The sequence below is a fragment of the Parambassis ranga genome, chromosome 6, assembly GCF_900634625.1.
Source record: "Parambassis ranga chromosome 6, fParRan2.1, whole genome shotgun sequence".
Taxonomy (NCBI): domain Eukaryota; kingdom Metazoa; phylum Chordata; class Actinopteri; family Ambassidae; genus Parambassis; species Parambassis ranga.
Window position 1 is genome coordinate 12184133 of NC_041027.1, and position 107699 is coordinate 12291831.

The following is a 107699-nucleotide window of genomic DNA, read 5'->3' on the forward strand; positions in this document are numbered from 1 at the left end:
ATCATGTCTCTTTTCCTGTCAATGCTTGCTTCACATGTAGATGCATAAATTCCTATAATTGTATATATGTAGGTTCTCTTCCTTATGTGCACTTGCTTATGTACCATGGTCCTCGTAAAAAAAAATGGCTTCAGCCATCTACAATATTGTCTTTTGATCCTGAATACAAAGAAAAAATGAGATTTTGTCCTTTTAGGTGCTATTTTCAACAGTCCTGCTTTCCAAGTGGGAATCACACATCTAACTGTCAATGATGTGAGCGACTGCATTTTCATCATGTCTCAAATAGACTGTATATTGATCTGGGATGTTACTGTATCCCCCAGTAGATACACTTTTTTCCCCCATGGAGCTGTTTTAACTCTGACATTCTTTCTCATTTGCAGCTACACCAGACAGACGGTCGCACCTAGACAGAGAATGCAGAAAAAGTGTCTCCAGGAAAGGGGAGCAAGGCGGACGTTTGTGGCCACGAGTAAACACACGGGATGAGTGATGGACTGCAGCTCAGCCTGCCTCCAGTCAAACACATGTACATACCTGCACCGTCTGTGGCGGGTGGGGTGGTAGGGTGTGTAGGGGGGGGGGCAGCTGGCAGGTGCAGGTTTGATGGCACGCACACTCCTGGAGTTGTTTGTGGAGTTATTTGCATGTCCTGAAGGATCCCTCAGTCCATCACAGTAGGAGAGTCTGGCCTCCGCTAAACCCTGGAAGGACATTCGTGTGTCAGCATGAGTAATTGGACCTTTCAAATGAAACAAACAAAATCATATTTATTTTCTAAATTCTTTCGGGCAGCACAAACGCTTCACATGATGATTTAAAGGTGTTCTCTCGATGCAAAGGGATCCGGTGGCGGGGTGCAGCATATTTCTAGTATCTGTGGCATCTTGCTCGGTGAACACAAAAGACCTCAGGGGCCGTGGGCGTCTGACGGTGTACCTACATTGTACACCAGCTGATAAAGGACAACAGTTATTGTAGCCGTGCAGTATTACTGACAGCATAGACGTTAAAGGCAGAAGCAGATTTACTGCAGCCTTGGAAAACAGGAAGCAGCTGCCAGCAGAACATTTTGCTCCACAGACTGCAGTGAGAAGCCACCACATCTGGAGACAATCGCTCCACAGACTGCAGACTGGTTATTCCACCTCTCTTTGATTATCTATTATTTCTGCCTGTCATACAGTTTGTATTAAACTGTCAGGGAGCATCGGGAGACCTTAATTCTTTTGACATTTTTAGAGGCCATCGCACCATTTTTTTCATCTTCTGTTTAAGCTGACACTAATGCTGCTCTAACACTATATGGCATTTACTCACATAAGTGTCATTTGTATAGGAGGGGGGGGGGGATCGGATTTTTCATTGTAAAATATGTTTAATGTTCTGATAGCTGGATTTCAGAACATGAGTGGATCTGAACTCAGGTCTGATCTCTCCTGCATTCTACTGCAGATTTTCATGGTAAAAATCGGCCCAATAATCAGACGTGTAACCCGTTGCTAACACAGGCTAGCAGAGACCGTCTGGTTCTACAACTCGGACTCTAATCAGTAAAGATGATGCATGCCTGTGTACCAATTCAGGAGCTGCTACCTCCAATGAATACAGCCTCCCTTCCTCTGATGAGTCAATGATGCAACATAGATTGATGCATTGGCCGTGTGCATTCTTGAAGCCATTATAATCATTAATATAACATCACAGATGCACACACACACACCCTTTAATCAGCGTGGAGGAAACAGAGGCTTCACACAGCAGCACTGAGGTTATCAATCATCCGGAAAGAATACTGTAATTATTTTGGATGAAAGCTGCGCAGACAATAATAATCACTTCCTTCCTTTATTCCAGCTTTCCCACAGGGCCACTAAATGTCAGATCTGAGATTCCAAGTGTGTATTTGACAACTATCTAACATACTAATAAGGATGACATTATGAATATGGACATTTTAATTGTCCTCTCTGAAATGCAATAGCAACAAGTGGCTGTTGAGGCATAAAACCCGCTCCGTGCTGTAAATGTCAGCTATAATCAACAGTCCTCACGCCTTGATGGACTGTGTGGAGAAATCTTGTGGAATTTTCCTGCTTATCCACACGGCTTTTCTCACTTTCTGTCCAATTTCTGTCCAATTTTTTCTCCTCCTCAGTGTCAGAGATGGCATCCAGTAGCAGGTGATTTTATCTCATTAGATTTGGACACTGTGGAAAAGACAGGGTTGACATGTTCCAGGCCCTATAGACTGGAGACTATACAGTCTACAGGTTGCAACCATTTGCATTAATTTTTCCACCAAGCCAGAGTTAGCCATCAGCTGCCTATATATTAGTAGTGATTATCCTAAAAAATGAGCCTGAAGGATCCTTCACTGTCATAATCCTGGAAGAGCAGCAGCATTCCACATGGACAGCACACCTGTGCACACTGGAAGAAAAAAGGATTTCAATCTTGATTTGATTATAGAAACTCTGCAGTCTGCAGGGATGCCAGCTCCTCTCAGGCCAGTAAAATCCTTTTGTGTATTCTATTAAAATTTATTGACTCGACAAGTAATGACTTATTGTCAGCTCGAAGCTGGATACAAGATGTCCTTACTCATCAGTATAGCAGTACAGTTCATAGTCACAGTTATTATCAATATTTTCTTTTTTTTTGAAAAAATCGCAAAAAAAAAAAATCTGGAAATCTGGAATATCTGGAATTATTTGCATATCCTAAAAAATAAGAAAATATCATTATTGTTATTGAAGTTAATGCGTTGTTTGTGGTGTAAGTAGCTTAAAAAACCTGAAAAAACAATCAAACTGAACAAAAACAATAAGCTTAAAGGTGCTAAAATGCTCAGCACATGTAGGAGAACCACAGTCGGAGTGTCTGTTTACACTACAGCCCCACAACCACAAACCTTTCTGTCTCACAAATATAAAAATAAGAAATACTTTTGTTTTAAAAGTTTTTGAAGAGCACGACTTAAAATTCTAATTAGTGCAGCTTTAAGTTAGAAACTTTTGACACAGCAAACTATTTTGGTCTGCTGGATAATCACAACCTGTAGCAACAGATCAGTACAGACGTCTGGTGATTCCAGGCTCTGTATAGCTCCCTCCCCCAGCTAACAGCAGGAGCTCCGGCAAATTGATATGCAAATTAAGATCCGAGCTCAGGTTAGGATTTCCTGGTAGTGTTCAAGAGATACATTTAAAAAAAGTATTCCATGACAGAGTCATAGTAACACAATAAAATGAGAAGCGTACAATATATATGAATGAGTGGTTTGTATAACACTTATGCTCTTGGTGCACCGCGTGACCTGGCTGACTGATTATTTTACAGTAGAACAGAGACTATTTAAAACGTAAGAACACTTGCTAATAATGTCATACTAGCTTTTACCTTTGCCTTCTGTACACTGAAATTTACTGACTGTGCTTGACTGTGGAGCTCCCCCAAAACTGAGGCCAAAACATTGACAGTAAAAACTATCGACAGAGCTTCCGTGACATCATGACCCATGTTGGCAGCATCACGTCCGCCAAAACTCCAAATATGGATAAAGAGGGGGAGCACGAGCAGAGTTTAGGGGGGCGGGCGATCAGGGAAGCAGGAAACGTGCTGTGATACGACAACTGTCTGTCACTCAAGCGGCAACGCCCATAATTATGTGTAATTTTAAGTACGAATATAATTATAACAAGTGAGTTGTAAAAAAATTGATACTTCCGCATGGGCTTCAAGTTTGAGCCCCGAAGGCAAAAACATCTGTATCGCCCCCTGGTGGCTGGCTGACCCCATTCTTCACTATGTTAGTGAAAGGGACACAGACCCACCCAAAAACTAAAGGTGACCCTCAAACACATTTTTCCCAGAGATGGCTTATGGTCTGTTAGCCAGTTTTTTTTACAATGCTAGTCTGTGTTTAAGTGCTGTTTTCCCCATACATTTATTAATTTATTCATTATTGTCTTTCAAACGTCACTTCACTTTCATTTTAAACTTTTAGTTTTGGTCATTAAAAGTAATGGGTTAGATATACACAGACATGTTGCTTGGGGAGAAAAACAATGTTAATTGTTATAAATATTGTGAAAAATAGGAACATATTATCACATGGGAGGCCAGTGATAATACTGCTGTGACTCCTTGATGGCTTTTTAAAATGCCAAACTGTCGTTTCCTATTTCTCAAAAACACACTGTGCTCTTGAGAAGAGTAAAGTTAGAAGGAAAATATTTAAAATACCATTGTTCATGTTCTATTTTCTTTTCTTTTAAATTGAATAAATAATCATTGAACAGGAATAAAACCGGAGATTAAATTACACGTTGTGTGCACGAACCATTTAATTACCGCTTCATGTAGCGCCACAGACAATATGTCATATAGAGTTCGCTCAGTGCACAGTATCACCTCACTTCCATCACTCAAAATATTTAAACAAAAGGCACAGTAGAGGCAGAGATGTGTGGAGCTCCCTCCTTATTTCTTCCCATCCTTATAGGAGAAACCTCGAGGTCAGGCAGGCACCTCTTCAAACCGACTTTTATCTCTGTGAAGGTTTTACTGCAGTGTCGTTCTGAGATTCCTCTGGACACCCACGCACACGTACACAGCTCTCACAACACAGGCTTTTATCACTCAAAACAACTCAAACATTCAGATGTGAGCTGAAAAAAATGTATCTGGAGTCTGATTCTTGTGTGTGAGGCTGATCACACCTGGTGCATATATGTGTTAAGCATGTGTGCAGAAAGAGAGAGAGCCACTAAAAAGCATCCTAATAGGAATCTGTCAAAATTAGATCTGCCTTTTTATTCCTCTTTGTTCCTGCCTTGAGAAATGTATCAGCTCCATGGGAGCAATCATCTCCAATTTGTGCCACTTTACGTCTGAATTGATGTTCATTTGCAGGAGCGTCCCTGCTCTCTATCTGGGCGGGGTGAACCTCTTATCACTCCCAGAACAGAATGTTAGATGGCATCAGGCATCTTTCACTCATTTTATTCAGAGCGCTCCTAGTTCTAGTTGGAAGTCCTCACCCTCCCCCCACTCCTGGCTCATCTCTTGGCTCTGTTTGATGGACTTTTGATGTTTGCTGTCAGTCCAGGGAAGTGTAAAGAGCGTGAGTGTATAAGGAGTCCAGGCTCATGTAGATAAGATTAGATAGATTCTGTGCAGATCAGAGACTCAGGAGGCGAGAGAAAATGTAAAAAAAAAAAAAAAGTTCTTAAGTAACGGTCCAAACACAGATAATCAGGCAGAGACCGGCAAATGAACTGGAACAAGAAGTAAAAAAAATCCCCTTTTTTCAAATCAGTGAAATGTGTCATCCTTTGCTTGCATGAGCATGTTCATCCTGTTATAGTGAAAAATAAATTAAAATCATTATTCCCAATGTAATGTAAATTCAACTGCACTAATTTATTTTATGAGATTAAATATGTCTAATTCATTCCAAAATCAACCTGTTTGTTTTAAAATGTTTCAAATTTAAGTATGTTTACTGTAATATATTAAAATGTATTAGATAAATTTCACCCAGGAGTCAGGGGCTAAGTTTCGTTTTTCACTCTTGACTGGGGCTAGGCGTTAAAAAATAACCACGGTAACGAGTCACACCCTCAACAACAACAACTGAATATTGGACCAGGGACACTGTCATGTTAGACTATAGGCAGCACTTTGAGCTGTGGTGAAGAAGGCGCCCCCTGGTGGATCAGAGGTCATTTTTCTATGGCGTTCATTTGTCAAAATGCTTCTCTGGCCCTCCTCTAATATAAAACAATTATACGTTTTGGTTATAGAGGATCCTTTCATCTCACTGCGGCCTACAATCTAAGTTTATTTAAACTATTGATTAAATGTCTTGGTGTTTTTTTTTTCTTATTTTCGGACATACATCAAATAAATTGAGAGCTGAGGTGGAAGGTGGGGAGCAGTTTGGAACTTCACCTCCATCTGTCTACGAGATCTTGCTCCAGCACTTTAAAATAAATAAGGGTGCACACTCTGTTCTCCCTCCTAGAGGACATTTGGACCAGATGCCCTCCAAAATAAGGCAGAGAACATCCATCACAGATTTTTTTTTTTTTTTCTGAATATAGGGTCGAGTAACCAATAATGTTCCCATCAATCACACCAAGGCCAGCACACATCAAGTCCCAAAATGAACCTGTCATATACTAATTGTTAGGACACACATCAGACAAAGCTAGCCAAATAGAATATTAATAGATTAATAACAAATCGTGTGAGTGATACAGTGACTTTGCAGTTTTTCTTGAGGAACTCTAAAACTTTAATTTTTGCCATAAGGGACATTCTACCGAATGGGTGCCATTTGCATGTGATAATTCTTCCAAAATAAATATTTTTTTTTATCTTTTTTCAAGACGCAGTCTAATAATAAACATGCTTAACTATTCAAAATAAATAATGGTCCATCTCAGGGACATTTATTTATTTTTTTACAAGGTATCTAAGCAGACAATGGACGCATTTTCCTCAGTCCTGTTACGGAAACTCTAGTGTCTTTTAAAAAGCTGTTTTTAAATCATATTCAAATATCTCTTTTGTTTTGCCCTCATATAATCAATCAGTTTTAGGAAATGAATGGCCATATGTTAAATTATTTATATTTTTGCCAAAAAATAACTTTGTATGGACCCAAGTTGTACTTGTTTACAAAACACAACGTAATTTTTAATATAAAAAAAAATCCCCAAACACAACTTTGCTGATTTTTTAAAAATTGTGCCATTTATTAAACTGTTTTAAAAACACTGTATTCATTTCATTTAAAAAGAACTGGTTATACAGATTTTTTAGAAAAAACTATCTGGTAACAGGAAAAAACATGTGTAACAGGAATGAAGTCAGGTAACAGGAATTAAAGAAAGATAGAGTAAAAAGTGTGATCATAAGATGGTGGGATGGTGGGACAGATAGTGTGTTGCTCCTTTCTGCAGAAAGCTGTTGGTAGATGTTCTACTATTGTTCTCTTCTGCAAAAGAAGAAGAAGTCTTAAGATCCTTCCATTGCCTACAAGTTAAAAACATTTTTGGTCAGGATGCAGCAACTATCAAATAGTGGTCCAGGTAAAAGTCATGACAACAAACTTCTTAGTCTAACCTTTTTTTAAGAAAACTTCTGTAGTTTTGCCCACACTTCTTTTTCAATTTCCATGTGTCGACCAGTGACTGGTTTTGTGGGAGGGATGAGAGATACAATGTCCTCAAAGAGGTACCACATAATGTCTTCCCGCGCTGGCCAGAAAAATCTGTTCACTCCAATTTTCTGCATGCAACGCACTTGTATGTGTGTTTCACTTGTGTCCATGATGATCCCAGGGTAAAGGTCACCTTCATATTTCAGGACACACCATTTTCCTACAACATCAGGGTTTTGCCATAGGACTTCTGTGTCTGTGAGAGTTCCAGGAGCTGCCTGCTGATTGAACACGAAATGCTTTGTGTTGAAACATTCACACTTAAGATTTTGTGTTTCTGAGCACAAACAGCTGACATCCCTGTACATTAGTTTGCCATGAGTTAGGGTTACTGCCTGATGCATTCTCATGGTTGATGGAATTGGTGGCACGTTGTTGGGCATCATTGAAACTGCTTTTTCAACAGCTTCCTCTTTGACAAAAAACAACTTTATTGTTGTGTCTGTCTTTTGCAACGCAGAAAACAGCTCTGCAGCATCAGGAATATCTGTCCCTTTGCTGACCAGACTGTCAGCCCTTCTCTTCAGTGCCCCTCCCACACCATCTGGGGCACCCTTCCCATGGCTTGCTTCAAAGAAGTTCCATGTGCCAGCAGCGAATCCTCTTCTGAACAGCTCAGTGCAAAACAGGAAAAAATTTCCACGCTGTTTGTACTGAGTACAAGGGCCATCACTGTAAAAGTGGATAGTAGAGACCTCTGGATGTGCACTTTGTAGGTAATCAAGCACTGGTGACAAATACTGCCAGATAGCTGGTGGGCCTTTTTGTCTTGAAGGTGACACTGTACAGAAGGACATTGGCTGAGGCATTGCATGCATATAAAGCACACCTGTGTGCAGTGTTGCCTGCTGGTGGGATGCTCCAAAGTGCACTGCTTGAATTTCTGTGCTGTACTTGCAGAGGTAATTCTCAGAAAAATCAACATGAATTAAGCATTCATGTGCTTTCAAGCCATGCCTCAGTGCCCTGTAATGGGAAAACTGGTTGTTGATGTTGAACATGTGTCGTTTAAATCTATGCAGAAGAAGATTCATCTGTTCCAGTAGTTCTTCTTGTGTGCCAAGTAGCTCTTTTTTGATTGTGATTTTAGATGTTTTGCCATTGGGGTCATTCTTGTGCTCCTTATCCACAATTGCCCACTGGAGATAAGACACTTGACTCTGTGGATTATACTGGCTGGACACTGGGCAGGAAAGATCTTTGCACTCAGCGCACTGTCCATACATGCACTCAATACTGTGTGTGTCACATGTGATGGCTTTCACAAGATCATCCAGGTTGACTGTGTTGATCACTTTCAACTGGTGCAGCTTCTGCACAAGAAAGCCCAGATTCTCATGCATCTTGCACATGCATGTGTCCCGATCACTCAGAGTTGGATGAGAAACCCAAAAAGGTCGGAGCAAACAAAAGAGGGAGTAGGAAATGGAGCTTTTATCTTCTGCCAGAAACTTCCTGTGCAAATTTTTCATCGTATCAGACAGGAAACGTTTTTGTTTTCTGTTTTTCTTTTGAGTGATGGTCTGCTTCTTCCCAGTTGTGATGCGACTCACATCATCTCTTAAATAGAAATCTCTCACCCTCTCTATTAGACCAGCTGCAATCCTGTTGTTTCGCTTCCGATCATAGGTGAAGTTAAACCTCCCCTCCTTCTCATGGTTCCATCTTTTCTTTGAAAAGCCCAATGAGTTTAAAGCAAAACGCTGTAGTCTGTACTTTTTCAAAACTTTTCCTGTTACTATCTTTGCGATGATTTGCCTTTCCTTCTCCCCCTGTGCTTTTGTGTACTTATTTCGGATGTCCTGTACAAGAGCCTCATGAAACAAAAGGGTCTTCTGAATAGCTTCACGAGGAAGCTGTCTCATCTGTTTCTTAACCTTTTTACGTGGAGATGGATTATTCTTTTTCATGCGCTGGGTTTGTTTCTTGTACTTTTCTGTTTTTCGAACTTGTTTTTTCAGAAGCATCTGCAGTTCTTGAATTTGTTCCTTAAGCTTTTTAATTTTTTTTCTGCTTCTTCTCCTCCCTTCATTTTGCTGCCTAAAACCCATCATGAGAAAAACATTAAATGTTAACAATTTAATGAGAGTGCATTGTATATTTAATTATTACACATTTGACAAATACACTTGCCAAACCATACACATAATGTGACAGGAGCTGTGTTCAGAAACTAATATTGGACCTGGAAATTCTTGGCTGTGGATCTGCAGGGTCAACTGGTGATACTTGGGGGGTGTCTGGAGGTGTAATGATGAGTTCTTGAGCTTCTTTTCTTGCTTTTAACCTATGATAAGTCTCCCTCCACTTTCTGCGTCGTCTGCGCTTTTCCCTCTCACTGACATTATAGATTCTTTTCTTCTTGCCTGACTCTATGTCACTCCTGTACTTGTCATGTTCTTTCTGTAAATATTTTTGTCGCCTCCCTGGGTCTGCATCACGTCGTGCACGATAGCGCCGCTGCTTTTCTGCAGCAGTTAATGGTGGATTTTTTCCCTGTAAGAATAGCATTTATATTGTCAAACTGACCTTATGTGTAAACTAAAGCTTACTAACTTAAGCTGGGGACACACTACACAGTTTTTTTTGTCTGATTTCACCCTTAATTCCCTGTCAGGTTAGGGTTTGGGTTACACTACAGTGGTGTAGTGTGAACTGTTCACCAACCCAACTGCAAACATTTCATGTCAATGAAAAAGAGAGGGTGTGACATGGGAACTACTGAATACTGGGGAAGTCATGTATTGTGTCCCCAGCCTTAGTATTCAGGTCAACAGTATCAAAAAACTGATATAAACCTTAAAAAAATCAATTAAATAAAGGGGGATACTCACTCCTGTTACAGTAACACAGTCCTGTTACTCACTATATCAGTAACAGGACTGAAAGTAACAGGACTGAGTTTTTAGCAAAGAATTAGCTAAAACATGAAATATAGCAATATGGCGTCCATGCTAGCAGCATGAGGACATCTAGCACATCTACTAATTCACCAAAAATATGTATTTTTTTAAAATAAAAACTAACATCTAACAAAAAACAAGGTAACAGGACTGAATGTTTATATTGACCGTCTCAGCCACAGTTAAAATATCATCAAATATACAGAAAAGAAAAAGAGAGACCTTACTTTTGGTCTGCCCATGTTCCTTAGAAGAACTAGATAATGCAACTTCCTGTTGACCATGTGACTTGTGGAATGTTCCAATTTTTTTATAGAGGGGGATGTGTTAGGGTAACAGGACTGAGGTAAAACATAGGGACATGACTAAAATGTATATTTTAACTACAGTATTATAAATTTATTAAAAAAAAAACATCTTTAAATCAGAGATGGAATATAGAGTCATACAAAAATGTAAAAAATAAAACATTTCTATTTGATTTTAATTATTATATTTCATGGTACACTGTTGTATTAGAGACTGGGGACACACACAATGTGCTAATTTTCACTAGGTTTAGTAGGTTTTTTAAATAATTGCAATTATTTATATTAAGCTGGCAATCAGGTCAAGGTTCAAGACAATTTCCTTAACAATAAAATGTGTTCTATAGTCAATTTTAATATATATTTACACAAATAATCTCATGGGGACGTAAATGGCACCGATTTGGTGGAATGGCCCATAAATAGCTGCCTGGTGACAAAACAATGTTATACATGCAGCTCATCCAGTTACTAATTGGCTTCAGTGTTGGGAAGAATAAAAAGTATTCAGTTACAGAATACAGATTACATGCCCTAAAACGTAATTTGTAATGTATTCCGTTACATTACTCAGTCTGAGTACAATATTCTGAATACTCCAATTACTTGAATTGCATTTTAAGTGATAGAGTGCAGCAATCAGCCCTGGCTGACTACATTTTTAAACACACAAAAAAAATAGTTGAATACGTCCATAAAACAGACTCATTTTACCACGTATAAAACCAGCTGACTGCAAGAGACACGTTAATCAGCCTCCGTTTTGGACGGAGTTAGCTAGCAGCTAGCAGCTAACTAGTTCACTTCTTCAAGTGATGCTAACAGTGTACCGGCTTCATGACTGAGGAGCATTAAGCACGCAGCGCTTCATCCTCAGACTCTGACCCCCCATTGGTCCAGCTGCTCTGTCCTCTCTGTCGCCCGCTTCATGCAGCTTTCTGTCCACTTTGCTGACATGAACCAAAAACTTTAGCTTTGATCAAAGATGATGTATTGACGGTAAGAGCTCTCACTCCAATGAATATTCACTGTCATACACACGTATATGACCACACGATGAAACAAGCGGTCAGGAGAGTCAGACATCTGCTGTAAACAAGATCTTTGTTGTAAGAATACGATGATTTTTTGCGTGAGTTACGATGACGTTTCATCCAGCAGAGTGAATAAACACGTGGATCTACCGCCGTGTAATCCACTGATTTCAACAATGTAACTGAATTCTGATTACCATCTCTTTAGAGTGTAACTGTAGCGGAATACAGTTACTCATATTTTGTATTCTAATTACGTAACGCCAGTACATGTAATCCGTTACTCCCCAACACTGACTGACTCACTGGCTCATTTTGCCTTCAACTTGGTGCTGATGCAGATGGAGCCGTGCACACTGAGGCGATCAGAATGAAACAGGAAGCAGGAAGAGCTACAAGAGGCATTTTACAGGTATATTTGAATGGGGACGGGTGACACGTCGATAATGCACATCAACAATGCAATCCTATTGATTGTGTGTATGTTTCTATTAAAGGCGGTCTTCTGATCCATGATTTATACACACATTATTGATTGGTGTATCCATAAAACACTGAACTTTACACACAGGTAATGTAACACACCATTAAAGTGGGTTTAATGGTGGCTAAGAGACATTCCCGTGCTTAATCCTGCTTGTCGTTTCCTATTGATCAGAGTGACTCTGGTGATTGAGTAATTGATAAAAACAACGTTGGGGGTTGGCGGAAGTGAGTGACAGATTGTGGGTAGAGTGTGCGATTAGTGACAGGATGTTTGAGCAGGATAAAGACAGAGGTGTTCGGGTCGATGGGAAAGTGAAACACGGTTTTTCAATCAGCAGCAGGAGGGCTGGACAACAGACTGCTGACCGCTGAAATTACAGGCATGCACCTTTAATTTTCACCATGACTTGGTCCTTTGAACTGCTTCATGAAACTGTCCACTATAAATGCCAATACATATGAAGCTCATTTGAAGTAGAAGAGGACGCTGTGTGTCGTTGTATCAAAGCCGCGCCGCACAGAGCACCAGAGCTCATTTGGCTTCTCCTTTTGATCAGAGTGACCCGAGGATATCACACTTATTAGACCCATCTTTGTTAAGTCCAGAAAGCCAATACCACACCAACACAGTGCCAGCCAATAACACGTGTCCTCATCTCCAGCTGTTAATATGCTCTCTAATACGACTTCTCTCATCTTTTGTCAGCAGCCGCTGCTGCCGCCACCGCCGCCACCGCTGCTGTCACACATCATTACACCTCTAATATGGAGACTCGGAGAGATCCAGAGCACAATCTGATGGACAAGTATAGAGACATGTGCCAGTCGAGATGCTTCATCTGTGCAGCTTTTAAAAGAGCCAATGTGATATTTGACATTTGCCCTCAAGAGCAAGTGGAAAGAAAAACATGAAAAACACAGAGATGATAAAACAAAGCATCACACACACCAGCAGCAGGAAAAGTCCAGAAGATTGATCAAAACAAGCTGCACAAAATGACATATTACATGAACTGGTTCAAATGATTATCGGTGAATCTGCCTCTGTATTAGGACCTTTGCGTCATATGGTCCATATGTGTCATGAGCAGAAACATAATATCAGCCAGTTAGGTGGAGATATGTGCATATAGTGACATATATGTTTTTTTTGATGGAGCAGAAGCGGCATTCCTTCCAAACTGCAAGTTTAACTACAACATTTAATGCATTAGTTCGACTACAGGAATGCAATTAGGTGAAAACAACTAACTCATTTATTCCACTTCTCATTATTCAAATCATGTGATCACACCGCCGGTCACAATGCCTGCATTCCCTCCACCTTTATAAGAAGACTGCACCGTGCACCTGTCTCTGTCACAGTGTTTCCTCACATCTGACTGGTACAAGCTGTACGTCAGATTGATGGAAGCACGGCAGCAGTATCACGCCTCATAATACACCTAGCCGTGGTATCGTGACTGCACTGGATGGACTGAGCGGCCGGAGTCACGTACCACAGCCGTACCTGTTTCCTCATTTGAAGGCAATGCTTTTGTTCGGGCTGATTGCAGCCGATATCATCAGTGGCCCATTCAACTGCTAAGCTTTTGTTGGAGTGTCAGCACCCCATCTATCTGTCACCGAAAGGTCCACAGCTAATGTTCAGGCCAGCCGCAGTGAGTTAAAATATCACAGCTCCTGCTGGTTAGCAGGTCTCTCAGCGGTGTGGTGGTTGCTTCCGTACAGTGTGTTCTCTAAATTCTTTTGACAGTGAGATTTATCATCATGAAGACACCATGATTAATGTGGCGTTCAGCTTGTCATCACCGTGGAGCACCATATGCAAATTTGAGATTCACTGAAGGTTGCAGCTTTTTTACTCAAAATATGCATAGTGATCAAGTATAAGGACTAAAACAGCAGTACTACGTTATGTCATGTCACCCCCTGCAGCTGTAGCCTGTTTAATATGGGTTGTGATTTTAATAGGTTATAATGAAAGCTATGATTATGACATTGCCTTTTCTGTATCTTCATGGTTTCATAGCACACTTATTGCTGTAGGCTGTTAGGCTTATGTGTCTCCTGTCACCGTGTAGTGCAGTGCATGGGCAAGTGGATTTTTTTTTTAAAGGGAGACGGAGGTCTGCAGAATACAGAGCCTGTGTAACATAGCATCTATAGAATTCTATGAACTCTGAAAAATGAAAATAACTCCCACAAAAGTGCACCTGCAACACTCATCTATTGTTAACCTGCGATTTATAAAGCAGTCAAAGCTTGACATGAATGAAAATATGTTTAAATAAACAGGCTGTGTACTCGTGGGAATCATTAACATCTGTTCTCACATCCAAAGCAATCTGCCTCCACTGGCAGTCCTGAAAATACAGCTGTCATTGTGCAAACACCAGACAGATAGAAAGAAAACACTTTTACTGCTCAGCAATGCTGAAAACACTTGCTCGACTCAGTGAAACCATGGTAATGATTCCTAATCAATAATAAGATGCTGGATCTTTATAGTGGCGTTATTGTCTTTCAGTTACACTTCTTAGATGAAGGCCAAAGGCCAAAACACTGTGCAGCACCTAGGCTACAGGTGTAATGCAGAAGAACATTTATGTGCCTGTAGCTGTGGTCGATAGGTAAAATAAAAAAGAATAAATAATCAATGCATATGAACAAGGTGTTTAATTACAGTATGAGCGTACTGATTTCTGGTTCTGTTCCATTTATAACCCATTGTCTGTGAGAACATCAGACTGAAACATGGAGCATTCGGTGTAATTACACAGGTGCATTTTTCAAAAGGTGAGAGAACTCTGAAGCAATTCTTCCAAAGATGCTGTACTATCTATCTATCTATCTATATATATACATATATATATATGAGAAGAATGTGAGTAAGCTTGGAGGGTAAACAGAAACACTTCCATTAACCTGAGTCCTGCAGAGAGGCTGCAAACTTTCATAACAGCATGGAATAACTGAAAAAGGCAGAAGATAATTATACTTCAATTTTGTGCTCCCTTTCTTCCATTGACTGAAACAGGATGTTTTCAATTCAGACTGAATGCTGTTAAGTGGACGACATCAAACTAAAATTGCAGCATGGCCACGAGGATGAAAGCACCAGAGTGCAATGAATGTTTCACGAAAGCTAAGTCTAAATCCTTCTTTATTTATTTATACACAATGGTGCCTCAGCCTGAGCTCATGATTCAATATTTTCGCCCGGACAAAAGGAAAATAAATACACTCGACAGTAGTGAAACAAAGTAGTTTTGTGCACGCCAATGATACAAAACTAAGTGGAATGTGTCTCAATTTCAACTTCATTGTGCCTTTCTGTCGTCATATGCACGTGAAAGAGGAGATAGTCGTTACTACGGTAGCCACAAAAGGATGAAATAAGAGCCATCAGATACCATCTGTGTATGTGAATCCATACACACATGAGATCACCTGTAGGTTTCGACCTTCACCTGTGGGAGGCTGCCATGACAGTCCGTCTAAAGACTGTGGGTGAGCCTAAGGCAGGCGGACTGTTGTGGAAGAGGGAGGCCACAGGCTAAACTTGTACAGATGTGTAATTAAATGTAATGTTTTTCACCTCCACACAAAGCGGCTGGATGCTGCTGATGTACAGGAAAGTTTTACTCACTCACCTCAGCAGCCCCTGCACATTGAGCTCTTTACTTCCATTAAAAACAGGCAACCTTGATTGTTTTTGGTTCAGCAGTGAGCTCTCAGCTTTCAATATGATTATCTCGCTTCGCAGCCTAGCGAGGAAATCACTTTGGTTATGCTCACATTGTACAATTCCAACCTCTGCCTGCCTTTTTTTGTCCATCTACCGTGAAATTTCACATCAGGAAATTAGCTGAAAAGCCGAGCTTACAGCTGTAGCTCTGCCAGGTACTTTTCTCCCCCATCTGGTTGCTTAGTCAGTACCTGAGTGTTTATTTATTTTTCTTTTTGTCTTTATGCCTCTCCCTGCTCTCTCTTCCTTCCCCTACAGAGCCAGATGGCATCCCGCAGTGAGGATGAAAGTGCCAGAGGAGATGCTCCATTCACACAAGCACTACTGCACAGTATCCTTTTCAACTGTGTGAGAGTGCAAACCCTGCCAGGTAGTAACTCCTGAGAATAGAGATGGCGTCCTGTTCCATTGTTTATAATGACAACAGATAGCAATAACATGGCAGTTACTGGTGATGTTTGTTTTTCGAGGAGAGAACTTGTGCAGAAACACACATAAAAAAGCCGATTTTCTGCTTGAGCTTGTGCTAATTTCTTCCTAGAATCTATAGGATGGGATTAACTGTGCTGCTGCTCCTAAAGCCAATTGATCTGTTTGTGTTCACATGCTCAGAAAATACAAACAGAAAGAACTGTAATAGTCAGCATCAGCATTATGGCTGTGGCTCCTACATGATATAAAGTTACTTCCACTTGAATGATGCTAACATGGCAACAATCCAAGGGCTGTGTTCGAAATCACTAATCGACCCTAATCACTATATACCCTATGTAGTGCCTTCATCATTTTGTAGTGCTGTCTGAATTCTAAGTGAGAAATTGTAGATAGGGCCCTCAATGTATCCCACAATGCACCTTGAAAAGTAGTGTCCACCTCATGGTCACTACTTTTAGCAACATGTACCATCATGCATTGCACAGAGCGGCTAAAAGAACGGGAACAGAAGTGACGTCACCTGTCTTATAAATATAATGATGGTAGCCTGACCGGCTGTGTTTGTTTATTTATGTTTTGCCATAAAATGTTTATTGGGCTATAACCGCACAAATTATAACTGCTAACAACATAGTTTGTTTAGCCAGCAGAGATCGGCTCGTTTAATTTGCGACAGCAATGACGTCATTAACGGTGACTGAAAATCACCGAGGTAGTGTCCGAAATGTCCGAAAATGCGAAAATGAGTTCACTATATGCTGCCCTACATTGAACTCCCCATATGGGGAGTAGGGAGTGAGTGAGTGATTTCGAACACAGCCCAAGAGAGCGTCAAGACCAACACTTCAACCTCCAAGCCGTGCACAACCTGCAGTTCCACCAGCAGCCTATGGGGGCTGGCTCCAATTCTATAGGCCTCCATGTTAAAGTGGCCAAAACAAAAATGTTTACAGCTCTCGGCTCCACTTGCACTCCAGCTCTTAGCCTGTATTTGGATTAACCTGAAGTTTAGGCATACTCAGATGCTGCCAACATGGCAGCCTCCCTCATAAACTCTATTGAAACCTATTGCTGACATCATGAATGGTTCATTCATTGTTGTATACAATCTATAGTGACATCAAGGACAGCACAGGAGTTACCCAAAAGCCCACTCTGGCTGTGAGTTTAATGCAGTAAACACACTTCATAATGCTGTTTGTCCCTGACAGTGCCGTTCACACAGTGCAGCAGTCTGCTGATGTTCCTTCCTATAGGCAGCTGTTTTGTAATGCACATTCACTTATTACTGTGTGTTATTGTACAATGAAAAACAACATCCTCATCCTGTTCCTCGAGCTGAAAGACCGTACATTAACCCATCAACCAAATGAACTCAAAACGGCCTTGCAGGTTTTTTTTCCAGCCGGCTCTGAACTCAGCGAGCAAATACCGCACATTCCTTTGTGCAAATGTCCTTTTTCCTTTTTCACACCCGCAAGTTAAACTCTCACCTGACAGACATCCCATCACCAGTGTAATTGCAAGAAGGGAAGACAATCAAAAATGAGAGACAGGTGCGAACACTGAGCGTGGATGTCAATCCTACCTTTAAAAAAGCTCCTTTTCCGAATACGTAGTGACTGTTAGTGGCTGAACTGACACCCGTGACGAGCCGTGACGTTCCCAGCTCACCTCCACACCTCGTTAAAGTGACCACACAGAGCGAGCTCCAATGAGAATAGACATGTGCTCTGATTACCATACTGTAAACGCATTGTTTGTATAAGATGAACAAATGAAAAACACATCTTTGACAGAGATTGATGCATGAAAGCAAATGTAGCAATTTAAAGAAGATCGCATGTTTCTGACTTGTTAGCACTTTGCTGTATAGGATAAAAGGATCTCCTCACCCACTCTCTCAGGACTATAATCTACCTATAATGGCAGCCTTTAAACCCATTTACCTGCATATCATATGAATTATCTGTATTATGTTGGATAATTATTACTCTCTCTCTCTCTCTCTGTGGGTTTCCATTCATTCTACTCACATCACATGTTTTTTAAAACAGGATGCATAACCTTTCTGTCAACTGTTCTCACTGTTTAGTACAGTAGTACAGAAGCAGACAGGGAACTGCAGGTGAAATCACATTTTCTACCTTCAGCGAGAGAGAACAGAGAGAAACGAAAGTTCAGACAGGGACTAAAATTAAGTTTTGATGAAGGAACGTATAGGAAAGAACACACTGAGAGCAGAAAGCAATGCAAGAGACATTTTTCTTCCTAAAGTGGGTAGATCTTGCCATGCACATAATAATAAAAAGAGCTTGATGCAGTGTCTAGACAAAAATATCTTTCCCATTGACCACCGTTATTAAAATAGAAAGCTGTACACAGCAGTCATAGTGGATTTTTGGGATATTTTGTCTTTTTCTTGTACAGCATCATGTATTACCGCAGTTACTTATTCAGATGGAAGGTGTTTTCATGCGTACTGTAAGCAACTAATCATCTACAAACTGAAAGATATGTGTCAAAAAGTGCTTATTAAAATTCACTACCAAGAGGCTCTTGATTGTTAATCAGCCCAGCAGGCTGTCATATGAGTGAATGAACTTTTGACATGTTAAATTGGACCTAAGTGATTCCTGCCTGTTAATATTTTAATCATTAGATACTCTGTCAGAACATGTCAAACATGTTTTCAGTCAAAAAAAAAAAACTTTCTGAATGAATGTCTACACTACATGGGTAATCAGCGCCTTAATCCCCAGCCCTTCAGTGCAGTTTAGCTGGTACTATTCGTAAGTTTCAAGGGTCGCCGAGCTCTTCTTTGATCTAACAAGATGTATATTAATTGCATGTTAATTCGCTCCACGTTAATCCGCTTTTAACACGATGAGTTCTAAGCTTTCTGCTGACCTCTAACAGCCCCACAGTGGGGATGATAACAGGATGTGCTGGTGTCTTCAGTATGTTCAGGAGGTCAGAGAAGGTGGAGGGATTTAACTTTGAAAGGGGCTAGAACGCCTTCAAGTTCATGACTCCAATTTCCACAACTGTAAAGTCACACCGAGGGCACCGACAGTCCATTTTCTGTTAGTACTCGCTGTCTTTTTTCCACCATTTCTTCGATTTATTGAGGGAAACGGTGAATCTTTTGTCATTCTTTTGCAGAAAACTTGTTTTTTTTCAGCCACTTCCATGTCACTTGTCACTCATGTGCAGGACATGCAAGACGCAGCTCTTTTTATTCGATTGCAGTGAAAGAACGAAGTAAAAAAAGGATCCAGCTCTGGAATCGAATCGAACTTATATAGCGCTTTTCTAGGACACTCAAAGACGCTTTACAGATGCATTACTCATTCACACCACATTCACACAGTGGCAGTGGTAAACTACAGATGTAGCCACAGCACTGACGGAGACGTGGCTCTCCGACCACTGCCGATTCATTCATACCAAGCGGCAACCTTCGGGGCTCAGACTTGAAGCCCATGCGGAAGTGTCAAAACTTGTAATTCACGCTGCAACTGCTGGGGGCTGGCTCCAACAGCGAGTAATTTCCCATAGACTCCCATGTTAAAATGGCCGACTTCACAGCAGAAATGAACATGTTTACAGCCTGGTACAAAAAACCACTCTGGTCTCAAATGATAGGTTCTCTTCTATTAAATTCATATTAAATATTAAATTGAATTTTTTTACAACCCACTCGTTTCAATTGTATTCGGACTTAAAATTATGCATAATTATGGGCGTTGCCGCTTGAGTGACAGACAGTTGACGTATCACAGTGTGAGTTTCCTGCCACCCCTTTAAACCCCGCTGGTGCTCCCCCTCTTTGTCCATATTTGAGAGTTTTGCGGAACGTGATGCTGCCAACATGGCAGTGGTCATCACATCCCGGAACCTCCCACAGAGCCTCAAAACGGCTCTTCAGACACAAACAGGTGCTCTACCACTGAGCCACTGCTGATGCTGATGAGCATAATAGCATAGCCAAGCACATCTAAACATTTGGTTATATTAACAGCTTCATGGTGTGTTGCATTACATTTAAGCATCATCATCATCATCATCATCATCATCATCATCGTCGTCAGCTGTCTGAAGTTAGTCATTCAAACACCAAGTTGGAAACAAGCCTCTATTTTCTTAATGCTCTGTCATTTCCTGCTGCCAGAACTGATTCCAAGACAAGGTCCCATTTCACCATAACATACTTTGACTGCCAATTATCTGCTTCATCACCCAGTCAGCAGAGGCACTCTGGAACAGGAAATTGATAGAGAACTGAAGGAAAATGAGCACACTATTTTCAGCCATAGTCCAAAAAGAAAAGGGGGAGAAAAAAGGTTTCCTCTTTTTTTTTTTTTTTTACAATCTCTGTCGAATGCTGAGGAGGTAATTAAGAGAGAAGGCTTAAAGGGTTGTGACATTCTCTGACATACTTCATCTAGGCACCCTGTGGCCCACAAAGAATCAAGAACTTGTGTAAAAAAGATTAAGAGCTGTTGTGTGACTGACTGTACAAACAGACTCAAGAAGAGTCATGGTAATAATGAGCCTTTTGTTCCTCAGATCAAACGGAGGGACGATCAGCAACACAAAGACTTTACATCATTTTGAGTTTACACAGTTTCTGCTACTGTCGGCAGCCATGTTGCTTGTTGTTTAATGAATGGCGGGTATCTCTTATTATCAGTATAAGTGAACAAAGGGCAGTTTTTATGAGCAAAGCGTACATTATCATCTGTTCTTCTAAGTAATTCTCATCACATTGTATTGTATTATTGTGATGCTTTGACACAGAGGTGCACTTTATCAGGTTATCTATTCAAAGCTCCACTGTGACTGAAGGATTCATAGATTTGGGGGTCAAAAGGTCACACAGTAAATATAATTTCCCTCACTCATGAATGCAGAAGAGTTTCAAATTTGGTTTTCTTGGACTGAACAATAGGTTTTAGTGGTCAGAGGTCACAGAGAGATTTTTCTTAAAAGTAAGTTCAGAGAACAAAAACATGTCTTTTAGCTGAAGCACACAAACAGGTGTACTTGACTTTAAATGCCCCTGACAGGGCTGTGATCACCAGCAAGGCCACAGTTTATCAGTCTTTACTTTGTCATTAGAAGCCTCCGACAGCGCTGTGATCCCTCTGCAGCTACACAATGATTAAAAGCATCCTTGGTGCATAATGACACCTATCCATCTTTAGCCGCTGCGCTGCAGCTGTTTACACCAGAGCTCGCTGGCGTCTGGATGGTCACCTCCCTTTGATTGGGGACCCTCAGCAGGAAGATAATTGGTCCCCAATCATTTAAACAGCCTCCGCCCGCTGCGAGTCGAGCACAGAGGATCACGTTAATACACCAGACTGTACGCAATCAGCCAGAGAGGCTGATGTGCCACTGCATCAGGAAATGCCTACACATGTAGCATCTGCCTCAGACAGCTTTCATGGGTGGAGATGTTTACACACTTAAGGCCGGAAATCCAATTTTCCCCTCGTCGTTATAAAGATGATTGTGATTACAGACTTACAAACACCCCAACCTTTATCTCAGCCTTGGAATCGGACCACACAGTCGGAGGGATCATTTGCACTTAAGATAATCCTTTATTAGTCCCCCACAGGAGAAATTCACACTTCAGACAGAGAGGAGGTTTTATTTGACAGGCGTGAGCTTACTTGCATAATAGTAGTATAAAGTCGGAGTTGAAGAAGGTCATTCCTGACAGGGCGATCAGGCTCGGCGTGGAACAGGTACTCTAAAATAGAGGAAACCAGAAATAAAGCTTTGTAAGTTCATCCATGTGTCCAACTGCTTGGTTTTAGTTCAGTTTTGTTCGTAGGTCTTTGGAGTTTTTGGTGAATGCTTTTTAGCTTTAAGTTAAATAAAGAATGTTTTTGTGAAGTCTGCATCTGGGTCCTTCTTCAGAGAACTCTGAGAACTTTGAGATCAATTAATCCAAATGCAGGCAAAAAGGTGGAGACTGAAAGGAGCTGAGATGGCTTGTGCTACAATAATCAGCTGCCAGACCATTTAAAGTCTGGCAGCTGATTATTGTAGCACAAGCCAAGAACAGCGTATTCTGGGTGTTAAAGATTTGGCACACAGCATTTTTTTTCCTGTTTTCTTCCTTTTCCCTTCGGGGTCAATTTCAAATTTAGTTTCACTCAAAAAATATCACTTTAAAATAAAAAAGCCTTAAAGTTCACAGTCCATTGAGATTTCATGAGACTTTTTGCTTATAATCAATTAATCACAACATTTTGTTTAAGAATTCGACGTCTGTTTGCGACAGTCTGGTGTCCCTCAGGGATCAATACTGGGCCCAGTGCAATTTTTGTCTCTGTTCCTTAAAGGAGCATGTTTAAACTGAGATACTGACAAAGTGAGCAAGCCTCATTTAAGATGTTGTAAATATCAGTCAGCATAAAAGTTCCTCATTCAATATGCGGGGGAATGATTCAACAGTTACGCACAGACGATGACCCAGACATGGCTATAAAATGTAAAAGTCACTGGACTTGGTTTACCATTGAGCCGGTCTCATAACATGAGTCAGTGTCCTATGAATCCTATGAAACGCTCAGCCAGCTGTATAATGTGACTTTCAGTATGTATATGTATAGTATAGGATGCAGTGCACATGCTTCTTCCTAATCCACGCTGATTTCCATAAGCTCAGTTCACATGGATTGTATTTCACTTCCACGGTTTTCATTCCCTCTGACACACACACACACACACACACACACACACTGAGAAGAAGGACCGTTCTGCATAGAAAGTAGCTAATTACAATCTGCTAACCACTGCATCTGATTATGGTTTGAGCAAAGATGGCGCACATCAATTATAAGTGCATCAGTCACTCTCAGCTGGTGTTTACGTAAAGTATCATGGTACAGAAACAAGTGCACATTTTAATAATTGCAGTCTGAATGGCTGAAACACTGGCAGCTGAGCAACTCATCTGCATGGTGTTATGAAAATGGAAAATTGTTCTGAGATTAATAGAAGCAGTGGAACAGAGAGAAGCCGCAGCGTGCTGATGAAATGCATTAGTTTAATTAGATGTGCATACAGCACACATGCACATCTGTACGTCATGTAAAACAGCAGACAGCAGCTCCTGAAGGACAGCGTATTTATTTCACCTCTGAGTGGAGGGCAGTGGTGGCGGCTGCAGAGGAGGACAGCACATGGTAACCACTTAACTGTAGCTGCAGCTCCTCTAAGCTGAACTGTGTGATAGTGGTTGCGGACTGCATCACTGTGAAAACACTCATGATTACAGGCTGCTCTCTTCGATTAGCTCTGGGATGTTTGGCTACATTTAGACTACCTGAAGTGACTCAGATTTTATGTATTCATGGGGTGTGTGAAATCTGATTTGGGAATAGATCAGACTTAAATATGTCTTCTGGCCATGCAACATGAATGTGAAGATGAATGTGCAAATTGTAAAGTTTTCTGTTACAAAACTAAATAATTACATTAATTAAATAATCCTACAGAGACAAGAAAACACCAGAAGGACATCAAGTCGACACAAATTGACCTAACAAATCCTAACAACCTCACAAAGGCAGACATAAATCCACACCTGATAACAAAATGATGAGAAAAACAACCAAAATGACTGCAAAATAACACCCAAATAACACAAAATGGTGGCAAAGGCACACAAAAAGAGGCAAAAATTACCACAAGACTACACCAAGGAGATTCAAACCCATCAAAATAAAAAGACACAAAATGACATGCACATTTACTAAGGCCCCGTTCACACTGGAGAAAGTAATTCCAGCTAGAGTAGGATTGAGCCCAGACGGCCTTTAAGCTGAGTGCGTTCAGACCTATTTTCAAATCTGGCTAGCACACACTTGTGTCCGCAGTCAATCCGGCTTCATCCAGCGTGTTTGCTGTCCTCCAAACCACTAGGTGGCGCCTCGTATGATACAGAGTCCGTTCAGGCCACGGTAGGGTCGCGTGTGTGCATGCATCGTGCGTTTTTTTTGTCCCGTGTCGCGCCCCGTGAACCGGAAGTAGCACATTGCTGACCGGAAGTAGCATGTCACTAGCCGGATTCGCTAGCCACATTTGCATTCACACCAGAGCTACATTTGAGCCAATCCGGCTAGATGGGTGGGTGTATCTAGCCGGGGGGTATAAATTGACAAGCCAACAGAGGCAGACGCACACTGACGCACACAAGAACTCTGAAAACATGCAAGGCATGAAGAACATGCAAACTCCACACAGAAGGGCCCCAACCGCCTGTTTTGAAGTATTTCTAAATGTGGGCTGATATCCTCCTGTCCTTTGAAATAATTAGTTTTCTTCAGACTCACAGTTATGGCTGCAGGCAGAGCCAATTAAAGATAACAAGAGTCTGATAATGGGAGGTCTGTAACAAAAAGATCAGAAAAACGAGCTGATTGTTCATTCTGATCTGATCTGTGGTTTTTAATCATATGGATTCTAACAAAGTCTGCTGAGAATTGGTGTTTTTCTGCTTTCAAGATCAGCTCTGAGGGGCTTTCTTTCTTTCTTTCTTTTCACAACATCAAGCGACATGTCAGGCAGGAAGGAGGAGGTGCCCAGTGACAGCAGAGGAGGCCTCAAAGAACCTGTCAGGACGAGATAAGAGACGGAAACAGAAAGAAGGGCAGAGTGAGGACAAGGAATACATTACCATGTACACAAGTCCCATCTAAAGGACTGACTGCACATGATGAATCTAAATGCACCTGTAACCTGTGATGCGCTTTGCTTTAAGTATAAGTATTGCATGTTTTCCAGTCATGTTTATATATGTTAAAAGAAGACAAAATAATCAGAGGCAAGAAAACTCGTGTGACGCATAAAACAATACCAATACACTAAAATGACATCAGAGAAAAGGTAAAACCAACATCAGACAAACAAAAGTGACACTAAAGAGGCAAAATTACCAGAGCAACCCAGCCATAGAACACACAAAAACCAGCACAATGGGAAACAAAACGACATTAAAGTCATGAAAAAGTACCGAAATGAGAGAAGGGACAACAAAGACACATTAAATAGTACCAAAATGATGGCAACGGCACACAAGGTGAAACCAAAATGATTCAAATCCACTGAAATGACACCAAAGGCAACAAAGAGAAACAACATGATGGCAAAGGCATACAAAGAGACACACACAAATGATGCCAGACATGCAAAAGCACCGAAATGACTGCAAAGGTTACAAAGACTCGTTCAAAGTCACACAACAAGACTTCCAAATTACTACACAGAGACACAAAGTTAAACCAAAGGCATGCTAAACTATCAAAAATGCCTGCAAGAGACACAAAATGATGGTGAAGGCAAACTAAAAGTGACACCAAAGAGATGCAGAACCACCACAAACTTAGAAATGACAAATCAATAAGCACATTCATCCATCCCCCTAATTAGAATTGTGTAAAATTAACTTTATTTGTTCATATTTTTTTCATGCTTCATGCTTTTCTGGCCCTCCTGATCTGGCTTCTTCTAATAAAACATCTAGGTGTCGGAGTCAGCATCCATGAACTCAGACAGTTCAAACAGTCAGTCAGTGATGTTATTAGGGTTTGGCCAACTGTTTCTGTCCGGCTGAATCTCCATCAACATTCAGGCTGCACTGTTCCTTTCATGTAATATATTAAAAAGCCCTTTCTCCCTATTAGAGACTATCCAAATGCAATTCCAGTCTATTATATAGATGATACGACATGTCAACTTGTGATTCATGTTCTGATGCAAAACAGGCTTTTCATACCAGACTGGAACCCAATTATCATTTAATTTTCCTGCTGACAGATGCATAACAAGCCTGTCGCCTCGCTGACTCCTTCTAAACAGAGTCATCATCGCAACCAGTAAGCCCGCCATGACCTTTAGTAGCCTTTCATTCAAGTCTCCTTCACTCGTCTATCCCAGAAATTATCCTATCTCAGACGGCGAGGCCGCGGAGGGTGAGCGCTTAAATCAGTGGAGGTGTAGACCGGTGAAGGTCTCATCTGTCTCTGTGGAGAAGAAACATGGATGGAATCCGACGTGACAGACAGATAACAGCACCCGGATATACGCACACAACTCCATGATTATCTCTGATTTGTACCACATCATGGTACATTCACACCCCCCTCTGACTTCTGAAAATATTGGAATAATATATATGATATATGATTAATTTATGTAATGAAATTCAAGCATAGAGTGCAGTCTGCTTTGCATAAATAAGAGGATGATTTAAAGTACTTAACGTTAATGCGGAAATCATCATCGCAGACACACTTGGCACAGACATTAACTTAATGTTAGGGTTGCCAAGACAACCAATATTGATCTGAACAGACTCCAGAAGTGATAATTGCAGAGAGCAGTCCTGCTACTGTAAGAATAATTATAGCTCTCCATATAGGTTAGCATTGATGAATGATCATTGATTAAATGTGAAGCTGACAACAAAATGACAGCTACAGAGGACTCTTGTTGAGGACTAAAGTGTTTATAATAATCATTGAACAAATATAATGAGTATAAATGGAGTTCTGATTTGTGTACTTCATCATCAGAGGTTCATTACTTGAAGATTAATATCTGTCATCTGTAGTGATTGCAGGGCTGAAAGCGGATTTCATATTTCCCCTGCAACTGAAATGTGTCCAAATTCTGACAGCAGTTATTACTAGCATCATCAGCTTTCATCATCATCAACAACAATAATAATAGGCTATTAAATATGTCTAAATATCAACAGAAGTACCACTAAAGTAAAGTATCGCTGAAACCAAACTGCAGTACCTCAAGCGGCCACTTGATGGTGGCTCAAAAAGTAAGTTATTCCCCATTGACCTCAATGTTAGAAAGGTCAATCCTCAATATCCCCACCCTTCGATATCTTCTCCTAATTTGCAGTTAACCAAAATATAGAAAGTAAAAATACAACACCTGTGGCACACAAATCCACGATAGGACACAACATGACACCAAAAGACACACGAAGCCCAAAAACACCACAAAGTCAGACGTAAGAACAAAATGACTTCACAAGGCGCACAAAGAAAGGGCAAAGACTTTTAAAGACACACAAGGAGACACAAAAATCATCTTAAAGTCTCAGATTTGGAGGCTGTAGTTCCTCACAGTGCCTCAAGTGGCCATACGAGGAACTGCAGATTTAAACGCCTATGCATTGGCTTCATTTTAAAAGTTGTTGCTCAGTTACACATGACACTATCACTGATTAAATGGTTTTTCCGAATGACACCTCTGTGATCAATGTTTGTTTTAAATGTTGCATCTATAATGTTGAGATCATTATTCCAAACAGAATAAATGCAAATGTGCTCATCCTTCCACAAAGTGCACATATCCCCGACCTTTGAACCCATCACTGAGCTGTGTGTGCTTGTTCCCTGTGGGGACACACCTACACACATGCTTCAGATTAGTGCCTGGTTGCTGCCATGTTCATGCCTTCGTGATTCTGCGCACCCATCCGCGCGGCCCTGTGAATAGCTAATCAGCTGCCTGCATAAGTGAAGGCATAACTCAAGCCTCATTAGGCGACCAACCAAACTTTTCCACAAAGTCAAATGATATTATCAATCGGCTGTCACTCTAACTGTGACGGCATAATGAGCTCAGCCAGACTATTGATCACATTTGTTGATAATGATATGAAGAGGTAATTGGGTGATATAAAAGGAAGAAGGACAGAGACGCTAACATTCATCACAGAACCCTTTTTATCCCCATCACAATGTCACAACAGGCTGGCTGAGAGATATAATCCCTCCACTACGCACTGGATCTGCCCCCAGGGCTTTCTCCCAGTTACACACGAGTCCAACCTCCACAGGAAATGACTCTGACCTACTGCCAGCAATGCAAACCAGCCTTCAGCTCCACCTGGAGGAACTGAACGGCATGTAGAAACAAACCCTGTACCACATGGCCCCAGAGCAGCCCAGATGGATTACCCTAAGGTCAAGTGCCTTCTTCAAATCCACAAGGTACATGTGGACTGGTTGGGTGAACTCCCATGCTTCCTTAAAAATCTGGACCGGCATGGAACCTGCATTGGTGCTCATGAATCGGCAATTCAACTATCGACCGAACTTTCTTCTCCAGTACCCCTCCTTATGCCCGGTTCACACTGTGTGATCGTGGGCTGTCACAGACGAAAGACGAGCATCGTAGGAGAATCGTGGAGATATCTTTGGTCGTGGCTCTAAATCGGTGGGCTTACGACGCACTGTGAGACAGGTTCCACAACGGCCGTTGTCAGCGTCAGACAAGCTGAGATAAAATTCTAGTGGTGTCAGAAATTTAGGATGACTGTCTCACAGTGTGACAGCTGCTACGACCTGTCACCCCGCATCCACGCCCTCCTCCTCCTCGCATGTTGACGTACGTCGTAACCTGTGATCGCCTGCGATTCAGTAAATGGTCATCGTACAATCTGCACGCATCAAACTTGACGTTTTAGATTCACGTTGCGTAGTGTGTCATGCAGTGGTCTTATAAGCTAAATATCGCACAGTGTAGGAAGGCCATTAGATCTTATGGGGGAGGTGCACAATCCCCCCCCCGTAGTTAGAGCACACCCTCTGGTCCCCTTTCTCCATGTGATGTTGCAGAGAGACATGTCAGCCGAGACAGTCCCACAACATCCAGAGCTGCAACTTGTGTGCTACAGCTCTGCTTCCTCCCGGGAAGTCATGCTAGTAGGATTGAGTCCTGTCCAAAACCAACACCGGCTGATGTAAACAGCACCCTGCTGCTACTGTGCACAGTGTTGGTGAAACACTGCTTCCCCCCCGCTGAGCCACCTGACAGTTTGCCAGAATCTTCTCAGAGCCGAACGAAAATCGTCCTTCATGGCCTCACTAAACTCCTCCCACATCTGACTTTATGCTTTGGCATCTGCCCCCTTAGTTCACCAAGTTTTACTAAAATGAAAAAACACAAACAAAACCCACCTGCTCAGGTTGAAGATTGTTAAGATCATGGCGTCGACTCTCAACTCCACTGGGATATTTTTACATGCACCAAGGACGCTGAGCTGCTTGTTACCTCGATCAAACTAAATGTAAATGATGTATTGTATATTTATTTAAATTACATTAAAATGTGTGTGGAAACCTGCCCATCATTTTAATGCCTTTTACACTTTTTAACCTGAACTTCTGAACTCAAGACTGAATGACATTGAAACTTTGCTTTTAATCAAGATGCTGCTGATGAATGACTGCACAGACATGACCCTGTGATACACACCATTAAATAAGCGCCATCATAACAGCTGTATAATAAATGATAGAAACTCCAGACTGAAGTTCACTGTGTGATTCTCTGAGAACTAAGAACATTTTGAGGACTTAACTTCTTTTATGTTCTTAAAGTCATAGCATGAAGCCATTTCCTTAGCACTGAACAGTGAACCTGCATCTTCAGCATGAAGTTTTCACTTGCTAATATAGAACAAATCACCCATGCTGTTTTTTTCCTGGTGGTGCAATGTCCAGCTGCAAAATGAAACTGGGTTTAATCTTTAATTACAATATAATTTTATTCCTTTTGACTACAAAGTATAAAAAAAAATCCTCAGCTCCCTGTACTATGCTGCAGAAAAACACAGACAGGCAAAATTTACATTCATAAGACACAACCAAAAACCTGAACCTTTGAAGTGAACACAACCCCAAATTTAAAGCACCATGCTGCAGAAACAGAGTTTATCTAAAGTTCACCCGAGTGTCTTTCTGCTGACCTGAGTCAAGTCTCCATCCAGCATGAATTGTGGTTATTTTACATCTATATTGTATAATCAGCATGCAGATGCACTCTTAATGAACTTCTTCTTGTGAGAATAGATGGTCTCCAACCCAAACTTTGCATACATTACATTTATTTTAACAAGGAGGTTGCAATTAACTGCAGGCCTTTATAATCAGATAAATGCTTTCCCCTTCATTGTTTAACTCTGCTGCACTCTCTCATTATAGGACATTTATTTAAAATACCTCCATGTCTGCATGGTTTAAATGTATGTAGCAGCATTAACAGTGTATTTAACATTCAAAAAACCACAATTCTCCTCATAGCCTCTAGGGGTTGGTGCCAAAATTGAGTACCGTAAAACTTCAAATAATAGCCGAGTCCCGAACTGACGCCAGTCCCGTTTACAGGCCCGGGCCGATTATGGATTTGGACATATAAAGGCTGGCCTTATAAGCCGGGTCTGATTTTCTCATAAGGTAAGGAGCAAATATATAACTATAAATATAACATAAAAAACAACAACGATTTATGCCAACGTGTGACATTGTCATGGAGACACATAAAGACCCGCTCGCATCAGCTACAACCTGCCTTTGTTGACCGGTACTCTTCACGTGTTCTCAGATAGCAAGGGTCACCATGGCGACAAAGAGAAAGAAGTACGATATTAAAATTACATTTTAATCAGTTGTCAAATATGCCAAAGAAAATTGAGGAGAAGCAGCGGCAAGACGTTTTTCGATTGATCCAAATAGGGTGAGAGAATAGAGAAAAATTAAGGCTGAGCTTCAACGTCTGTCTGATGAAGACAGTAAGAGGGCCAGACTGCGTGGTGGAGGGAGAAGAAAGGTTAGCGAAGACCTGGAGGTAAAAAATGAGCGAATGGATCCATGGCATGTGGGCAAAACATCTTCGAGTCACTCGGAAGATGATAAGGATTAAAGCTAAAGAAATGTACGATGACATTAATGATGGAAGGGATGTGGACAACTTTTCAGCTAGTTCTGGATGGCTTTTTCGCCAGAAAAATTAAAGGCCTGCCCCAAATAGCCGCCTGTCCCAAATATAAGCAGGGACAATTTTGCGATTTAGGCAAATAAAGGCCCGGGCTATTATTTGAAGTTTTACCGTAGACCTCCACATCAAAATGTCCAGACATGTTTACTGACTGTTATTCTTTGTATAATTCAATTATTCTTAAGACATTAACTTCACCTCTTTGCCTGTACTTGGATTAAGCAGGAGTTTAGGTGAACTCAGAGGTCGGCTCGTTGGAGCCTCCCACAGAGACACTGCGTGACTCATTTTCACGCTCTGACTGAAGGTGCTGCTGATCACAGGATCAGCAGTCTGAGTTGTCAAACCCCCCTAATGCTGATCTGTACATAATACTTCCTGTTCCTGATTGACCTCCTCGTTCAGACAGCACGACAGGTTCACTGACAGTTTCAACCAAAAAGAAGATTCCAGACATTTTCTCAAAATAATTCTAAAGTATTCTTTAATGTATTCCATTTCATCACTCATCTGACTCCTAATTCTCTCTCACTGTGTATAACAGAAGGCCTGAAGAGGACTGATAATGCTCTTTTCTTCAATTCGAAAAGCTCTCAGTACAAATATTTTGCCAGATTTGTGTCTCTGAGCTCCGACTGTGTCGACTTCAGTTGAAGCTTGTATCACTCCTGCATTGATTTTGAGGCAAAGCGGTTTGCTGTAGAAATGCTTCACTTGTTCTCAATCACGCTGAAGTTAAGTGAAAGTAGCAGGACTTATGACTTCTCCATATCTTTGCGCAGTTGCCATTTTTCTTCTTCAACTTATACAGCAACTGAGAAACAGAATGAGCTCTCGCCTCAGATATCTGTGCTCCATATATCACAATAAAATCATGGCAGACTGAGGTGGAAAAGGTTGTGCAGATTTCTTAATGGATGACTTACAGCTCTGTAGTAAATGGTGCTGTTCATCACAGAAAGGAACTGAAACATTAAGAATCTGACTGTCCTCGAATGCATCATGCACACATATTTATCAAACTGTTATATTTTCCAGGCTTTTAGAGTTGATGTGCAGATTAGAATAGAACAAACATCTATGAAGTGGTTTTTTCATGACTTCCACAACTAAACTTAAATAGACAAACACATAAATGCAGAAAAAAAAGTCACTTCAGGCTGTTGAAAACAGCACTGGATGCAAATCCAGCTTTGACCTTAATCCAGAATGTCAGGGTGAAAAATCTCTACATCTTGATCTGAATTAAGTGCATTGATTGTGTAAATATTCACTCCCTTCTAGTCAATAGTGAGGAAAGGCAGGTTTGGCTGCAGCTTTGCATCAGTGTCAGTATCTGCTTGTGGATTCTCAGTTCATCCAACAATTTGACATTTGAACTACATTTTATAACTATGCAAAATGCAGTGGATTATTTGAGTGAAATTGTAAGATGAGCGTACGTTTCCTACGTTTTATTCAATTCTCTCCTTTTAGCCTGAACACCAGCAGCTGTAAAGGTCAGCGGAGGCGGTGATGAAAGAACTTTTTTTTTAGCTTTCTCTCTCCCTCTCTCTCTTTGTGCTGCTGATTCCTCTTGTTTCTAGCCACTAATTGTTTAGATTTACACAACAACAAAAAAGACTTCAATTGAACCCTTTCACAACCAGTCAGCCAATACTGAGCTTGCCATGGAAACGAGTTCGTCAGGGATGACAACAACATTTTCTAAAATTGTGAAGTTTAGCACTGTGGCGGTTATTTTCTGTGCAACTAAAAGAACATTTTTAGGTTTACAACATTATTGAACACTGAAAAGTACATAATGGATCCAGTGGATCTCTACTTTTTTTTGTTAACAGGCCATGCCTGTGCAACTTTAAGCTGGATCCATACTCCACGAGAACAAAGAACTTTCTTCTCGCTGCCGGCGCTCCGACTACAAAATGACGTCATTTTGTAGTCGGAGCGCCTGTTCGGCAGCTCTTGCAGACACATGGCCCGGGCAGAACTTTTTCTCAGTGGTGTGCGAGAACAATTGTGTGATTGGTCGGAATTTAGTGGGCATGATGAATGTGGAGAAGCAAGAAGCAAGAGCTTCTTCAGGTGCAGAACACACAGACAAAAGGAGGAAGTACGACGATGATGGACAGGTTAGATGAGCAGCCGGCAAACAGCTCCTGGAAGGAGAAACACGGCGCACAGAGGAGAGTGTCTGTCCAAAATGTGGCGATAAAAACTAATCCCAGTATTGATCACGGCGTTACAGTGGCTTGACGCGCACATTAAACACCAGGAGACGGGATGTATTATTGCAGACAGTCATCCACACGTTCACAGAATTACATTCACACAGACCAGAGGTCTGCTACAGTCAGCTACACTGATCTTCTATCTATTGTCATGTTATACGCCCTCTTCCCTGATACGCCAATCAGCTAGTTAGGCCAGGTAACCACGACTGTGCTCACAATTTGCAATAAAATTGCACGGTCAACCTTTTGTGTGTGATGTGCGCTGCAGTGGGAGGGCCGTATGAGGAGTTCTGCACACACGCGTCTCGGCGAGTGTGAATACTCCATGCCGAAAGTTCTTGTTCTTGCCACCGTCTGTGCTCTCCTTTAAAACTTTATTCTAAAAAATTCTTTCCGGCAAACACTTGCCTAGAAGATTTACGATATTTTATCTGAATTGTTTTTTTTAAACCATACAACACTTTTTTAAGAGAATCCAAATCCTGCTGAGAGGATAAGCCAAATTACATTACTCATTTTTATGTGTTATTTCCCCTACAGGAGACACTACGCTGCTTTTAGGTGGACAAATATATGTGAATATCTCCTTCCCACAGTAATTTATGATGCACCTGCTTAAACTCTGAGAGCTAGTGTCAGTGTAATACTGTTATGAAAAACAAAAGTAGATTTAGTTTAAGCCTCAGGGGGAAACAAAAAGTGTTCATACTCCACACAGACATTTACATATTAATTAGTTTTTTCTGCAGTCATCAAGCCCTGTCTTAAAAATCAGACCATTAGACTACCTTCACTCCGATCGGACAGTTCATCCTAGAGGCGACAGCTGCTCATCTACACCTTGATGTCACACTCCTGTGTGGGTGGCAGAATAAAAAAGGAAGAAGAAGACAGATTCAGGGCATCACTTTTGATTATTTAATTAATTCCAAATTAATCTGCACGTCTGCACCGGTGATTCAGAGAGGCCAAGTCGGTGCCTTTAACAAGACTAGAGTTAGTCCAATACGAGGTACATTAATCTACCCTGACATTTATAACTCTGCACTGATTCTGCCTACAAGACTCTTAAATGCAAAATTAATTCACAGTGAAATTTAAATTAGGGGTCATTTCAATTTGCCTCCGTGTGCTAACAGATGCGGCCGGAGCTGAGGCGTGCATTTAGCACAAAGTACTGTGTCTGCTCTGAATGAAGCATAATGTGGATCAAGCAATTAAGATGTTCAGTCAATCAGCAGGTGGAGGAGGGGGGTGGACTGAAGACTAAAGACAGGGCTCGCAGCCAGCAGCTAACACAGAACACGAACATGATCGTCTTGTAAGATAATAAGATTGATCGGGCAGCAGTGGCTCAGTGGTAGAGCATTGTTGTCCAATAATTGGAAGGTTGGTGGTTCGATCCCAGCTCTGCCCTAGTCATTGTTGTTGTGTGTCCTTGGGCAAGGCACTCTACCCACATTGCCTCCAGTGCAGGTGGTGCTGGTGTATAAATGTGTATGAATAAATTGGCGGTGGTAGGCGCACCTTGGCAGCCATGTCTCTGTCAGTCTCCCCCTGGGGAGCTGTGGCTACGTCTGTAGTTTCCCACTGCCACTGTGTGAATGGGGTGTGAAAGAATAATGCGTCTTCGAGTGTCCTAGAAAAGCGCTATATAAGTTCAATATATTATCATTATTGATACCACAAGTTACATATTGATCTAGTGCCAGTTGTGGTTAGCTTTAGAGGCCATATGTTTGCACGTTTAGAGCCCTTATTATTCTATCAAAAAAGACAAGCAGGTGTTTTTCTTCCTTCCATCACAGAACACACAGAACAAATGCGACCCTTTGATTAAACATCAATAACTCATTCACGTTACACTTTTTTTTAAAATGTGTTTGCACGCTGATTTAAAATCAGGTCAAGAGGGATATTTACATTTCCTGGTCTTTGCAGGAGACAGCAATCAGACACACAAACGAGTTACCACCACCCTAATGTAAAGGCAGCCCTGCACCCACGCCTTACCCACCTACCACCTCCTCTGCATTTCCCTATTTCTGTCACAATAAGCTGTTTACATGCATCCCTGAAGATTAAATTAACACATCATGCACACACACATCCAAGCATGCCACCCCTAACGCCGCACATCTGTGTAACGCAAACACCGAATCCAAACAATGTGCTGCAGAAGTATCTGAATATAATAAACTTTCTGCATCTGTAACACAATCTGGATGTAAAGCAGCTTGTAAATAATGTATCAAACACCTCATCTTCATCTGCAGTACAGCTAAAGCTGATGTTTCTCTTTCAGGAGCAGCAGCGGTCCTGATGTTGTTTACTGTTTGCATCTGTCAAGCAGCCACAGATGCTTTTGTGATGAAAGGAAATTGTGGTATTGTATAGTTACTCCCTGCATGAATCATCACCACTGGATGACTTCAAGAACGTCTTGCGAAACTTCTCAGGCTTATCATGTCTGAAAATAGAAAATAGACCTCCTAAACTGTCATTTTTCACCAGAGAAAATACAACCAGTGCTTTCTCCTTCTTCCCATTCTACTCTGCTCTGCATACCAAGTCCATAAACTACTACTTTCTTCAGCTGTACTGACAAATTCTGAGGGTTGTGGCATCTACTGTATGTTAATTCTGCCTACTTCCCGTGCTGCAGGCTCCAAGGCTGCTTTTATCATGAAATAATCTCATTAGCATTACAGCACAGCCGTCAGCAGTTTGGGTGGAGAAAGGCTTTGAAATAAGAATGTTTAAAAAAAGACAGAAGTTGCACAAATTCTACAGTAGCACACAATGTAGCAAGCGATAGAATTCGAATGAATCTAGATTTTCAGCTCTTTTCACGTCTGTTCTGACACATAATCAATATTGTGTGAAGCAAAAACTTTTTTTTTTTTGGTTCCGAAGCAGGTGTGAATTGTTATTTTAGCCGCATCACTTCTATTCACAAAGGACTGCAGGCGGATTCAGTGCACTGGCATGAACAGGAAGCGGGAGGACTCTCTTCAAAATAAAGTTTTTCCACTCCTATAGCTGTGAACTTGTGCAGTGCATCAGCGACCAATCAGTACACAACTGCTGGCAGCTCCAGGCTTTGGTGATGATAATGAGAAGCAAACTGACTGAAGTAGTTGTGCATGAACACTCTGAAGGGCTAAGAAACTTTTTTTTAAATCCTGCATCACGTCTGAGACACATTCAGGAAGCAACATCAGCATACATTTAGACTCAGGAGTGGCCCCTGTATATCATACACACATATATATATGGCAATATGGCAGCTTTAATAGTATTTTATTATTGCAGTTGTACAACAGAGCATATTTAAGATGAACCCTATTACTCATACCTTTGCACTGTAATAAAAAACAGTCTTTGCACTCATATCCTCAGTCACACTGTGCTTCAGTCACAATGCCTCTCCTCAGCATGACGCATGACGCCTTTCTATAATACACTTCTGTAAGAATCTGCCTGACATGTGCAGAGCTGCATGAGATAAAAGGAAGTGCAAGCGTTCCTGTGATGTACCTGCTGCACCACCACAGTGAGGGGAGGTGGGGGGGGGGGTTCAGTTAATACTGGGGAAATCAAGTCCTGATTCAGTCATTTATCTGCAGCGTGTTGTGACTTGAAAACACACATTACATTTTGCACTTGCAGTCCAGCATAACACAAACCAAGGTAATGTGGTATTTATGGCTTGTGTGTTGAGCCTTTTCCAGCTTTGAGAATTGTGGATAAGTGAGTGAGAGGACACCTGCGCTGTCTGGGAAAAGATTACGGGCTCATGATTGCTGGCTCGGAACATGAGCATCGATTTGAGAAGACAAGAGGAGCTGCAAGAGTGCCAAACGTGGAAAAAAAAAAAACAGACAGTAACTTTGAGAAGATAATGGAAGGACATGCAAAAAGAAAATGCTTCCATGTGTTCCCCCAGTATAAGCCTGATGGATGCAGTTAATTCATCTAATGGCAAATTGGCTGCTTCTTTATCTCTTGTATACAAGTGTTGTCCTTGAAGATGAAAGACGAGCAGTTGATTAAAAAAGGAAAGCAGCAACATCAGAGCAACTGTAAAACACAGAATGACTCCCTCCCTGACATTTGAAAATCTATAACTTCCTGCATACAAGTGCTTATTAGTGTCATGATAACCTTGAAGAGAAGGCAGGAGGGGACTGGGAAGGGATCTCTGTTGTCATTCTGTACTGACACCGGTTATTTATGTGTCGCTTTTTGCAGCAAGACAATGTGTTTTAACTAAATAAACCCAGAAAGTCTGTGCGTAAAAGTGAATTGCGTAAAGATAAGAATCAAAAAAAAAATCCTTCGTCTCCTTATTTCATTATGTTGATATTATGCGACAGCTGCTCCATCACTGCCTGTTGAATTCTTCTATATATTGCGATATAAGATCTCCACTGTGGGTCTTACAGCAGTGACGTCAAGAGCAAAGAGCAGCCGGCTGTGAGCGGAGAGGCGGATAAGCGACACACAACCTGTGCCGGTGCGCATCTTTCCCAAACTTGTCCAGCGCTCTCCCGGAGCACGGAGCAAAACATAAACATCACCGGAAAGCGACATGAATAAAACGTCTTTGAATATGAACACGAGCCCCCCACGGGTCGGTAACGGCGGACGAAGCGGGACTGTGGATCATGAACTCGTTATCACCTCCACTTTCGGGACGCTTCTCTCCGTTGTCTATATCATCGGGGTGTCAGGGAATGTGTACACCTTGGTGGTGATGTGCCACTCGATCCGCTTCGCCACTTCTATGTACATCTCCATCATCAACCTGGCTCTGGCGGACCTGCTCTACCTCTCCACCATCCCCTTTGTGGTGTCCACTTACTTCCTAAAGGACTGGTACTTCGGGGATGTGGGCTGCCGCATCCTGCTCAGCCTGGACCTCCTCACCATGCACGCCAGCATATTCACCCTCACTGTCATGTGCACGGAGCGCTACCTCGCCGTCACCAAGCCGCTGGACACGGTAAGGCGCTCCAAGAGTTACCGCAAAGGTCTAGCCTGGGGTGTGTGGCTGCTTTCACTGGTTCTCACTGTGCCCATGATGGTGATGGTCGCGCAGACCACTAAAGACACCCCGGATGGAGGTGTAAAGAGGATGTGCGCATCCACCTGGGCGCCCCTGGCTTACAAAGTGTACGTGACAGTCCTGTTTGGCACCAGCATCATGGCACCGGGGCTCATCATCGGTTACCTGTATGTGAAGTTAGCTCGCACTTATTTAGAGTCCCAGCGCAACTCTGTGATCAGCAAAGGTGGGAAGCGGTCCCCTAAACAGAAAGTGCTGATCATGATCTTCACCATCGTGCTGGTGTTCTGGGCGTGCTTCCTGCCCTTCTGGATCTGGCAGCTGCTGCCTCTGTACCACACCAAGCCTCTAAGTCTGGCCTCGCAGACACACACCTGCATCAACTACCTGGTGGCGAGCCTGACGTACAGCAACAGCTGCATTAACCCTTTCCTCTACACGCTCCTCACAAAGAACTACAGGGAGTACCTAAAGAACAGGCACAGGAGCTTCTACAGGTACACCTCCTCGTTCAAGCAGCGGCCGCCCAGTCTCTACTCCTGGGGCAAGTCTGCGTCCTCGAGCAATCAGTTCGAGTTTAACTCCGAGACGCTGGTTATGGGGACACTAAAGTGACCGGAGGAGAGATGAGAATGTGCCCGCAGCAGGAGGCGCAATAGGTATGTGTAGTCTTGATCTCTCCATTACGCACGGCCTGGCGCCACACCGTGCGTAAAACCTGTGCGTAAAACCTGTGTGTCCTGCTGAAAAGTCTCAGGCGTGACAGTTTTTCAGTTTATTTTTTTATGGTGGATTATTTTTGAGCATCCCAGCTGTGTGGCCGCATTACTACAGAGGAACTTCGAGTCATAACCATGGTTTAAAACCTCTATTTTTTATGTATTTATGCATTTTATTTATAAAGTTTAGCAGCTTGCTTTTGCTTCAAGTAAATAATTTGAGCATTGTTGCATTATTTCATTCTAGAAAGGCTATAGAACAGCTGATTTATGACATTTTTTGTATATAATGCACAAAGAAATTCTGTCATTCATGTAACTGGCCGTTGGCACTTGTGATCACTCCCATAGCTATGAGTGCAAGGGCCCTCCTGTACCTGCCAGATCCTTATAAATGCACATCCACCTTGCTGTTATCAGTCCTTTAAAGTGGCCACTTGGTATTACTCACATGCTTTTATCTTGCTATAGCACTCCTCTTCCTATAGGAGGGGTCTGTAGGAGCGTTATCACCCATTAGTAAGCAGAGATAGTAGCTTATGGTTTGTTAGTATCTCTACACACAAACAACACAGAGGCTACAGAGATGCACTTCAGTCCACAACATACTAATAATGCTGATGGTTAACAAAGTGGAACACAGACAACTAAAGTAGAGTTTACAAAAAAGTAGCTCAAAAAATGACAAAGCACATAACAGAAAAGCACTGAGAACGGCTACAACAACACTGTGTCATAAACGAGGCAAAGTAGAAGAACCCATCCAATCAGATATTTAGATGATACACTTATTGATACTGCCTCCGCCTGGAAACAAACAGCCACAACAACTAGATGTGTAAAATCTCTTTAGAGCACCACAGACCCACTCTGAGTGACCAAAACTTTCCACAAAGACACTAAAGTTCGACGTGTGTGTGTGTGTGTGTGTGTGTGTGTGTGTGTGTGTGAGAGAGAGCTGCCATTCTTTTCCTACTTGCTCTTCTGTTCCTTTAAGTAGCAAAAACATGTGGTTGCAAAAACCTCTTTTCATTAATAATACAGAACCCTGTTCTGCTGCTGATGGTTAGCAAGTGCCCTGACAAAGTTATAATTATCTTAATTACCACAATCAAATCATGTAGAGCGAACCTGTAGCTCAGGTTTCATCCTCAGACGTGGGCAGTCATGCATCTGTGTCATCACATCACTGATTAAAGCTTGGAAATGAGGTAAGTTTTAGCTCTTATAACTCTCATGGCTGTGGCTACAATGGCCAAACTCTGCCTGCCACTTGTCCTGTAAGTGCACCAACCTGTTGCAGTGGCCATGGGAATGACGTCAACAGCACTCCCCTATCAGTAGGCTCTGTAGGTGCGTTATCAGCCATTAGTAAGCAAGGGTTGGTGTCTATTTGCTGGATTTGAAGGTAACTTTGTGCCCAACACACCCACAGTGCTTTTTTTGGTCTGAAGCGTGCCTAAATGAAGACAGCAGGAAGTCCATCACACCTTTGTTTACCTGATCATTGTACCCACACCCGCTGAGAATGATCTGTAAACGCATCAAGGGAAGACGATGACCGCCGCAGGTATCTTTTGATGCATAAACAGGCCTCATGTTTTACGAGGAGTTCATAATTCTTTAATTAAGATGAGGCCAAGCACTGAAAGGAAGCTCTTTAGCTTTAATCTGACTTATTGAAGTCTTTAGCTCACGACCATCTGCTGCGAAGCCACTCTGTCCTCTTTGGTTTCACCGGGCTGAGGTGTGAAAACAAACTGTGAATAGAGTAAGATGGATAGTGATATTATGCAAGGACACGGCCGCTGTGTTCTCCAAACACACGGCGTGACAGACAAACGTCCTTCCTGTCTTGTTTTCCTGTAATTATGAAAATGATCTGAACGATATCCTGAGCTGTGACATTTTCCCAGGAGGGATTTTGGGACAATTTGACTGCGACCCCTTGCTCATGTTTGCATGATAAATGTCCCAGATTCATGCATAAAGTCATCGCAGCTGAACCCTGGGTGTTTTCACAGACACTTTAACAGCACAGAGGGAAAGAAACAGCCTGTCCTTCCTTCTTCTATTCTCCACATAATGACACTGTGCAGCACCTCTGCTGCAATAGCTTCATCTACCAGCTAGCAGCTACATCTGGTTAAGAATCAAGAGAAATGTTCATCCTTGAGCTAAAAAGGGGCACATCTGGTTTTTCATCTAAACTGGGGCAGTGCATGTGCTCATTGTAAAAAAAAAATAACCTTGTTTTTGGTTACAAAACATTGAAGCTATCATTCAGGATCATGATTTTCAGCATTCCCTGTCCAGGGCTGTGTTCGAAGTCACTCCCTAATCACTATATATGGCCCTATATAGTGCCTTCGCCATTTTGTAGTGCTGTCTGAATTCTTAGTGAGAAATTATAGACCCCATATAAGGCCCTTAATGTATCCCACAATGCATCATGAAAAGTAGTGTCCATATACGATGGTCACTACTTTTAGCGATATGTCCCATCATGCATTGCGCAGACCGGCGAAGAGAACGGGAACAGAAGTTACGTCACCTGTCTTATAAATATAATGATGGCGTCATTAACGGCGACAGAAAATGAGGGAGGTAGAGTCCGAAATGTCTGAAAATGCTTTCAATGAGTTCACTATATAGTGCCCTACATTGAACTCCCCATATGGGGAGTAAGGAGTGAGTGAGTGATTTCGAACGCAGCCCAGGAGTGGACATCAGACAGAAATTGCTCATGTACGGCTTTCCCTTTAATAAATTAGACATGAGAGCAGATGGTTGCCGATTAATGCATCCAGCAGACACAAGGCCACATAATTATAACTAAAATGTGATTTAAAGGTTTATTTTTGGTTTCCACCACTTCCACCTACACCTTTACTGCTCTAAATGTTGCCAGATTTGGTCTCATTAACACCCCGACATACGAAAAATGAGGCTGTGATCCTAGTTTGATAACAGCTGCCTGCAAAACAATACAGACGGTGGCAGCGAGAATGAACCAAGACAGTAAAAATGAGTTAAAACAAAGTTATCTGATATTCACCTGTTGATTTTATTGTACATAAGAGCCTGGAAATAGTGAAGTGTTTTTAATCAAATCTCTTTTAGAGACTTAAAATTAAACTGAACACTAAAGTATTTAATTATCAAGAGCCTGTCACATCATCTCTGCTCAACAGAAAACCCAGTTCACATATGAACTATCAGTGGTTTACAGCTGTCTGTCGGCTGCGTTTGGCTTCTAGAAGTTTCATTAAACAAGGATTAATTCTCATATAGTCCTCATGGATGCTGTAATGTGGCCGACTGGCACAAACCAAATAATAACTGCACTAATCTGTCACACTGGTGCAATTAATTACGCCGCTCATAGAGAATTATGATAGATTCCTGAAGTGTGTTTCTTATTGTCAGTCTATTATTTGCTCTTACAAATGCCTGGTTTGTTACTGTATCACTGTGTTATGGCTGAAAAAGCCTTGGTGATAATATTTCAGGCACGTTGCTGAGAAGATACTGGAGTGATTGGACAATACAGAATATATATATATATATAATTTATATAATATTATTTATATAATACTAAAGTGGCAGTATTAACCTGTTAAAAAAATATTTGCAACATAAACTGGAGAATTTGCCTTTACTTAAAATACTGGCTGATGTTAATCTGTTCAGCTGACACAAGCACAATTTTCTAGATTACATGAAGTAATCCTGACGGCATTAAAGAGGACATAAATGAAAGGGGTCAAGTGTATCCTTTGAGGTTTGTTCCTACAAAGAGCCTGGATGATCAATACATCACATGCGGTGTACGGCAGCATTATACCTTTGAAGCTTGAAGGAGATTAACTGCACACTTACTGCCATTATGAACAACCTTCCTACTTGGCCTTCCTCCCACACAGCCCTCCTACACATATAAGCCTACCGCTGTGCTTCTCTGTTCATTAACGAATGTGATAAAAGGTCCCAGAGGAGCTGAGATGAGCAATTTGCTTCTGTATAGGTTCTGTACAGTCACTGCACTTTATTGATGTTTTCACTCCGAGTCAAAGTGAGGGCAGGAACTGTGTTACAAGTAAAGCAGGCAGTGTGTGATCCTGTGCGTTTACATTAGAACCAACCTTCGTTGGCTCAAACAGCGCTAACAAAACAACAAAATATTAATAGAAATAATTGGTCAAATATGACACAGGGGCTACAAAAGTGATCCACAAATCACGCCACGTTCACCGTTCATGCTAACAGACCATATTGGTATATCTGATGATGGGAGCTGCAAAAAACCCTGTACTCTCAGGAGGCCTGGGTTTCAGCTCCCTTGACACCTCAGGCTGTTTTGTTTTCACCAAGCGACAACCTCCAGGGCTCAGAAATAAGGCCATTGTAGTTAAAAACCGCAGTTCACCCTACTGCCACTAGGGGCTCATAGTCAATCCCCATACACACCTATGTTAAAATGACCAACTTTACAGTAGAAATAAACATGTTTATGAGTGACAGGCGCTGCGGCTGCTGGCCGGCCTCAGCTGCACTCACACTTCACCTCTTTTAGCATCTTTCAGCGCACCGTTTTGGTTGAATCTTTTCACTTTCATCACCCTGACTCTGAACCATCTGAGAGGTCAAACCTATCACAAACTGTCCGATCCCTTCGTTCTGCCATCCTGACAGACACAACTACAACACACTCCAAACGGTTCACTTCACAGAGTCCTGATGTTTTTATTTCACCCCCAAATAAAATAGCAAAAAGAGCAATTTTCAAAAAATATTAAATAGTCAAATATTTCCCACAGAAGTTGGTTGGAGCTAAAAAAAAGAGAGTGAATACTGAGATCACATTCAAACAGTGTGAATGAACATGGCTGCTGGATGCGTAGAAAGACGGTTTGTTAGCTATACATGCTAATAATAAATATAGCAGCCACTGGCTTAATTAATCATTTTTTTAAACAGTGACATGGATTGCATATATAGTGTGTCAGTTGTAGTAATGGTCCCAAAGCAAAAACACCTGCTGATAATGTCTTATATAAAAACGTCCATTAAATAGCAACAAAAAACACAAATCATTAGATTCACCCCAAAAAAAGACTCATTTTTTTAAACACATGATCTCATCTCAAACAACAAGAAACCGTTGTTAACATTTAATCCCACTGTAAAGACTGAACGGCTACTTGGTGTATGAAATATACATCAACAAACTCCAGAATATAATAGAAGAAATGAGACGGTGGAGGGTTCAGAGCAGCTGTGTGGAAAATAGGAAAAAGCAGTGACAGTGTGTGTTTGTGTGTGTGATCAATCGGCCATATCGTAGAGGGTGTAGCTCACAAAAGGAAGTGCAGATAAGATTCTAGTTATATTCCAGTTACACAGCTGATTCAAAGAGATTGATTAAATCTGAATATTCATGCCTCAGTATGGTGGTTTATTAATAATTAAGAGAAATGTGAAACCGAACAAAAGGAACAATGCGGGACTTATCCTCTTTGATAAAATTTGCCGTCGCTCTTGGACAAGAAGAGGATTCCTCTTAGAAGAAAACACCAGCTGAGGCGAGTGTGAGTCAGGGATTTGGCGATGAAAGGCGGCAATCGAATAGATTTAGATGTTTCCCCTCGAGGAATCGACACGACAGCACTCCGTAAAATGAAAAAATGAAAAAAACATACAGAAAACACACAATCCTGCTTAAATCTCAGAGTCCGCTTCTCCTCAAAGTGACCGCTAGGTAATAAAGAAAATCACCCTGTGGAGCCCCGAACACCTCCAGAATAGGTGATGAAGACAGTGCTGAGAAACCATCTATAAGGTGAAGTGAGTCGATATCTGGGAATAATAAATTCCCAGATATCGACCGCAGCTACAGTGAGTTAAACCTCCACGGAAAGCCTCACTTTTTGTCCTTCTTCTTCTTCTTCTTCTTCTTCTCTTGTTGTTCTCATCTTTTGTTGCAGGGCTTGTCCAAGCCGGTGGGCAGCGCGCATCCATCGTCCATGGATGCCTCACGGCAGGGCGGGGTCAGAGATGGCGTGCTCCGAGTCGCAGGTGAAGGACACGGTGATGGCGTAGCGCGTCCCGGACGTCACCTTCTCCACGCGGTGGAGGTTTTCCGAGCCGGAGGAGAAGAAAGAGACTCGTCCTGGCCAAAGAAAGGAAGGAGAAGAAGAAGAAGAAGAAGACATTTTAAAGGAGCAGTTCAAAACTTTTGGGAAGCATCTTTGCTTTCTTTGACAGACTGAGAAGAAAATATAGGACTTTTATCAAATTCATCACATATCTGTGGGTTCATGCAGCCTCACATTCTTGTGGTGCTAAACTAGCTTCAAAAAAACATCCAGCTAAACTGTTTTATAAATGTTTTACATTTCTCCTGATGGAAGACGTGAATGTTTTTGTTGTTTACAGTCGTTTTACAGTCGTCACATCAACACGTCTTCACTCCAGCTGTGCACTAAAAGCACAGAGAATAATCACGATGTTCTCTTCCTTCCCAGTTGTGTGGGGGGTAAGTAAATAATCCTGATTTATTTGTTTGAAGAGGGTGGATTCACATGGTGATGGTGGAGCTGCAGGGAGAAAACAACACAAACAAAAAAGAGGGGAACACGCCCGATTTATTCAAGGATTATTCTAGTGGACGCTGAATGCCTTCTTGGACACGCTGTGGGAGTCTGCTGAGGTCGCCTCCGGTTTAACTCCATTTATCAGAGGCTTCTTTTCTCTGTTGGCCTATTAACCACTGTGTTCTGTGTGAGACATTAATGATTACGTTGAGGTCTATATGCTTTGTACTAAAAACATTCTATCAATATGATTAAAAAATATGCCCTCATCAGGCTGCTCTCCTTTCCTTCAGTGAATGTGGACCGTGTGGGTGAAAATCTCCCATTAGCGCGTGAGACGCCGAGGGAAATCAGCCCTCGCTGTTAAAACAATGGAATTTACACCGAAAACTCTAAAGAATGGGGAATAAGATGAAAGACAATTAACGTGCAAAACAAAAGAGCGCGAGCAGGAGCACAATAATGTGCCGGTCCTCTGTTTCCTGTCATTGAGAAATGAGGGCAAGCGCTGGAATTAGCTTTCCAGCTTCAGTAACTTGACAATGAAAATAATCCCTTGCACTTGTCAATATATATATATATATATATACGCTCGTTGTGCAGATTCTCTGCAGTCAGCAGAGCAGATTAGTGCCAACACACACACGCAATCACTTTACATGGATTTATAGGACACTACTGAAGAACCCTCCAAAGTCTCAGCCTTTGCACGTGAGGATATTTTTATTTATCACTCACTGAAATTCCACCCAGTAGCACTTCCTGTTTATCTTCGGTTATCTGGCTTGACTTTCTGAATCGCATAAATAAGTTCCACATGTGTAAATATAACTGAATTTCAACAGATCTATGGCTGAAAGGTGCCGTCTTACCATATTACATAACAATATCTGATGACACCCCAGTGTTTGGTTAATATAAACTCATGTGAAGCTGAGCCGTGATGACTTCAATCCCGTCCTTATAACAAGGTTTTCTCTATAATCCTGGCTGCGTTAAGAAAAGCCTGCAAGAGCTAACCCAAACCCTGCCTTTGTTAAGTCCAGCTGGATGAAAGCAAAGAACAGTGGTGTGTTTTTCCAAAGTCTGTGTGTAACCAGTGGCCAATCCCACCAGGTGTAGGAAAGAACCCACAGAGCTCTGACACAGGGATTCCTACTGCTACTTTATTCTCAATTAAAATGAGCTAAAAATAAAACATTTTGTAAAAAAAACAACAACAAAATTCTTCACTCCTCAGCGCAACTTAGAAGCCGTGACTGACTCATTTGTGACTAGCGGTTGTGTCACAAAAATCCAAACTGACAAAATGTAAATAGTCAAAATATCTAGAGCATGTGGAGCTCCAAGTTTAGCAACATCTGCAGGCACTTACACACTAATTCCACTCCCAACAACAAAATCTTAAGTTGAATATTCTTTCTGTATATTTTATGTCTCCGTCAGACTACACAAAGACGGTTTTCTGTCATATTAGTGCTGTTTCCGTGCAGGATTTTACACGGTGGTGAAAAACGAGCCCACAGTGGGTGAAAAAAAAGAAGCCAGGAATGAAAAACGCTCAGGGTTTAGAGAGGTTTGAAATGGAAACGCATCATTATCTCTGACATTCACCAATTGATTATGAAGTCTATCTCTCACTGTTCACGACAACCTCTGGGTTTGATCATAAAAGTTCATGCTTCCCACCTGCTGCCAGCAGTCCCTCACTTCTCAAATCCTCTCTGACTGACAGGGCCAAGGGTTCTACCACCAGAGTAAATAGCAATGGGGGGAAAAAAGGATCATCCTTCTGTAACCCACATTCTCGGTTAAAGAAGGCGAAATGCCACTGCTGCCTGTGCTGATGATAGTACCTTAGCCCTATCCTGCCTCAAAGCTAAACCTCTGCAACGTATATACAGTCAGGGAAAAACTTATTTGAACTCGTGCTGATCCCTTAACAAAATGTGCTTTAACACTTGGTGGCAAAACCTTTGTTCACAATCTCAGAGGTCAGATGTTTCTTGTAGTTGGTCACAAGGTTTGCACACATCTCAGGGAGGATTTTAGGCCACTCCAAGACCTCAATATGCTTCTTCTTCTTCTTGATCAATACCCACCCACGACCCATTTTCAATGCCTTGGCTAAGGGAAGGAAGTTTGAGGGTACACGGCCCCATCCAGCCTCCCTTTGATGCAGTGCAGTTGTCCTGTCCCCTTGGCAGAGAAACACCCCCAAAGCTTAATGTTTCCACCTCCATATTTGACGTATCTGTATCAGAGAGGGGGGGGGTCAAAGGTCTCACAGTGGTCTAATTATAATATTTGTGTGCAAAAGCACCAAAAAATGGCAATTTACCCAGTAAAGGTAGATCCAAGGTCCTCTACTGATCTTAAAAAAACATCAGTTTTTAAATAAATATAAAAAACATTCTACTAGAAGGTGAATGCGTGCCACTCTTAATCTGTTTCACCTGCTCACTGAGCCTCCGTGCCTGAAGCCACAAACCACCTGAGGAAGGAAATAAAGTAATAATACAATAATGGACGTCCCTTTCTGCCTGATAAAACATTTCTGACTTTAATAAAAACAATAGTCACACTAATTATGTGTGGAGTTTGTACGTAGGCATGCAAACATTCACATTCTTAGAATGTCACAGACTTGGCTTCTGAATAAAGTTTGCCTAAAAAAAAAGGCAGAGGAGGCATTTTTACCTTAAAGGACAAGTTTGGATGATCCTAAAACTTGGTTACAAGATACAATCATATACACAGCCTCGCATTCTACAGCACAAGTTAAAGAAACTGCTCAGAAATTCAGACTGTTGTGCTCTTCGTTCTTTTAGATTGTTTAGATGTGAGGTGCAGACATTTAAAGGGATCTTCTTATTCAGCTTGTGGTGCTGAAAGTGCCAAAAAAATAATAAAACACTTTTGAAAACTATTGAAAAATGCATGTCATGACCCATTTACAGACCTTGTTGTGTGCAGGAACTAATTTTGTACCACTCGACAGGTGTATCACTGCACAAAAAGGCTGTGTAGTGGGTGTCATGGTGGACAACTTGTGCTGCAACATGTGAACACAGAAACTAGAACAGAAATTGTTTGTGAACAGAAGAGAAGATAATGTGTTTGTTATCATGCATTATTATTTACTTGTGGTTGCTTTCAGTGCGGTATATGTACATTTTTCCCCTCATTATGTATTATTGAGCCTGCTCACCACATGCAATTTTTATATATATATATATATATATATATATATATATATATATATATATATATATATATATATATATATATATATATATATGTGCTGACTGAAAAACGACCGTACGAGCCGCTAACTGGACCCAAGTGACATTTGCAGCTATGTTTAATGTACCGCAACCTAATTAGCCACCTATGTTGGTGTATGTTTTCCCCTGCAAAGGTGTTGGCTGCTTTTTAAAGCAGTAGTAGGTGCAGAAGGAGTAATGTGTTCCTCAGCAGCTTGCCTGGTGGACGGGAGGGATGGCTGAGAGATCCACATGTGACTGTTATTCTTTAATTCTGAGAGGGCAGATGACTTCAGTGAGTGACACAATATGTAATCAAGAGTGAAGTGCAGACATAATATGCAGTTAAGCAGATTAAAGGGAGCTTGTGTTTTGTTTTCTAAGCATATATTGGTGTCTATAGTCATAAATTTCAATTACATGGTAGGAAACGACTCCACATGTTTGCACCGTGAACCGATCAATAGAAGAAGAACTGCAAAGACACCACGGCTGAGAGCTGCTACTCACCTATAGACATGTAAATGTTACCGACAGGAATACACGTAAAGCTCAGCAATCAGTCAGTTTAGCATGTTGCCATCACTGACTCCAGCTAAACACCGACACCTGCCCCCACTGTGTTTTTTTACAGCACTGGTTTGCCCCTAATAAGGTCTTAAACTTTAGAGTCCAACCTGGATGCTAATAAGATGCTAAACAGTGACTGACTCATCTAGCGCTGATACAAAGTTCGCTTGCACATAAATAAACAGCCATCAGCGCGCTGTCCGGTCAATACATCGATTACTCCCGCTGCCTCATAATTAATTAGCACATGATGAATCACGCAGGCTGTGTTGTGTCACGGGGGATCAGAGGGATGAAAGTTAAAGGTGACGTGGGGTGATGCTGAATTAGCTGGAGTCTTCAGGATAAGGTCTCAGGTGGTAAAAGCGCTCTCAGATGCAATTAGCTGGATTACATTGTGATTGGCTGCAATATAAAACCCCGAAGGGCTAAAAGCCGTGTAGTGCTTTTCATTTATCCCCACTGCTCCATCCATCAACACTAAAAGTGTATTATAGACAATAAAAGACCATCGTCTTCTGTATATGTGCTTAGACGGTGCAATCTCCACCACTGTGTTTTTCTAGCATTAGCATATTAGCATTGACATTTAGTAGCCAACCAGCAATTTTATGCCAGAGGACAAAAGCTATATAAATTGTGCAGGACGTGTTTTGAGATTTTGGCACACTATTGAAACCTACTCTATATAGACAAAAGTATGTGGACGCACAGCCACCATATGTCTGTTTGTTTGCCTCTCCAACACATTAAGGTAGGGGTGGGCAATTATTTTTTTGCGAGGGCCACATAGACTTCCATAAGAAAAGCAAAGGGCCACATTTTTTTCATAAATAATAATATAAATTGGAGACCACTGGCACAGTATCTACCTTTATAAATATGCTCCTGTTACATTTTCATCACTGGAAGAATCTTGTGCTGTCATTTACTGGTCCCTCCTCTGTCCTCTCTGTGTGTGTCCATGTCTGCTCTGAGTGTGTGCTGGTTGTATGTTGAAACACACACACAGTGCAGAGCAGCACAGATGATGTGAAGATATGTTTACAGAAGAAAACCATTAGAGTTAAAGTACAAGTTAAAGTAGCAAATCCCAGAGTTCTGAAAGTCGGGCAAGATCTGTGCTTTTTAAGAGCAGATGGCGATGAAATATGTCGGCTGCAGCACCGCGGTAACATCTGAATGTGCCGTAGAGTTTCTGTGTGCTTTACCGTACATTTCAGCATAGTCGCAGCATTTTTAAAGTGTAGCCAGCGCGACCGTGTCTCCCCAGAGAGTAGATGGGATTACGCACTACAGCAGCGTGGAAGAGACACGGAGGGTTGGAAAGATGTTACCAGTAACGCCGTGCTCAACAGCTGACTTTTGATGCCTTTGTTTATTATTGTGTGCACGGTAAAGTACGGCCCACGGGCCACACCCGGCCCGCTTGCGTCTTCAATGTGGTCCGCGGGCCGTACTTTGCCCAGGTCTGCATTAAGGCGTCAGGACAGTCAAGTTCTTCCACAGATCATTTCTTTGAGCTTTTTTAGTGCTGACAGGCACACAAAGTAATCATCTAAATCCTCATTATAGGCTCTAAAGCTACAACAATTAGTCACTGAATGGTCTGTAAAATATAATTTACAGATTAATCATGGACAATCAATCAATCATTACCTGCAGATATAGTAGCAGCAGCAAGCAAAAGCTGCACATTGTGTGTGTTTAGACTACAAGAGCGGTTGTCTCTGATATATGACATATGCAGCACCTATATATGGCAGATATTTTCACTGTACTCGGTGCTGTCCAAAGTACAGACATCATAGTTAAGATGGTGGTTTTAAGGTCGCTGCCTAGCTGAGGTTATCTAATCCCCCTGGGGTGTGTATCTAAGCTGTCAGGTTAACCTCTGACTGGCAGACATGCCTTTCACTCTGTCCTTCTATCACACTGTTTGTATCTGCCTTTCCCAGGTAAACACCCTATCACACATCTACTCTGTATCCATCTCACAGCCATTTTCTGTCTCCTCATCTTCCCTGTAGGGGATGCTTCATCTAATCCTCCATACTTTCCACCTCAACTTGAACAACGCTCTTTTCCCCTGGCACCCACTCGTCGTTATATTCTTGACTCTTGCTCTCACAACTGCAAAATCACAATTGTCATCCTGGTGTTATAATTACACCTTATTCATTGCCTGACAACCTCAAAGAGCAATGATTATCTTTGCAAACTAATCAACCATCCAGATATGAGGAGCAGACTCTCACAAAGTCAAAACATGCCTGTCAATTGGCCCAGCATGCCCCCTAAGAGTTACTCAAGAGGGTACGTTTGGCAGAGTAAATACAATGGTCTGGGCCGTTGATGCATTATGCATGGCTTTGTGCTCCATCTCCAGCTTGATGCACCTCTCTAAATAAAAGTCACGGCAGCAAGTGCAAACACAGTGGGCAGGATTCACCGGTGGCTTGTTGTGAATCTCAAGCATGCTCCCAACTCGCGTGACAATTTGAATCGATCAATGAGGATGGTACTTGTCCCGCTTCTCTCATTTCCTCCTCAAGCGGCTCTCAGTGATACCATCCACTGTTTTGTCTGCTAAGTTATGCTCACTTCACTGATGCAAGACGCCTCAAGCACCTATTGCAATAGACGAAGCGAGGAGCATGCACAAGCGTCACTCTTTATAATGATATGTCCTTCACTGCTCCATTATAGGACACTGTCAGCAGCGCACACTGCTTCACTGACTGGACCATGGGGAGTTACATAAAAAAAATCAAGGTGACTTAGAGGGGAAGGAAGACGGACAAACAAGTGAAGAAAAGTGAGCGTTCAGAAGGAGAAAGACGGCTCTTTGCTATGAATTGCTGTGATTTACCGTGGTGGAGGAGATGGTGAGGGCAGTAGATGATTCCACAATGCAGCAAAGGAAGGAGTCAAAAAAGGGACAAGGTGAAGACAGACAGCATGGACGGCTGACTGTCAGACAGAATGGAGAGGCACTTGCGCTTCGAAATTGGGGAAGCAGCTTTAAGGCGTTTTTCATACTAAGCAACGGCTGCGAGCACAAATAGAGACAGGCAGCTTTCAAACACCAAGGTCTTTTATCATGTTTAACTGAAGAGTAGTCTGAACGGTATGGAGCAGGTGACATCACATTGTTTTTATGTGTACTGATTGAGATTAATGTACTGTCCATCTGTAAAGACAGCAAATAGAATCAAGCAGTATAACCAAAGATTTAAAATGCAGGTTTGATGATGGTGATACATACATCACATGTCGACAGACGAGGCTGTATCTCTGAATGAATATGTCTTTTTTACATTGAGGGCTGTTGCTTAGCTGAGGCTGTGAACCTGATGGCATGTTCAGACTCAGTCTCTCTGATAGATTGAGAAAAAGGATAAGATAAGGTCTTTTCTTATATTATATGGGTCTTTAAAACACACACAAAGTAGCGTTTAAAAACAGCCACTAATTCCCATTTAGATCAACTTTGAGCTTTTATTTTTTTTAACCAAGCTGTCCGTCAGCGTGAGCACATGTTCCGGTTAGCAAGCTGCTGGCTGACCATCAGACAGGCACCAACTTTGGCAAGGTAGAGTGTAAAATCAAGAAAACCACATAAACCCAAAGAGTACATCTACCTCCTCTAATAGGATCTACACCATCTGCAAGACTTTTTGGTGTGTGACTGTAGCATTTCTTTAAAGATCAGAAGAAATGCACATGTCTGTGTTTTGAGCTTCACCTGGCTGCGGGACAAATTCCGCCTTGGGGGTGATACAGTTGAAAAGTTGGAAAAGTTCAAAAAGAGTGCACAGTAAGATGGAAAAGTGGAGCAGAATGGATAAAAAAAAATGTACCACCCAATCCAATAAACGTCTCAAACAAGTTGACAAACCCATTCTGGCACAGGGGCCATCTTGGAAGCTTCCCTGATTTTCCATTAGGTCCACAGGGAACTGATCCAATTCCCCCGATCAGGAGCCTAGACATCACCTCGAAGTGTTGTTTTTTCCCCCCCACACACCACTTCAAAATCCATTTTCTAAACAGTCTTACTCATAGCAGGAAAAGGAACCATGTGACCCTATGTTGTGAGTGTGTGTGTGTGTTATCGTTACCTGCTCGTGGTTCCACTGTCCGGTTGCCGTTTTGATCCATGAAGACAAATCTTCCTCCGGTGAAGTCGGAGCCGTAGTCAGACAGATAAAGCAGAGAGGTGTAGTCAAACGAGCCATAAGTCACCTGCAAAGAAAAGTCAGAGAAGAACTCAGTAGGAGTTATGAGTGAAGTCGCACCATGAGGCTTGAAACTGTTACTATATCCACTCAGCTATGCCTCCTGTGAAACACTCATACTGTGCTCCTGCTGTCAATTCAACAGGTGACATTTTACCAAAATATTTCACACATCCCTGATATTACTTCACAGCAGGAACCTGGATTATTTCCATTTTTCACTTTATAAAGTCACTCAGTCACCTTGCACTTAGCCTTCAGAAATCAATTCACACAAATACTAAAAAAAAAAAAACAGCAGAAAATACACTGCATTTAATCAATGTGTACATAATAAGTGTTTTCCAGTTCAATGCAGTTTCTCAGTCTCATGCCTCATGACATGCCGCCTCCTCCAACCACCCTCCTTATTAAACCTTTAGGATTAATTAAATGCAAGCCAGAGAAATATATAATATTACTTTAGTGTTAACATGCTGCAGGATTTTGTGTTTGCTGTGACTTACACCAGCCTTAACAAGAGATGTTGTGATCCATAAAGGTACAAATATACTGTGTGTAGCCCTAAAGAGATATCAAAGGCTAGCTTAACAAGGAGCAAGTGCCTTTGAAAGACTGAGCCTGCTGCACCTGATTGTACCACAAAGAAAGCAAAAAAACAACAAAAGTTCCACCAGGGTCCACAGAGCTCTGAACTTCTCACATCACATTTTATCATACAAATAAGACGTGCAGCAATATTATCATCTATACCCCTTCCACATACAGTGAACCTGATGAGGCTGCATTTGAGAACACAATTGTCTGATTCGGTCGCACTGGGCATTAATCAGCCTTTATCCTGCCTCCGCCACAAAGTCTACAGATTGTCTGACTTCAGCCGGTAATAGTCCAGATGATTCAGAGCAAGCGAGTGGGCGTGTAGACGGTACTTTGAAGTGCAGTCTAAGTTGTCCTCCACCAACTCATCTGTGAACGTTTTGCGTGTTCAATGAGTCACCACATAATTTCCATGCAACGGCCACATGTAATTAATAAATAAGAGAAGATGTAGCAGGCTGAAAAAAAATCAAAACAAAGAGCTAAAAGACGCAAACTTCTCTCTATTGGAGCAAGTTCAACGCTTGTACGCCTCCATCTGAAGCCTTTTAAAGACAGATGGAGATGAGTGATTGATTTATTGTTTATCCCTGTGGGAGTCCCATAATGGTAGGGATTAGAGGGCTGTTACTGTCCACCACACCTAACAACCCTGTATTAGCAAACTTGTGTACAGCTTCCATAATAACAAGACAAGGCAAGGTCAACAATGAAAATACTGCATGTGACATTTATAATTCACTTTCATTGCACAGCCAGGTGTAGCCCTGCCATGAATGAGACACTCTCTGTGCTGTCACACTACAACTGCTGCTATGACACAGTATCTGTACTATGATCGATGAGGAGAGAATCCAGCGGCAAAGACGTCAGAGGCCATTTACATTTAAATGAGGGCTGGGTTAGCCAATTAGCCCCTGAAATGAAGGCGAAGACAGATGGAGAAGAACAGTGGGTACTGTCTGATTACATTTTCCCAGCTGCAGAGGGCCAGCAGGAGAGGATGAGGTGACAAACATGAATATGATGTGTTACTGAATGGAAGAAACCGCCAACAAAAGCAATGCTTTCCAAGCATTAAAGCCAAGTCGGTACATATTTCTCCCTCACCTCAGATGCTTTGATTGTTTTATCAATGAAGCTATTGTTCCTCTGTACTTTTAAACAGTGCTGGATGATGAGAACAGCAACGCACTGAACCAATCATCTGGCTGGACTAGAGTTCCAGCTACAGCAAGAACAAGATAAGGGAGAACGAAACATACATGACAACAACACCCATACCAAAGAAGACCTGCCGATGATGCACAACAGAGGTTTAAACCTGCAGATTCTGAATATTTCTAAGAATTAATTGTGTACTACCAAATAAATAATGAGAATTTTGATTAAAAGATGATGCTGTTGTGAACCATCACTTCGTTGTTTACTTTAGGTAACCCAGCTTTCCGCTCTCTCCTTACTGGGAAATGTTTCCCAGTGTACATCCTGTGTGAGGGCAGATCTCCACAGCTTGAGTCTGAAATTGAATTCTTTCAGTCCCTGCCCAAGCCTGGATATACTGTAGGTCAGTAAGAGCTGGGAAGTAGATTGATTAAAACTGTGAAAAAGCTCTGCTTTCAGGTTCAGCTAATCCATTGAAGATCTCAAGATGATTCCCATCAGCCCCTTTAATGAGAGCAGATCACATCAAAGCCTCCCAGAGATGCAGCAACTTCTTCTTCTTCCTTTTTTTTTGCCAATTTGAAAATTTAGAATTGCTGTCCCTACATTTTCTCTTGAATGACTCCCACACCGTAGACATTTGTCATACATCAATCTGTTTTTTGTGCGTTACCTTATCAACGTGCGGGTGCCAGTACTCGTCGTGTTGGGTCTTGGCTGCTGTGCTGTTGATTCTGGAGAAGAAGGTGGGCTTGGTGAGGTACATCAGAGCCGGGTCCAAACCAAACGTCTCGGCAATAACTGCCTGGATTCGCCCACGCACGTCTCTAACAAAGAAAAACAGACCGAGAACTATGTGACACCTCTTCAAAGCCACAAAATGAGTGAGGATTAAGCTTATTAACACAACTACTACTAGCATTTTTATGCTTATTAATGCAAGAGGTGGGTTTGTTACTTTTCAGGCTTTTTAATTCATGAGCAAAACTCTGAAAATGTTCAACACATGCAAGGCTGCTTTTTAATTAAGAGTCGTTAGTCACCTGTAAAGCTTGAAATCCTCTTGTGTGAATACATCGCTGATCTGATCCTGAAAATACCTGCAGCCACATCCGCCACACAATCACAGACAGTTCCAGACAAAGCCAATCACACGAGACACATAAGCACGCAGACATAAACACAGACACAGCAGACAAGAGGGGGGGGGAGCAGAGGAGATGGGATCTATTAGCATAAATTAACGTTTCGCAACACAGCACAGCACACCATTACCCAGACGGGTGTGCCACCCAGACACATCCAAACACAGCACAGTCTCAACATCGGAACGCTTCACTTGAGGAAGTCCCCATTAGAGGACGGAGGGTAAAAAGTTAGGAAGTAGGGTGGGAGTGCCACAGTGTCTGCTCCCTGATTAAAATCAGACAGAAGGTCCATAAGAGCAGGGAAGACAGTGAGGGAGGGATGGATGAAGGGAGAAGGTATACGTGACGGAGAGCGAGGGAATAGTTGAGCCAAATAAAACTGGGGGATCTGCTGGCAATGACAAATGACGGTCACATGGGTCACTGGACCCAGAGAAGACAGCTCACGTAGACTGGCATCAGTAAGATTAATGACTAACTCCATAATCGGGTGAATATATTCCTGCCTATGTTACATATTTTGTTGGATGACATTCCAACAGGCAAAGACAGAAAGACAATGCGCAGACTAAGAAAGTTAACGCTGCACATTCCCACCTGTATATGTTGACAAACTGTTTCCCCATTGACAGCGCTCCAGAGTGCAGGTCCAATATGGAGGCCTGCAGGGGTCAAAGGAAAACACAGACGACAAACAAATAACCACCACAGGGTCCATATTGGTGTGGACTGGCACAGTGACTCACTTTTATGTCCGTGTCTCTCTCTCTCTGTCTTTTTTTTTTACTTCTTGTTGCTTCCCCTTGATACACTTAAAGTGTCTTAACACTTCATAAACACTTCATTTATTGCCTGAGGATCAGGCCCAGTGCAGACAAAGATCATTAGTAGATCATGCCAGGGACAACATGACTCCTTGTTTTTGCTTCTAGAGTACAGCTGAGGCTATTTGTAGCAGCCTGCCCTCTAGTGGTAAGAGAGTGCTTTTCTTTTATCAGGCTACAAATACAAATAACAGTTTTGCAAATACTTACCTCTTTAATTCAGAGTGGCAATAAATTGCATCATATTATGCATGGCCTCTTTTATGATTAGACATTATTAAATTCAAATAATCTTTGTTTTTTTGCTTTCACTTACGATCTCAAGATGTCCTGTTGTTGTAAACTCTATGAAACCCAAAACCAGAACTAGCTGACAGGTTGGAAATATGTCTGTTTTTATTTATTTATTTAGCCAAAATATCATTTTTCATCTTTAAAAGAAGCTGAGAATCAGGAGCATCTGTTGGAAACTTAAAGTCCTTCACTAGACTATGTGTGACATCAGAAATTCCAACTAAATCTGAGCTTAAAATGTCTGATCATAATAGGCATTTTTTACACTTTATCCTGAATTTAAACCCTGTCACTCTCAAGTTATTCCAATAAATTTAATGTAGAGATATACTCACTCCTCCCTCTGACCCGGCCAGCATCATCCCTCTCTCAGCCAACCTGCAAAGCCAGAAACAGAAAGCATTGTAAATAATTGCAGCAGCCGCACGGCACAAACACACAATGCTTAACGGGGAAAAAAACTACAACGACAACAAGAAGTTGTCAAGAAGTAAAGGAGACGCACACGCTGCACTCTAGGTGACAGTGTTTACCTTCTGAGGACCTGGGCCTCTTCCCTCGTCACCACGCCGTCTGTGACTGCACGTCCACACTTCTGAGGAGTGCATCCTTGGGGAGAGAGACATGAAGGAGGGGGATTTTAAGAACATTAGTCCAACACTATGGTGCAATGCCCCGTGGGGCCTGCAGCAGAAGAATCTAAGCAAGAAGTGTAATGCAAATTCAGGCTCCATAATTCAAGACTTTCACACAACTTGACTATTATAATTTATTGCTTGAAGCATAAGCCTCCTGCTGTGGTTTTTAGACAGTGAAGATCCACAGATACAACTTTATATTTAATGATATTTAAAAGACACATTTTGAATTAGCGCTCCTCTCTCTGCCAGGGACAAGCTCCAAACTGTTCACTGTAACTCACAGGCCATTATACAGACAGCTTCAACCAGTAAATTTCAAACTGTTGAGCAATAATGACAAGTTATTTGGAGTTTTTTTTAGTTATCAAGTATGGTTTGATTCCAAAATTACATCAAAATGAAAGATGTGCACACTTATTCTTTCAGAAATTTAAAATATGCTTGAATAAGTTGAATAAATGCCACTACTATTGGCAGACTTGTAGCCATCTAGGTGCAGCTTCCCTGCAGCTGGTGTGTCAAGAAATGGGATGATAATAATAATCATCAGATCTGTGATGATTAATCACTTCAGTCGCACCAACATACAAACCTTGGGCCTCTGTACCGTCATGCAAATATCAATGCTGAAAATAGGCACTTATTACAGAACTAGGCTTTTAGTTCAAGTGGCAATTTCCAAATAGACCTTAGTCATTTCAAAGCATGAGGATGCTGATTGCCACAACAACACAACCCATCCAGCTACAAAGGTACAAATCCAAAATGATTTGTGCAATCTGGTTATATTTTCCAGTGAGAATTGAGGGTTATGTGAAGAAATCACTCAAGCTTTTATCCCTGCACTTCAAGATCCTGAAGTGAATATTTGTTACAGTGTCCTTTTCTTGTAACCATTTATCATGCACTTAGCTGACTTGCACTATATTGCCATCTAGTGGGTTAAAATGATAATGTTTCACAGCTACGTTTTACCTCATGTTTACATAGAACCAGACAGCAGACCAGAGCCTCACCTGGATATCGTTTGTGGTTTTCATAGTCCTCAGAGCACTGCACGGTGTAGACTCTGGGTTGAGGTGAGACCAGCTCCCCATGTCTGGCCAGAGTTTCTGTGATGTCACTGTCCAGTGAGGTCACATACAGCCACGTGGAAATGGCACAAACACACAAAGCAACCAGCAGGAAGGCCACAAGCCCACGAGACCCACGCCAGGACGACCCCTGTCTCAGTGCATTACCTCTGACAACAACAGAGAAAAACTCAATTTTAATAACTGTTGATCGGACATCTAATATATTTCCAAGAGTTTAAATGGAGGCAACTGGACTCAAGGATTGTTTTTTGAAGACGTTTCCCCCCCCAAGTGGTTTCTTCGCCAGTGACGAAACGTCTTCAAAAAACAATCCTTGAGTCCAGTTGGCTCCATTTAAACTCTTGGAAATGACTGTGACCTGGATGAATGAGAGCATTCACAGATATATTGACATCTAATATATGTAAAAATGATAAAATGATAAACACAAAATTTTGTTCTCAGTTCTCAAGCAGCTCCTGCACCAATGATTCCCAACTGGGTCAAAATCTGAAACACAATTATGCAGAGAGACCACAAGAAGCTATTCTGCACTCAACTAAATGGTTACTACAAACTATATTGCATGCCTGGTATCACAAAATACAAAATAAAAAGTTATAAAAAGTCTGCATCCTGCTCAGCATCGCCTCCCACAGACAATTAAATATATTTTTGGTGAGGTGACTTATGAATCTGCACATTGTTATTGTTCAATACTTTAGCATGTTGTCATTCATTTGCATATAAAGAAATAATAAACAAGCTGATCATAAATATCAGGACTGAGCTGCAGCTGACAGTCATTCATTTCCAATACAAATGCATAAAGAGAAGTGGAAGGAAGGAAGGAAACACAAATGTATTCATTAGTTGTTGTTAAATGAATGTATATTTCTAGTAACCGTGCTTATCTTGCCTTATTTATGAGAAAGCTGTGAAGAAAACTAAAACAAACAGTTAACACTTCCAGTTATCAGGATGTTAGCTAGCTGTTTGTACCTGGCTGGCACACTCCCCACCCTCAATGTTTCATACATTAGCATCGTATTATTAGCTTACCTTTTAATTTTCTTCTCTATCTCAGAGGCATTCGAACCTTTCGCGTTTCTGGAGCGAAGTAGAGCCATTTCACCACACGAAATCTCCCACACAGCATTTATAAAGTACAGTCAAACACAGCTTCTGTCTCTGCTCTTTGATTAACCATGCTGCACCCGCCAACTGCTTGTACCATCACCTAAGTCTCGCCACTTCCGGGTACTCGAGTATCGTCCAACCTGATTGGCTGTCTGTAAGAGAAAGCGTCGTTTTCATTGGACCACGTCTGCATCCATTGGGTTTCAGTAAAACGTAAACAGAGCTAGGCGGCTGTTGCAGTATTTGACAGGCGCTGCTAATTTAAACAAACACGAACATTAGCATGTAGCATGCTTTCTACAATCCATTGCTTTGACTGCTGAGGGCTAAACTAATCGATTACCTATACAGCGTGCTTTGCATTAAAACGACTGGAATACAGGTGTTTCTAGTGCAAAATAGGCGTCACATATCTGGATCTGGATCAGTATCATAGGTGCAGGTGAGTCAGACTTATCTGATCTCGAGCTTCACAGCAGCCACCTGTGTTTACTGTGTTTAACATGAATCTCTGTGGAACAGGCAGGATGAATTGTCCACCTTGGCCCAAAGGGAAGAAACTGGTTCACTTGGATTTAAAAGGTGCCCCTCCAAGAGTGGCGTACCTCCACAGGGTAAGCCTCCTCCTCTGTGATCTACTGCATAAAGTACAGTATTTATTTACATCTGTTTGAAGTTGTTGTGTTTCTCTTCCTCAGCTGATAGAGCTGTTTTCTCAGCTGGGAGTGGATGGCCTGCTGGTGGAGTATGAAGACATGTTTCCTTATAAGGGGGAGCTAAAGCTGCTGCAGACCACATCACAACCCGCTTACAGGTTTAGACACAAACACAGCTTCATGTTGTATTCCTGACATGAGAGAAAAGGCCCTGGTGTGCCATACAATGGTTCAGAAAAGTCCATTAACTTGTGTTTGCTGTATTTTTAGCCGTGAGGAAGTACTGTCCATGCAGGTGTTTGCCAGATCTAAGGGCATGGAGGTGATCCCCCTCATTCAGACATTTGGTCACATGGAGGTGAGGCAAACTGTTGAGCTGTTTATCATCTGTTATTTATGGCTTTATGGCTTTAGAATTATTGTTTCCTTAACTCCCAGGCCTCCTTTTTCTGTCACAGTTTGTGTTGAAGCATCGACCCCTGTGGCACCTGAGAGAGGTGGCGCACAGTGTGGGCACCCTGAATCCCCACAAAGAGGAAGGGGTGAGGCTGGTGATGGAGATGCTGAAGCAGGTGGTGGAGCTGCATCCCGGTCTGAACACGCTGCACATCGGAGCAGACGAGGTGAGGATTGTTCGCCGTGAAGTATTTGGGATTTTTCATTCTTGAAGCTCTTCGCACTTGTCTCGTTTTAAGGTGTACATGCTTGGTGAGGGTGAGGAGTCCAAGCTGTGGCTAGCTTCATCTGGACATACAGTGGAGCAGCTCTTCCTGAGTCATGTGACTAAGGTGGCCAAGGCTATCAAGGAGGCGTGGCCTAACATGAGTATCATTATGTGGGATGATATGATGAGAGGCATGAGCCAGGACACACTGAAAGGTGAGGTAGAAGTACGTTTGTACTCATTGCACCCACATGCTTTTTAATTTCACAGTTTTCTCCTGTTACAGCTAGTGGTCTAGTCGGACTCGTCCAGCCAATGTTGTGGGACTACACCCCTGACCTGGATGTGGACAAAACAGGTAGGAACCAGTTCTCTGTGTCCATGGACTGTTGTACTTTTTCAGAGATATTAATAATTTATGCTTTATGCCAGTGTCTCTGATGGAGAAGTACTACAGTGCCGGTATGTCGGATCTGTGGGCGGCCAGCTCCTTTAAAGGCTCCACCAGCGTTTACACCTGTGTGACCAGCACGCAGAGACACGTGGACAATCATCTGCAGTGGCTGAAGGTGGCTGCTGCTTTGTCTGCTGGTGTAAATCTGAAGGGCATCGCCATTACAGGCTGGCAAAGGTAGGAATTAGAGGACTCAACCAGAATCAGGTGCAGTTAACGAAAAAATGCTCACTTGGTCCCATTATTCACGGTCAGGTATGACCATCTGTCGGTGCTGTGCGAGCTGATGCCTGTGGCTCTGCCATCGCTTGCCGCCTGTCTCCACACTCTCCTCCACGGTCAGTTCAGCGCCGAGGCTCAAAGCAAAGTAACAGAGCAGCTGGGGATCTCGTCAGTGGAGGTGGAGGCCATGGAGAGGTGAGGTCAGACACTGTTAGGACGAACAACCTGTTTACATTAGTGACTCAAAGTTGACAGGATTTGCATGTGTGACCCTCAGGACCTCTGCAGCCGACTCGCTGTTCCCAGGAAGGAGGCTGGCTGAGTTAATTGTGGAGCTTAATTCACTCCTGAACTCAGAAGATATTCGGTTTTTTGAAGACAACATGTGAGTTATGGACTTTCATTAAGCTTAAATGGAAAGTACAACATCTTAGGATGTATCCTCATTCTCTGCATCATCAGTATTTATATACACCGCAAGCTGCAGTCGATAGACTGCTCGTCATAAGGCTTTCAAGCAGGCATGAAAAAAGGAATTCTGTTCTTCAGGAAGTTGCTGCTTCCAACCAGGAAATACTCTTGGACAGTCATAATGCTAAGCTAAGCTAAGCTAACAAGCGTTTTTATTCTTATCCAGCTGAATGACTGTGTTTGTGCTCCCACAGGTTTGTCAGAGGATGGTTCAGCCCATACCACAGACAGAGAAAGGCCGTTAGCCCACTAATCACCATGCAGATTCAAAGCCAAGTTTCAGTGTGAGCATCACATCTCCCATGATAAATGCAGCTTTCACCATGACAGATGGAGAATACAAATGACCTGCGGCCTCTAACTGAAAAGTCCTCTGATCGTGATTGTGTCTCAGGTACCTGGCTATGTTACAGCAGAAGGTGGAGGCAGTGAGAGGGGAGATGGTGCTTCTTTACCCAGATTCAACAGCCCAGGAGTGGATAGAAGAGCACGTCAGCCCTGTAACAGGCCCTCTGCAGAGAATAACAGACGATATCGATGCCTGTCTGAAGGAGATGATGCCATAGACGCATGTTTTTGGAACAAGTCTGTATGAATTTTAGGTGATTGTTCATTTCACCATGTGTGACTAATGCATCCAACAGAACATAGAACCACATCTAAGCTTAAAAACATCTCATCATACACACTTTAATCTATACACAACTGAGCAGTCATGACAAAGTCCTGTGTGTATTTGGCTGGGTTCCTTGCACATATAATGTATTTATTTGTGGAGACTAAATATACTCACTATGCTCACTCTTCCCTCTGAACTAGCCAGCATCATCCAACTCTCAGACAGCTTGCAAGCCACAAAACGGACAAGTCACACCATGGTACGGTAATTGGGGACAAAACTACAAAGCAGCAAGAAGACTGTGTGACCAGTGTTTACCTTCTGAGGTCTCCTCCCTCGTCACTATGCTGTAAGTCCACACTTCTGAGAGGTGCATCCTCGGGGAGAGACATGACAGATGAGGATTTGAAAAACAATAAAAGAGTATCAGAGTGCAATATCCTGTGGGGCCTGCAGCAGAGAGAACGTAGGAAATACATTTATCGCAAATAACGCCCCAAAATTCAGGACTTGTCTTGAAAAAAGACTCCTGCTGTGGCTTCCAGACACTGGAAGATGCATAGTTAGAAATGACAAATTTTGAATTTGTACTCGTCCCTCTGCCAACGACAGGCTCCAAACTGTTCACTGTATTTCACAGGAGATTATACGGACAGCTCTGAATAGTAAATTCGAAACTGTAGAGCAATATGACAAGTTATTTGGAGTTTTATTTATATCAAGCATGCCTTAATTCTAACATGACCATAAGATAAAATATACACACACTTTGTTGATTAGAATATTTCCTTATTTTTAATTAAAACATTTGCAACATGCTTGAAATGAGTTGTGAATAAATGTCAAATATTATTGGCTGAGTTGTTTTTGTTCCTTGATTTCTTTTTCCCCTCAACAGAAGCACTTTGTAAAAATGTACAGTGTTGAATTACATGATACATTACATGATTAGTTACAAAAAACAGAGGAGGTATGTTTAAATTGCAGTTAACACACAGTAACACATCAGCATCCACAGCCCCGATGATACACACACACACTTTCGATAAGTGTATTCCTGAGATTCAGTCTTTGGTTCCCAAACACGTATATAAAAGTTGAAAGACAGTAACAGGCCGAAACATTTCACACACAATTCAGTGTTAAATGATCTCAGAAAATCCTTCATGCTCAATTACAGTTTGCACATGCATTCAGCTGGGTACAAATAAACATGCAGAAAGGTGATTATGAACCGGGTGGTCCACAACACTGTGGGAAAAGCTCTCTACATTGAACACATAAACACTTATTAGAGTTCAGTAGGAAGGCACAGTTAAGGAGTGTACTCTGAAACAGTAATTAGTTCTAAAGTCAATATTCACTTGTTCTGCGGCTTCACAGAAATAATAGTAGAATTTATTTTCCTGTCATAATACGAAAGAAAGTCTGTGAGGCTAACCTCTCACCCGCTGTAATGTCTTCGCTTAATGCCACTAACACAACTTTACAATCAGATTGCATGTCGACACAGAGACCAGAGTTAGTCTGCTTCATCATCTGAGTCCGTGCTGTTGTCCAGAGGAATCTCCTCCTCCTCCTCCTCCTCTCCGTACTCTTTCTCATACTCCTGTTGCCTCTGTCGCTGCAGCTCCTCCAGGCCCAAGAAGCGCTTCAGCATAGCAGCCACTGCCTCCACATCACTGGAGGAGGAACACGGACGTACTGTGTTAACATGCATTGTTTTGCTAGTGTTTGGCTTTGTGGATAAACGAGTGATCCAGGTTATGAATAATGATGTCATGATGTTATTTGACATGGTGTAGGACAGATAAATATTCAGGAAAACAAAAAGCAATTTTGTTCACCCATTCACACATTTAAATCTCAGTCAGACAAGGTTTAACTTAATATTGCAGTTTATTTTGGGCTATAATGACCAGCTGCAGATGACTTACCTGCGCCCCCCGAGCGTGGCGCTCTGAGTGAGAGGGTAGGAGAAGCCTGCGGCTAGCCGCAGCATCAGCAGATAGCCCTTCCCCAAATAACGAACCCTCTCTTCCTGGACGCAGACATCACACAGCTGAGTTAGGTCCAACACAACTAAGAGAGAGAGGAGAGGAGAAAAACATTAACTAATGCTGGCTGCTGTAATAACTAACCAACCCTGTGGTTTTACTGACCTTTCTCTTGTCCCTTCCTCCATAACGTCAGGATATAAGTGTACAGGCTAAACGTCTTGAGCTCAATCAGGTTCTTGGTTTTGTCAAACACGGCCTCCTCCCAGTCCTCCATGTTCTGCATGGCCACAAACACACAGCCGTTCACATAGAAAAGCTTCCACAGGATGCTGTCTGTTAGATCCACACAAGAACAGAACGTGAGCTGCTGTGAGTGAAGGTGAGGGGTTACGGTGACAGATTATGTGTATTCTGTTTGTGTACCTGAGCTGTAGTAGGCAGCTGCCAAACCGACAGACACTATACCTGCAATTAAAATAAGAGGTTCAGATAAAGAGTCCTATGTTATGATCCACATTTCACTTGTGTGTAAAAACCAGAAACTTACCAACAAGAAGCGACCATGAGCGAATGCCTGGAGATCTCTTCAGGTGAAGTAAGGTGGAGCTGTGCTCCTCTACCGTCATGTATCCCATCTGAACAAAGATCTTGCACTTTACTAAAAGCAAACTTTGCCTGTAAATGGCCCAATATTAAAGGAACAAGCAAACAAACAACAGACTTCTGGCTGAATATTCAGAGGAAACAATATATCCTGTATATTTTCCAGCATTTTGGTGAACTGATCCTTTGACTGAACATGTTATTCCTGCAGGACATATAAGATGCTCTTGCTGTTTATGGTGATGATTGGGTGTGTATGATGTCTTCACAACAATCACAACTGAATAACATAACAAAGATATGAAATATTTTAATACTTACCTTAAAATGTTCTTTCTTCTCTATATAAAAAAGAAATCGCTTTATAGGTAAAATGAAAGAGCGTTTACACGAGGAAACGCATGCACTGAATTATGAGGAAGTTCTATTCATTTTATTGCAACAGCTGTAGCAACTGAATGGGTGACGCTTCCTTCCTGGTTCTGAGAGCGCTGATTGGACGGGCTTTCCGTGACGTTGCTTTCAAAATAAAAGCACCAAATGCACCCGTTTAAAAACAATATGCGTTTTTCTTTGTTTATCACTTATTATTCACACCTTTTAAAAGATCTACACCAAGATAACAATTTTGAGGATTCTCCTTGAGGAAAAAATGTATTTTATCATTACTTGGCAATTTTGTTTTTTTGTGCGTTTTTACATTTTTGAATAAAAACATTTAAACATCGCTTTAGAATCAAACCCAGGGGTAATATTAATTTAAAGTCACACGTCTTCTTCTCATTTTTTTTTAAAAGACATTTATTTTTGACAACACCGAAAAAAAGAGGAAAACTAACAACTTCCGGGATATCCTACTACACCGTCTGCGCATGCGTCCGAGACGAGCCGGCCCGGGGTACACAATGGAGTCGGACGTACACACACATAACTGGCTTGGATGTTAGAAAACCCGGTCGTCCTTTTGAAAGCGGTAGTTATTATGAAAGAACGGCGCAGCGGACAGGCAGCAGCGGCGGTGACGCCCTCCACGCACCACTAGTCCTGAAGTGAAAGAGTCAAACTGCTGAGTTCACCTGCTGCGCTGCGTTAGTGCTGCAGTCTTCCTGTAGCAGCGCCTCTGTCCTCTGCATTTTTTACATGTCTTTGTCCGAAAGAGCCGCGAATAGCAGCCGTTCCGGTGAGTTCAGAGTTAAGTCTGACCTTGTACTGTTAACACACAGGTCATATCACAACACACAGTCACACGTTTAAGGCCTACACAGTGAATTATAGCAGTACCTGTGACATATTAGCATGTTTTAAAAGCTAAATGAGCAGGTCGTGCTAAATATAATTAGCTATTACTGAAGCGTTAGCTACTCTAGGCTGTTATTAAGCTGTAATAAATGACTGTTCCTCTATATATGACATTAAAGCAGCACTGTGTTCATAAAATAGGTTTTAGCCTCCAGCCCCATACTGCTGATTTACTGGGATTTGTGGCTGTGTTTGTTGGCACTGTGTATGTAATTAACTCAATTTAAATTTAATGACAGGATGCTAGTTTATGTTCTTTTACTTTCCCACCATTATCAAGCTGTTGTGTTTATGATAAGCGGATTGCCTGTGATAGGACGGTGAGGGTCAGCCAGAGGAGGGTGGAGTTGACAAAACGACGCACAGCAGCAGCAGAAGAAGGGCTGAGAGGCTCAGACATCATGCCACAGTGCTTCATAGGGATCATGCTGCGAGGAGCTGATCATAACAGGGACTCTAATTCTGCTGTTCCTCCCCTCCCTCAACTCTCTGTTTAAAGATAACTGCCAAAGAAAATGTCTGAAGTCAACACAGGAAAACGCAAGGAGAAATGTGAGAACTGCACCAAGCAGGTAAGTTTCTATTGGATTATTTTAGCTGAAAAGAAAAAGGGTGTCTTCTTCCTGACGTCAAGTATTGATCTTCCACATGCAGTGCAACAAGAAACAGAGCGAAGATGGTGCAAACTCACACAAGGAGACCGAAGAAGTCAATGAACAGGTAGTGTCTGCTTGCTAAGCAGTTTTATTATTATCTAACTTGAACAAACAAGTCCTCCTCTGGTTGTTTGTTGTCCGGTTTTTACATTAAAATATCGATACTGATGCAAAATAAAGCTTTCTAAAGTCTAAAAAGTAAGAACGTCTTTGAAAAGCCTTCACCTGACACGCTTCCCTTTCCTTCAGGCGAATGAAGGATCCCAGCTGTTGCTGAGTGCCTGCCTGTCATGTGATGGCTGTCTGTCGGACGAGGAGAACCTGAAGATCTCCCAGCAGAACATGGAGGAAGTGGAGAGGGTTTTGGCACTCAATAAGGTGCACTGTCGCCAGAAACCTGAGAACTAGAGTCTTGTGTATTCTTACAACAATAGCTGACATTGTTCTTGCATGTTTTTCTGGCAGAGGTGTGACGTGTCGAAGCATAAGGTGCTTGTGGCGTCGCTGTGCCCGCAGTCTCTGCCTTTCTTTGCTGTCAAGTTCGGTCTGGATGTTCCTGAAGCTGCCCAGAAACTGTGTGGGTTCCTCAAAAGCCTGGGTGAGCTGTGTGATGTTAAAATGATGTTGTCCAAATTTTAAAATTCACCTCTTTGACTTTTCTTTCATTACTGTGTAGAAATTGCCACCTACTTAATGGTATCTGTCACAGATGCTTGACATTCTTCTCCTTTCTCACGATGCCTGACTGACTCTGAAATCTTGCCATTTCCTGCAGGTGTACAGTATGTGTTCGACACCACTATTGCTGCAGGCTTTAGCATCTTAGAGAGTCAGAAAGAGTTCATTCAGAGGTATCGCAGGAGGCACCATGACGCCCACGCCTTACCCATGTTCACCTCTTCCTGCCCTGGTAAACAGTCTCTCTCTCTCTCCTCTTTTTGTTTCTTTCTCATGCTCCTCCTCTGGGTCCTTGCTGAAGACCGAGTTAAATTTGGATGCCATGTTCTGATTGGTGCTGCAGAACTCAGATAGCAGAGGAGAGCTGGTGGGGAAAGATAGAAGGCTCTTTATTTACCACTCCCTTCAGTGGAGATACTGTAGGGACTGAGACATTCCTGTTTCGACACAACAAGCGTAGAACCCCATATTAACATAATCACCATTTAAGAAAGATGTGCACTTGGTGTGTTTTAAGGCAGGTGCACAAAGGTTCCTTAACAATTTGCATGTATCCACAGGGTGGATCCGGTATTCAGAGCGCGTCCTTGGCAGCCTGGTCACCCCTCACATCTGTACAGCCAGGTCTCCCCAGCAAATCATGGGCTGTCTAGTCAAAGACTACTTCTCTAAGCAGCAGGTAGGCTGGGCCCTTCACTTACCCTGATCAGCAAAAGTTAAGTATCATTCTCACAGTTGTTTATGTAGCGCTGTCAAATAAAGTTTCCTGTGTGTGAGGGAGTTCTGTTTAGCAGCCATTATGTGTTAGGCAGCATTAGCGTAGCACATCATATAGCACATCAGAGCTATATGTGGATGCTATAACCGGTCAGTGAGGGTCAGACTCAGCCCTATAGTGCTGTTCCCTGTTTTTCCTTTCCTTGCAGAAGCTGAGTCCAGACAAAGTTTTCCATGTGGTGGTGGCTCCCTGCTTTGATAAGAAGGTGGAGGCTGTCAGAGAAGAGTTTTACAGCAGTCTGCTGGAGACCAGGGAGGTGGACTGTGTCCTCACTTCAGGTAACACAAGAACAATTATCACCGCTGTAGAATTGTAAAAATGTGGCAGTAACTCATATGTTTCCTGTTTCAGGAGAGATCTATTACCTGATGGAGCAGAGGAAGGTGTCGGTGGAAGAGCTGGACTCCGTTCCACTGGACCAAGTGTGAGTTGTTGGTACTGAAGATGAAAAAAAACACTTAAATCAGATCGATGAATATTAAGTTGTTGTGGTTGTCACTGCAGACTGGGAGAGGCTGGGGACGCAGCACTGTTCAGGCATGAAGGCAGAGGATCTGAAGGTTTCCTGGAACATGTGTTCAAACATGCTACTAAAGAGCTCTTTGGCCTGGACGTCCATGAGATCACATACAAAACCCTCAGGTGAGTGACACTTAATAGTGGGTTTAATGAAGTGTTCTCGTAATTTGGAAGTCAAATGTGATGCCTTCATCTGAAAACAGGAATCGGGACTTTCAGGAGGTGACACTGGAGCGAGACGGTGAAACACTGCTGCAGTTTGCCGCCATCTACGGTTTCAGGAACATCCAGACCCTGGTTCATCGTATGAGAAAGGGACGTGTTCCTTACCAGCTGGTGGAGGTGCTGTCCTGCCCAGGAGGTAACGCCCACTGCTACACCTCTGCCCATATCTGCAGATGCAGGTGGAGTTTTGAGTCTTACGGTTCCTCCCACTTGTCTGTTCTTCAGGGTGTCTGAGTGGCCGGGGTCAGGCTGAGAGCGAGGCAGGAGGAGGTCGGGTCGATAAAGCTCTGGTCCAGCAGATGGAGGAGGCCTACAGCAGCCTGCCTGTCCGACTCCCAGAGCTCAACCCTGCTCTGCACACGCTCTACCAAGACTGGCTGCAGGGTCAGGACTCGCTGCAGGCCAACAAGCTGCTACACACAGAGTACAGAAGTCAGAATCAGATCCACACACAGCCCCCGCACATGCAGTGGTGAGGGGGCGAGAGACATTAACAGCTGCTTGGTCTTCTTCTCCTTCTCGGATCTAATGGGGACCACACAGCATCATGGACCAGTCAGTGGAGCGTCAATGCATCATTTGGCCACATGGGGGCACTCTGTATTTTCATAAATGGTGGCTCCTCTGTGAAATACAAGGGTCCATAGTTCAGAGTCCAGACACACACACTGTCTGCAGCAGTGATGTCAGTAAGATAATAGGTAACTTGTTTGGCAGATTACTGAGCAATAAGCTAACAAACACAAAGCTATTATCGCAGCTGGAACTCATGACACCGTACACAGGTTTTACTTTGTGTTAACAAGACCACATGCTCTCATCCACAGTGATTACTATGCAACAGTGTCAGCGTCAGACTGCTGCATGATTCCAGTCCAGTGTGTCCGTCCCCACGAAAGAGTTACTAATTATTTTTGAAGGAATGAGAGGATGTGTTTTGTTATCACCGTCCTACGTCCACAAACCAGTATTGTTATAATGTTTCTTTTTGTTTGTTTGTTTGTGTTTTACATAATCAAGTGTACATGTCATATAAAGCACTAAAAAATATTCTGATAAACCAATGAACTGCGCCACCTCCTCAGTGTGCTTCAGAGTTAATGATTGGTAAATTGAAAACACTTGATGTGTTAACTGTTCCAGCAATCATTTGGAGAGTCTCCTGGTTAGTTGTTGGATGTGTCTTTTGTTTTTTAAAAGGACTAATAAAAGTTTCTTCAACAGAAGACTGAAATATCAAATTACATTGATCTCTGCTAATGTAACACAGCTGCACAACAACTGGAACTGATCAGAGGCGGGTGAGAGGTTTTTTTTGGTCATTTTTATGAATCTATTATCATGCAAACGGCAAAATCTGCAGCCTATGGCTTGTTTTCTTGCTTATTTAGTCTTGGCGGAAGCTAAAGCAGTAAAATTAGAATAACACGGGACCGAGGACGGACCCTTGTGGAACTCACCAAAGCATTAACAATGATCAAACAGATCAAATTTAGTTTGATAAATGGGATTTAAATGCCGAATACCCCAAAATGCAAAATATCACCTAAATAAATAGGTCAACATCGTTGAAGTAGGACATGTTTACTTGCTGTCTTTCAAGTACAGTCAGGTTTGTTGTCTTGTGAAGCTCACAGAATTGGAACAGGCTAATCTGATCAAATTCATCAGATTTCAGATACTTGCCCACATGGTGGCATCTGTAAAGGACTCATTCTGAAAGTAAAACTGAACTGGACGTTGTCCCTAAATCCTTCTTTCGTGCACGATACAAAAGAAAAAAAAACATCAAACAAACGGCTCTATTAATATTTCCACTTGCTTGAACTGATTAATTGTGCAACTATTCTCTTTCTCTGGAAAGTCCCAACTGCTAAAACAGAATGGAAGATATGATCAACCAGTAGTAAATAAGCTGTCATGTTAGAAACAAATCAAAATGACATCACCTGGTTATTATTTTGTAGTTTTGGTTTTCTTCCAATTTTCCATTCAGGTTTACCTTAACGTTCACTCCGCCCCAGGCGTGGTGTGTGTGTGAGTACTCCTAAAATATGCTGCTTTCACTTCCAGTCATTCCTTGATTCTCCGCTGAAGAAGACATTTGATCAAGTAAGTCCTATTCCTTCTGTATCACACATATTGGTGTGGAAGGTTAATTTGCTTTACTTCATTTGAACGAATGGAAATCAATGCATGGTTTACTCAGGGTGTTTACTTAAAAGATTGCTCTACAGTTATCAAACATCAATATTAGACAGATGCTGCATGTTTCTGCAGCATAATTACAAACACTTACACTCATTGTTTGTGTGTCACTGTGCAAACTGATCCCGCCTGCTACAAACTTTTCATTCTTAGATACTGTGATAACAAGCAGGTGAAGTTATTCTAAACCAACAGACTTCGCTGTGTGTTTTAAAATATTCCTTTTTCTCTTGTTCTGCTTCTTTCAGCATTTAGATATAAGAACGTATCAAATTACGTTTTTACGTCTTAGTGTAAAGAGAATAATGTTTTTTCTTTTCTTTCAGTCTGGAAAAAGTGAGGATTCCAGCATGTTCCATCTGTGGATCAGTCTGAGTCTGCTCTATGTTCTGCAAAGCTGTGTCTCATCTGATCAAGGTATTTTTTTAAATCTGTTCTATCAGATCAAAATGAATGCATTGGGAAGAATGAAAATAATCACATCAATTCTTGCTGTTTTTCATATTTAGTTGTGTCACTGATTTGCAACGACACAGTGGAAGTGAAAGCTGGAGACACTGCAACACTGAGCTGTTCTATAAAATTGAATCCAGAGGAAGATCCAGAGAAGTGTATAAATCCAAGATACACCTGGAAGAACTCAAATGGCACCATGTCATGTGGCATGACGGGATACATCTGTGATTCAGATGGTCAGACTTATGTGTCTCTGATCATCTCAGATGTCCAAAAAGAGGACAATTATTCAGTGAACTTAATAACAGGCTGTGGTATGGACACATCATATATCAGCCTGAATGTCTCTGGTGAGTATCTTTCAAGATGTTACCATCAGTGTGATGTGCTTCATCTGCATGTTTTAATAAATGTATTTCACTTCAGCAGGTCCACCGCAGATGACGGGGACTGCGCCGTCATACGAGTGGCCTCCAGTGACACTTGGTGTACTTGCTTGTGTTTGTGGGGCCATTTTTGTTGCAGCCATTTTAAGGCTTTGGTGGCGCAAACACAAAAACCAAATGTGTGCTGTTACCTTGCTACAGTCACTTGAGAACCCTCCGGATTCTCCATGTTGATTTTTTTTCATTTTGGTGACATCTTTGTGCGCACTGAGCCATGTAGACATGCTGATTTCATTTATATAAAGGAGTAACCCGCACATTTATTAGATGAAGGGTTAAAAATGAATGTCTTTCTTTTCACACATTATACTCACACTCACTTTGATGATGGGTTGTTTTAATCAGAGGGCATTCGTTGATCTGGTTTATTTCTTTTTAAATGATTTTAATTTGTTTATATGTAGCATATATGCATCTGTTAAAATCTGTGCATGTCACTGAGTTCACCTCGGCCTGTGCTTCGATCCGGCAGGGACGGATTTTTAGAAAGCGGTGCTCAGTTATTTCAGAAATGAAACAGAAAGTGAACAAATAATCAGTTACACATTTAATATTTGTAAAAGATAAATTTATATGTAAAGAAAGTTGTATATTTATATATATTATTTTGAAACAGTCAAAATTAAATGTATATATGATGATATTAATATGTATGCAGGTTGACTCTGTGCTGTAAATAAGCCTTGTGTAATGAATAGATTTGATGTGTGTCAGTACAAATAAAGTTGGAACAGTGTTCCGAACCCTAATTTTTGTCTTGATTATCATTCTATAGTGTAACACTTGCACTACTTTATTTGTTATTGCTTATTTTCTCCATCACATCTCTTGAATGAAAACCGGCTTTACCAGATATACAGGAAGTGAAAAAAACTAATGTTCTTTCTGTAGATGTATGTTTTGATAATCAGATGTGAAAACAGAGGACGCTTCATCTGCATGTTTAAATAAATGTATTTCACCAGGTGAGAATGCTCCACTGATGTGTCCCGTCACCAGTGGTGGAGGAAGTACTGAAGCTTGGTACCTAACTCACGCACCGAATATATATTATTGATTTCCATTGCAAAGGATCTGAACAGGTTAAAATAATCAAAGAAATCATCTTCCAATGAAAATGGACCATGTGTAGTTAATGTCCATGTTCAGTCCAGAAGCAGCTATGGACAGGTCTGTGTGTCATGAGGCAGGCTGTGGGCATCAAGTGAACAGAGAGGCTGCTGATAACAAACAGGCATTCAGCATGTTTACTGTGTCAGTGTTCCTGCTGTAGATTCATGTTATGATTCATGTTCATCAGACATTAATGGATGGACCTGTGTTAGCAGACAGCAGCTAACTAGTTAGCTAACTGAGCCAGAGCACCGGCATCATGACTGAGGCTCATTATAGAAACACAGCTGGCAGCGTGACACCACCTCCATGCAGAGTCTGACCTCACATCAGTCCAGCACTGTGTTCATCACATGGAACAAGGAACTACAGACACTGTAGAAATGTAGTGGAGTAGAAAGTACAGGTAACAGCTGCAACATGTAATGGAGTAAAAGTATAAAGTACGCACTATTATTTTTACTTAAGTAAAGTAGAAATACATAAAAATCTACTTAAGTACAGTAACGAAGTACAAATACTTAGTTACTTTCCACCACTGCCCGTCACCCTCATGTACTCACAGTTGCTGCACTCTTGTGTTTTTTTTGTGACCCTTGTTGTTGCAGCTGTTTGGAGTTCCTGGCAGCACAAACACAAAACAAACAGATCTTAACAAAGACTCCTTGCTAAAGTCTCCTTGATGATTCTCATTTTTTCCACAACTTCAGTCACAGTTTGAACATTTTTGTGGCATATTTGTTCATACTGAGCCATGTAAATATGATTATTTCATTTGTATGACGGAGTAACCTGCAAATTTAATACATACAGGAGTATAAAAGTATCAAAGCAACAGAAAAACATGTAGGGGAAAATATACATTTAAATGTAAAGAAAGTTGTAATTTATTTTTTTATTTTTGAAATAATCAAAACTGAATTTATATTTGCTGATATTCCAGATGTAGTGTTTGCAGACTGACTGTGCTCCAGCTCACCTTTAATGTGAATCAGCTTACACACCCACACACAGCTGACACAGTGATAACAATAATCTGAAAAATCAACAAATGAAAGGCAAAGGAACAAAAACACATGAAGCAGCCTGGAAACACTGGACTGACACTGGAATCAGTCCAGATCCAGGATGACAAGACTCAAATACACAAGGGCCAACAAGACACAGGTGAACACATGAATCCACACAGCAGAAATCAACCTGATGAGAACACAAACCATGACTAATAATAATCATAATAATCATAATAATAATCTGGTGTATGACACTATGTTGTTGTCTCCTCAATTTAACCCTAAATGTTGCATCTTTTGGATGAAATCCTGCTTTACTGGATTTACATTTCCTGGAAAATGAGAGCTTAACGATCCCTGTGCCACCGTAACGTCTTCATCTTTCCCATCTTTCCAAAACCCTGCAGGTGGAACCAGATCTCCTTCATTAGGAGACTCCCACAGGCGTGGTTAGTGAATGTGCTAAAAAAATAAAGCTCTCCGTGGTGTTTACTCCACCTTCAGTGCTTCCTTGATTCTTTGTCGAGGTTCATATTATATCATGTAAGTCTTATTTCCTTTGTGTTTATATTGATCTGAACATGAATGTGGTGTCAGGATCATGAGCAAACATGTAAAGATTGTAGGTCTTGTATGTTTATTCCAATCTTTGTCTTTGACTTTAAAACCTTCAGTTAAAAGGCGCATATTTGTTTACATGTTATAAGGTGTTTTTTTTGTTTTACCTGCAACAAACTTCTCCACCTTTATTCTCGGTTACTATGGCAACAAGTGATGCCCTAACTGTTTGCAGGATTTACTGCCCCCCCTTAAATGTCCACACGTGACCATCTGTTAAATCATATTATGAATGACAGTCATTTGTCTCGTCGCTAGTCGTAGCTTTTAGATATTAGAATGTGTCTTCTGGGTTAAAAAAAAATTTTGTTCTGATCATTTCATGGTTTTCGTGGTCACTTTCATGTTCTTCTTCTTCTTTTTGGACTATTTTCAGTTTCACTCACCACGCTGCCTTTTGTTAGTCTGTTCAAACAGGCATCATGCTGTAAAGCAGCAGCGTGTTTAATGTGTTTCTTCTCTTCTTTCAGTCTGAAAAGTCTGTGAGGAGTCCAACATGTTCTGCCTGTGGATGAGTCTGAGTCTGCTCTATGTTCTGCAAAGCTGTGTCTCGTCTGATCAAAGTATTTTTTTTTTTATCTGTATTGTCAGATAAAAATATTTTGTAAATGGGAATGCATTGGAAAGAATAAAAATAATCACACCAATTCTTGCTGTTTTTCATATTTAGCTGTGTCACTGATTTGCAACGACACAGTGGGAGTGAAAGATGGAGACACTGCAACACTGAACTGTTCTATAAGATGGAATAAAAATCAAGATCCAGAGGAGTGTATGAATACAAGATACACCTGGAGGGACTCAAGTGGCACCATGTTATGTGGCACGACTGGATACATCTGTGATTCAGATATTCAGACCTACGTGTCTCTGATCATCTCAGATGTCAAAAAAGAGGACAATTATTCAGTGATCTTAAAACCAGGCTGTGGTATGGACTCAAAATCTATCAGCCTGAGAGTCTCTGGTGAGTATCTTCCAGTATGTTACCATCAGTGTGATGTGCTTCATCTGCATGTTTAAATCAATGTGTTTCACCTCAGCAGGTGGGCCCGCTCCCCCACGTGACATCCCTGACCCTCCTCCCAGGGTTACCTCGCTGTTAGTGACAGCCGGGGTACTTGCGTGCATTGGCGTCATCACTGTTGCAGCCATTTTGGGTCTCTGTCTGTGCACGGGCAGAAAACGTGAACTCAGCAACTGTGACAATAAAAGTGACACCTCACTATTTGACAGAACTAATTCTCTATATTGATTATCTCAATATAATCCTGCTCTTATTATAAACATGTCTGTTTGGTAAGAACATGTTTTCCATGAACTTGGAATGTTTCTTTTGATTATGGATTTTACTTATCGGAGGGCATTTGTAATATACATTATTCAAATTATTATTATTTAGATGAGTATGATGTCATTGGGGTCATGTGCATTTGTGGAGAAGGGGTTAATTTTTATTCACTGTTGTTTTAAATATGTCTTTTTTTCATTCTCAACAGTGTAATGGTCATAATATTAAATGTATGGACACTGATATTGTACATATGTCTTTAAATAAAGTTGTTTTTTGTCAGAAACAAGCACTTCCTCGTGTGTTATATGAAGCAGCATGCACACACTAATGTAGCTATAATAAAAAAGAGTTAGTGCCACATTTCCTTTGTACGCCACATCTTCCTTTGAAACCCTCACACCACAGTCTGCCTGTCAGACGTTGCTGCATCTGTGTGCTTTGACCAGCCTGCAGCTCAGATTACTCTGTACGTCAGCTGAGGAAGCATTACGAAAGTGGACGGGTGAGTGTGTGAAAGATTAAATCATGTCTTCATAGATAAGGCGTATGTCCCTGTGTGTTTGCAGGCCTTTACTGTTTATGCAAAGAAATGCAGGAGACGCTACTTTATATGAACACACAGAGGATGGTTTGGTTCTGTGGTGACCAACCTGTGGATCGCGTCCCCTCAGTGGGTCGTATAATTGACAAATATGTGAAACACTGGTGTTAATCCTAATTTTGGGCTTGTTATTCTATACTACATGCCCCAGATTATTATGATTACTATCAGAATGACTTGTTTTCATCACTCCACTAGCTGTTCTTAGATCTTGACCCTGTGATTATACATCTCTTCAATGGAAACTGCTGAAAACCCCCAGCGGCAAAACAAAGCAGAAACATTTCAAAAGCTTTGGCGTATTATTTGGATGTGAAGTGCACCTGGGGTGGGAGTGTTGTTTTTGTGTAAGCCGGTATTTCTTGTTTCCTTACTTTCCATTCTATCATTTAAACTGTGCAGGTAGATTTCACTGGCTAACAGTCAGACACATCTAAACCTCAGGTTAAGAAAAACTCATCGTCTGCATGTTACCAGTCAAACTTCCTCTGAGTCCAACAAGCTTCTCCGCCATTATTCTTGCACAGCATGTAGACTTACTGAACAACAAAACAGTGCTGAGATGTGTTTTAATCGACTTAATACGTTCAATGATTACAGTCTTTTCTCCTGTTGCCAGTTGCGCCTTCTTTTATTATTTAGATATAATAATGTATCGAGCTTGTTTGCCTCTTTGTAAACGTGTGAATGACGCATGCTGAGTGCAAAGCAGCGCGGTGGAAACTGTTATTTCTTCTTCCAGGATGTTCCGTCTGTGGATGAGCTTGAGTCTGCTGAATGTTCTACAAAGCTGTGTCTCGTCTGATCAAGGTATTTTTCTTCTGCTATCAGAGAGAGATGCTCTGAAAATATGAAACCAAATGCATTAAGAAGAATTGTTTTCTTCCATTTAGCTGTGTCACTGACTTGCAACGACACAGTGGAAGTGAAAGATGGAGACACTGCAACACTGAACTGTTCTATAAGATGGAATGAAAATCAAGATCCAGAGGAGTGTATGAATACAAGATACACCTGGAGGGACTCAAATGACACCATGTTATGTGGCATGACGGGATACATCTGTGATTCAGATGGTCAGACCTACGTGTCTCTGATCATCTCAGATGTCAAAAAAGAGGACACTTTTGAAGTGATCTTAATAACAGGCTGTGGTATGGACACATCATATATCAGCCTGAGAGTCTCTGGTGAGTATCTTTCAGTATGTTACCATCAGTGTGATGTGCCTGATCTGCATGTTTAAATCAATGTGTTTCACTTCAGCAGGTGGGCCCGCTCTCCCACGTGACATCCCTCACCCTCCTCCCTGGGTTTCCTCGCTGTTAGTGACAGCCAGGGTACTTGCGTGCGTTGGCGTCATCACTGTGGCAGCCATTTTGGGTTTCTGTCTGTGCACGGGCAGAAAACATGAACTCAGCAAATGTGACAATTAAAAGTAGGGATGTCCCGATCGACTTTTTTTGCCTTTGAGTCCGAGTCATTTGATTTTGAGTATCTGCCGATACCGAGTCCCGATCCGATACTTTCAAGATTCTCTATAAAGACACGCAGCAGCTCATCGAGACCTCGCACCAAAAGCAACTGTCATACCTAGGACTGTCATGATAACAGATTTTGCTGGGTGATTAATTGCCAAGAGAAATTATTGCGATAATCGATAATATTGTCGTTTTGAGACCATGTTCAACTAATATAATGATAACGACAGTGTTTATGCAGGTTTATTTCAAAGACATTTCAAAGTGTGGCTTGTGTGTGGTCGGCTCTCAAAGGAATTAAAATAAGGGTTTAAGGTAACAGACTACAACAAGTTTCTCTGCAATGATTCCTGAATCAACTGGTAACAAGTTTGACTTGCAGCATTGCAGGCACATGAATTTACTCAGCCACAAAAGAGTGCTTAACTAAAAAATTCAATTGCTCGGTATAAGAATGTAACACGCCTGTTTGCTTATTGAAAGACTAAGTGGTTATTGTACAATACTGCTGTTAGGGAGCCGTGTCTAAAACGTTTCTTTTTCTTCTTTTTCGGAAGTGGATGAGGATGAGCCTGCGGGTCAAAGTAAAATGAGATGCTTAAGAATATCAAAATAAATGTTGTTTTTTAGGTTTGTGTCACTGATTTGTAACAACACGCATATAATACACCTGGAAGGACTCAAATGGCTCAATGTGACATGAAGGGATACGTCGGTGATTCATCCATCCAGCTAGCTTTAGACAGATCACCAGTCCATTTTTTCAATTTAGAGTCACCTAGCACATCTTTAGAACGTGCGAGGAAGCCGGAGAGAACCCACACAGGCACAGGAAGAAAACCTTGTGCTGTGAGACGACAGTGCTAACCACTGCACCGCTGTGCCGCCCGCCATCTGTGATTCAGATTATCTGAATTATGTCTCTGATCATCTCAGAAGTCAAAAAAGAAACTTTTATCTGCATGTTAAAATATGAAACCAAATGCATTAAGAAGAATTGTTTTCTCCCATTTAGCTGTGTCACTGATTTGCAACGACACAGTGGAAGTCAAAGCTGGAGACACTGCAACACTGAACTGTTCTATAAGATGGAAGGAAAATCCAGAGAAGTGTATGAATACAAGATACACCTGGAGGGACTCAAATGACACCATGTTATGTGGCATGACGGGATACATCTGTGATTCAGATTATCAGACCTACGTGTCTCTGATCATCTCAGATGTCAAAAAAGAGGACAATTATTCAGTGGTCTTACGAGCAGGCTGTGGTATGGACACATCATATATCAGCCTGAGAGTCTATAGTGAGTATCTTTCAGTGTTTATGCAGGTTTATTTCAAAGACATTTCAAAGTGTGGCTTGTGTGTGGGTGGCTCTCAAAGGAATTAAAATAAGGGTTTAAGGTAACAGACTACAACAAGTTTCTCTGCAATGATTCCTGGATCAACTGGTAACAAGTTTGACTTGCAGCATTGCAGGCACATGAATTTACTCAGCCACAAAAGAGTGCTTAACTAAAAAATTCAATTGCTCGGTATAAGAATGTAACACGCCTGTTTGCTTATTGAAAGACTAAGTGGTTATTGTACAATACTGCTGTTAGGGAGCCGTGTCTAAAACGTTTCTTTTTCTTCTTTTTCGGAAGTGGATGAGGATGAGCCTGCGGGTCAAAGTAAAATGAGATGCTTACGTATATCAAAATAAATGTTGTTTTTTAGGTTTTGTGTCACTGATTTGTAACAACACGCATATAATACACCTGGAAGGACTCAAATGGCTCAATGTGACATGAAGGGATACGTCGGTGATTCATCCATCCAGCTAGCTTTAGACAGATCACCAGTCCATTTTTTCAATTTAGAGTCACCTAGCACATCTTTAGAACGTGCGAGGAAGCCGGAGAGAACCCACACAGGCACAGGAAGAAAACCTTGTGCTGTGAGACGACAGTGCTAACCACTGCACCGCTGTGCCGCCCGCCATCTGTGATTCAGATTATCTGAATTATGTCTCTGATCATCTCAGAAGTCAAAAAAGAAACTTTTATCTGCATGTTAAAATATGAAACCAAATGCATTAAGAAGAATTGTTTTCTCCCATTTAGCTGTGTCACTGATTTGCAACGACACAGTGGAAGTCAAAGCTGGAGACACTGCAACACTGAACTGTTCTATAAGATGGAAGGAAAATCCAGAGAAGTGTATGAATACAAGATACACCTGGAGGGACTCAAATGACACCATGTTATGTGGCATGACGGGATACATCTGTGATTCAGATTATCAGACCTACGTGTCTCTGATCATCTCAGATGTCAAAAAAGAGGACAATTATTCAGTGGTCTTACGAGCAGGCTGTGGTATGGACACATCATCTATCAGCCTGAGAGTCTATAGTGAGTATCTTTCAGTGTTTATGCAGGTTTATTTCAAAGACATTTCAAAGTGTGGCTTGTTTTACCGTCAGTGTTGTGCTTCATCTGCATGTTTAAATCAATGTGTTTCACTTCACCAGGTGAGACTGCTCCCCCACATGACAACCCTGATGACTCCGGTCAGCCACATGTACCCTCACTGCTGCTTACAACCAGGGCAGTTCTGTATGTTTTTGGATTTGCCACTGTTGCAGCTATTTTAGCACGCAAACGCAAAAAACTGAATCTTACCAACAGCGTCCATGAAAGTTCCTCCGCAGTACCTGAGGAAACCACAACCATCTTGTGCATAACAAAGCTGCATGGTATGTTCACAGTTGTCAGATATAAGCAAGTTTTTACACCAACACTGTCTTAAAATGTCATTTTTTTAATAATCAAAACTAAATGTATAGATGATGCTGATGCCTCTGTACATAAAATGTCTCTTTAAATAAAGTCCGCCTGTCAGTCTTTGCTGCACCTGTGTGCGGTGTCCCACCAGCTGACAGCACGGACGTGTGAGTGTGTGAAAGTTTAAATAATGTCTTCACAGATAAGGCCACAGATAAGGTGTTCCTGTGTGTTTGCAGGCCTTGAACCACAAGAGTCTGTTTCCTGAGTAAATTAAAATAAACGCATGTAACAGAGCTTCACTCAAACTCAATGTAAAGCAGCGGATACTGAGCGGATACACTTGGTTCTGTGGTGACCAACCTGTGGATCAGGTCCCCTCAGTGGATGATTAATAGGATTTACAGGAATTGACCAGATGACTTACTGGAAAATTGAAATCGACACCTGCCGTGGAGTCATAGTTCTTGCAGAAGCTGGTTAATCTTGCTCACTTTCGCTGTTTCCTTTAAACCTTGTAAGCTCTGCAGGTTTATTTCAAAGACATTTCAAAGTGTGGCTGGCTGTGTGTGGGTGGCTCTCAAAGGAATGAAAATAAGGGTTTACGGTAACAGACTACAACAAGTTTCTCCTGCCATGATTCCTGAATCAGCTGGTAACAAGTTTGACTTGCAGCATTGCAGGCACATGAATTTACTCAGCCACAAAAGAGTGCTTAACTAAAGAATTCAAACATAACAGTCTTTTCTGTTGTTGCTCGGTATAAGAATGTAACACGCCTGGTTGCTTATTGAAAGACTAAGTGGTTATTGTACAATACTGCTGTTAGGGAGCCGTGTCTAAAACTTTTCTTTTTCTTCCCGGAAGTGGATAAGGATGAGCCTGCGGGTCAAAGTAAGTAAAGAGATGCTTAAGAATATCAAAATAAATGTTGTTTTTTTAGGTTTTGTGTCACTGATTTGTAACAACACGCATATAATACACCTGGAAGGACTCAAGTGGCTCAATGTGACATGAAGGGATACGTCGGTGATTCATCCGTCCATCCAGCTAGCTTTGGGTGAGAGGCGGGGTACACCTTGGACAGGTCACCAGTCCATTTTTTTCAATTTAGAGTCACCTAGCACATCTTTAGAATGTGGGAGGAAGCCGGAGAGAACCCACACAGGCACAGGAAGAAAACCTTATGCTGTGAGACGACAGTGCTAACCACTGCACCGCTGTGCCGCCCGCCATCTGTGATTCAGATTATCTGAATTATGTCTCTGATCACCTCAGAAGTCGAAAAAGAAACTTTTATCTGCATGTTAAAATAAATGTATTTAACCAGGTGAGACAAAAAATTGAAACCGACCAACAGTCTCCATGGAGGTTACTGCGCAGCCTGCTAACTCTCTATGTAGCATAAGTTCAATCAGGAAGACTCTGTTTCCCATCATTCGCCATTTATCCCGATCTCTCTTCTATCCCTCACTCCACTGCTCCCCCTCTCTTAGTCAGACACTTAATAGAAAGCGCCTCCCTCACCAATCAGCTGTCGCTTTCCGTCCCTCTCCTGACCAATCACAATGTAGAAGTCTCCATCTCCTCTCTAGCTTTCTTCTCATCGAACCCGGCAACCCATCTCCACCCCCAGCACCACCAGATCCACGCCTCCTATCTCTGGCCCTCCAGCTCTCCACCACCACCAGGTCTAGACCCCGGGGGGGGGGGGATCTTCTGATCCAGCGTTTTCCCCCCTCTTCGGATGTGGTCGTCACGACGGGGTCTAGGACGCCAATGCACATTCAAACCTTGTACTTAATAAATCTTTCTCATTCAGTTCGCTGAGTCTCTCATGCTTGAAATGAAGTGAACAGATAATCAACTACACATGTGATGTTTGTCAAAAAGTTAATTTTGTAAGTCAACAAATTAAATGTAAAGACTGTAGAAGAATCTTTATTGTCCCCTAAGGGATCATCTTGTTCACACAGTCAGCACGTCTCACAATATACACATTTCCAACATTAAAAAAAAACAGCAACAACAACAAATAACACATAGAGCTGTGGGCCAGGACATGTGTGTGTGTTTGTTTCCCCCCATCTTTGATGTAAAGCAGCATGCTATCTTCACACCCACACACGGCTGATTAAGAAGAAAACAAGTGTCACATTTCCTTTGTACACCACATCTTCCTTTAAAGCCTTCATGCGACGGTCCGCCTGTCAGTCTTTGTTGCGTATCTGTGTGCTTCGACCAGCCTGCAGCTCCAGCTTTGCAGGATGAAGCCTCTCTGGTGGAGCTGTGTGTTTGGACTGATCTACGGGCCGGCTGCTGTAACACTCGCCGAAATAATAGGTGAGTTAAAAACAAAGCAGGAAGATAAGAAATGCATGCATGCGAGCTTCATTTAAACGCTAGTTTATATGCATATTCTGAGCATCACTTCAACTGGTTGTCTCCTCTTCAGTCAGTAACGCTCCATCTCTTTCTGACAGCCTCTCAAAACCCATCCACCATCTCATCCATGAGAATCAACTCATCTGCTGAGATCACATGCTCCACACCCATGACTCAACCAATGGGCCTTGACCTGAGGAGACGTTTCCACAACAGTAGCGTTGTATACCTTAACTTTGATAAAGGACAGACCACTAATGTTACGGCTGAAAAATTCAAGGGTCGAATTCACATAAGTCCAGACCTGCAGAACAGAGAAGGGGATTGCAGGGTCATGGTGCAGCTGTCCCTGCTGGGACTGGACGACACAGACTTGTATTACTGCACTTGGGTTTACTATGATGAAAAAACCTATGCACCAAAAACCCTGTCCAGCAATGGCACCGTTTTCATCATCACAGGTGAGAAGAATCACACAGTCTGCACACGCTAACATCGTTATTTGATCCTCTAGTTAAACCCTTCGTTTCCTCACAGAGAGAGGCCCTCCGGACGGATGCACAGACGCCATGTTGGATACCTTGTTTATTTCCTTGAGTTTGATATGTGTTATCGTTCTGTTGGTCTTCATCGGTGCTCTGATTCTGAGGTGCAAACAAGTAAGTGTGAACGTGCTCGTCGCATGATAATGCTGCGCTGATAACTGTGTTTAAATGACTGTTTTATTGGTGTCTCTACAGTCTAGGCAGAACTTTAGACCTGCGAGAGCTGCAAAACCACCCAGACCTATCCGGCCTCAGCATGTCTGTCATCACCATCAAGATCATCATTACCCCTACTTTACATCTGCAAACCCTTCTGACTTCCGGGGCATTCTGTAATGCCGGTGCATGTATAAAGACATAACGTGTTTGTGAGAGAGTGACTGAGATGGTGATCTTTCATGTCAGCAGCTCACCCTGTGCTCTGCTGCCTTTCATTTCCTTAAATATTTTTGTGTTTGTGTGCAGAAAAGTTATTGAACTACCACATCCTGGCTGATGTGGCGTGTGCACACATGATGCATGTGAGCGGTGTTTGGTGGAGAACAAAAAAAAAAGGAAGCATTTTTCTTCATGTTTGTGATAGAACTGGTTTTTAGTTATGTTTTTTATTTCATAAATAGATGCTGAACTGGTGCAAATTTCCCTGCAGGGATGTTATGTGCATTAAATCTAAACTTTTAACTATCTTGTTGAGTCTTTAAATGCTTTTTTTTAAGCAGAACGAAGAAAAAAGTTCCTTTTTTTAGCCATTCAACATAAAGTGTAAGAACTTTTGCGGCGGAACCTTCGTTCGCAGCCGCCGGTTTTACACGGACTGTTGTTTCTGTTACACAAGCCTTGAAAACAGCTTGTAAAACAGTAACTACGTTGTAAATTTGCCATGTTATTATTAAATAAACCCGTTGAAACGGGTAGCTAACTGTTAGCATTAGCTATCAGCCCGAGGACACGCAGTCCCCTGGAGAAGATTAACATTCCCCCACCTTGGCTTTTGGGTCTCAGTCGTGCAGCTGAGTCCAAAGCTCAGAGCAGAGCAGAGATATGCTCAGCCGGCTTCTCTTACTGCCAGGAAAACAACACGGGCAATTTAACTGTTTGTATAAAGTCTAAAGCTCGTCTGGAGCCAGCAAAAAAAGGAGAAAAGATGAGCGGCCATAAACTGCTGTTGTCCGAGCTGAGGCTGTGGACGTCGGGGAGAAGAAGCAGGTGGACGGTTCGACTTCGCGAAGGTGAGCAGCCCGGAAATAAGCATCTAACTACATTTATTCAACTTCACAGCTTCTTATTAGCTAAGCAGCAAAACTAAAACATGTGCTTTAACTTTAATGAGCAGCCTTCGCTCTGTAATCAGCTGTTACATCAGCACTGTAGGATGTTTTTAACGGTTCTGGATTGTTTTGTTTTTCCTTAGAGGCTTGTTTTACCGTGCGTTCTCTTTGCAGGAGTCACAGCACGCGGAAACGCATCTTTTCCCAGTTGCAACCCGAAGGTGTGTGTGGTTGGAGGCGGTCCGGCAGGTTTCTACACAGCGCAGCACCTCATCAAGGTGCGTGCTTCCTGTTGTGATGATGTAAAGAGACAGTGTGTCATCAGACACTGACTGTATACTACTGTAAACCCGTGCAGATTTCATCATGGCCCTAAACCTGAAAGCTTTACTTGAATGCATTTAAGTTAATTTAAAATATTTGTTTAGATATATATACATATATATATATATATATTATATATATATATATATAATATATATACGTACGTACATATATATATATATATATATATACATACATATGTATATATACGTATATGTATATATATATATATATATATATATATATACATACATATGTATGTATACGTATATATATATATATGCTGCAATGTTTCCAGGGGGACCCCAAAAAGTGATGGACATTTGTTAATTCCTTTTTTTTCCTCCATGTCAAGGCAGCATTATGGAAAATAAAACCCGGACATAGAGAAACACATGCAGTTCAAGTACATTGTGCTACCGCAACTGTCACACCTTAACTAAATAAACGCTTTACGGGCTTGTTCAAGGTGGAGCACGCCTGTTAGAAATAGGCCAGGAAATGGTTTGCAGAAGATGCTGATATATTTGAGTCACCAAAGTATGTCAAAGTGAGCGCTGAACAGAGACGGTATATCATGCAGCCCCTACAGGACCTCTGCCTGTGAAATGTTACAGTATGATTCTAAAGCCAGACTTTTATTCTGAAATAACCCAAAGCAACCAGCACGAGAAGAAGACATATTACACTCAGCAGAATTGTGAATAATTTGACATTTTGTCCTCCCAGGCCCGTCAAGATGTCGAGGTGGACATTTATGAGCGTCTGCCGGTCCCCTTTGGCCTGGTCAGGTTCGGAGTGGCCCCTGATCATCCTGAAGTCAAGGTATGTGCTGCGCATGACAGATAAGATTTGACTTCCACCGATAAAGCAAGATGCACGTGTTGGTGTTGTGATTGTGTCACCTCAGACAAACCTGTTTACAGAAGTGCAGGTTCAGTTTCACCCAGCATTGATTGATCCCGTGTGATGGGAAAATGTGAAACTGTCACACCATTTTGTAAACATTATAAATGGAAAGTGTACTTGTAGCTGCTTGCCAGGAACAACAGTTATTGAAACAAAGCTTAAGAGAGCATAAAGCAACTACATATTTGAGGTTATTATTGAGCCCTGGAGCAATATTCCATAGGAGAGTGGAAGAGTTCAGAACTTTCCTAAGAGATGTTTTATGTGTCATACATCTCTATATCTCTATATTTCTGCTCTGTTGCTTTCAGATAGTAATCCTGTGAATTTGTTGTGAAACAGTGACTTCAGTATGCTTCATATAAATGTTGCATGTTGCAACACAGCATCCTTTTTCAGAATTTTCCTTTTCTTCAGAACGTTATCAACACTTTCACGCAGACAGCCAAACATTCACGTTGTCACTTCTACGGTAACGTGCATGTTGGGAAGGACGTGAGCGTGGACGAGTTGCGTCAGGCCTACCATGCCGTGGTTCTGGTGAGAATCAGCTGCTGCAGCATCATGAAAATGACATTAAATTGAATCAAAAAATAATGTCTGTGTATTCCTCTGGTGTGTTTTTTAATAACATTAATAGAGTTATGGGGCAGAGGGGAACAGGAATATAGCTGTACCAGGGGAAGACCTGACTGGTGTTTACTCTGCTAAAGACTTTGTGGGCTGGTACAATGGGCTGCCCAGCTGTGAACAGGTATGACTTTTATAGTTTCTGTGTGTTTGAGTTTCGGCTTGTTTAGATTGTCTGGGAAAAAACCTGAGAGATATTATCATGGTAAACAAGTAGATGCACTTTCAGTTTGGCTTTTATCTCTTTGGTCTCTCAGTTGACTCCAGATTTGAGCGGTGAAACGGCAGTCGTTCTTGGACAAGGCAACGTGGCTCTGGATGTAGCAAGAATTCTTCTGTCTCCCATTGATATTTTAAAGGTGAAAAAACACGATGAAAACCTTACACGGCATAATCATGCAATGAGAAAATGAGATTCAAATAGATTTTTTTAATACCAAAAACCATGCTGTAATCAGCAGAGATCAGATTTTCAGTGTCAGACTCCGTCTGCATGCAATCATCTACTGCAGCGTTTGATATGATTTTCTTAGACAATCATATAATGAAAGCAAAACCCTCAGCCAATTTAGAAAGTGTGAAGATATGTTGGACAACACGATATCACCACTACAGGCCTATTTTCTGATCTCAGAGCGACAACCATCAAACCCCTGCGATCATGTTTTAAGTAAGCTAGTAAATATAAACCAATGCTCGCACCTCAACCAAAAAAAACAACTAATGTGTGCACTAAATGAAGTGTTGTGTGACAATAAAGGCAAAAAGAGCCATCTGCAGAAGCTCCAGTGCAACCACTGGAAACATAAGTGTATAAGTGTTTTCTTAATTGCATTAGCATAACACTGTTAGGTATAAAAGAAAATACACAGTCAACAAGAGGACTGGTGAAATCATTGCCCTTTCATTCTCAGAAAACTGACATCACGCAGCCGGCCCTGGAGGCCCTGGCAGCAAGCCGAGTGCGTAGGGTGCTGATTGTTGGCAGGAGAGGGCCGATGCAGGTGGCATGCACCATCAAGGTGAGAGGGAGGAGTCTTACAGTGGCTGTGAATACTTTTCTGTTTCATCATGTCTGTGGCAGCTAATTGTTTCAACTTAGATAATAAGTTAAAAACATTTACAGTTGTGCTTGGCAGTTTATTTCATTTATGTAATCTTTACTGTTACAAGATTAGAGATCAAACTGTATTTATTTTTTTATTATTTTATATATTTGTTTTTAGTTATTTATCCATTATTTCTATACTTTTTATACAATGTTTTCTAATTGTTTTACCTACCGCTTATTTACTTGTAGCTTTAGGTGGGTTGGAGTGGGTGGAGGAAAGTGTCAGCAAGAATCAAAGTGTGAAATGTGTTACAGACAGTAGAGAGAATGGCTGCAGTGAGGAAAAGACAGGAGGCAGAGCGGGAGGCAGCAGAGATGAAGATGCTGAGGTTCTCTGTAGGACCGATGAGCAGAGGAGGGAGAGTATATTTGTACAAGGATGTTGGAAATGGCAAGAGGTCAAGAGAAGGGCCAAAGAGGAGATTTATGGATGTGTTAAAAGAGGACATGTGAGAGGAGAAGAAGCAGAGGATAGAGTTTGGTGGAGTTTGGCAGGAGCCAGTGTACACACACCAGTCATCATTTACAAATATAGAACCTTTTGACGGGCTAGAAAATGCTCCTATTTGGATCATGAGTTTGAAAAGTCACAGAGAAACTGTGCTTTTTTTTAAACCACTCTCTAACTCGTCTTTATACACTCTTTCATAATAACATGAGGCAGTTAGTGTAGAAAGTGCAGTGTAGTTCAAACTCTTTTCAAAGTTTTAACCCCTCCTTGTCCACAGGAGCTCAGAGAAATGGTGAACCTGCCGGGAACCAGACCCGAGATGGCAGCAGCTGATTTTGAGGGAGTCACCGAGGCTCTTCAAGGTCTGTTTTTACTGTCAAGCTTGAAGGCCCACACATTTTAGGAATTCACATTTTCAATAAAAGCATTCAATCTGAGAAAGAACACAAGTCACAACATGTTGTGACAGCTACATGCGTTGAAAATAAGTGTGACTAATGCAGAGTGAAGAAAATAGGAAGGAAGATGTTGTGGTTAAGAACTGAAACACACCTATAGCCCATATACTGAGAGGTGAATGGAAACTGCTCATCTGTTAAAGTAGCTGCTGCGTGTTTTTGTGCTGCTTTAAGGCACAGTATGAGAATCGTTGCACAATCCTGTCGACCTTCTAGTTAGTCCTCGTCCTTGCTTTAGGAGCGTCATTGAGCTGATTAATAGGGCAAAGGAAGTTCAGACAGTTCGAACTGCCCTTTTAGGTCATGGATCATTTTGAGAACCCTGATCTCATCGGGCGATGATTTCAGTGTCTGAGCTGAGAGTCAGAGGAAAATCTTTTTTCTACATCATGTGAGATTGATGTGTGGCCGGTATGTGTTTATGCTTGCTGACAGTTGGTGTGTGGAAGAACCCCTAAACCTTTTTTGAGCACTTACGTCACTGATATGTAGAAAAGTAATCAAAATATGTGAAGACAGCAATTTTATTTTTTTTTAAAAAAGATCTCTTCTGTTAGATTTGCCGAGGCCCAGGAAGCGTCTGACAGAGCTGATGATGAAGACTGCCTTGGAGACACCTGGGGAGAAGGAGCAGGAGAGAAGGAGCAAGGCCTCGCGCGTTTGGGGCTTCCGATTCTTCCGGAGTCCTGTTGAAATCCTGGCCGACTCTGAAGGCGGCAGAACAGCTGGTGTCCGGCTGGCTGTCACCAGGCTGGAGGTAGGCAGGGTGTGGATTATGCAGCTGCTGAGTGTGTTGTCCTCGTTAAACATGGATGAATGTCTGGAACCAGGGTTCAGGCGAGGGAGCCCAGGCTCTGCTTACCGGAGAGGTAGAGGACGTGTCCTGCGGCTTGATCATTAGCAGTATTGGCTACAAGAGCCTCCCCATCGATCCATCCGTGCCATTTGATACCCGCAAGGCCATCGTCCCCAACACAATGGGGCGAGTTCAACAAGCTGCAGGTGCTGAGTGAACACCCAACTTTTACATGGACTGAAAAACATATACTGAATGGATCTTTCACTTTTATAGGTCTGTATTGTAGCGGCTGGCTGAAAACAGGACCTACAGGCGTGATAGCCACCACTATGAACAACAGCTTTGACACTGCGCGTTCTCTAGTGGAGGATCTGGACTCTGGAACCTTGGATGTGTCTGCTGCCAAGCCTGGTTCACGAAGCGTCAGTGCTCTGCTGGACAAGAGGGGTACTCAACTGTCAAGCTAAACTTAAACTTTGTTTGGATTAACAGTGTGTGTGCAGCTTATTGTGGACAAATCAGTGACAAAGTCACAAATCACTGGATGTAGATATAAATGGAGACATTTTTTGTTGATCAAATTACTGAATAGAAATGCAAACATGTAAAAAAATACTGCAAGGTGTAAATTGGGGCAAAATGACCAAAGACAAAACCTTACTGAATGTCTCCATGTCACAAAAACCACCAAGAACTTGTGTATTCTTGGCAGAAATGAATTATTTAAATAATATTTTTTGTTCTCAGGCCACAGCCAAATGCAGTTTGTGTTTTCTTCTCCACAGGAGTGAAAGCTGTGGGGTTCTCAGACTGGGAGAAGATCGACTGTGAGGAGATGAAGAGGGGAGAAGCTGTTGGAAAACCCAGAGAGAAGCTACTGACTGTGGAGGAGATGTTGCAGGTGGCTCAGACATGACTGAAAGCAACACAGTACACCAACCTCAATGGCAGTATATTCAAACACTGATTATAACCAATGGGACCTCAGTGACACACAAAGTACTCAAGATGGACTTAAGTGAAGAACTATGTGGCAACTAGAAAGTTTATACATCAATTGCATTTCTCTGTTAATTAAAAATAGAACCTTTCTTTCAGTTCCCGTTTTTACTTTAAGTTCAGTCTGTTCAAATCTGAGATTTTAGAAGTCAGAGAAACTTTTGGCTCTTCTGAGTTATTAAAGCACATACAGCCTGAACTTAGCATCAAGGTTTAAAGTGAAATCAAGATACTTCTTAGTTTTCCCCCCAACTTGTAACCAGTTAGCTACAGAACACACAAACGAAGTCAGTTCAAGACTTTTATTCACAGCAGAGATGAAAAAGCAGGTACATGCAGCAGTTCACTCTTGCATGGTTCCTGAGCTACTTCTTAGACTGATGGTGAACAGAGTTGACATGCATTAAACGAATCTTGTTCCCATCAGCTGCCCTCTAGTGTCACATGTTCACAAGAATTGTCACAGGCTGCCAAGCGGCTGCTGGTTTTTTACCTGACCGTTACCGTTATACCAAGAAACTGGGGACGCAGCCGTCTGGTTGCCTGCGGCGCCCTCGTCGCCCACCGGGGACGCAGCCGTCTGGTTGCCTGCGGCGCCCTCGTCGCCCACCGGGACGCAGCCGTCTGGTTGCCTGCGGCGCCCTCGTCGCCCACCGGGGACGCAGCCGTCTGGTTGCCTGCGGCGCCCTCGTCGCCCCACCGGGGACGCAGCCGTCTGGTTGCCTGCGGCGCCCTCGTCGCCCCACGGGGACGCAGCCGTCTGGTTGCCTGCCGCGCCCTCGTCGCCCACCGGGGACGAAGCCGTCTGGGTTGCCTGCCGCGCCCTCGTCGCCCACCGGGACGCTAGCCGTCTGGTTGCCTGCCGCGCCCTCGTCGCCCACACGGGGACGCAGCTCTGGTTGCCTGCCGCGCCCTCGTCGCCCACCGGGGACGCAGCCGTCTGGTTGCCTGCCGCGCCCTCGTCGCCCACCGGGGACGCAGCCGTCTGGTTGCCTGCGGCGCCCTCGTCGCCCACCGGGGACGCAGCCGTCTGGGTTGCCTGCGGCGCCCCTCGTCGACCCACCGGGGGACCGCAAGCCGTCTTGGTTGCCTGCGGCGCACCTCGTCGCCCCCACCCGGGGACGCAGCCGTCTGGTTGCCTGCGGCGCCCTCGTCGCCCACGCGGGGACGCCGCCGTCTGGGTGCCTGCGGCGCCCTCGTCGCCCCACGGGGGACGCAGCCGTCTGGTTGCCTGCGGCGCCCTCGTCGCCCACCGGGGACGCAGCCGTCTGGTTGCCTGCGGCGCCCTCGTCGCCCACCGGGGACGCAGCCGTCTGGTTGCCTGCGGCGCCCTCGTCGCCCACCGGGGACGCAGCCGTCTGGTTGCCTGCGGCGCCCTCGTCGCCCACCGGGGACGCAGCCGTCTGGTTGCCTGCCGCGCCCTCGTCGCCCACCGGGGACGCAGCCGTCTGGTTGCCTGCCGCGCCCTCGTCGCCCACCGGGGACGCAGCCGTCTGGTTGCCTGCGGCGCCCTCGTCGCCCACCGGGGACGCAGCCGTCTGGTTGCCTGCGGCGCCCTCGTCGCCCACCGGGGACGCAGCCGTCTGGTTGCCTGCGGCGCCCTCGTCGCCCACCGGGGACGCAGCCGTCTGGTTGCCTGCGGCGCCCTCGTCGCCCACCGGGGACGCAGCCGTCTGGTTGCCTGCGGAGCCCTCGTCGCCCACCGGGGACGCAGCCGTCTGGTTGCCTGCGGCGCCCTCGTCGCCCACCGGGGACGCAGCCGTCTGGTTGCCTGCGGCGCCCTCGTCGCCCACCGGGGACGCAGCCGTCTGGTGCCTGCGGCGCCCTCGTCGCCCACCGGGGACGCAGCCGTCGGTTGCCTGCCGCGCCCTCGTCGCCCACCGGGGACGCCGCCGTCTGGTTGCCTGCGGCGCCCTCGTCGCCCACCGGGGACGCAGCCGTCTGGTTGCATGCGGCGCCCTCGTCGCCCACCGGGGACGCAGCCGTCTGGTTTGCCTGCGGCGCCCTCGTCGCCACGGGGACGCAGCCGTCTGGTTGCCTGCGGCGCCCCGTCGCCCACGGGGACGCAGCAGTCTGGTTGCCTGCGGCCCCTCGTCGCCCACAGGACGCAGCCGTCTGGTTGCCAGTTATAGCATCATTGGATAGGCCACAGTCTTGTTTCTTGGTCTGTTGCTTCATGGAGGCCTCAGCTTCCACTTCATTGGTTTCCATATGCACTGAAACGAACATATTTAATTACACAATGAAAACATGACAAGGTTGGACTGAACAGTTAACAGTATCCAGCTATTGTGTGATGCTCTATGAACCTGCTCACCTTCTTCAGCACCATGGTCCAACATGGATTCCATTGACTGGAGCAGTGTGATGGCCTTCTTTATAGCAAGCTCATTAGGAGAAGGCTCTGCAACACAAAGCATTTAGTTAGTATCAGAAGGAAAGTTCCCCAAGAACTCTGTTGACTCTCCTTACCGCTCTGTCCCTTCTGTGTGCCCTCATCCTGTCCTTCAGTTGCTCCATTAACAGACCACACAGAACCTACAACAGTGCATTCTCTGTTAGTCAAACACTTTGGTGGGCTGTAGCTCAGAGACTTTTCAGCATCATTATGAACACATGAAATAAAAAGGAAATCATACAAAACCTTTTGCAAGCCACACAGTCAGCACGAAAACGCCAAACTTCCAAACAGCTCCCATTGTTCCAAGTCAGTGAGTGAGAGGCTGAACCACATGCCAGACTTTAAAATGCCCATCAGGCAGGTGACACAGCTGGGGCTCGTCAGCTCTAATCAAGTGGGTGCTGCCAAAATTCACCTCTTCACTCACACAACCTGCTCAAAGACTGATCTTTATTTATTTCATAATGCCTGTTGTTGCCTGCTATTTCATGCACAAAAACAGAAATAAAAAGTAAAAATGTTCCATCTTTTAAAGTAATAAATTGAGGAAGTCTTTTGTGTATGTACAAGATGAATGTTTGCCTACATTAATGATAAGACTCTGAATTGAGGATGGATTGTTAGAAGTTGTATTGGCTGCCTCAGCATGTTTTTGGGAAACATTCTAATCATTCTAATCAATGGCCAGTACTCTCTTCTTCTCCTGTCAGGATGCAAGACTTTGACTCATCGTGGTTTGTATCATGTACAGCAACCTTTTAAGAACTGAAGCAAAGTGAAATGTAACAAATGTTTGGATAAACTTATAAATGATCCAAATCAACTTTATATGAAAGAGGTGGCTGCTCTGGTTTGGAGACAGAGAAACATCAGCAGCTGGTGCCACCGTAAAGGAAGCACGACAGACAAAAATCAAAACAAATGCGCAACAGAAAGTGATACAAGAAGTTCAGACATGTAAAAACACTGCAAGATCGACTGTGAGGAGATGAAGAGGGGAGAAGCTGTTGGAAAACCCAGAGAGAAGCTACTGACTGTGGAGGAGATGTTGCAGGTGGCTCAGACATGACTGAAAGCAACACAGTACCCCAAGCTCAATGGCAGTATATTCAAACACTGGTTATAACCAATGGGACCTCAGTGACACACAAAGTATTCAAGATGGACTTAAGTCAAGAAAAAGGAAAGGAAAAAAACATGGAATCATGATCACTTCCCACCACTAGTACTTTGTCGCACCACCTCTGGCTTTGATAACAGCTTGCAGTCTCTTGGACTTAATGAGTGACAAACAGTACTCTTCATCAGTCTGGCTCCAACTTTCTCTGGTTGCAGTTGCCAGATCAGTTTTGCAGGTTGGAGCCTTGTCATGAACCATTTTCTTCAACTTCAACCAAAGATTTGCAATTGGATTGAGATCCGGACTATTTGCAGGCCATGACATTGACCTTATGTGTCTTTCTTCAAGAAATGTTTTCAGTTTTTGCTCTATGACACGATGCATTATCATCTTGAAAAATGATGTCATCATCCCCAAACATCCTTCCAACTGCTGGGATAGGAAACAATGTCCAAAATGTCAATATAAACATGTGCATGTATTGAAGATGTAATGACAGCCATCTCCCCAATGACTGTACCTGACATGCAGCCCCATATCATCAATGACTGAGGACATTTCAATCATGAGAGTCTCAGCGAACTGAATGAGAAATATTTATTAAGTACAAAGTTTGAATGTGCATTGGCGTCCTAGACCCCGTCGTGAAGACCACATCCGAAAAGGGGGGAAAACGCAGGAGGAGAGGCCGCTGGACCTGAAGATCCCCCCGAGGTCTAGACCTGGTGGTGGTGGAGAGCTGGAGGGCAGGAGATAGGAGGCCTGAACTGGCGTGGGCCTGGTGGTGCATGGGGTGGAGGAGGGTTGCCGGGTTCGATCAGAAGATGGCTGGAGAGGAGATGGAGACTTTAAACTTCGTGCTAAGCTGTGATTGGTCAGGAGAGGGATGGAAAGCGACAGCTGATTGGTGAGGGAGGTGCTTTATATTAAGCACCTAACTTAAGCCTCCAATACACTGTGCGATTTTGGGGAAGTGACACACAAAGTACTCAAGATGGACTTAAGTGAAGAAATGTGGCAACTAAATGGTTTATAGATAAATTGCATTTTTTTATTATTTCAAATGGAAACTTGCTGGCTTTAGGAAATGTTAAAGAGAATTAAAACAAAATGTGGTAGTCAGTAACGGTTACTTTTTCAGTCCATAAAGAGAGAAAAAATATGGAATCACTCAATTCCAAGGAAAAAATCATGGAATCATGAACACTTCCCACCACTAGTACTTTGTCGCACCACCTCTGGCTTTGATAACAGCTTGCAGTCTCTTGGACTTAATGAGTGACAAACAGTACTCTTCATCAGTCTGGCTCCAACTTTCTCTGGTTGCAGTTACCAGATCAGTTTTGCAGGTTGGAGCCTTGTCATGAACCATTTTCTTCAACTTCAACCAAAGATTTGCAATTGGATTGAGATCCGGACTATTTGCAGGCCATGGCATTGACCTTATGTGTCTTTCTTCAAGAAATGTTTTCACAGTTTTTGCTCTATGACACGATGCATTATCATCTTGAAAAATGATGTCATCATCCCCAAACATCCTTCCAACTGCTGGGATAGGAAACAATGTCCAAAATGTCAATATAAACATGTGCATGTATTGAAGATGTAATGACAGCCATCTCCCCAATGACTGTACCTGACATGCAGCCCCATATCATCAATGACTGAGGACATTTCAATCATGAGAGACTCAGCGAACTGAATGAGAAAGATTTATTAAGTACAAAGTTTGAATGTGCATTGGCGTCCTAGACCCCGTCGTGAAGACCACATCTGAAAAGGGGGGAAAACATCGTTACGGCAGATCCGATGTTATCTATGCAAGTAGAGGATGAGACACTACCTTTTCTGGTGGATACTGGCGCCACCTGTTCTACATTGTTTCACTCATCTTCTATGGAATTGTCCAGCAACTCTATCACTGTGATGGGCTTCTCTGGGGATAAACAGACTCTGCCTATAACCACTCCCATGACTGCTCAGTTGGGACATCAGACTGTTTCACACTGTTTTGTACACTCACCTCTTCTGCCTCTGAATATACTGGGGAGAGACTTGCTGATTAAGTTTGGAGCATCTATTTTGTGCGGCCCAGACGGGCTGACAGTGACACTGCCGGACGGCACCATGTTCCACTGTAATGTTGCAGACACAGGCGGACAATATCTGATGAGACCTGTGACTGACCCATGTGCTGACATCTACTGGGGCATGTTACATCCTGAAACTCCCCAGAACTCAGGAATCCTTTCTGCCTACCTGCAGTGGAAGCCCTGGATAGCCCAGGTCGAACCATATGTTTCTCCCCCTGACCCCCCTCATGTGACTCTATTTTATGACAGGCAGCAAACTGATTGGTACCATGAGAAGTTTGCGCACTCCCTAGAGGGACAGGACTGGTCTATTACAGTCCGAGACATTTTTGTGGCACCTGAGGGCGTGGCAGCCGGTGTGGACCTCACTCCAGAACAAATGTCTTGGTACATGATGAGTGACGAAGGGCATCCCCACGTCTCATTAGCTGTACATCCAAACCACCAGGCCAAAGAACTAGGTGGCATGGTTAAACGTGCCATGGGGCAATCAGACTGGCAACCCACACCTTTACCTCAAATCATGTATTCTCCATCTGCTAAAGCATACAAAATAACTGTTTCAACTATGAACACTGTCACTCTGGCACATGAACTGCTTGCTAGACATCATGGTAGAGAGAAAACTGATCATCCTCTGGCACAGGCTGTGATTGACAGCTTGCCACCACATTTATGGGCAGACGGTCCCACTGATGTGGGTCTGGTGGACTGTGAACCTGTGACGTTTCAGATTAACACACCAGGCCCTTTATGGATACCACAGTATCCACACAAGCCAGCAGCCGGAGCTGGCATTGCAGATACTATTCATGGACTCTTTGAAAATGGCGTGCTGGAACTCTCTCACTCAGATTGGAATACTCCCATCCTACCTGTAGAAAAGAAAGGGACAGGTAAATATCGCATGGCACATGATCTGAGGGACATTAACGCTGCACTGTCAACCCCCACGGTACCAGTTCCGAATCCATACGTGGCATTGGCCCAACTGGATCCTTCACAGAGCTGGTTCACCTGCATAGATTTAGCTAATGCTTTCTTTTGTCTCCCTCTGGCACCTGAATGCAGAGACATTTTCTCATTCACATATCAGGGAACGCAGTATCGCTACACCAGGCTACCTCAAGGTTTTGCGCTCTCCCCCGGTATTTTTAATCAGGTTTTGAAACAGATACTCAGTCACTGCACCCTCCCAGAAAACACTACACTCATTCAGTACGTTGATGACCTTCTTATCGCAGCTCCAACGGCAGCAATCTGCCTGGATGCCACGCAGGCTGTTTTGCAACATCTGGCCACAGCTGGTTTTAAGGTCAGCAAATCTAAACTCCAATTAGTCAGGAAACAAGTTGCTTTCTTAGGACGCATTGTTTCACAAAAGGGAGTCAGCATATCGCCTTCACACAAATCTACCATTTTGCATCATCCGCGTCCTGATAAAGTGAAGGACATGCTCTCATTTCTCGGTCTGACTGGCTACAGTAGAAACTTTGTTGCTAACTACACTGGCCTCACACAACCTCTCAGAGACCTTGTCAAAGAACATGGCATGCGTAATGTGTCAGCTCGCCTAAATTGGACGCAGGCAGCTGAACAAGCATTCATTGCTCTTAAACAATCTTTGGCCACTGCAGCAGAACTAGCCACCCCTGACTACACTTTACCTTTCTATTTGGATGTCTCTGGAACGGATGCCTGCATCAATGGCATCCTGTTCCAGAGAAAAGGGGGAGAGAAAGTAATACTGACGTACATCAGTGTCCCCCTGGACAACATGGAGAAAAGACACCCTCAATGCACACAACACGCAGCAGGAATAGCTAAGCTAATTCAAAAAACCGCACACATGGTCATGGGACACCAGCTGTATGTACTGACAACACATAGTGTAGTGGCATACGTGAACTCAGAGACATTCACACTCACCTCATTGAGACAGAGGAGGTTGAGCAAGATTTTAGAAGCACCAAACATCACCTTCACACATGAGGGCATCAACATGGCAGACCAGATAGGAACAGGAGAGCCACACACATGCACAGAAAGGGTGATTAGGGAAGAAAGGGTCAGAGTCGATTTACAAGCCACACCTCTTTCAGAGGCCAGAAATCTGTTCACAGATGGGTGCTGTTTTAGACATGACACAGAAGGACTCAGAGCAGCATACGCAGTTGTTGAAGACACAGGGGAAGAGATGAGAACACTGAAAGCAGAAAGATTAGAGGGACAGCAGTCAGCGCAGAGAGCCGAGGTGAGGGCAGTGATTGAGGCACTAAAGATAGGTCAAGGACAGGACATCAATGTTTTTACTGACTCAGCATATGCGGCAGGAGCAGTGCATGTGGAATTAGGTCAATGGCTGAGAGCAGGTTTTCTCACTGCAACTAACAAACCTATACGGCATGAGGCTGAAATGAGAGAGCTTGCTGAAGCTCTGTTGTTGCCTAGCAAAGTGGCTGTGATTAAGTGCAAAGGTCATGGAGCAGGAACTGACAGGGTCACAAGAGGAAACAATGCAGCAGATCAGGCAGCAAAACAGGCAGCAGGCTATGTTGAGCGAATGATTTTTATGTGTTCAGAAACAGACTTGCCTCCCCCTGTTGATTGGACTGATTTGATGCAATTGCAAAACAAAGCTTCTCCACAGGAAAAAACACTGTGGAAAGCTAGAGGGGCGACTGACACAGGAGGAGTATGGAGAGGGCCTGACGGACGCCCCATACTGCCACCTGGACTGAGACAGACTGCCATGGAGGAAGCGCATGGGGTAGGCCATGTGGGAGTGGCACAGATGATGAAAAATCTTGAGCACTGGTGGCACCCCTACATGAAAGACATGGCTCAGTATTTGATCAGAACATGTGACCAATGTCGTAAATACAACCCCAGACCGACTATCAAACCGGAAATTGGAAAATATCCTCTAGAGACCAAGACAGGTAGAGAAATAATCATTGACTACACTGACATGGTTGACTCTGTGAGAGGATACAGATACATTTTGATGTGTGTTGATGCATACTCAGGATGGCCAGAACCCTGTCCTGCAAAAAGAGAGGACAGTAAAACAGTCATTAAGTTTCTGATTAACACCTACATTCCCAGACATGGTTTTCCTGAGAAAATCAGATCTGACAATGGCACACACTTCAAAAATAAAGACCTCCAGCAGGTGGAGGCAATGCTGGGACTTAAACATGCCTTTGGTACAGTTTACCACCCACAGTCTCAAGGCAAAGTTGAGAGAATGAATCAATCCATCAAACACAAATTGGCCAAAATCTGTGCACAGACAAACATGAATTGGCTGGATGCATTACCTTTAGCCCTAATGTCTATCCGAAGTTCAGTAAATCACTCTACAGGACTGACACCACATGAATTGCAGACAGGAAGAGCTTTTCCAGGACCACATTCTAAACTTCCTTTGATGCAACATGATGATCAGATGTTAACTTCTAAAGCTTATTTCCACGAACTGCAGGGTTTGGTGACCAACTTTTCCAAGCAGGTACAGGACCGACATCCAGCATCTGCCAGCGGGGCTCCGCCTGAGGCTGACTGGGTGCTTCTGAGGGTCATCAAACGGAAGTGGTCGGAACCAAGGTGGACCGGTCCCTACCAAGTGACGGAACGCACCTCTCACGCGGTTCGGCTGAGAGGAAAGGGGGACACCTGGTATCACTGGAGCCAGTGCGCAGGCGCAGAGGAGCCTCAATGATCTCTACAGGACGTCCAAACTGATCTGAGGGCACAGAAGTCTGAATCGGCTGATTCAGACACAGATCCTGTCACAAAAGGGGCAGAATAATCCCCTGACAGAGATCAAGGATCCCGGGTAGTCTAACCCCAGGGATCCGAAGAAAGAAGACACATCCTGAGGACGAGAGGACCAGAGAACCTGACGGGGGCTGGATGGACGAGGCAGACGGACAGAGACCCACCCGTGGACGGCTGAATGACACACTTTTGAACATTCTTACTGTAGGATATAATTTCATATATTTGAGCTGTTAGGAGTATCTGGGGGCGGGAACGGTGAAAGACCGACCGATTAAAATACCCCCACATACTATGATGTATAACATGTTTCGTTTTATGTACTCACATGATATGTTTTTTAATACACTACATTTTTCACAGAGTTTTTCTTTTTTTTGCACCTTCATTTATGGTTTTGACACACATACACACACACCAGGTGTTTGGACATTTACTCACAGTGTTGTTACATATAGATGTCACTTTTACCCATAGTTTTGTTTGATTACACACAGTGTTTTCCTATTTGCTGATGTGACCGTTTGTTGTTTCTTTTTCCTTATATTGTGTTGGACTCTTAGTAGAGTCCAAAAGGGGGAATTGTGGAAATATATGGTCAAACCTGGTCAAAATATATGTTTGTTTGCACATATGGTAAAAGTGTATGGTTGCTCATAGATCGAGACCTCTGACTGAGGCCATAAAGTATTCTGATGTTTAATGGTTAGTTTAGAAATTCGAACTGCAAACCCCTTAGTTGACCCAAAGATGAAAACACAAGCTTGCCAAAGAGATAAGATATACTCAAGGTCGTAACAGGAGGACCTGTGAGAATACACACACACACTCACATCAAAGATGTGAGTGGGAGAACTTCAATGTCTTTTAGTTTCGTATACGCCCTCCACCTTGTGATTATTGAATATGCATGTTTCACTGAAAAACATTACCTTTTATGCCTTTCTATGTAAATGTAACCACACCTTGTTGTGAGATTAATAAAACGAGCCTAATGCATGGGACAGACAGAATGCAAATGGTCAGCTGCTGGAGCAGATCGAGGGGTCTGTATTGAGCTGTGCATTCTCCCTTTATATAAAGGCGAAACTGAAACTGATCAGTACTGGTTTTCATTCAATGTTCTGTGCATCGGGGACGGAGTCTGGGAATCCGGGGTGACAGATCAGGTCACAACAGGATGTTTCCCCTACAGACACATGCCACACAACACTGTAGTGACAATCTCCCACTATCAAGAATGTGCCAACAGATGCTACTTTTAGTAACAGTGATGAAAAAAAAACTCACACAAGCCAGTGGACATATTCTGCTTCATTATATAAAATATGCTCATCTGAAAAAAGAGGACACAGAGTTTCAGTTGCCGTATTGTCTAAATGCTAAATCACAATCAGTCTTTACCGATCACTGACCAGGACAAGGCAAAGACAAAGACACAATGAAATTTTGTTCAGCAGCTCTTCAGAATCGGAATCAGAATTGAGTTTCAGAATGGGCAGCAGTGGCGCAGTGGTATAGCAGGGTTATCCAGTAACCACAAGGTTGGTGGTTTGATCCCAACTCCTCCCTAGTCACTGTTGTGTGTCCTTGGTCAAGACCTGCATAGCCTCCAGTGTACTCACTGGTGTAAGGCTGCTCTTTGCTGGGCTGCCTTAAGCATGCAGTTGGACATATGAAATAAAAAATAGACATGCTTAAAATAAATATAAAGAATAAAAAGAGTAAAACCAACAGTGTAAATTCAACTTTTTAAAGTTACCAATATGAATATATTGTAAAAATGCAGCGTATTAGTAGTTTAAAGTGCAGAGTGTCTGTGTACAGAGGTTTAATGCTCAGGTACAAACAGTTCTTGTCCTGGGTGGGTGGGGTCTGCAGCTACACGACCAGCCCTCCTTTGAATCCGGCTGTCATGTATGGTGTCCAGCTGTGGAAGAGGACTCCACACAATCCCCTGTGCCGTCTTCACCACCTGTGCCAAGTCCTTCCTGTCCTGTGCAGTGCAGCTCCCGTACTACACTGTTGCACTCAGATAGAGGAGGCTTTCTATTGTGGCTCTGTAGAAGTTTGTCAGAAGCTGAAGGTGAGTCCAGTCCTCTTGAGCTTCCTGAGGAAGAAGAGCCTTTGTTGGGCCTTCTTCACCAGGTGGGATGTGTGCATGGACCAAGACAGATCAGATGTGATGTGGATGCCCAGGAACTTGATGTTGTCTACCCGCTCCACCTCCTCCCCATGAATGAGGAGTGGGATGTGTTCCATCCTCCTGGATCTCATAAAGTCCACAATGACCTCCTTGGTCTTGCTAGTGTTCAGGACAAGGTTGTTGTCTGAACACTATCCTGTCAGGTGCTAGATCTCCTCTCTATAGTGATTCTCATCATTTTCTGATATGAGACCCGCTACGGTGGTGTGGGTGGAATGAATGGCAGAACAGGGTGAAAAGAGGCGGGCTGAGCACACACCCCCGCATTATATTACATATAAAAAGTAACCATTACCGACTACCACAGTTTTCTTGATTTTCTTTAGTGTTTCCTAAAGCCAGCAAGTTGCCATATGAAATGAATTTGGTTTGGTGCCATGCCTTTTTTCTAAAAGAAAAAAAATAAACTGAATGAACATAATTTTTGCCAGGGGTTGTAGAAATAATAGAACCCATGTTTCAGCTCCTGTTTTTACTTTAGTGAATCTGTTCAAATCTTAATATTAGAAGTTTCAGAGAATCTTTTGGCTCCTTCTAGTTATTAAAGCACAGAGCCTGAACTTAGCATCAAGGTTTAAAGTAAACATCAAGATACAAGTTGCTACAGAACGCACAAAACAAACTCAGTTCAAGACTTTTATTTAGCAGCAGTTGACTCTTCCATTTCTATCTTAGACCGTTTTGGTCGTCGGGGCCTTGGTAGTGGTCGTCGTCGGGGCCTTGGTCGTGGTGGTCGTCGGGGCCTTGGTAGTGGTCGTCGTCGGGGCCTTGGTCGTGGTGGTCGTCGGGGACTTGGTCGTGGTGGTCTTCGGGGCCTTGGTCGTCGTCGGGGCCTTGGTCGTGGTGGTCTTCGGGGCCTTGGTCGTCGTCGGGGCCTTGGTCGTGGTGGTCGTCGGGGCCTTGGTCGTGGTGGTCGTCGGGGCCTTGGTCGTGGTGGTCGTCGGGGCCTTGGTCGTGGTGGTCCTCGGGGCCTTGGTCGTGGTGGTCGTCGGGGCCTTGGTCGTGGTGGTCCTCGGGGCCACCGAGGTCGTGGTGGTCGTCGGGGCCTTGGTCGTGGTGGTCCTCGGGGCCTTGGTCGTGGTGGTCCTCGGGGCCTTGGTCGTGGTGGTCCTCGGGGCCTTGGTCGTGGTGGTCCTCGGGGCCACCGAGGTCGTGGTGGTCGTCGGGGCCTTGGTCGTGGTGGTCGTCGGGGCCTTGGTCGTGGTGGTCGTCGTGGTGGGGGCCTTGGTCGCCGTGGTGGTCGTCGTCGTGGTGGGGGCCTCGGTGGGGGCCAGCGTTGTGGGGGCCTCGGTGGGGGCCTCGGTGGCCAGCGTGGTGGGGGCCTCGGTGGGGGCCTCGGTGGGGGCCTCGGTGGCCAGCGTGGTGGGGGCCTCGGTGGGGCCTCGGTGGGGGCCCCGGTGGCCAGCGTGGTGGGGGCCTCGGTGGGGGCCTCGGTGGGGGCCTCGGTGGCCAGCGTGGTGGGGGACTCGGTGGGGGCCTCGGTGGGGGCCTCGGTGGGGGCCTCGGTGGGGCCTCCCGGTGGCCAGCGTGGTGGGGGCCTCGGTGGCCAGCGTTGGTGGGGCATCGGTGGCCAGCGTGGTGGGGGCCTCGGTGGCCAGCGTGGTGGGGGCCTCGGTGGCCAGCGTGGTGGGGGCCTCGGTGGCCAGCGTGGTGGGGGCCTCGGTGGGGGGCCTCGGTGGCCAGCGTGGTGGGGGGCCTCGGTGGGGCCTCGGCTGGCCAGCGTGGTGGGGCCTCGGTGGGGGCCTCGGTGGCCAGCGTGGTGGGGGGCCTCGGTGGGGGCCTCGGTGGGGGCCTCGGTGGCCCAGGCGTGGTTTTGGGGGCCTCGGTGGGGCCTCGGTGGCCAGCGTGGTGGGGGCCTCGGTGGCCAGCGGTGAGGTGGGCCTCGGTGGCCAGCGTGGTGGGGGCCTCGGTGGGTGGCCCCGGTGGCCAGCGGTAGGGTGGGGGCCTCGTGGGGGTGGCCAGCGTGGTGGGGCCTCGGTGGGGCCTCGGTGGGGCCTCGGTGGCCAGCGTGGTGGGGGCCTCGGTGGGGGCCTCGGTGGCCAGCGTGGTGGGGGCCTCGGTGGGGGCCTCGGTGGCCAGCGTGGTGGGGGCCTCGGTGGGGGCCTCGGTGGCCAGCGTGGTGGGGGCCTCGGTGGCCAGCGTGGTGGGGGCCTCGGTGGGGGCCTCGGTGGGGGCCTCGGTGGCCAGCGTGGTGGGGGCCTCGGTGGGGGCCTCGGTGGCCAGCGTGGTGGGGGCCTCGGTGGGGGCCTCGGTGGGGGCCTCGGTGGGGGCCTCGGTGGGGGCCTCGGTGGCCAGCGTGGTGGGGGCCTCGGTGGGGGCCTCGGTGGCCAGCGTGGTGGGGGCCTCGGTGGCCAGCGTGGTGGGGGCCTCGGTGGGGGCCTCGGTGGGGGCCTCGGTGGCCAGCGTGGTGGGGGCCTCGGTGGTGGGGGCCTCGGTGGGGGCCTCGGTGGCCAGCGTGGTGGGGGCCTCGGTGGGGGCCTCGGTGGGGGCCTCGGTGGCCGTCGTCTCGGGGGCCTCCGTCGTCGTCGTCTCGGGGGCCTCCGTCTTCGTCGTCACCGTCGTCTCGGGGGCCTCCGTCGTCGTCGTCTCGGGAGCCTGATTGCCCACGTCACTCACTGGGGGCACCAACGTCTGGTTGTCTGCGTGATCAGAGTCATCGACTCCTGGTGCCCCTGATGTCTGGTTGCCAGAGACAGCATCATTGGAAAGGTCATAGTCTTGTGTCTTTGTCTGGTGCTTCACAGACTTCATGGAGGTCCCAGCTTCTGTTTCATTGGTTTCCATTTTCACTGAAAGAAACATATTTAATTACACATTGAAAACAAGACAAGGTTGGACTGAACAGTTAACAGTATCCAGCTATTGTGTGATGCTCTATGAACCTGCTCACCTTCTTCAGCACCACGGACCAACATGGATTCCATAGACTGGAGCAGTGTGAGGGCCTTCTTTATAGAAATGTCATTGGGAGAAGGCTCTGCAACACAAAGCTTAAAGTTAAAGTTTGTATCAGAAGGAAAGTTCCCCAAGAACTCTGTTGAGTCTCCTTACCGCTCTGCCCCATCTGCGTGCCCTCATCCCATCTGCGTGCCGCTCCATTAACAGACCACACAGAACCTGCAACAGTGCATTTTCTGTTAGTCAAACACTTTGGTGGGCTGTAGCTCAAAGATTTGTCAACATCATTATGAACACATGAAATAAAAAGGAAATCATACAAAACCTTTTGCAAGCCACACAGTCAGCACGAAAACACTGAACTTCCAAACAGCTCCCATTGTTCCAAGTCAGCGAGTGAGAGGCTGAACCACATGCCAGACTTTAAAATGCCCATCAGGCAGGTGACACAGCTGGGGCTCATCAGCTCCAATGAAGTGGGTGCTGCCAAAACAAAATTCACCTCTTCACTCACACAACCTGCTCAAAGACTGATCTTTATTTATTTCATAGTGCCTGTTGTTGATCTGCCATTTCATGCACAAAAATAAAAGGACTTTAAAATGTAAAAAGATGAAGAATAATTCCACCTTCTCACAGTAATAAAATTGAGGAAGTCTTTTTGTGTATGTACAGGATGAATGTTTGCCTACATTTATAATAAGTCTCTGAAGTGAGGATGGATTGTTAGAAGTTGTATTGGCTGTCTCAGCACATCTTTGCACAAAGGAAACATTCTAATCCATAGCCAGTACTCTCTTCTTTTCCTGTCAGGAAGCACGACTTTGAGTCAACAGTGCCATCTGGCGGATTGTATCATGTACAGCAGCCTTTAAGAACAAAGTGCAATGTAACAAATGATTGGATAA

General features: G+C 43.2%; 9 protein-coding genes and 2 long non-coding RNA genes across 18 annotated transcripts; 6 read left to right on the plus strand and 5 right to left on the minus strand.

Annotated features, from left to right (window-relative positions):
- Window positions 1-6769: 6769 nt before the first annotated feature.
- LOC114437751 (uncharacterized) lies at window positions 6770-10415 on the minus strand. Of its 5 annotated transcripts, none has more exons than XM_028408621.1 (3): window positions 10368-10415; window positions 9423-9733; window positions 6770-9277 (listed from the first exon to the last, which is right to left on the minus strand). In XM_028408621.1, the coding sequence occupies exons 1-3, from the start codon at window positions 10380-10382 to the stop codon at window positions 7147-7149; spliced, it is 2457 nt and encodes an 818-aa protein (XP_028264422.1). In that variant the 5' UTR covers window positions 10383-10415; the 3' UTR covers window positions 6770-7146. The 5 variants fall into 5 exon arrangements, with proteins under 5 accessions (XP_028264422.1, XP_028264423.1, XP_028264424.1 ...); XM_028408622.1 differs by lacking the exon at window positions 10368-10415 and having other exon boundaries at window positions 6770-7012; window positions 7141-9277; window positions 9423-9932; XM_028408623.1 differs by lacking the exon at window positions 10368-10415 and having other exon boundaries at window positions 6770-7050; window positions 7141-9277; window positions 9423-9932.
- Window positions 10416-37811: 27396 nt separating this feature from the next.
- Window positions 37812-38903, plus strand: LOC114437610 (urotensin-2 receptor). The gene has a single exon (XM_028408410.1). The coding sequence runs from the start codon at window positions 37812-37814 to the stop codon at window positions 38901-38903; it is 1092 nt and encodes a 363-aa protein (XP_028264211.1).
- A 4834-nt stretch (window positions 38904-43737) lies between these two features.
- On the minus strand, window positions 43738-60698 carry ogfod3 (2-oxoglutarate and iron dependent oxygenase domain containing 3). Its single transcript, XM_028407835.1, has 9 exons — window positions 60490-60698; window positions 59368-59594; window positions 58244-58319; window positions 58046-58088; window positions 57190-57254; window positions 56488-56544; window positions 56118-56271; window positions 53564-53687; window positions 43738-45179 (listed from the first exon to the last, which is right to left on the minus strand). The coding sequence occupies exons 1-9, from the start codon at window positions 60555-60557 to the stop codon at window positions 45043-45045; spliced, it is 951 nt and encodes a 316-aa protein (XP_028263636.1). The 5' UTR covers window positions 60558-60698; the 3' UTR covers window positions 43738-45042.
- Window positions 60699-60779: 81 nt separating this feature from the next.
- hexd (hexosaminidase d) lies at window positions 60780-64500 on the plus strand. Of its 3 annotated transcripts, none has more exons than XM_028407833.1 (13): window positions 60780-61009; window positions 61090-61181; window positions 61266-61381; window positions 61494-61581; window positions 61682-61846; window positions 61919-62102; window positions 62174-62245; window positions 62320-62518; window positions 62597-62758; window positions 62841-62948; window positions 63229-63318; window positions 63429-63619; window positions 63854-64500. In XM_028407833.1, the coding sequence occupies exons 2-12, from the start codon at window positions 61095-61097 to the stop codon at window positions 63598-63600; spliced, it is 1443 nt and encodes a 480-aa protein (XP_028263634.1). In that variant the 5' UTR covers window positions 60780-61009; window positions 61090-61094; the 3' UTR covers window positions 63601-63619; window positions 63854-64500. The 3 variants fall into 3 exon arrangements, with proteins under 3 accessions (XP_028263634.1, XP_028263635.1, XP_028263633.1); XM_028407834.1 differs by having other exon boundaries at window positions 63858-64500; XM_028407832.1 differs by having other exon boundaries at window positions 63429-63636; window positions 63854-64496.
- On the minus strand, window positions 64430-66717 carry cybc1 (cytochrome b-245 chaperone 1). 2 transcript variants are annotated; one of them, XM_028407836.1, is made up of 6 exons: window positions 66578-66717; window positions 66201-66288; window positions 66077-66118; window positions 65816-65986; window positions 65591-65735; window positions 65176-65335 (listed from the first exon to the last, which is right to left on the minus strand). In XM_028407836.1, the coding sequence occupies exons 2-6, from the start codon at window positions 66286-66288 to the stop codon at window positions 65176-65178; spliced, it is 606 nt and encodes a 201-aa protein (XP_028263637.1). In that variant the 5' UTR covers window positions 66578-66717. The 2 variants fall into 2 exon arrangements, with proteins under 2 accessions (XP_028263638.1, XP_028263637.1); XM_028407837.1 differs by lacking the exon at window positions 66578-66717 and having other exon boundaries at window positions 64430-65335.
- Window positions 66718-67134: 417 nt separating this feature from the next.
- On the plus strand, window positions 67135-71652 carry narf (nuclear prelamin A recognition factor). The gene is made up of 12 exons (XM_028408553.1): window positions 67135-67436; window positions 68055-68127; window positions 68210-68275; window positions 68461-68589; window positions 68677-68809; window positions 68987-69121; window positions 69450-69568; window positions 69816-69945; window positions 70019-70091; window positions 70172-70309; window positions 70390-70547; window positions 70637-71652. The coding sequence occupies exons 2-12, from the start codon at window positions 68071-68073 to the stop codon at window positions 70885-70887; spliced, it is 1389 nt and encodes a 462-aa protein (XP_028264354.1). The 5' UTR covers window positions 67135-67436; window positions 68055-68070; the 3' UTR covers window positions 70888-71652.
- A 4482-nt stretch (window positions 71653-76134) lies between these two features.
- On the plus strand, window positions 76135-77845 carry LOC114437458 (uncharacterized). The gene is made up of 4 exons (XR_003670909.1): window positions 76135-76190; window positions 76736-76828; window positions 76936-77232; window positions 77309-77845. It is a non-coding gene; the product is annotated as an uncharacterized LOC114437458 (long non-coding RNA).
- Window positions 77846-77985: 140 nt separating this feature from the next.
- Window positions 77986-82332, plus strand: LOC114437459 (uncharacterized). Its single transcript, XR_003670910.1, has 4 exons — window positions 77986-78061; window positions 78903-78970; window positions 80657-80947; window positions 82159-82332. It is a non-coding gene; the product is annotated as an uncharacterized LOC114437459 (long non-coding RNA).
- A 2234-nt stretch (window positions 82333-84566) lies between these two features.
- fdxr (ferredoxin reductase) lies at window positions 84567-92388 on the plus strand. Its single transcript, XM_028408634.1, has 15 exons — window positions 84567-84754; window positions 84895-85257; window positions 85334-85455; window positions 85537-86570; window positions 86784-86887; window positions 87663-87758; window positions 88260-88382; window positions 88483-88596; window positions 88730-88831; window positions 89387-89494; window positions 90312-90396; window positions 91050-91249; window positions 91323-91494; window positions 91565-91738; window positions 92077-92388. Exons 4-15 carry the CDS (start codon window positions 86486-86488, stop codon window positions 92205-92207), a joined length of 1494 nt encoding a protein of 497 aa, XP_028264435.1. The 5' UTR covers window positions 84567-84754; window positions 84895-85257; window positions 85334-85455; window positions 85537-86485; the 3' UTR covers window positions 92208-92388.
- A 362-nt stretch (window positions 92389-92750) lies between these two features.
- Window positions 92751-95026, minus strand: LOC114437844 (collagen alpha-1(II) chain-like). The gene is made up of 6 exons (XM_028408776.1): window positions 94935-95026; window positions 94763-94828; window positions 94608-94694; window positions 94412-94506; window positions 93392-94282; window positions 92751-93329 (listed from the first exon to the last, which is right to left on the minus strand). Exons 1-6 carry the CDS (start codon window positions 94987-94989, stop codon window positions 92751-92753), a joined length of 1773 nt encoding a protein of 590 aa, XP_028264577.1. The 5' UTR covers window positions 94990-95026.
- Window positions 95027-104516: 9490 nt separating this feature from the next.
- On the minus strand, window positions 104517-107176 carry LOC114437845 (mucin-5AC-like). The gene is made up of 5 exons (XM_028408777.1): window positions 107117-107176; window positions 106945-107010; window positions 106784-106870; window positions 105611-106682; window positions 104517-105564 (listed from the first exon to the last, which is right to left on the minus strand). The coding sequence occupies exons 1-5, from the start codon at window positions 107169-107171 to the stop codon at window positions 104565-104567; spliced, it is 2280 nt and encodes a 759-aa protein (XP_028264578.1). The 5' UTR covers window positions 107172-107176; the 3' UTR covers window positions 104517-104564.
- Between the last annotated feature and the right edge of the window lie 523 nt (window positions 107177-107699).

Excerpts from the sequence above, each read along its gene's own strand:
- hexd (XM_028407833.1), top strand. The coding sequence starts at position 61,095 with ATGAATTGTCCACCTTGGCCCAAAGGGAAGAAACTGGTTCACTTGGAT. Across the intron at positions 62,246-62,319 it reads CCTGGATGTGGACAAAACAG|TGTCTCTGATGGAGAAGTAC; the intron begins GTAGGAACCAGT and ends GCTTTATGCCAG. Across the intron at positions 62,949-63,228 it reads CGGTTTTTTGAAGACAACAT|GTTTGTCAGAGGATGGTTCA; the intron begins GTGAGTTATGGA and ends GTGCTCCCACAG.
- LOC114437844 (XM_028408776.1), bottom strand. The coding sequence starts at position 94,989 with ATGGGAGCTGTTTGGAAGTTTGGCGTTTTCGTGCTGACTGTGTGGCTT. Across the intron at positions 94,695-94,762 it reads CACACAGAAGGGACAGAGCG|AGCCTTCTCCTAATGAGCTT; the intron begins GTAAGGAGAGTC and ends TTTGTGTTGCAG. Across the intron at positions 93,330-93,391 it reads CCCCGGGTGGGGGCGACGAG|GCAACCCAGACGGCTGCGTC; the intron begins GTGCGCCGCAGG and ends GGGGCGCCGCAG.
- cybc1 (XM_028407837.1), bottom strand. The coding sequence starts at position 66,288 with ATGGGATACATGACGGTAGAGGAGCACAGCTCCACCTTACTTCACCTG. Across the intron at positions 65,736-65,815 it reads GAGGAAGGGACAAGAGAAAG|TTGTGTTGGACCTAACTCAG; the intron begins GTCAGTAAAACC and ends TCTCTCTCTTAG. Across the intron at positions 65,336-65,590 it reads GCCACGCTCGGGGGGCGCAG|TGATGTGGAGGCAGTGGCTG; the intron begins GTAAGTCATCTG and ends TTCCTCCTCCAG.
- fdxr (XM_028408634.1), top strand. The coding sequence starts at position 86,486 with ATGAGCGGCCATAAACTGCTGTTGTCCGAGCTGAGGCTGTGGACGTCG. Across the intron at positions 89,495-90,311 it reads AGGTGGCATGCACCATCAAG|GAGCTCAGAGAAATGGTGAA; the intron begins GTGAGAGGGAGG and ends CCTTGTCCACAG. Across the intron at positions 91,495-91,564 it reads GCGAGTTCAACAAGCTGCAG|GTCTGTATTGTAGCGGCTGG; the intron begins GTGCTGAGTGAA and ends TCACTTTTATAG.
- narf (XM_028408553.1), top strand. The coding sequence starts at position 68,071 with ATGTCTGAAGTCAACACAGGAAAACGCAAGGAGAAATGTGAGAACTGC. Across the intron at positions 68,810-68,986 it reads TGGGTTCCTCAAAAGCCTGG|GTGTACAGTATGTGTTCGAC; the intron begins GTGAGCTGTGTG and ends CATTTCCTGCAG. Across the intron at positions 69,569-69,815 it reads ACTACTTCTCTAAGCAGCAG|AAGCTGAGTCCAGACAAAGT; the intron begins GTAGGCTGGGCC and ends CTTTCCTTGCAG.
- LOC114437610 (XM_028408410.1), top strand. The coding sequence starts at position 37,812 with ATGAATAAAACGTCTTTGAATATGAACACGAGCCCCCCACGGGTCGGT.
- LOC114437845 (XM_028408777.1), bottom strand. The coding sequence starts at position 107,171 with ATGGGAGCTGTTTGGAAGTTCAGTGTTTTCGTGCTGACTGTGTGGCTT. Across the intron at positions 107,011-107,116 it reads GACTGTGTGGCTTGCAAAAG|GTTCTGTGTGGTCTGTTAAT; the intron begins GTTTTGTATGAT and ends GCACTGTTGCAG. Across the intron at positions 105,565-105,610 it reads ACCGAGGCCCCACCACGCTG|GCCCCCCACCGAGGCCCCCA; the intron begins GCCAGCCGAGGC and ends CTGGCCACCGAG.
- ogfod3 (XM_028407835.1), bottom strand. The coding sequence starts at position 60,557 with ATGGCTCTACTTCGCTCCAGAAACGCGAAAGGTTCGAATGCCTCTGAG. Across the intron at positions 57,255-58,045 it reads TGGCCGGGTCAGAGGGAGGA|GCCTCCATATTGGACCTGCA; the intron begins GTGAGTATATCT and ends TGACCCCTGCAG. Across the intron at positions 56,272-56,487 it reads GAGGATTTCAAGCTTTACAG|AGACGTGCGTGGGCGAATCC; the intron begins GTGACTAACGAC and ends TTTCTTTGTTAG.
- LOC114437751 (XM_028408621.1), bottom strand. Across the intron at positions 9,278-9,422 it reads CCACAGCCAAGAATTTCCAG|GCAGCAAAATGAAGGGAGGA; the intron begins GTCCAATATTAG and ends GATGGGTTTTAG.